Raw genomic sequence first — 144,179 nt, forward strand, 5'->3', positions numbered from 1 at the left:
AGCGGGCTTCAAAAGAAGCAGAGGATTCTGCCGTACAATGGTCAGCCCCCAGCTGCAAAGCAGGGCAGTGAAGGGCACAGCATGGAGATCTGGTGGAACTAAAAAAAAGTTACTATCCAAGAATGTTTCCAAATCTCTTAAAACTTGTATGAGGCAAATGTCTTTAGGGGAAGCCCAGTGCGTCCTGGCCAAGAACATGGATTTTGTGTCAGGAAGACTTTGACTGAGGTTCCAGCCTTGTCCGTCCTTTACTGCACAAGCGTAAGGACCATCTTCAAACTCTCAAAGCCTCAGAGAGAAAAATGGGGCTATTTATATCTATTTCTGGCCATTGCTTTGACAGTAAGCTAAAATAACATGGGCAGAGCACTTAGTAATGTGACCGGCTAGATAAATAATCCCTAAATGTGAATTTGAGATCCCTTCTCATCTGTTCCTTCTCTCCTTTCATTCATACGTGCCAAGTACTTACCCTATGATGCCTTGTGCTCTGTGCTGGGCACACGGTAAACACAACAGAGCTTCCATCCCACTGTGCTTGGAGTTCAGTGGAGTCTGAGGTAACGGTCCTCCATGTGCGATTTGGAATATCAAAACATAATCAGACTGTTTGAAGGAAATCGGTTCATGAAAGAATGCCCCTGGATATCACAGGTGACGTATCAGGTAGCAGCATTGTGTATGACATCTTCTGAAGAAATGACTGTCATGCTGAAGAAATCATCCACTCAATTCTTGAGCCATTGCTTGACCCATACCTTTGTTCCAGAAGGGGATCATTCAGTGATACCACAATTTCAACAAGGCTGGAGATGCAGAACACATAACTCTAAGCCTCAGACCCTTATATCTAAGAGTGAGTGAGTGGAGGACAGTATTTACCTCAGAGGGTTGTTGATGGTTAAATGGAAAAAAAGAAAAACAAAAACGAAAAAAAAACACAAACCCCTAAAAAACCGCATACAAAAACCACTTAGTATAGGGTCTAGCTCAAAGTAAGTCCTTAATGAAATCTAGCTAATTAAACGTATTTCTCTTCAGGTGCTAGAATCTTTATGACCTGATGCAGGCACTTCAGCTTGCCTTTGTTTTCCATGTTTGACACAGTAATAATTTTAGAATTTTCTTTTTTTAAAGATTTTACTTTTAAGTAATCTCTATAGCCAACATGAGTCTCGAACTCACAACCCCGAAATCAAGAATCACACACTCTTTTGACTGAGCCAGCCAGGCGGCCCAATGTAGTAATGATTTTCAATATTTATTGCATCTCAGTAAAGTTTTTATACTTAATGAGAGAGTATCTTAAATTTATCTAGAAAATGATTCAGCATAGATATAGAAATATATTTATACTTTCACTTTCATAATTCAGTTGCATCTCTTTAATGTATATAACTAATTAAGCAATAAAAAAAGTCATAGAAAGAACATGAATTGACTAACTGTATCATAGTATTCTGTTGTTGGCTTGCAAGTTTATTTCAGAGGTAATGTATACAGTTATTTTTAAATATCTGACACAACATTTGTGATTAGCTGCATATGAGATACTGAAAGTATATGCATGTATAAGGTTAGAAAATAATTTAAATAGTGGAAATTCTTCAAGTGTTTGAAAAATATTTTAAGTTAGTAAAAAAAAAATTCAACCTTTCAAAACAAATCTTTAGGGGCGCCTGGGTGGCTCAGCCTGTTAAGATGCTGCCTTAGGCTCAGGTTATGATCCTGATGTCCTGGGATCCAGCCAGAATTGGGCTCCCTGTTCAGTGGGGAGTCTGCCTCTCCGTCGCCCTGCTCTTCTACTCTTGCTTCCTCCCTCTCCCTCTCAAATAAATAAATAAAATCTTGAAGAAGAAAAAAAAAAAAACCCCACAAACCTTAAAGCCACCAAACTAAAACAAAATAAAACTGGAAAAAGGAGCAATCTACAAAAATAAAAATTTTCCCAGAAACTGTCACCTGTCTTGGTAACAGGTCTTGGGAAGCTGAAATGTTCTCTATCCTAGTTTCAGTGAAATGTTCCAGTTGCACAGGGGTTAGTTAGTTCCATTTTACGGGATGAATTAGACATCTTTGCAAAGCCTTTCCGGAGTTACTCTAATGAGAAAAGAGTCCTCCTGTTAAAAAACAAAGGACATAGATGAAGGCTTTTGAAAGTGCTGATTAAATAACAAAGTAACTTAAAATTTAAACAAAATGCTTATTAAGTGGAAACTGGCTAGCTTTCAAGGTACAAATTAAAGCCCTTATCAGGTATTTTCCCCTGATTTTAGGCACCCTGTCAATTGCAGACAAACTACTCAGACATTCTACCCAAGAGGGCTGCCCATGGGGCAGTTTACTTTTCCTTCTCGCACCTGTGTTTAATGAGTAGCAGTTTTGCAAGCTTGGCCATTTTCAAGGGAAGAAGATGGGAAGGATTTCTTGCCGAAAAAATACAATCAAGACAAGAAACAAAACTAATGCAATTTATCTCCATCCAGCCTTCCTATAGAAAGCCATGAGATAGAAAAAGACACTACCTGCTCTGAAGGCAGAAGTTCCAAAGGTCACTAGTCAATGGCCTCCCTTCTAACCAGACCCAAAGAGATTAAGAACAGGATAAAAGCTGGAGGTTTTCAGAAAAAAACAGGCTGCCTTCCTTTTAAGTAAACTTCGGGTCAAGGAGTTATTTCTTCTCAGGGGTAAGATTTTTTTTCCCCCCAATAGGCAAGGGTTTTGACTAGGAAGAATATTATCTGCAATGTGTGTGTTACTCGGAAAGGAAACTCATTTTCACTTGCAGAAAAATTGCCTTTTAAAATTTATTCCTTAAATTGTTTTAATTTCAATTCTCGTTAAATGACTAGGTCTGAGAAATTCTTTTTGTGCTTCACCGTAACCTTCCAACTAATGAAGTCGATTCAGTTCATATTTCCATAATTGCTCATAATCCTCACTAACCTCCTCTATTAACAAAATACCCAAATAACAACTCCACCCTCCCCCCAAAACACACAAATACCCGTGCGCCTTTGCACTACTGAAATTTTAAGTTCTTCTAAATTCTAGGGAAATACTATCACCATGGCATTTCCATGGAGAAACAAGACATAGTTCTAAGTGAGGATTTGTTCTGTCTGGAAACATACATGTCATCACACAAATACTGGGTTTCATAAGGAGTTTCAAGTGTAGAGGAAAGAATCCACTACTTATTAAAGGTAAACTTGCTCTTAAAAAAACTGAAGAAATGAAGTTGTTTTGTGTGTGCTGCAGCCTCTTGGAAGTGTGTCCTTGAAACAAAATCAGAAGAGGTACAAATAAAAAAGAATGAAGAAATGCTACTTTTTAATCAATTTTTTAAAACACAACTTTGTTGAGGTATAATTTACATACCATAAAATTTCACCCATTTGAAATGTACAACCCCACTACAAAGATTTTTAGTGACTTTACCAAGTTGTGCACTACCATCATAATCTAGTTTTAGAACGTTTATTTTCATCACTCCAGGAAGATTTCTTGTGCCCATTTACAGTTAATTCCTGGACCTACCTCGAGCCCCAGACACCTATGAATTTACTTTCTCTTTTGTCACACTTCCCTCTCCAAACCAAGAGGAGAAAAAGAAACTGACTCCAGGATATAATGCACAAGTAGAAGAACACTACTTACTAAAGAGCCCACCTGTCAAAATAGTCTCCAGCATTCTTAAGAAATGCAAGGGAGTCTTTTTTTTTTTTTTTAAGATTTTATTTATTTATTTTGACAGAGAGAGAAATCACAAGTAGGCAGAGAGGCAGGTAAAGCGGGCGGGGAGAAGCAGGCTCCCCATTGAGGAGAGAGCCTGATGCGGGGCTCGATCCCAGGACCCTGAGATCATGGCCTGAGCCAAAGGCAGAGACTTTAACCCACTAAGCCACCCAGGCACCCCAAGAAATGCAAGGGCATCTTGAACCTCAGGCATATCAGTTGAATTTGAACAGTCAGTGAGGTATTCAATATTTAGTTATCTCTCCAGTTAGAGATAATAGACTTACATAGTTACAAGGGATTTTGATAATGAAAGAATACCAAAGTAAGCCTTGTTACCTTAACTAAGGAAATGTCTCTGTCTGCAAAGTTTAAGAAATATAACAAAAAATTTCAAGGAAAAGGATAAACTTCCACACAGTCCTATAAAGCTCAGTCAAATGTTTTTATATTTTTGCTTATAATTTATAAGAGAAATGCTATTTCCTTAAATTATTTTTCAACAGGATTGAAATAGAAACGTTTCTTCTGAAATGTAAGGTGGTCCTTTTCCCTCCAAGCTTTCATATGTATATTATTCTAATGTATTTTGAGTACAGTAAATATATCAAACTATCATGCTTTTTGTTGACAAAATATTTTTCTAACCACTTATTTCCTTCCCCTAGAATATGTATTTTAAGAAGGCTTTAGCTTCAGGTTTATCTTGCTTACATCCTGATTTCCAGGTGTCCTTCCCTCTGGCTTCCCAGAAATTTACTAGGAATTTTACAAGGGGACCTTTTATATTTGAAAAAGAAAACTGCTTTGTCAAATGATGATGAGAAATTTTTTTTTAATTAAAAAAACAAAAACAAAAACAAAAAAAACCCTCCTACCCAGACAGGACTCTAAATTTGGGGAAATCCATGGCACACTCTCAACTTGAAATGTTGGTCACAAAGATTACTCATGAAGTTATTTTATACTATTTGTAAGAAACTTATATTTGCTGTGGGTTTTTTTTTTTAATCCGTGCATTGATAAAAACAAATGTTATTTTGTGTCTTTGATGTGTTGGGCATTTTGTAGACCACAGAATTCTTTACCCTGTGGAACTTTTGGAGAAAACAAGTACATGCAGAAATAAACATTTTGCCAGCAGCTTTCATAGGTTCTCAAAGGAAACAAGAGATCTGTACCACTAACATAACTGGAAGGCAGAGCTTTGAGTTGGGGTCTCGTGGGAGTCGCAGAAGAAAATTGTGGAGTCCTTGTCTTGAAGATCTTTTAAAGTGTGACTTGTGTTTGTCTGAAAACAGACTGATGTGATGAGCTGCTAAATGTTCTTAGTCTGCTCAGATTCCCTTTCAACCCCCTGCATTTAGAGAGAAAGAGGGAGAAACCTTAAATGGGAACTTTCCAGATTCTTGGAATATAAAACAATTGAAGTATTTAAAAAAAAAAAAAAAAAGAAAATTGGCAGCAGAGGCTGGGGGAAGGGCATTGTGATGAAACTGATGTCTACCAAATGAAAATGCCACATAAAAGCAAGGAAGGGACTATGGGAAGGAAGGCTGTAAATGGTCTTTTCTTAGCTTTTAGTGAGTCAACGAGATCTCTGCTTTGTGTGTCACGGGAATGGTGACCGTGGGCAACGACATGAAGACCTTTCTCTCTCAACGTCCGGCCCAACTTTCCAGGTTTCAGATCGTCCACGACTGGTTGCGCTTTGAGTGGCAACAGGCAGCCCATCCCGAGGACAGTCTCCCGCACGTTTTAAAAAGCAAACTGCTGCTTTGTCCTTCCAAAAAGAAAACCCGTTCTTTGAATTTCCCCCAGATCCTCCAAGCACCCCCGCAGAACTTAGTAGAAGCTCATTAAAGAGACTTAGTAGAAGCTCATGGGAAAAAAAAAAATCGCGTTCCTCCCTGTTCCCCAACTAACCCTTCCTCAGAGCCGGGGAGGTACAGTGTTCAGAAGGGGAGAGGTCTGGAACGGGAAGCTGCGAAGGCAAAGAAAGTGAGTCCCAAGTCAGTGCACATTAGACCAAAGAAAGGGAGCAGGAGCAGAGCCAGCCCCGCCCTGGGACTGCGAAGTCTACATTCCTACAGCTGGCTGCAAGGTGGTGGCTACTTTATGGTTTTTCCTCCCCCCCCCCCCCCAAAAACACCCCAGTGAGCAGACTTTTTTTTTTTTTCCCCCCAGAGGTGACGCAATTCCTCAACTGCCCTAGCCCCCAGTAAAAAAGGAAAGGAAAGGAAAACCGGGGGGGGGGGGTGTCTTGCGAACCCCTTCGCCTCGCACAACTCCAGCCCTTCCCTTTCCTCCCAGTCTACCCCTTTCCAGCCGCTTCCCATCCCTCCCCCTCAGCCTCAAGAAAGTTTGACGACCGCAAAGGAAACCGAAAAAAAGTTCTCCAGCCCCAATCCTGGCGGGCGATCAGCATCTCTTTTGTTCGCGGCGAACCCACAGTCCCCCTGACGTCACCCGGAGCCGGGGCCAATCCGCGCGCGGTCGGCGGCGGCGGCGGCGGCCCGAGCATGGGGGGAGCCGGGCCGTCCCTCCTCCGCGGCGCCCAGGGCCTCGCGGGGGACGGGAGGGGACCGTCCCATATAAACCCCGGCGCTCGGGGCTGTGCCGCCCGCGCCGGCTGCGCTCTGCAGGGGGACGAGAGGGAGCCCCAGGCGCGAGCGCGGGAGAGGGGACCGGCAGCCACAACTTCCCTCGTCCTCTTCTTCCCCTCTGTCCCTCCAGTCGTCCCCTTCCCCGTCTCCTGGCCCCCGCTTTCTCGGGGGCATCAACTCGCGTCTTCCCGCAGGTTGCAAAGGGAGCCAAACTTGGTGGCAACTTGCCTTCTGGTGAGGGTGTCTCTCCCCGCACCGTCTCAAGATGCTCAGGGGTCCGGGGCCCCGGCTGCTGCTGCTGGCCGTCCTGTGCCTGGGGACAGCGGTGCCCTCCACCGGAGCCTCGAAGAGCAGGAGGCAGGCTCAGCAAATCGTTCAGCCCCAGAGCTCCGCGGCTGTCAGCCAGAGCAAGCGTGAGTACTGACCGCGGGCTGAAACAGGCTGTCGCGAGGATGGGACCTGAGGCCAACCAAAGTTGGGCTGAAGTTCTGAGCGCGCGTGTGCGGCGTGTGTGCACGCCTTAATGAGAGCAACCGGCTCAGGACACAAAAGGCTCGTGGCTGGAGCAGGCTAGTTTCGAGAGCCTTAGAATAAACGCAGGCATTGGAGGACAGGGGTTTTGCGAGGTTCCGTAGCGCTCTTGTCAACTCCGCTTATTCAAGAAGTCCTCCTATGCATTCATCCAAGCTTACTTTAAAGAGGGACTTTCCATTTGGGATTAGTGCGGCTCTTAAGTCTCCGATTTTCTTTGTTACTAAATGATTGGCTTTTTTTTTTTTTTTTTTTAATGGGGATGGGAGGAGGGTGGTTCGATAGCTCTGTGACTCCTAGCTAACTTGAAGAGTTGTAATTGGTTCACAGGGCCTTGGGGCCCTTCAGGATACTACTCCAAGAACTGAGATCGGAATTCCTCTTCCAGTTTTGCAAAGACACACCCTCCCTTAGCCTTGGCTAAAGGAAACTGCTTAAAGTCCATTTTGATTTATTTCCTCCGCCCAAAGCATTGAAGGTCCTTGCATATTTTAAAAAGTAATCCAGGTATCTACTCTTGAAAATGTTTCTGTTCCTTTGATGTAGACCCTTGGCCAGATGAAAATGACATTGTAAATAACATTTATATAAGTTAAAAGAAAATAAAGGAATATCTAAATATCTATGTGTACAAATCATGGTTAACTCTTTAGATAGCTAATTTCTATATATTTTCGTGGAATACTGTTTTTAATTCTGATGTTCTTATGATTAAGTTATTTTTCTAGGTTTGTTGCTTAGTCTCATCGGTTTAGTTGTGCACGAAAATTCCATACTTTGGAAAAAGAAGATGCAGATGTAATTACTTTTTTCTTCAATCATTTATAGCTGGTTGTTACGACAATGGGAAACACTATCAGATAAACCAACAGTGGGAGCGGACCTACCTGGGAAATGCCTTGGTTTGTACCTGTTACGGAGGGAGCCGAGGCTTTAACTGCGAGAGCAAACCTGAACGTAAGTGGTGGGAGCCTGGCAGTTAGTATCTTTGAATATATGGAGAACTGGTGCCTGATAATTAAACTTAGCATTGGTTATAAATTTTCCCAATAGAATTATCTGTCGTTTCCTCTTTAAAAACTGTTAGTAAGTTCTTCTACTCGCCTTCCGCATGTTACTTCTACCTTTACAACAGAAGAACCAGTGTGTCCCAAAGTAGTTCCTAGTCTTCTTTCTGTTTTATTGTCCTAAAGCCATTGATGAGAAAAGGGGAAATTTTGTGTTCTCCCTCCAAAAAAATTGCTTATGAAATTTTAATTTATTAGAAAGGAATTTCAGATCTTAAACTGTAAGATTATGGGCCAGGAAAACTCTTTGGGCACTAAACTGTGAAGTGATTTGTCAGCTGCAAAGAAAACCACTAACCACTTACTTCAAAGTGCCGGTTCTTTTAGGACCATTGTTCTGTTTCTCTTGTAATTACAGCAACTCCTCGAGAGAAGCCCTGATGAGGCTAGAATGGAAATAGTAGCATTAAGAAATGACAGTACCTTGTGGACGGTGGGGCTCTTCAGATTGTTTGCTTTTCATGTGGACCCCGGTTTGACCATCTGTGTCAGAGATCAGAATCTGAAACCTTCCTTCACAGTCTAGCCAGTCCTAAAGTAGCACTTAATATGGCTTTTTTCCTAAGGTCCGGAGAATCCTTTACAATAGAAATTCACTTACCAAAAAAAGTGGAGAACTGATCAAAATTCAAAAGCTGAGCTTTGTTAAAGCCTGGGGTAGAATCCAGATCTCCCGTTTAAGTTTGTTACACACTTGGTCGTACCATGCTACCCAGAACGGAAGACTGTGAGTGTTTCTTTGGAAGGGATTAGTGGGATAGAAAAGCTTTTACATACTTGAGGCTCTCATGGACTTTCCTTGTCTCCTCAGCTGAAGAGACTTGCTTTGACAAGTACACGGGGAACACCTACCGAGTGGGGGACACTTACGAGCGACCGAAGGACTCCATGATCTGGGACTGTACCTGTATTGGAGCTGGGCGAGGGCGAATAAGCTGTACCATTGCAAGTAAGAAAGACATTCTGTGAGCTGATGCCAAGATAGCATATATGTGAATTTCGCCATCGCCTTTGCTGTCACTTTCTGTTATGCATGACTGGTTTACGCCCAGGGGACCAGTTGCTCTTCTGTGGTCACCCAGCTGGTCCCTGTGCTTCTGGAAGATGGTTCTGTGCATAGGGGGAAGCAGTCTGTGTGGAGTTAGGAGTACCAAGGGGATCTCTTGAGTTCCATTTCAGTAAGAAATGTTTCGAGGAGTTGTCCATTTTATACTACCTCGTTTTAGATGTAATATAAATTTATATTTATATTACATTATTTATAATCAAGCCAGACTGATTAAGTGATTATGTGCAGTGATTAGGAAGATGGTCTGGAAGAGTGAATTAGCCATTGCGTGGTCGGCTCTTGCTTGTGAGTGAGAGACCTGTTGCCATCTCATGGATATAGTCTGGTTTCTTTGAAACCTATAGTTTTTACCCAGGAAGCTAATCTCTCTGTCCTCAGGGGAAATATGGAATGATTAGCCTACTAGTGTTTCCAAGGACCTTTGGGCACTGTGCTGACTATCATCAATTCTAGTTTAGTCAAGGCAACTTTCCACGGTGAATCACTGGATTACCAATGGACTCTATGAACAAAGCATTTCGTTTGTTTAATCCACCCTTTAAGTGTAAGTTACTTGAAAGGCTTCTGTCCAAAAGAACAAAGCAGTCCCTTGTGAACAGACCCAATCAGCTTCTCCCATATTTAACATTAGGGTTTATTCAAGTGTGTTGGCAGTCGAAGAGTCCGTGGTCCATAGTGTTTATAGTCTCGTGGGCATTCAGCCTTTGGATGTGCCACTGTGTTAAACAGCTTAGAAGAGTACCCAGATCTCCTTACCTGAGAGGTAGACGTCTGTTTGATATCCACCAATATGACATTTTTAACCTCTGGTAAAATATGGGCTCTCCCACTCCAGAAGGCTGGAAAGCTATGCCCAATGTGAGGCGGTCCTTTCATTCAGTCAGGCTCAACCTGCTGTGACTGTGGAGAGGGGATGCCTTCCAGCCTTTCTTTTCTGCTGCTTTAGGACCCAATTTCCTGTGATCTCTCCGAGGAACCAGGATTTATGGCCTCTTGCTTTGCCATGCAGTTTTCTGTGTGATTTCCCATCGTGCTTAAACAAGACATTTAACTGAATGACCCAAAATGACCAGCCCTATTAACTTTTCCCCTGCCTCTGATGGGAAGGCTGTCCTCTGTGTGCTCACTTTGTCTAACCCAAGTACCTGCTTGGTACATGGGTGGAACATGAGACCTTTTCTTTTTGTTTTCTTTCCTTTTTTTTTTTTTTTTTAATATTCTCTGTCTCTGTTTCTAACATTTGCTTTTTGTCTTGAACAGACCGTTGCCATGAAGGGGGTCAGTCCTACAAGATCGGGGACACCTGGAGGAGACCACATGAGACTGGTGGTTACATGCTGGAGTGTGTGTGTCTTGGCAACGGGAAGGGAGAATGGACCTGCAAGCCTGTAGGTGTGTGTCTCTGAGAGATGAGTGAGACGTGGGGAAGCACAGTCACAGTGCTGGGTCAGCCCAAAGCCACGTGGCCACAAGATCTGGATTCCAATTCAAAAAAGAATGAAATGGAAATTTTCAAATACTGAAATAGTTTATAATCCTGAAGGATTAGGATTTTTCATAGTCCTGAAGTCCTGAAGGAATCAGATCAGAAAGTACTAAGCAGGGGTGCCTGGGTGGCTCAGTGGGTTGGGCCTCTGCCTTCGGCTCAGGTCATGGTCTCAGGGTCCTGGGATCGAGCCCCACATGGGGCTCTCTGCTCGTCAGGGAGCCTGCTTCCCCCCCGCCCCCCCCCGCCTGACTCTCTGCCTACTTGTGATCTCTCTCTCTCTCTCAAATAAATAAACAAAATCTTAAAAAAAAAAAAAAAAGAAAGTACTAAGCATTGATGAAAGTCTTAATTTTGTTTCAAAAGCACAAGATAGAATTGAAAGATTTAGGAAAAAGTCATTTCTTTTGTCTGATACCTGGTCTCAGATTTCCCCTTGGTCAAGATGTAAATTATTTGAAAGAAAAAACAATGACGCTTATAAAAAAAATACATATATATATATATATATATATATATATATATATATATTTATCTGAGAGAGAGAGAGTGTGAGAACTGGTGTTGGGAGGAAGGGCAGAGGGAGAGGCAGACTCCCCACTGAGCAGGAAGCCTGTTACAGGACTTGATCCCAGGACCCTGGGATCATGATCCAAGCTCAAGGCAGATGCTTAATCGACTGAGCCACCCAGGAGCCCACAATGGTGCTTTTGACATATTTCTTTCTTGGAACAATGCTGTGTGTTCTCTATCACGCCTTAGGGATTTTTTCTTCACAATGAAAATTTTTGAGCTGCTTTAACCTCAGTCTTCAGTTGGATTCTATAAATACAAATCTGAGTTTCTGTCTATAACTTTTACTGTGTTTACTTCTTGTTCGTGAATGCAAAGGCTTTTATTTTGCTTTATGTTGTAACTGTTTTTCCAGAAATCAAAATTTCAACAGCTTTCTTTTTTTTTTATGCATTTATAATTAAGATTAGAATTGGGCACAGTCTCCCACAGACGAACACATACACGCATCCTTTGCGCCCCAGTAATGGTGTGAACAGTGGTCCTAGCTGATGTACCCAGTCCATGTACTTACTAGGAGAACAGCAATGCTGCCTGCCAGCTTGGCTTGATCTTTCTTTCACTTTGGTTACTTACTGTGTGCTTAGTTACAGGGCGTGCCTTTCTTTTTGAACAGAGTACCACTTAAAAAAAAATGTGGCTCAATTTTTGCTTACATGATACACTTTAAATTACAAGGAAACTGCACAATTCAAAATAACTTTTTTTTTTTTTCCTGTTTTTCATCCAAATTTCCCTACAGCTGAGAAATGTTTTGATCACGCTGCTGGGACTTCCTACGTCGTTGGAGAGACCTGGGAAAAGCCATATCAAGGCTGGATGATGGTGGATTGTACTTGTCTGGGAGAAGGCAGTGGACGTATCACCTGTACTTCTAGAAGTATGTTTTAGCTCTTTATGCTCAAGATGAGGCCAGGTATTGTTTTCTGGATTCCTAGAGGGACTTATAATGTGGTGTCACTTGGCACACACCTGATACACCAGCAGGTTTTGGTAACACTTGGACGTCGAGAAAAATCCACAATCAATTTATTCTGCTTCTTCAAAGAAAAGACCTTTAATAGGGTCTTAGGCTATCAGCTGCTAAGAAAGAACCCAAATATTCATTCAAAGGCCAAATGTGCTGTAGACTTGAAGATTAGTTGCAAATGTTTGATCTAAAGTATCACTGAGCTCTTTTCCAAGTATTAAGAGCAAAGAAATGATTAAAATAATGTGCAAAGACCTCTTTGAGTATGTTGATACTATTGACATAGAATGGCGCAAAGCTCTGAAGTCTTAGGTCTCCTTCTGTGTTTGAAACTTAAATAAGGCATATTCGTCGACAAAATTGATAAAAATAAAAAGTACTTATAGGTTAAAATTATGTGCCTACCTGGGGTTAAAGACAGTGTCTCTTACCCAAAGCTTCAATATAGGCTTATTAGTGCCATAAAGAAGCTGGCTTCTGGTACCTCTTCTGTTCCTGCCAAGTTTGCCTCTAGGCCCATGTTGCTTTGGGGACCCAAGGCTCCATTTTTGAACTTTCAAACCAATAGCAACTATAGAATTTATTGAAGCAAAGCAGCCATTAACAATTGGTGTTATAAATAAATCCTAAATCAAATCTAAATACATTGAACCTATTTTCTTTATCGAGTTTAAAGTATTTAACCATCTTAAAAGGTTCATCATCCAAATTTGAGTTCTTTGCTAATAAAAAACTAAGTCTTTCACAGAAAGTGATAATAATTCTGACAGTCTTTCCCAGAAACTTGCTGGTTCATTAGATCTTTTGCATTTAAAATGATATTATGATCGTCAGACTTTCAAGACCTTGGTGGCAATGACTCAAACCCTCATCTATTATTCAAAGCTCTTCTAATAACAAGTTTGAGAAAAGTTCCTCAAAGCAAAGTCATTCATTCCATGAAATTTTGAGTAAGTCCCCACTGTGTACAAAACTGCATAGGACCACAAAACTGAACTGGACATTAGCCCAGCCTCCAAAGAGTACTTAGTAAGTTGGTCAGGGAGATGAGAAAGGCTTAGACATATTCATCTCCCACAAGGTCCAGTATTAAGGGCTTCAAGACGAATACTGAAAATGTGCTATGGGGGTTCAGTGAAGACCATCCTTCTAGTTGGGGATTTGGGGAAAAGCTGTAAGCAGCCATAATATCTTCATCCAGACCTCCCTTCTGGTGATAGATCAATGTGGGTGTGTATTTGTGTAGACTTACTTCAACCATCTAATTATTTTCTCTCATCCAGGGCAGTGACTTTCTGACTCCTACAAAAATCAGATCCTCCCTTCTCTCACTGTAGCATATGGGCAAAACTGGATTATGACTGAAACAATCTATTTGCCAGATAATTGAACACATAGACTGATGGCAGTTTAGTTTTTTCCATTCCACTGAGCAATTTAAAAAAAAAAAAACATTTTATTGGTGATTTTAAGTAGGTGTGTGTTGAGAAAGGAGAGAAGAGAACATTTTAGTCAAAGAAGTGGTAGTCTCCTGAATTTTCTTACAAAGCAAATGAAGAAAGAGATGCTGTTATCTTTTTATAGCTTCTTTAGGGAATTGGGGGAGACCTTTTGAAACCTAATTGCCTCTATTTTTTCTTAATTTCTAAGGACCCCTGTTGAAAGGACAGTCATATGCAGTAATTACCAGGAGGAAACGGGGAGAGCCTGGGAAGGAAAGAGAGGGAAAAATAGAAAGCCAAAGAATGAATTTGATCAAAGGACCAATGTGAAAACAATTTTTTTTTTAAATTAACAAATGAAAGATGACGAAAAAATATTTCGGCAAACAGAGAAGTAAAACAAGACTAAATCATACAAAATCACACATCTCCCTTTCTGCAGGAACAAATGGAATCCTGTGACACCAGGATTATGTATAAACATATCACCAAAATATAGCTCACCAAACTTTAAACCATGACCTTCTTTTGGGGTTGACCCTGGTGCCTCCCCTCCCCCCCTACCCCCGCCCCGCTTGACCTGACTTGCATATTTAAATGCTTCCTTTCTGAAACAGACCGATGCAATGATCAGGACACCAGGACATCCTACCGAATTGGAGATACTTGGAGCAAGAAGGATAATCGGGGGAACCTTCTCCAGTGCATCTGCACGGGCAACGGCCGAGGGGAGTGGAAGTGCGAACGCCACGCGTCTGTGCAGACGACATCCACTGGTGAGGCGCAGAGCTAGTGGGGCCGGAAACAGGAAGTCATTTCAAAATGTATTTCTGCGAATCCATCTTTCCTTTGACCTGCCATTTGAGGATGAGTTGCTGGGTTTCTGCTAATCATCTGAGTTCATTTACAGATGTTGGTTGTTAAGACTTTGTTTAGTATCAGTTTTTAAATTTAAATAAAAATTAGAAAAAACGTCCTGGGAAGGTGGAAGCAGTTTTAGCCCCAAGAGTGTAAACGGATCTTTAAGGAAATTCTAATATTATAAAACCTACACAATTTCTATGGAGATATATACTCACCATACACATTCCTATGCAGATGTATTTTTAATACCTAAAGGGGATTTTAATGGAAACGAAGGAGTTATGATGAATTACATGACTACATGATTCCTCTGCTAGGACAAGGGAAAGAAGTACATTTCTTCTTTTTCGAAATGGAATATATTTCCTTGTCCTGACATTCAGCTCTCTTTGCAGCGGAAACAATCCTTTATGTGTGGTTTCCATACTCCAGCAGACTTTGTTGCATTCCATAAAATAATGCACAATCATTTTCTTCATGTATTGGCATTCACAATTTGAGAAATTCAGAGGAGGCCTAGAGATGAGAATGAATGACACAATGTCTAAGCATTTAAAACAAAAAAAGAAGTTTTTATTACTTCTAGTGCAAGAATAAGATCTTTGCATTGTAGCTTGTTTTGTAAGAGTCTGAAGACAGAAATATGACACTCGAGGGTGTGTACTTGCTACCATTCCTAATATGTTCTCATCAGGTTTTCACTACATAATGCACTAGCATTGTTGCTTAGCCCTTTATCAGTCAGTCATTTAGCTAAAAATATTGATTATTTATTTAGATTTTTCTTCTTTTGATGAGTTTTCATCTTGTTCTGAGCACTTCCGAAGGTGAACAAGATTAGATTTGATAGTCTCTTTGAGTTATTTGATTATTATCAGTGAAATTACTGCCATCCAAAGAAAGAAACAAATACAAATATCAATCTCCTGAAATAGTTTAATAGGGTTGTTGGGGTTTGAAGGGGTAAAGATTCAATAAATGTTGTCTATTTCTATTAATATTATGAATAGTATACGGAAAAGTTTCTGTTATTCAAAAAGGTTGATAAACACTGGGATTAAAAAAAAATGGAACGTCCTCCTGTAGGATCTTTATATTGCCTTGCATTGTACCTCTTCAGTGGAGTATATTAATACAAATGCCATCTCCCCCATGGATGTGGCCTTGGGACCTGTCATCTGTGAAGTGTCTTTGGGTTCTCATGTTGAGCAACACTTAGGTAGATGGTGAATTCAATCTACCTATTATCCTGGTGTCAGTTCTGACTCTTCTTCTACAGGCCTGGCCTTTGGAAGAACAGATTTCCAAAAGCTTAAAGAAAAAAATCAACATATTCTGTTGTCTTACTCTGAAAGGAAAGCTATGTTAAAAGGATTGATTGGTTTTAGAAACACAACAAGCAAATTCCCAAATAATCTTGGGGAGAAACAAAATGTGGAAGGAGGGGCAACTTCTAGGGAATTCCGGGGTATTCTCTGATGAGCTCAGAGTTAAACAGATGACCATGGGTCTCATACAGAGTGGTAGGCACTTCTCAAAAACAATATTGGGAAGAGAAATGTTCAGTGATATTGAACTTATGGGAGCTGCTAAGAGAGCAAGGGTGAGGAGAAAGGAGAGGCATGAAGACAGCACAGGGTACATGAGAGAATGGGGAGATGAGGCATAGAGCAAAGAAGGAAGTGGAAGGAACTTAGTGGTGGAGGATTCTGAAGGAGAGGACCATGAGCTTCCTGGAGCGACTGAGGAATTGTTGAAAGCATCTGCTCTGTTGACTGACAGGATAATGTCTGGGATTTAGAAATGTAATCCCAGTAGCTCCAGATGAGCTGGACGATGGTGACCATTTGGTGGACTCCTACAGATTATTTCCTCGGCTGAGTGTAGAAGCTAATGCAGAAAGGGAGGGACATTTCTTTCCAGTTCCAGGTCAGTAACACCATGGATTTCAGAGTGATCTGTGTGGGACCCTGAGGATCCCAAGTCCAGAAGAGTTTATTTGTTTTCTCTTATCCAGGTTTGTAACTGCCTTTTCTCACGCTCCTAGGATCTGGCCCCTTCACAGATGTCCGAACGGCCATTTACCAGCCTCAGCCCCACCCCCAACCTGCTCCGTACGGCCACTGTGTCACAGACAGTGGTGTGGTTTACTCTGTGGGGATGCAGTGGCTGAAGACACAAGGAAATAAGCAAATGCTTTGCACTTGCCTGGGCAACGGAGTCAGCTGCCAAGAGACAGGTCTGCACTGACTTTTCAAACAATAGTACTGATAGCTTCTTATTACTTAATTTTTGAAAGGCAATACCTTCATCTACCAAAAAAGAAAGAAAGAGAGAAACAGTAAAACAAACCAGAAAAGCTTATAATCTTTCCACCCTGTGATAACAACCAGGGTTGGCATTTCATATATTTTCTTCTAATCTTTTTAATCTATGTAGTTTCTTTCCTGGAGTGGGAATTCGGCTGCTATGTATTATTTTTATTTGTCTAAAATGTTGTTGCAAGAGGGTTGCCTTCTGAATAGCAAATCAACCGTATTTTAAACTCTCAATCGCCAATTTCTGGAGCTTCGCAGTGTAAACTTCCCTCAACAACCTAATGCGTTTTCTCTGGGCTACAACGTGGTAGTAATGATAACAGGAACATTCGGGACACTTGACTTTTCCCTAGAAGAACCTCATGTGTTTATTAAGGCACCAACAGTGTTGTCTGTATCCCTCCAGTATACCTTAAGCAGCATTCTTAATGAACCTGTATTAACATACCTTTACAAATGGGGAAACTGAGGCATAACAGCAGAGGTGGCAACAAAGAACTCAGGCATCGCTCTAGGCGCAAAGGTCAGGGTTCCTGAGTAACACGTTTTGACTGACATTAACTAGGTGGTGATCTCTACTAGCAGCTTGAGGGCACAGGCTCCATCTCAATTAAGCTAGAAAGAAGCAGCTGCTGGTGGGACATAAATGCAGACTTATTTACCGAGAGCCTTTTGGTTATGCTTGTAGCCGTCACCCAGACTTATGGTGGCAATTCCAATGGGGAGCCATGTGTCCTACCGTTCACCTACAACGGCAGAACATTCTACTCCTGCACCACGGAAGGGCGACAGGACGGCCACCTGTGGTGCAGCACCACCTCCAATTACGAACAAGACCAGAAATACTCCTTCTGTACAGACCACACCGGTGAGTCTCCCCAGGGGGAAACAGAGCAGTGAGAAAAAGCCATTTCTCCTATTTCCATTGGCCAGGCTTCTAGCCGCTCATCTTGAGGCTGCCGAAGAAATAGTACTTTTGTTCTATCTGAACCCAAGAGACGTGAAGCTGACTTAGCCGCTGAAGACCCTTCCGGGTTCTCCAGTCCTCCTGGGAAATGACACCCAGGGGAAAGCCCTCCAGTTCAATTCTTTTTGACACAGTTGGGATTCTGATGTGATTAAAGATACGGTGTATTAAAATCCATAGGCGATCCCACAGGGCTCAAGAATACACAGGATGGATGCCTCAGAGCCTCTGCTGCTCTTCTGCTTAAAACTGTTTTATTCCCAGCAACCGTTTGATCTTTTCTCTTTGGGCTGGGAAAATGAGAGAGGAACTGGATTCAAGTCTATTTTGAAGGTAGAAGGAGGATATGCTAAGGCAGCCTGCAGCTCTGTGATCAGGCATTCTTGATTCGGGGGGTGGATTCCCTGTGAATTAGCTCCAGAACCCCGGCTTGCTCGGAGCCTCCTTGTCCTTGCACCCTGCTGTGCTTCGCTGTAATACTCGTCTTCCTATTTGTGTCCTCTTCCGGGCAGTTTTGGTTCAGACTCGAGGTGGGAACTCCAATGGTGCCTTGTGCCACTTCCCCTTCTTGTACAACAACCACAACTACACGGACTGTACTTCTGAGGGCAGGAGGGACAACATGAAGTGGTGTGGAACCACGCCCAACTACGACGCTGACCAGAAGTTTGGATTCTGCCCCATGGCTGGTAAGATGAAGCCCTGTAGGCACCCATTTATGTAGTAAGACAGAAGAATAGTGTCCAGTTTACTCCCAGTTCGCCCATTCAATCCTAATTTTCAGACAGCACAAAACTTCATGAGGTATACTTTCATATCTGTGTTAAGTGTATATATTATTACATAAATGGTATGTATATTATATATGTATAGTATATATAATATATATTATATGTAGTACATATTTAGTATATAATTATTTATGTAATTGTAAAATCCTTTTGATATAATTTAATAGCCAAAAACATATAAATACATTAAAAACACTTTTTAAGACATCTGGAAATGCACATTTTTCACAAGTTTGTCATTTGTAAGGAACACATAGCTGATTATCTTAACACATTTCATGTGTAACTGCTATAGTCACAGACCTACTATATTTACACCTAACTGTGGCTCAACTAGAATACATTCTCTCACTTATGAAATACCAAAATGGCCCAAACTCTATGTTTTCTGGCAAGTATGGGATCTTTTCTGGTTTCAGGAGGGATATAGTTGGTATGAATGGTGAAGGGGAAGTCAATACCAAAACCTTTTGTTTTCAAATCTCAAGAACCCCACAGGTTACATTTGATCTTCTATTTGTAGAACCCCACTTGCACTGTCATCAAGTGTCTGTATAAGGCAATGAAACCCAAGAACACTACTTATACTCACTTTTATTTCTTTCAACAAATAGATTATTGGATTAAGAAGAAAACCATGCTTTCACTTGCAATTCTCTACCAAAATACATAGTTTCCCTTTGGGATCAAATAAAGCAGAACTAGAAAAAGTTATGGGTCAGTAGTTAACATCGGTCTTCTAGAACAACGCAGACCTGTTGTGTGCACGTGTAGGTATTATCATGGTTTAACATGCCCCCACCTTTCCTGCAATTATTCCCCAAAACATACTTCATCTTTGGACTAGGTTTGCTTTCTTTAGGACTCAAAACTCTACACATACATGCCCACAGCGGCACTGAGACTTCCTTGAGGCACACCAGACTGCTTTCCAAGTGAGAGTTCTTAGGATAACCAAGCTAGACAGATAATAGTGTGTCTATTTTTAGACCTTGTGATCATTTCTCCATCCATTTCCACATAGCCCACGAGGAAATCTGCACAACCAATGAAGGGGTCATGTATCGCATTGGAGATCAGTGGGACAAACAGCACGATATGGGTCACATGATGAGGTGCACGTGCGTCGGGAATGGTCGTGGAGAATGGACTTGTGTTGCCTACTCCCAGCTCCGAGGTATGCTAGCTCATTGACGAGAACACTTGAGAGGACCAAGTTTGTAGGGGAAAACTTGTACTTTACCAAAAGTAGGAGAGGAAGTAGGCATTGCCATGCCATGAGTCTCCTGTGCACCGTGAGCTTCTCATGTCAGAAGCCAGTGGAGAAAAGCTGGCAAAGCAATTCTAAAATTCAGAAGCATTCCCAGGAGGTAAGTACTTACACTGAGCTGAGAAGATGACTCCAAAGGCTGGAACACAATCATCTGATCCTTTTAGCCTTTCGTTAGGCTATTGGAGTCACGTCTAGAAAAGATTGGATAATTTCTCTAAAGAAAAGAGACTTTGCTATTTTTTTTAAAAGATTTTATTTACTTATTTGAGAGAGAGAGAGAGAGAGTATGTGCACAAGTGGAGGGAGGGGCAGAAGTAGAGGAAGAAGATGCAGGTCTCGATCCCAGGACCCTGAGATCATGACTTGAGCTGAAGGCAGATGCTTAATGGACTGGGCCACCCAAGTGCCCTGATACTCTGCTGTTCTGACATCAGACCCTTGCAGGTCCAAACTGAAGGTGACAGAAACTTATTTCTTTTGCTCAGAGCATTTTTTTTTCCCCTTTGGATCCTAGTATATAATATAGGGATGATGATTTATTAAAGCCATTTTAGTACTTGTGTTTCTTTGATGTGAAAACTAAGATTTAGGTAGAACTCTGAGCTAATAAATAGTTCATGTAATTGGTATGTTGGCATTAGCCTGAACTTGTTCTCCTTTTGTGAGTAACACACTCCAGTAATAATAATTCCATATGAGGTTGCCGAACTGAAAGGAACCCTAGAAAGACATATAGACTAACTGTTCACTTACCAGATGAAGAAGCTGAGAGACCTCAAGGGGAAAGTAATTTTTTCAGGATCTCTCAGAGAGTTAGGAACAGAGTTGCCCTAATTTTCTTTTTACTTTCACAAACACCATAGATGTTATTCTGTTTCCCAAATCCAAGTATCTCCCCACCCCTGCCATTCCAAAGATCAGACCATCACACCATGTTGGGTGTTCCATAAGTACGTTTGATCTTCCTCCCGATTTCTCAGAGCAAGCAGAGATCTGATGGACATTATCAATGAAGCAAGAACTTCTCCAAAAGTGAAATATGCATTTGTTCAAAAATCGCCTTTCCACAGGAAGGCATTTTTACCACATTCTGTAGCTGTATGCACTTTGACCTCTGATACTTAAGTTTACGAGAAAGAGTTTATGAAAGAATTATTTTTTCCAAAAATTGTATTTCTGACTAAGCTTTAACAAAGTGTTCGTTCTATGCTAGTAGAATAGTAAGTTTAGTGGGAGGTGTTATAAATTAATGGAAACAACTGTATGCTTTGAATAGCATGGTATTTTGGGGGCACCTGGGTGGCTTAGTTGGTTAAGCATCCCGCTCTTAACTTGAACTCAGATCATGATCACAGGGTTGTAAATTTGAGCCCCGCGTCAGGCTCCACACTCAGCGTGGCGTCTGCTTGAGATTCTCTCTCTCTCCCTCTGCCCCTCCCCCAACCTGTGCATGTGCACGCGCACGCGCTCTCTCTCTCTCTAAAATAAATAAATAAATCTTTTTTTTAAAAAAGCATGATATTTTAAAATTTCATCATGAAACTTAAAAATTAACTCTTCACCTCCCCACTGTTTCCTAAACAGATCAGTGCATTGTTGACGACATCACTTACAACGTGAATGACACATTCCACAAACGTCATGAAGAAGGACACATGCTGAATTGTACCTGCTTTGGTCAGGGCCGGGGAAGATGGAAGTGTGATCCCGTTGGTAATTAGCCCTCATGTCTCTAGATGGTTTTGGATACTGGGACTAGTTAACAAGTTTCAGATAAGGAGAGCTAGTTCATGACTTCAGACTTTGATCAGTGGGTTGCTGAGAGCTTTGTAAAATCTTTTCTCTAAACATGACCCAGTATATCAACTTGATATTGGTAGTCATCTGTTGTTATGAGTCTAGTAACATGCAGGTTTATTTTAATGGAATAGAATCAGTTCTTTGGTTCTGGTTCATAAAGAGAATCCATGTTATGAAGGAGAACCTTCCTTTGCTGACTGTGCAGATTCTTGTGCCAGGAAATACCTCCTTCCAAAGACTGTATTTTTCTTGGCTGCCCTCTATAATAGATCTAAGCAAATAGCGAAGGTTGAGCCCTAACAGAGCTGTGGGCCAGCTTTAAGGTAACCCATTAATATTCCTTTACTAAGAGAGACCTGTTGCTCACTAAGAAAACAAACTAATCAGATGAGTTTGTTTGACCGGAGATTATCAAAGCTGAGACAGAGTCCTGAGAGGTCTTTTCAGAAACTGCTCAGCAAGTATTCATAGTGAAAATCTAGTTCATCCATTTACATGTAAAACTAAGCCCTCCAAAATTTAAAGAGGTATATAAAGTGATATTTTGTCCTTACTATTCAAATGGTAAGTCAGTTGCATTCATGTTGGCAAAATATATCTAAGTTAGTTTTCTCAAATTGGTATTCAGAATGTCAGGATATCCTGAAATCTAAATTACAAAATTTTTATTTAGAACTACTATCTTTTTAGAAGACCAAACATTTCTTCCAGTGGGTACTTATTTACTGCTAGCTATCCTGTAAGGTAAAAGACAGGAACAAAATATTTTGCAACCACATATATTTGTGAGGACACCTGTAAGTTCCCATTGAAACTAAGAATATATGCTCCCTTGCCCACTTGCTGGAGCACACTGAAATTCAATTTATAGCTCTCCATCTTCGATGACGCTTCTTTCACTTTGTATATATTTTAGACCAATGCCAGGATTCAGAAACCAGAACATTTTATCAAATTGGAGACTCGTGGGAGAAGTACGTGCATGGTGTCAGGTACCAGTGCTATTGCTATGGCCGTGGCATTGGGGAGTGGCATTGCCAGCCTTTGCAGACCTATCCAGGTAAGTAGCTCGATTCGTGCAAACTGACAGCTTCCAACTGAGTTGTAAAAACTGGGCAGGATCCTTGTTTTTAATACTCTGGTCCCTAAATCAGCCTCTCCTCTTTCCCCTCTTTTTCACTGATCACTATCTAACAATCAGATTTTTGACTCAAATGGTTTTCTTTCCTTCCTAGTCAAGTAAAAGATGTGCAAGCCTGGGAAAATATGCCTGTGTGTCAGTTTGTTTCTGAACACTCTAGAACATCCCATAAGTTTAAAACCTCCAGCTAATTGGATCTCCCGTTAGCATATGTAAATAAAAACCGTGCAGTGAGCTGCCCTGGGAGTGAAGTGTTGGGATTTTATGTAATGACTCTTGACGGAGAGGTTGGATACAGAGATGACATGGAATATAATGCAGGGTATTTGTGTTCACTCAGCATTTCAGCCAGGGCCTCTTTGTGTCAAAATTTTCATTTGTTTGATCAACTGGAGTCTAGAACAAAGTATTCTGGGTCAAGAGTTGAGTAATTCAGTCAATTTTCTGCCCACGCAGTTCAAATACTCCCAAATGGTTATTGCTGGTATTTTGCCTTTTTTTTTTTTTTTTAAGGTCATAGGACATAATGCCTAGCTATAGGTGTGATTAACTCATTTAGAAAAAAAACAGATTTATGGAGTGCCTGGGTGGCTCAGTGGGTTAAGCCTCTGCCTTCAGCTTGGGTCATAGTCTCAGGGACCTGGGATTGAGTTCCGAATCGGTCTCTCTGCTCGGAAGGGAGCTTGCTTCTGCCCCTCTCTTCTCTGCCTGCCTCTCTGCCTACTTGTGATCTCTCTGTCAAATAAAAAAATAAAATCTTAAAAAAAAAAAAAAGAAAACAGATTTTTTAAATTTAATAATAATTAATTAATAATAATTAGGAAGCTTTCATCTTTAGGTACCAGTTATTTGAGCAACGACCGAGGTGCAAAGCCTCCTAGAACTCTGTTGACTTTAGACTTGAAACATGGCCCACATTCAGAAACAAAAGCAGGTTTTCCGAGCATCAGAACCTGCCTCTGACAGAAATTAAGATTAAGTAATTTCAATCTCTTCATAGTGTAGTGAGAGATTCACTATCTTGAGAACCAGGTATGGAACAATTTGATCAAAGTTAGAGTTTGCCTAAGACATGGGTCCCAGCTGTACAGGTGCTGTGAAAGAGATCCATGTCAAGCTCCACTCGTCAGCTTCTCATCTGTAAAATGGGGAGGTTGAAGCTGATTGCCTTTAAAGGTCCTTCCAGCACTAACCACCTAACGGATCTCTGATCTTAAATACTAACCACCCAGATACACCCTTTCCACAGACTTGGAAGAAACTCGCCTCTCCCCAACTCCTCAGTCACTGTCAGAGCTGTCAAAGGTGACCTTTGTCTTAAGCCCACAGCATAAATGAACTTGGCTCTTAAATTGTATTTTATGGCAGATTTGGGTGTAGGAATCACTTAAAATAATTTTTTTATTTAATAATTTTTTAAAAATCTGGAGAAAAACCTTAAATTCATTGGTTTTCTTCTTTAATGAGGCAACTAAAGAATAGAAACATTTAAAGAAATGCTCTCTAGTTTCTCTGTTTCAGATTGTTATTGGTGTGGCGGTTTGTTGAAAATCGTCCTCAATGATTTAAGAGAGAAATTTTTTTTCTTACTTTAAAACTAGCCTCTTTCTCAAAGCCGCTCACTAGAAGCATTTTGGTGGACACGACAAGGGTAAAATCTAGATGGAAAGGAAGGAAGCCTTCTGCTTTGGAGTTTTACAGGTTGAGTTTGCTCCTACTTTTTAAAAAAGGGTCAGAGGAATGCCCAGTGAACACGGAGGAGGAGATTTAGAGAGGGGGTTGATGTTTGCCCTTGGTACGAGGTGGGGTGCTTATCTCCATGTCTGGTTTATTCAATGATTCATGCCTAGCACACGGGGCTTTCTGAGTGTGGGAAGAGTAAAGGAGCCACAGATGACCAGGAGACTGCCTCGGAGCCTTGCCCCATAGGCTCCGCCCAGGGAGGATTTGATGGAGTTGTTCAAAGGAACAGAAGATAAGAGGCATTTGGTTTGTCAATAAACAGCTAGGAAAAGCACATATCTCAGCAAATAAAAGAGAGAAAAAAGGACTGAGTCACAAACTCATAAATATTTAACTTCCCCAGGGTCATCGTTACTGGAAATGATTCCTTTCAGCCTTATTTTAAACCGATTTTAAAAGTATACACGTCGCGTCATATTTTTACTTAATGGTTTTCTGGTTAAGCCTGGTCAGACTGAGTAAGAAAGGAAGTCAAGTTTTTACAATGGTAATTGCTAGTATACACCACTAGGTTAATTTTAGTTTTATTGAATCTAACTGATGTAAATGATGTCGGAATTTTCAGACTTCCTGTCTTCAGATCATATGTAGATTAAGGTAGAGTGGTAATGAGAATTGAGTTGACCTTACAAATGATGGATAGAGTCTCTTTTCTTTCTGAACAAAAATAGACTAAATGCATGAACCCACACTGCTGTTCAGTGCAGCCCCCTTAAGGGTGGGCTGCGGTACAAGCGTGAATTTCAAAACAATTTCGAACCAGTGCTTGAAGTTTTAGAAAGAAAAGAAACTTCTGTAGTTTTGCTCCACCACGGAGGTAAAAACCATTGAGTCATGTTTTCCTTTCCCCCCCACTCCTCCTCACGGACCCAGGAACATGATCAGGGTTAAAGGTGAGCAGTAAAGGACATTCATACTGTCTTTTGGAAACTTAATAGACATTTTACCATCAAAACTTTTGGTTTTAATTAAAGGCTGGGTTTTTTTTGGAGCAGTTCCCAGCAAAATTGAAAAGAAGATACAGAGCTTTCCCATGTAGCCCCTGCCCTCACACATGCCCAGGCACCTGTTACAGACAGTCCCCTCTGGCGTGTGCATCGCTTACAGTGGAGAAATCTGCATCGACACGGTGTTCACCCAAAGTCTGTGGTTTAACTAAGGATCACTCTTGGTGTTGTACATGCTGTGGCATCATAAACTTCTTCCTCCCTTTAAATCGTGATTGCCAAACTAAATAAAAAACATATCAGGTGTCTCTTTACTTAAGGAAATTGTAGTAGGACTTTTTTAGAGAATCGATATTTAAACAACCTTAAGCCAATTATTGTAAAGAATTTAAGGACGTGATATTCCTGTATTTACTGATGTTCCCAGAAGTCACATCTCTGACATTTTACTTCATTATATGTCTTATTTATTTAAATTTATTAAATTAAATAAATTTAAGTACACTTGTATTTGCAAGGATCTTCATGAACAGAAGGGGTAATTTAAAAAGTGACGTGTAATTAACTTCTGCCAGTTGATGAAAACACACATCCCGCTATGTTCTGTGAAATATACCCTCCTTTAGAATGGAAAATTGAGAATCTTATGCATGAATTTTGGTATTTTACGTTTGGTATTTTGGTTTAGAAATATGCGCATTAAATGAAATTAAGACTCAGAGAATATTTGTTAGTCTTCCAACCACTTTGAATTATTCCCGGTGCAGAAGTGAGTATATTGTCCTAAAACTTTTGCATCTACACAGATATTCAAGCTTTGTACTTATTTTGCCTCAGAATATCTTGTCTGCAGAGAGGATTTAACAGCATAACAATTAAGTTCAAAGATGACTATTTTTTTTTTTCCTAAGAGCTTTCAGAAAAAAATCTGTTAACATATCGGTGAAATGCTTTATGAGATTTGCAAAGTGTTGCTTTCTTTTGATAGAGTAGCAGTTAGAAATTCTTGGAAAGGTTATGGCAAGGAACTTTATTTTTATATCTAATAAGTAGAACATTGATTGACATCATAAAAAAAGACCGTATTTAGGAAGAAGATGGTGTTCTATGCTGTAAGCTTAAATTCTCTAGCTATTTCATTATTATCCTAAATGGAGTCTACATTACTAAGAAATTAATTCTACTTCCTTTATATGTTTTGTTTGTTTTTTTTAAAAAGAAGAACCAAAATCAGACTTTAAATTTTGTTGGAAACAGTCATGTATATTGAGATGTAGAAATACTGAATTTAGTATATACTTCAAAATGCCATTTCAGTTGGTAACTGCCTTTGAAAAAAAGAAGTTTGATCTTTTAATAATTTGAGCACTCAGTGGTAGGATTTTAGAGTATACTTACTGAGTAAAACTAAAACTTAACCTTTCCCCCTAATAGGATGCTTCAGCTGATAAGAAATAAAACTGAGTCTTAGGGCATCTGTCTGGCTCAGTCAAAAGAGCGTGCAACTTCATCTGGGGGTAATGAGTTCGAGCCCCATATTGGGTATAGAGATTACTTTAATAAGACTTATTTAAAAAAAGAAAGGAAACTGAGTCTGTAATTTATTCATTAAGGATTCTATCCCATTTAGAAATATGTGTGTTTTACATCATGTCCCATGACCTTTGGAATGTTTCCTTCTTCGTGGGTAGATACGTTCTTGATGAAAGCCTTTACAAATGAGAATTCTCTTTAAAGCAGCTCAGTATGATAAATAGAGTTTGGGTTCTGTGTCGCTTTATTTGGGTTTGAGTAGTTTTGCAATTTTCTCAAAATTCTTTGAAAATGGAGAGGAAAGCCAACAGCGGCCTTTTTCAAATTGTATTTGTTATAAACAAGTTCTATTTGCATTTCTCATGTGATGGACTATGATCTATCGACTAAGAAAGGATTTTGTTGCATTGATTTCCAAGGTCAGGATGTAAAAAAGTAATCCCAGAATTGTTTTTTTCTTACTCACATTTATTGATAAGTAAAACCGTCTTTTAATGATGACCATCCATTTTGCACTAACTTTTAAGCTAAAGTAAGTGAATACCCAAGATCACCAAATCTCACATTTTCATTTTCAGGCACAACTGGTCCCGTCCAAGTAATCATCACCGAGACCCCCAGTCAACCCAATTCTCACCCTATCCAGTGGAATGCCCCAGAACCATCTCACATTTCCAAGTACATTCTCAGATGGAAGCCTGTGAGTATCCCACTCAGAAACTGTGCACACTGAGGCTACCGAAGTCAACACGTTCTAAACATTCTTTTTTCCAACTTGCGAGCCGACAGATCTGACTAACTATCCATGGCTTGACATAAAGATTTAGCTTTTTTGGTATTTAGAAGGATTTAGAAAGATTTGGTATTTAGAACGATCTTCTTAACAAGGACTTAGAAATGATAATGCCAGAAACGATTCTTCCCCAATATAGGAAGAGAATCCGAAGGTTTTGTATGTCTTGGAACTCTATCAGAGGAAAACAATGATTGGCATCATTTCCATGATTTGAAAAATCAGTATTTAGCTCTTTGGATTCATTTTCATAAGGGAGCACTTCTTAAAACATTACTTTTGATCCTCTGAAGTTATTTAGATAGAAGGGAAAAGAGGGTGCGAGGGAAGAATACATGAGGAATGACGGTTTAAAAAGTGAACTTTGTGATTTTCTAATAAGAACCATCTAGAAATTGAAGAAATCCTACAGAGGAAGGTATTGGTCTAGTAAGCTTTAGTTTTTCTTATCCTTCAGACCTGCCTGCTATACCTCCAAAATTCATGACTCGTAATTTGAGAAACACTATTTTAAACACAGAAGAAAAATCCCCACTTTTAGTCATAGCTATCAAATTCTAGCAATTAGAAACAAAATGGCGGGGGGGGGGTGCCTGGGTGGCTTAGTCGGTTGAGCGTCTGCCTTCAGCTGTGTCTGATTCCCAGGGTCTGTCAGTGCCCTAATCAGCAGGGAGTCTGCTTCTCCCTCTCCCCCGCCCCTCCCCCCTGCCACTTATTCTTTCTGTCTCTTTAAGTAAATAAACAAGCAAATAAATAAATAACAAAATGAAACCTTTGACTGCCCTGTGCAGTTGTATTTAAACTCTTGGAGAAAAAAATTCAAGCTGTAAAATCATTTTCTTTTTGTAGTATACTCTGTACTCTTATCCATGGTATATGAAGCAGCCATTTCCAGAACTTTGTAGTAGATTTTAGTCAGTGAGATCACTATATTTTCCCCTTAAAACCTTCTTGTCTCTCATCTTTTTGTTTCATCACCAATTTTATTTACTTTAAAGCTAACTCTGAGTTGTTACGGGAGATCTCTGTAATAAGGAACATTTACAGAGAGGTATAAAATATACTTTGAATTGGAAAATCTTCAAAGAAACTGCAGTGATGAATTTCTTTGAGATTTTTAACAATTAAGAATTTTCAGGGACGCCTGGGTGGCTCAGTTGGTTGGGCCCCTGCCTTCAGCTTGGGTCATGGTCCTGGGATCCTGGGATTGAGTCCCACATCGGGCTCCTTGCTCAGTGGGGAGCCTACTTCTCTCTCTGACTCTGCCTGCTTGTGCTCTCTCTCTCTCTCTCTGACAAATAAATAAAGTCTTAAAAAAAGAATTTTCAGGTTTTTCCTCAATGGATGTTAGCTGAGATTTTGTTTTTGAGTATTTTCTTCTGATAGCTAACTGTCTAGAAAAGTTCATATTGAACAAAAGATTTATCATTAAATCTGAGCTAATTGTCATGACTAATTGCAGGGTTTTTTTCAGGGTATTTGAGTTAAAATTTGAATTTAAAATATAGTAGGATCCATTCTGTTGATTTCAAAAATATAAACGGACACTTGAATATTTGAATTATTGAGGAAGTGGTTGATTGGATAATTTAAAGAAGTCACTGGGCATTAAAAATGTATTTTGACTTAGTTTAGAATATTTACACTTAAAAGGATCTCATCTTGTTTGAAGTAAGACTGTTTCTTTTCCACACATTTTATTGCAATGAGTTTTGTGATCCATGACATGTTAATGAAGTTGGACAGGATGTGAAAATGTAAACTGGAATCAAAGATTAAATAAACCGAAATCACATTCTTCTGCAGTCTTGCCCAAAGTTGGGAACTACTTCTGATGGGGTAATTCATATCCAAGAGTGAGTCATACAGCCAGACCAGTGGAACCTTATATGTGATGGTCCCAGGAACTGAGTCACAAAGAAGGATTATACTTTTTACTATTTCTGCAAGGCAAGAAATTTGTATCCTACTTAGTGAAAGAGAGAATATATGGCCTTTGCCACTTCAGAGAAGAATATAGCTCTGTTCATTGTAGAAATTAAAAAAAAAATGGGAGAGGCAAAACTTGGGTTCTTCGTCAGTCTGGCAAAAAGGAAGGTGCCCAGCACCTGTGACAGTGTGGCCTTGGGTATGTCACATAACACTGTTTCTTCGCCTGTAACATGAAGGCAACCATACCATTAACTTGGAGGGAAGAGAGATAGGAAGTTTAAATGAGCAAATGCAAGTAAAACAGCCCAGTTTGTGGCACATAGTGAGCTACCAGTACATATTAGCTATAATAATTATTATTATTAATATTAAACTCTGCTGTAGGTCCCTGTTCTGATTCCTGTTTTCCGTGATTTTTCCTCCACAATGGAGCTGCCGAGATGCCTCGTTCTTTGAAGACTAATCAATATCATCTCTGAATGTTCATCCTTGTGAATACTTATGTGACTTCTTTTAAATCTTTAGAAAAATTCTCCAGGCCGTTGGAGGGAAGCTACCATTCCTGGCCACTTGAATTCATACACCATCAAAGGCCTGACGCCAGGTGTGGTATATGAGGGACAGCTCATCAGTGTCCAGCACTATGGCCACCGAGAGGTGACACGCTTTGACTTCACCACCACCAGCACCAGCCCCCCTGTGACCAGTACGTATGCCACCCGTCCTCATGGCTGTGCCTGCGTTCCTCAGGAAGTGGTTCCCGTGTTCCTCAGGAAGCGGTTTGCTTCCCAAGTCCTATTCTTCCATAGATGGCACCAGCCTTTTCTTTTAATGGTGTTCTGTAGATGACAGTAGTAAATGCTCTCCACGGCTGAAGGTTTCCTCTCCCCTTTCTGTGACCCTCTAGGCAACACCGTGACAGGAGAGACAACACCCCTTTCTCCCGTTGTGGCCACGTCTGAATCTGTGACTGAAATCACAGCCAGCAGCTTTGTGGTCTCATGGGTCTCAGCTTCAGACACTGTGTCAGGATTCCGTGTGGAATACGAGCTGAGTGAGGAGGGAGATGAACCACAGTATCTCGGTAAGCTAAACGTGCCGTCGTGATGGCTTTGGAACCGGTTGACGGCTCGGACTGAACAAACTTCCGGTGCGAGGAAGGGACAGAGCTGGCATTTCTAGAACGAAGCCGGGATTTTCCTGAGCCATGCTCACATTTTCCTGGTTCCCCAATATGAGCAACATTACCCATTTGCTTGGGCACAGGTCTATACAACCGTAGTGTTTTCTTTTTAATAATTTTTTAAAAAATAGATTTTAGTTATTTATTTATGTGAGTGAGAGAGCAGGGAGAGGAGCAGAAGGAGAGGGACAAGCAGACTCCCTGCCGAGTGCAGAGCCCTACATGGGACTTGATCTCAAGACCCTGAGGTCATGACCTGAGCTGAAATCGCATCAGACGCTCAACCAGCTAAGCCCCCCAGGAGCTCCTAGGGTTTTCTTTAGGGAAGTGATTGCCAGTTTGAAGACCACAGCAGAAAATGTTAGCCTTCGGACGTGCACAGTATAAGAAAAGAACATAGCTCCTTCCCCGTTGTCCCCTGCCCATAACCATCACCCTGACTTTTAACTACAGAGAGCTATTTTTACAAATTAGGGGTGGATTATACAAATTACATCTCTTTAGAGGAAAAAAAAATTAGAAAAAATGGTGAACAAAAGAAAAGTTATCCCCTAATGCATTGATATTATTGATTCTCCATTAGAATACTTCCTTCCAGACTTGCCCCCTTCCCTCATGAATATGTAGTTTTAACAATATCCCTCTTCTAGGTTGTGGAGCGAGTTCAGGGATTGGTTTGCTCCGACTGGTAACCTTTCCTTTCTATTTTAAAGATCTTCCAAGCACAGCCACTTCTGTGAACATCCCTGACCTGCTTCCTGGCCGGAAATACATTGTCAATGTGTATCAGATATCTGAGGAAGGAGAGCAGAGCCTGATCCTATCTACTTCGCAGACTACAGGTGTGTGTGTCCTCTGTAAAGAGCTTTTTTTCTGCAGAACAGGCCTTGAGCAGTATTTCCTGACTGTTTTCATCATGTGATCCTTTTGTTTTCTGTTAGCTCCGGATGCACCTCCTGACCCCGCTGTGGACCGAGTTGATGACACCTCGATTGTTGTTCGCTGGAGCAGACCCCAGGCGCCTATCACAGGTGACGCTGGCCTCCCTCTTGGCTGCCATGTCAATCTTGACACCACAGGTGGTGAGGGAGCCAGTTCTGACCTGTGGACAGGGATACCACTTAAGTCTCCTACATAACTCTATGCTAGGGTAGAGGGGTGTGTGTGTGTGTGTGTGTAATAGTGATTCAGAATGTGGTTATTTTCAAGTCTTATAGCTCTGCTTCTTACAGATCATTTCCCGTCATGTCCATTTTATTGACCCTCTGCACACGTACACACATACACACAAAACCTTGAAAGCCAGCTCCCTGACTTACTAAACCAGGCATTTCTGAGGTCGAAAAGAGTTCATTTTTCTGAAAACCTCACTCTAGGACTTACTCTTAGAGAGGTAGCCCAGTTGCCGTCTTAGCTCATTAAGCTACTCCACTGCCTCTGAAGTTTTGGAAAGATGCAGACAGCGCTAGACCATCTGTGCTCAAGGTGGTTCGTTAATTGCTCTCATTGCCCAGAGCTCAAAGAGAAGAAGTCATTTTCACATGAATATTTTCACCTCATAGCATCTCTAATAGACATTTATTAAGGATCTCGGGTCTTCGAGGATGATATTTATTATTAACAAGGATTGCAAGACTGCGCTTATTTTATCTTTGTACCGAACAGTCCTGATAGGAAGTGGGAACATGTGAAGAGTCAGAAAGCATCTCTAGTTCTAGACTAATCAAGCAAGAGGCTAAGGGCTTTTCCGAGAAGAGAGATTTAGGACCCCTTAAACCTCTGTTTCATAAAACTGTGTGGCTGACTTTTCCCCCTTGAATCTGCAGGATATAGAATAGTGTACTCGCCTTCGGTGGAAGGCAGCAGCACGGAGCTCAACCTTCCTGAAACTGCCAACTCCGTCACCCTCAGTGACTTGCAACCTGGTGTCCAGTATAACATCACCATCTACGCGGTGGAAGAAAACCAAGAAAGTACTCCTGTCTTCATCCAACAGGAAACCACGGGTGTCCCGCGTTCAGGTACCTGAGAGCCCCCTCCTGTGCTAGCCTACCTTTCAGGACTTACCAAGACAAGACGCTTAACCTCCCTTTTGTTGGAGGAATAAAACCAGGCTCATTCCATTAGCCTGCTGGGGTGGACCAGAAGTGCGAGACCGAAGAATTAGTATTTCTCTGGGAGGGTTGTTTTATCTCTGTCAACAGTTCCTGTGTGCAAGTAATCTTGTAGAATAGCTTATCCCTCAGCTTAAGAAATTTGTCTGAAATGTCCATGCTATAAACTAATTTATCAAAGCTGGCTATTGGCTTTCCTGATTAAAAACGGACACATAAAACCTTCCTATTTTTCCCCAGAAACTTGAGTGTTCGTTCCTCTGTTACTTTAAAGTTTTATAAATTGGTTCAGTAAAATGCAAGCCATATTTTTTCTGTTGTCACAATTAGGGTATTTTTTTTTGTTTTGTTTTGTTTTGTTGTGTGTGTGTGTGTGTGTGTGTGTGTATTCTAAACTCCTTGACAAGACACTTAATACGTTGGAAACTCATCTGCTTACCTACACATTTTAGGTTAAATGAAATAAAAAGCTTCAGATGTCCTGTGTAAGCAGGATGACTGAACCATGGAAATATAAACAAAAACACATGTTCTCTGGTGAAGAGACAAAACTTAGCATTGCTTTGAAATGAGAGGCGCCACGAATTTCCTTACGTACATCCAGGAAGTTGGCTTAAAATAAATACACCTCAGCAGGAATTGTGAATGACCAGTTGTCTCTTGTCTGTTAGATAAAGTTCCCCCTCCTCGGGACCTGCAGTTTGTGGAAGTGACGGACGTGAAGATCACCATCATGTGGAGCCCCCCCGAGAGCGCGGTGACCGGCTACCGCGTGGACGTGATCCCCGTCAACCTGCCTGGGGAACACGGCCAGAGGCTGCCCATCAGCAGGAACGCCTTTGCGGAAGTCACCGGACTGTCCCCCGGGGTCACCTATCACTTCAAGGTCTTCGCTGTGAACCAGGGGAGGGAGAGCAAGCCTCTGACGGCGGAACAAACAACAAGTATGTCCTGCTTCCGACTCTCTCCACCCCAAATTCTCCACCCTGACTCCCAATCTGTGGTGAATGCGCGGCAAACTGTTAAGTCCTGGGGTCGGGATAGAGATAGGGAGATACCCGGTGGGTGAGGGGAATGCATCGTGGGCGTGAAGCACGTCGTTACTCTGAGACCAGCTCCACGGATGCTCAACAGTGACCCATTTCCCGAATACACCTACCCACGTGATGGCACCGAGAGAGGCAACTTAAGAGAACCTGATTTTCTTTGCTGACAGAGATGTGGATTGTAAATTTGAGGTTATTTTCTGTAACTAAAAATACCTAGATCAAAATGCAAATGTACGCTCTTAACCTTTTATAGAATTATTTATAAATAGTCATTGCTGAAACAGTTACTGCATATGAAGTCCCAGGGCCTCTGCTCGGTTCTTTACGAGCATGGTCCTTGTATTTAATACTCTCCTTGACCTAATGAAGAAGGTCTTCTCATCCGCATTGGGTTTGTGAAGAAATCGAAGCTGATAGAAAATTCTGCAGTCTGTAAAGTCCCAGAGCTAGGAAGCAATGGGGCCGGCCCACGTAGACTGCTGTCATTGTGACCCCATGTCCAGTTTTTTCACTTACTACACTGGACTACCTTGTAAGCATTTCCTTCATCTGGAAAGTGTTTTAATTCACTGCAGGGAAAGTTCTAGCTATCACACTGAAGAACACTCACGGTTTGTGTGATTCTTTCTGATAGTCTTATAGTGCGCACTCACCAGCATCCTGCTGTGATGCTGACGGATATGCTATAATTATTAGCTAACATGGATCATGCAAAAATTACTTTTATTTCTCTACCAAGGTCTATTCATTCAATACATGCACACAATATTCTTTCCGTCCCATGTAGAGTTTCATCTTGCCCTCGTATTTTTGGGCTTCTCTCTCATGTCTTAACCTGTTCGGTTCAGAGTGCATTGTGGCATTCACGAGAGGTTTATTTTTTTGGTTATTGTTTCTGTTTTGATGATGCTATCTCTACAATGTTAGTATAATTTCAGAGGCTGATGGGAAAGTAATGCTGGAAAATTGGACTTTCCTCAGGGTCAAAGTCAAGTGGAAAAAAAAAAAAGCAATTTCTCATGATTGAAACCATTTTGCAAAGTTCCATGTAGCCCTCCATCTCATACTGGCTCCACGTTTCCAAGGTTTTGAGTTTTACTGAGTTTCAGCTTTAAGGAAGGTTTAGAAAATTCAGTCAAGCTTTTGAGTTTCGGGATGATCATGACTGAGGGTCAAATATTTCTTGGTGTGTTTCATCTTTTTTTCTAGAATTGGATGCTCCCACTAACCTCCAGTTTACCAATGAAACGGACTCCACTGTCTTAGTGACCTGGACTCCTCCTCGGGCCCGGATAGCGGGGTACCGACTGACTGTGGGCCCGACCCGGGGAGGCCAGCCCAAGCAGTACAACGTGGGTCCCTCGGCCTCACAGTACCCATTGAGGAATCTGCAGCCCGCTTCTGAGTATACCGCATCCCTCGTCGCAGTCAAAGGCAACCAGCAGAGCCCTAAAGTCACCGGGGTCTTCACCACTCGTAAGCCAATGTTTGAATGTCTGGTCTTAGTGATGTCATAGGTTCTTATCTGAATTTACATCCTCCGTGCTTCATCCAATTTTTTAAAAAATTTAACTTAAAATACCTTAGTATGAGGTTTAAGTAAAAAGGAAGATTTAAAGCTGTGCTACTCAAAGTGTGGTCAGGGACCAGCCCCTTGATCCGTGGGTGGTTATTGGACACTGAGGAGCTTGTACCAGGATAGAAATCACGAAGCACCTGATTCGGTTCAGTTGATCATTTTCAGAAGCAAGATTTTCTTTCTTTCTTTTTTTTTTCCCAAAGATTTTATTTATTTATTTATTTGACAGAGATCACAAGTAGGCAGAGAGGCAGGCAGAGAGAGAGGAGGAAGCAGGCACCCTGCTAAGCAGAGAGCCTGATGCGGGGCTCGATCCCAGGACCCTGGGATCATGACCTGAGCTGAAGGCAAAGGCTTTAACCCCCTGAGCCACCCAGGCGCCCCCAGAAGCAAGATTTTCTTGGTGCAGATTAAATTACAAATGTGGCCAAACTTCTTATTTCCTCTGGGACCACTGTGAGTAACGCAGTCTAAAGGACCCAGTTATTTGAAAGTCGAATGTTGTATTGAAAGAATTTACAGCAAACACCAGTTGGGGGAGGAATCCAAACCAGCACGGATGTCTACAACCTCCCACTTTGGGTGTCCTATGATAGCAGTTAAGTGTAGAATGAAAACAGTTACCAACTGAATGGAAACCAACAGAGCAAGAAGCTAAGGAAGGGATTTCTTTATGAGACTGTAGCAGATTAAAGTATTTCTGCAGAAAAGAATACTTTTTTTTTTTTCTTTTCATCTTCCTTAAATGACTCTTGAAGTTTCCCAGAGGGAAGAAGACTGACAATTTTTGGTCACGTCTGTCCTTTTCTGCTCCACACTTTATGGAAAGTGACCTTAAATCTCCTACATATCTACATCACAATAAAGACATGTATAAAGAACTCATAAATTGAGTTCTATTAAAAAACATTCTGATTTACATTACAAAGAATTAGGAGACCCCCAATTTCTACCTGAGCTTCAGTTGTTATTTTTAACTCGACATTTTGAATTATAGAAGCACCTAACCCTTTTCAACATATACTACGACTGAACTAGTTTGCACTTTTCCAGAAGTGTTTAAAAATAAAGACGTTAAAGAAGCCTTCAAAAAGTGAATGTAGGTTTGGCGGTAAATAACTATGGAATTTACTTCCCAAAGAAAATTCTCCACAAACTTGTCCCAGTAAGAATTCATAACTTACCAAAAATGTACTTCTACTTAAATTGGGTGTAGGATTTTGGGCAAGTGAAGTCATTTTCTTAAGTGATTGCTAATTATGAGCAAGTAAGATCTGCCTTTCATTCATAAGTTAACCTCTTAATTTTGCTGTTTTATGTTATGTGTTACTAAGATACTCTAGAATCTATTAATATGAAATCAGGGTCAATGTATTTCTTGTAAATATCTATTTTTATAGATGCCTTTCATGAATTAGAATAGAGATTTCAGTAAATTAAGCATTTTACTGAGCACATCTAATTCCACAAATTATACTTTTTACTTTTTCACTCCTTAACATGAGACCTGTTTTATGTAGTTTCTTTTGTTGGGTAGCGTGCCCATAAAAGAAAAAACACTTTTAATGATACTAACAACAATTAAGTATCATTAAGTAAGTAGCAACAATTAAGTATAATGAGTCAATATAGACTATTCCAAGTACTTTTGCAGACTTTGATATATCGGCCACGTTCCATTGATGTATTACACAGTATATTTCTATAAAATACAATTCTATTTGAGTTAAAGTACTGATTTTCAAAACTGATTTTTACCAGATAAAGGCTAACATAGTGCCAGCACGCACCTTCAAAAACTGTTCACTGAATAGATGATTGAGGAAAGAATGAGAACGAAAACAGTTCAACCAAGCAAAGCTTCAATTTAAATAAACCTACTTAAGTAGGCAGTTCCACAACTTCATTTGAACTTAAAGTACTTTCAGAGGCTGTAAACATTAGTATGGCTTGTATATTTTTGCCATTGCTGTAAGTTTCTGTAGCTTTTTACCGTCTTACCAGGCTTAATTGTGGAAATAACTTTTCTGGATTTTATACTTGTGCTAAATTCTTAAAAGCAAATGTGGGGAAAAAAAACATGGGGGGGTGGAGTGGCAGGGGAGGGGGGGCTAGTTTGCTGTCTCTGGGGAAAATACAGCTTGCTTCTTTATAAATAGGGCAAATTTTATTTCTTTAACAGCCAGGCTCTTCTTCACCTGACAAGACCTGCCAGAACCCATAACTCATACTTACAGTCACATCCTTTGTTTGACACAGTTTGTGGCTTTGTGGTTTGGAGGTTTTCCTGTAATGGTCTTCCCAGGCAGAGAGCATCGTCTTAAACTTGGGAAGATGCTGGCTGGCTGGCTGAAGCAATAGAAAACACCCAGTCTTAAAGCCCAAGACAGTTGAAGAGAATGTAATTTGTGGAAAAGCTGTGGCTTTCACAGATGTTCTATGAGAGAAGCTCCTTGCTCTCGGAATTTTATTTATTTATTTATTTGTTTATTTATTTATTTTTGTGGCTATTAACAGGGTCCCATGGGGCAAGCCATGGCATGTTGGCAAAGTCAGCAGCCGCCAAGTGGTGTATGTTTTCAGAGACTCTGGGAAGGCATCATGGGTCACCCGTCCTGGTTCCCCCGAAGACACCATTGAAATAATAGCGTAGTTAGGAAATGGCTCACTAAACAGTAGAATATCAGGTCAGCCGTTAGAGGAGTCATTACAGAGTAGCCCACACACAGATTTTATTTTTTTTTTCCACATAGTATTTTGAAAGCAATTTTTTAAAAAGTCACACATTCAAGGCCAGCCTGGAAACAAGCGGGAGAATTGCCCTGGTGCCTGTATCCCCGCATGGTCGAAGGGAAAACATGGGACTGGATTTGAGGAGTGAGCGGGGTCTTAAGACTTTGAATCTCCATCGTGTACCTCCAGAGGATAACTGTCTCCCTGGCCATTCATAGTTTAGCATAAAAGCATTTAATAGGTGTTTGGTTTTTTTTTTTTTTTTTTTTTTTTTTTTTTTTTTCCCCAGTGGATGCAGAATTTGGTTGGGACATAAAAAGGAAGGAATTATGAAATCACCAAATACGTGACCTGGGCTGGCCACACACTCAAAACCCTTGAGTTTGATTCACCCTATTCAAATGTCTTGGCAATGCTTATTCCCTTTATTGCAAGATTTAGTTGTTCAGCTGATTATATTTTAGAGGTTCTAAATCTGTAATAAGATTTGTAGACTGTTGAAAATGTCTGTCTTAAGTGTGTGTACACATACTTTTTCTTCTTCTCTTTTTTTTTTTTAAGTAGTATTTTCACTGAGAGAAATAACAACAGTGAGGTCAGGACGCTAGGAGATGCCAAATTAACTTGTTCTAATTCCTAATTCTAGTGGCAGAGTACCAAAATTTTGTAATGTGATTATCCTAAATGAATAATCACTTATTTAAGGAATCTTTAGGATTTCTAAGTAAGCCCATAGAGGCAGATTTTGTTGAATTTTCATATGGTATTTCTCATTGCAACCAAAAGTAATTGACCATCATTTTGGAATAATTCAGCACAGAGCTATTTTCAGATCACATCTATGATTTAACAGTTGTTCTCTGACTAATGATCTAAAAAGCAGAATGATAATCAGTTTGTGGAGACCAGTTTTACATTTCAACTGGGATTTTATACGGACCATAGAGGGAAATTTATTATCATAAAACTCAAATCCTAAACTTGATAAAAAGACACAAATCAAAGAATCCGAGGTCTCAAAAGTGTCTTTTGAGGTCATTGAGGCCATTGTTACTGAAGTATGACTCATGGACTGGCAGCATGGGCATCACAGAAATGCAAAGTCCTAACCCCATGCTGGTCCCACAGAATCAGACCCTGCATTTTAGCCAGCTGTCAGATCATTTGTGTGGCACATGAAAGATAGGGAAGCACTGACCTACTCCAAATTCCCACCCAGTGAAGGCTATTACATGTAGGATCCACTAGCTGGGTAAACTGAGGTTCTCTTTAAAAATGCTCATTCTGTATGTTCTCTGCCATCGTCTATGACTCCAAGGTTTGAACATGTGCATTGGTTCTGTCTCACAGTGCAGCCTCTCAGCTCCATTCCACCTTACAACACGGAGGTCACTGAGACCACCATTGTGATCACATGGACACCTGCTCCAAGGATTGGTTTTAAGGTAAGTTGCGGGTGTTCCTAATCTCTTGATAGAGTCCCGAAGTGCTTGTTTCTGGATGTGATAGAAACAGGGTGTTTGGGAGTCAGGAGACCTGGGGTCTGTTAGCTGCCTTCATCTGTGTCTCTGTGACGCCCACTGTGGAGGTATAACATGACCATCCCCTTACTAAACTGATGGAAGGATGGACCGAGGCTGGGAAGTGCTTGGTAAAGGATAAAATATTCATCTAGAACTGTTGTGGTCTCATTTTCTCTTGTCCTTTCCCCCAGGGAATGGCATTTTAAAATACACAGGGAAATGCCTTTTGTTGTGCTGTTGTAAATGGGTGTCAACAAGTTCACGAAAACCAAGTTAGGGAGACCAGTTAGACTCAGAGTCACTTAAAAATCACATTTCCATCCAATCATTTTCATCTCAACTTGTTCAAAGCCCCTTGGGTGAATCTCTTAATAGAAGCTAAGATTAAGGTCTTCCCTGTAGATATCTGGATTCATGTTCTTTAAAGTAATGATATTAGGGAAGTGATGAATACAAATGAATATGTTTAAAGAATTCCTTTCCTTGGCATTTAGAGTGTGGGGAGAGAAATATTTACTATAATTGGAAATCAAGACTAAATCCCCATGATTGCTTATGTAAAAAAATACACCAAAGGTCACTTCTTTTTTGAAATACGCAAATGGCCATGTTGATGATTATGCTACTTAAATATAGAGAAGCCCTTTTTGAAGACTGCTGTTTTAAATTTCCCTTAATTCTGTCATTCTGACTTTCAGAAGCCTTATAACCTACAAAGGACATCTCTGGAGTTGAACACTATTTGATGAGATGATATTACCTAGGTTTTGAAACAAAATATTAAAAAATTGAAAATTATGGGCTCCTTCATTTTAATTCTTCTTTTGTAATATATTGTTCTGCAGTTTAAGCTATGAACATACTTCTTCAAAAGGAATGTTTCTGAAGTAGAAAATGTTAAAAGGGCTGCTACCTTTAAGATGAATGTTCATAACTCATTAAAGAGAGCACTGGAGGATTTCTTCCAGCAGCAAAGCAAGTAGAACTGAACTGCCACGTGGCCCCAAACCCCTGTGTACTTCTGGTTTATATCTGGAGATTATTGATCAAGCAAAACAGCACATAATGCCATTTTTCCAGAACCTTCCATGACAAGCCAATGTCATGCAGTTCTGGAAGACGCCTCTCCCACCTTAGCCCCCCAGCCCAAGGAACTTCCCACTGAAAGTGTCTAGTAGAGCAGGCCCCAACTCATCTCCCAATGAAGCACTATATGCAGTGTGCACAAGAGTTCCCATGATATACAGCATAACTGCAACCTCTCTGCAGTAATCCAGCTCTGCAAATACTTGACCTTCGTGTTTATTTTGCTTTCCTTCTTCTAGCTGGGTGTACGACCAAGCCAGGGAGGGGAAGCACCACGAGAAGTGACTTCAGAGTCAGGAAGTATCGTGGTGTCTGGCCTGACTCCCGGCGTGGAATATGTGTACACCATCTCCGTCTTGAGGGATGGAAAAGAGAGAGATGCTCCGATTGTAAAGAAAGTGGTGACACGTAAGAGGAGTTCTTTGCCTCTCTTAGTTTTTAAAACTGGTCCGATTCTTAAACATAGCTGCTATTAGTATAACTTTTTGCTTCTGATAATGGCACAAGGGGAAGCTCACATCCCTACTTACCTTATTAGCTATTGCTGGGTTTGGAGCAGCAAGGTCATCTCATGTCATATATTCTATGCTATCAGAACTGTTCTTTCCACGTCAATATGAACTGGCAGGACAGGAAGAATTTCAATAGTAATGCAAAATCATTAACCATAAAAAGAAATGTTCTCAGGGAATCACCGTCCACCCTTGTTTCGTAGTGTAACGTCTTTATTTTTACTGACTCTTGAAAAGAAGGAAGGGATGGGGAAGGGAGAAAGAGAAAGAAAGAGAGAGGCAGGGAAGGAGGGAGGAAAGAGAGAAAGAAAGAGAAAAAAGTACTTTCCACAGGTCATGTGCTTGGTGTTAGCTTTAACTTTTAATTTAAAAAACTTTTTCTGCATAGCATTGTCTCCACCCACGAACTTGCACCTGGAAGCAAACCCTGACACTGGAGTGCTTACCGTCTCCTGGGAGAGGAGCACCACTCCAGGTAAGCCTGGGATGTATCAGAGGGCAAACTGTTGGTCATCGCTCCCCTGTTCCAAGAGCTTCTTTAAACCGAGGATATTAATACCTGCCTCAAAGGGTCGTTGTGACATTGAATCACAGGGAGTCCTCAGTAAATGCTGAGTCTTCCTCCTTTCCCCTTTGCTGGTCCATCACTGGAGTCGGGTTTAAGGTGACCTGGATCACAGATGCTCTGTGCAGTAACTTCCTCCTTCCTGTTTTCTCTAGACATTACTGGTTATAGAATCACCACCACCCCTCTAAATGGCCAACAGGGCTACTCTCTGGAAGAAGTGGTCCACGCAGATCAGAGCTCTTGCACCTTCGAGAACCTGAGTCCCGGCCTGGAGTACAATGTCAGTGTTTACACTGTCAAAGATGACAAGGAAAGTGTCCCTATCTCTGATACCGTCATCCCAGGTAATGGAAGAATAAACTACTATCCTAAGAGTGGCCGTTTTGATTAGAGTAGGGCTTAAGATCTTAATCCCCAGGTGGTTGAGGGTGTCAAGTACATTTGGGATTTACTTCTGACCCCCCAACCACACTCTCCAAAACCGTGAGGTCAGAGCGACTATTTGGACAAGTGCTTGCTGTTTACACTGCTTTCCTGTCCGCTTCACCAGGATGCTGTTTGTGGCGATGGGGATGTAACTGAGTGCCCATGATGGCTTGAACTCTGTACTGTCCGCTCACGTGGAAATATTACTAAAATGATGTCATGTGTCTGTCCTCAGTACTGACAGGCTAAAAGTAATATGGTAAATGCATCCCATCGGCACATTTGTCCCTGATTTTACAGTCAATGTCAATTTTCAACATCTATAAAATCATACCTGTGTCCATACGTGAGCATGGACATAGCATTTGGCTAATACATTCAATTCTTCATCTTAAAGTTTCAAATCCTACCTTTATAAAATTGAAAAAAGAAATGAAATAAAGGCCACGCCTTTGGGTGTTCTTTCTTGGTGGACTGAACAACAACGTTGAAAAGACCTATCTGGGGATAGGTTTGTTCTTTGTCCAAAATTGGATTGTGACCCAATGAAAACATTGAACAGATTGTGTTCTCCTTTGCACTATTTGGGAGAATGCTTTTAGTAATGCTGATTAAATAACTTCGATTATGAGTTAAACAAAATATGGCAGTGGTCTTGGACTCCAGTATACCTGTCTTCCTCCTGAATGTTTCACACCATACATTCATAATGCGCCAGCATTATGGCCGTAATGTTATCTTGAGTTTTTCTACGGAAAAAGAAAGAAAAACTCGCTGACCGATTTTTTTTTTTTTAAAACCTCCTTCATGTAAGCTCTATTTTCCTACTAAAAAAGTTTTCATTTTTTTTTAAAGCATTGCTGATACTTACTACAGTTATTATGTCTAGATTCTAAGACTGGTTTTGACATCCTAAACGGCCCTGTAACTTATAAGAATCTGAGAGTTTCAAACTCTACTGTTTAGAGATCCTTTTCAAATGCAAGAAGATCCCTAAGAATATTGTAACCTGTTTTACTCTCCCAGGGAAGCAAACTATATTCACGGTGCTTAGAACGTCTTCAGAACATTGGGAAAAGATCGCATATTACCATCATTGCTTTAACATTCTGTCAAGTTTGCCACTAGTAACCTGATGTACACTGCTTTATTTTTTCCTCTTTTTGCCTCCATCTTCCTTTTGCCCCCCCTTTGCTTTGTAACTCAATAGAGGTGCCCCAACTCACTGACCTAAGCTTTGTTGACATAACCGATTCAAGCATCGGCCTGAGGTGGACCCCGCTAAACTCTTCCACCATTATTGGGTACCGCATCACAGTAGTTGCGGCAGGAGAAGGTATCCCTATTTTTGAAGATTTTGTGGACTCCTCAGTAGGATACTACACAGTTACAGGGCTGGAGCCGGGCATTGACTATGACATCAGCGTTATCACTCTCATTAATGGCGGAGAGAGTGCCCCTACTACACTGACACAGCAAACGGGTGAATTTTGAAAACTTCTGTGTTTGAGACATGGATGGTGTTGCATGCTGCCATCAGTCACTCTGGTTAAAGACGGATGTTTCACAGGGAAAGCCAGCAATTTGCCAGCCGTTAGGAGAGGGAGGGTGGGTTGGGGGTGGGTGAGGAATCGGACGTATAGGTTAAGCCGATGGGTCGAAGGCATATGCACGTGGTCTTAAATACACTTTCATTTAAACCACAAATGTGCATAAAGCTAGAGAGAGCTGATCTGTTCTATGCAAAATGGCAAAGGTTAAATGAATTTGCCCACCTGGAGTTGTTTTATTTTTTTAACGTATCTTGCATGAGTACCAAATTGTGTCATGAGCACCAGTTAATACTAAAGGTACTTCCAAAACGTACCAGGATGCCCTTCCTTCTACTCTTCGAGAAAGCCCACTGTGTTCCTTTTTTGTAGTTGACTAAAAACCCAGTCAAATGTAGGGTGAATTGGAAGAGGGGTGTTTTGACAGAGGAGAAAAAGAAACTTTGGAGCATGGTGGATTGCCTTGCCATGGTTAGGTTAAAAAAAAACAACAAAGCAAAAAAAAAAATAAACTCCTCTTTAACCAGTCTGGGGCTGAGCATGCAACATACAAAGGTTCTCTGCCCTGCATGGTAAGAAACATGCCGAGAACCAATTTGCATGAACCTCTTCACTTGTAGGTAGAGTTCACGGAGCGGGATTGTAGCAATGCCGGTAGCTGTAGTCACCTCGGGTCAGGGGAAACTTAGGACCCTCTTGTCTTTTTGTCTGTGTGCATGTGTTTCTTCAGAAAGCACCGCTGTGTTTCTCTCTGCTGTGTGGCAACTTAAGCCTCTTCAGCCTGGGATAAAATAACTGTCAGTGGTATTAATAATGTACTTCAAATCCACGTATTTGGAAGCAGATGCAAATTATTCTTGGATATGTACCGATGGCAGAAAGGTTAAAGGGGCCTAACAGTACTGTGTGTAGTGTTTTATTTTTAACAGTAGTTCACTGTGATTTAGATTAGATCATTTGCATGATGGTGACTCATTTCCTTTATGCATGAGTTATTGTTTTTTAGCTTCCCAGCTCTTTGGGTTAGCTTTCGTTTTCGAACTATCTTAACCTGGTCTTCCTCCTTCTTTGAAACCAGCTGTCCCTCCTCCCACTGACCTGCGATTCACCAACGTTGGTCCAGACACGATGCGTGTCACCTGGGCCCCACCTCCATCCATTGAATTGACCAACCTCTTGGTGCGCTACTCACCGGTGAAAAATGAGGAAGATGTTGCAGAGTTGTCGATCTCTCCTTCAGACAATGCAGTGGTCTTGACAAGTAAGCAGTCAACCATATCTGTTCCATAAATACTAAGCTAGAGCCCCAGGGAAGAGTTCCAAGTCCTCAGGTAGGAGTAACTAAGATGAAGACAGCTACAACAAGACTAGAAGCTGAACTCCACATCGGATATGCAGCTCTGTACATTTTGAAAACTGTCATGTTTATTGCCATTTTCATGTCTATATCTCTGAGATCTACAACTTTTTAAAGATCATAGGAGAAAAACACCAGCAGCGAAGTTTGAAGGCTTCAAACAAATTCTGCTTCCAGATGAACACATAAAAATAAACGAATGTCAGGAGAAACCGTATGACTAAATCTAAATGTTTGGAGAGGGAAATGATGAGGATTGAAAATAGTGTCACCATATCTGTTTTACTCTCATTTTTTAAAAAAGCATTGAGCAGGTCATCTCTGGCGTTTGAAAGCATAGAAACAGTGATTCAGGATAGATCAGGATGCTGTTTTGAAGAAAGAGCCAGAAGGGTAACTGGTACTTCAGGAAGAATCTATTGGCAGGATTTCTCTGAAGGCTGAGGGCCTGGAAAAACAGCAACCATTTACGAAAATTGTGTCTTTCTAGATATTACCTTTTTGAAATAAACATCATTGATTAAAGAAAATAGAAGGAGGCTGAGATGTGGTGCTGTGTTTCCTGTCAGTGTGCCTTCTCATCCTTCTCACTGGAGTAGTAGAATAAACGCAGGAGAACGGCATAGGTTTCCACACAAGGAAGGAAAGAGCTCACATGTAGTACAGTACCAAAGGATAGTCTGAAAACATCCTCCATATTGTGAACATGTTTTAGAGCAGGGAAGGCAGCTCAACATGACCACAGTCCTGCCTTCTCATTTCATGACTGAGAGTGAGAACACCCTTATATCTGTACATCAACAGGGCTCTTATTTGTCTTCTGGAGTACTCTGGGATCAGCAGTTACAGCATCGCTCAGTATGCAACCCCTGCTTCAGGACCAGGTCTGCCCCACAGACTGGTCACATGTTCATCATGTGTTCTCAGATCTTCTTCTAGATCTTTGCTCTAGATTGCAAGGTAGCCATCTCCCCCCAGAGAAACCATTATTATCCAGTTTTATAGACGAAACAACTGAGGTCTGTAGTGGTTAAATAAATTACCCCTGGGCAACGAGGAACAAGGAAAGGGGAGTCTGAGCATCTAAGCCTTGCAGGGGCCTCTACAGAAATGGTATGGGGGGAATGGGGTCTAATGAGGAAGAATCCAAAGATTGGAACCCTTACTCTGTACTTTTTCGGAGACCTCAAAATGAGAGAAGAGGATACTCAGGAAAGTGTATGTAATTTTGTTAAGTATTTTGTTCTTACTTTGTTATGGCAAAACCAATCAGTTTCCCCATGGGCTGTGACTCTTTTCCAGTAAAGATTAAATAAGACCACCCGTCTTGGCCTGGGTCAAACTGTTTACGATCTCAGGCAAGGATGTCAAAGAAGATAACTTCTCTGTGCCTCTGTTTTCTCATGTGTAAAATGGCGATAGTTTTAAACCAGAGTTTTGGAGGTGATGGATTCGTTCATTGTCATAAATGTGGTGATGATTTCACAAGTTCATACATAGTCCAAAACCTGTCTAAACTGTACATTTGAAATATTTGCAGTTTATTGGATGGCCACAAGCCTGCTTTAAATAGTAGCAAACTTCTTCCTAGGGTTGTTGGTGACAAGTCCATGACAAGCCACAGTGATTATTATCACATGCCCTCAACAGATGTACTACTGAGTGGCCGACAGAGAGAATGCTACATGGCAGCAACCATCTTATTGCAGATCAGGGTGAATCAGACTCGTAGAAGTGCATCTGAGGGCACAGCTTAGAGACATTGGAAGGCAAGGTGACCTTGCCTTAGCAACTCATTACAGCCTACCTGCAGGTAGTGACACTCACACGTCAGTATGAGTAGGTCAGGGGACTCAACTTTTGTGTATGTTATTTTATCCATTGAAATAGTCCTAAGGGTGCTTTGCTTTTTTCCTGCTTTTGAGCACAGTTTAAAAATAAGTCCTCCTTGCCTCTTCAGATCTCCTGCCTGGCACAGAATATTTGGTCAGTGTCTCCAGTGTATACGAACAGCACGAGAGCATACCCCTCAGAGGAAGGCAGAAAACAGGTGAGTCGTGTTGGCGGTATGCGGATCAAATAGCTTTGACTTACCAATTTTAAATAGCAGAATGGAATGCTGCTTCTAAAAACGCACCTCCATTTCTGGGGTGGTAGTGGGGCTTATAGCCTTGTCATTACTTCCTGATCACTGGTCTTAAAAATTAAATGACACTTCTGCAAGTATTACCCCGACTTTCAGTCACTAAGATTATACTCTTGGCTTCCAGAGAGGACTAAAATAGTCCAGAAACATTATTGTCTGTCCTTTTAAAAAATCGCCCAAGAATAATATCATCTCTGTTGTTCAGAGATGGTGACCATTCCCTCTCATTAGGCGGCTCTAAGGCTGATCCAATGCTGTCATTGTCATGGAAGTCTTTTCCTTCCTTTGCTAAGCCAACAAGTTTTTTTCTGCGTGGTGAAATAGCCATTTGCTATGTGAAGAAGTTTAATTGAATCCTGTAATATTACATTTTTTCTTTAACATGAGGGCTTCTATTAATTTTTCCCTTTTAAAACAGTGTGATGTGGTATACCCATTAATTTGTTTATTATAGTACCCTTGGTTCCAAAAAGGAATTGTGATATCTCAATTTATTAATACTAAAATAAAAATTTTGAACAGGCCCAGAGAGATTGATTTGAATTTGAGATATACTGTAAAATGTTTACTAATTTTTCTGCAGTACACTAAATTTTCAATTCATGAGGATTTACTTGCATGTAATCTGTCCAGGATGATGTCTTATTTTCATTTTTGAGAGTTTTATGTTTGGCATTATTACTACCCTGTTGACCTAACAATTTCCTCTTGAGTGCAGAAAGCTTCTTTACGAACCAAACACTTAACTTGAAAGTGGGCATATCTTGCCTTATTTCGAGAGACACACTTACAGGATAGAAACACAGAATACTTGAACACTGAAGCATTTGAAAAATAATTCCCAGATATCTTAAATACCTGTCTTCAAAAGCGAGGCAGAAACCTTTGGTAACAACACGTAAAAATAACTCAGATTACTTAGCAAAAGAAAAAAGAAAAAGCTTGAGTTGGCCATTTGGAACTGGGGAAGTTTATGATTTTGAAATTTATGTGTGGCTTAGAATCAGCACAGCATTTTGCTGTGCTGAGGAGAAAGGACAGAAACACTGGCTGTGGGTTACCTTCCCTACATTCTTCCTCACCTCCTAAACTGGTGATGTCTTTTTTTTTTTCCCCTGGGTGGGAACCACAGGTCTTGATTCCCCAACTGGCATTGACTTCTCTGATATCACTGCCAACTCTTTCACTGTCCATTGGATTGCCCCTCGAGCCACCATCACTGGCTACCGGATTCGCCATCACCCCGAGCACACTGGTGGAAGACCTCGGGAAGACCGAGTGCCCCCCTCTCGGAATTCCATCACCCTCACCAATCTCAGTCCGGGCACAGAGTATGTGGTCAGCATCGTTGCTCTGAATGGCAGAGAAGAAAGTCCTCCCTTGATTGGTCAACAGTCAACAGGTAACTTGTTTTTTGGTCTGCAAAGACACTCAGAGGACTTTCTGGGCAGGCGGGATCTTCTGGGAAGCGGCTTTGTGTTGTCTGAATCATCGTCTCTTAAAAAAGTGGATTGTGCTTATAAGGCATGGAGAGAGCAGTGAGAGAATATGTGGAGGAAATCTCCTCTTTAGACTCTATTGAAGATAACTTTATCGCAGAAAATTTCTCACTGGATTTATGTATTTTTACATTTCTAATACCTGAAATTTTATTCAAAATATTAAGAAATCCCTGTTTCAGAGTTCCTTTAAAAACAGAATTATCGGGCACCTGAGTGGTTCGGTCATTAAGCGTCTGCCTCCTTCGGCTCAGGTCATGATCCCAGGGTTCTGGGCTCGAGCCCCGAATCGGGCTCCCTGCTCAGCGGGAAGCCTACTTCTCCCTCTCCTGCTCCCCCTGTTTGTGTTCCCTCTCTCGATGTCTCTCTCTCTGTGTCAAATAAATAAATTAATTTAAAAAAAATAAAAATAAAAACAATTATTAAGTCAGACGGTGTTAGTATTTTTAGGAGCCATGCTGAGGTACTTAGGGGAGAAGTAGCATCATGATACCTGTACCTCTGGCTCAAAGGGTTTAACAAAAAGAGAAAGACACAGAAAGAGAGATAAACAACTGTGGCAATTGTTACTAATTAGCAAATGCCCAAGAGAAGGGAATGTAGGTGTTCATTAAATTATTTTTTGTGACTTCTCTCTTGTTTTAATATTTTTGAGTAGTTTCCATGCCTGGCGTGGAGCTCAGACTCATGACCCTGAGATCAAGACCTGAGCTGAGACTGAGTCAGACACTTAACTGACTGAGCCACCCCAGGCGCCACTGGTTTAGAATTTTTCAGAATAAAAAGTCGAAGGAAAAAAATTCTTCAATAAATTTTTAATAGTCATTTTATCGTAATCTGAATTGCCTCCTTAACCCCTTACCTTGAATTGTTTGCTATTTTTAATTCTGCTAATTTTGCATAATAACCTGCATTATTAAATGCAGGAATTATAATGGTAGTTATCTAAAAAAAAAAACCCAGCAGAATGAATCTGGGCGTCATTTGAAAGTTATAGATGTGGCAACTTTGCCTTGTTTTTCTAGTTTCTGATGTTCCAAGGGATCTGGAAGTCATTGCTGCAACCCCCACCAGTGTGTTGATCAGCTGGGAAGCTCCTGCTGTCACAGTGAGATATTACAGGATCACCTACGGAGAAACAGGTGCGTTAGTAAAATGCTCTTTCACTCCCATCGAGCCAGATTCTTTTGTGGGTAACCTCAAAACCCAAGGGCAGATGCATATTTAAAGAGACTTTGGCAAGTCCATTCAATGGAGCCTTGTCTCTTCCAAGAATATGTGGAAAAAAAAAAATATATGCTCTAATTGGTGGCAAAACCAAGATACAGAGTTGTTTGTATCCTACTAAAGGAGGAACAGGAGAGCTGAGGAAAAAAGAATTACAAATTCACAAATATATTATCATTGATGAAATAATAAGTGATTTGTATTTTTTTATTTTCCTATATTTTCAGAATTTTATTTAACGTGAATATATTACATTAATGTTTTGAAAAAGGAACCCAGTATACTCCATCCTGGGTTGAGGACTTACCTTCTTTCTCCTTCTAATGTTAATCTACAACTCAGTGACATTTGAATGCTGGAATGTTAAAATAGCATCAATTGCAATTTTCTCCCAATTTTTACACACTTACTATAGGTACCTTATAAGGTTCACTACCTGCATAAATAAATATGTTTCCATGTGGGCCCTACTAATAATTCTCTTTTAAAGGGAATAATCAAGGGTGTGACTAAATTTTTTCTCAGTATGTTAATGTCATTGCTAAGCAGTCCCCAACTATGTCTCAGCCCTTCACGCTCTGAACTAACCCCTTTTCACACAGGAGGAAATAGCCCTGTGCAGGAGTTCACTGTGCCTGGGAGCAAGTCCACAGCTACCATCAGTGGTCTTAAACCTGGAGCAGACTACACCATCACCGTGTATGCTGTCACTGGCCGTGGAGACAGTCCCGCAAGCAGCAAGCCGATTTCCATTGATTATCGAACAGGTACTGACTCCTCCTCTGGAGAGACAGAGTGATATTTACTCAGATAGGTTTGTGATGTTCTCCCATGGTATTTTCCTCATTGCAGAACTGCTTTTCTTTTTTCTTTCTTTTTTTTTTTAAATTTAATTTTATTTTTTTCAGCATTCCAAGATTCATTGTTTATGCACCACACCCAGTGCTCAAAGCAGTACATGCCCTCCTCCTACCTACCACCAGGCTCACCCAACCCCTCAACCCTCAGTTTGTTTCTCAGAGTCCACAGTCTCTCATGGTTTGTCTCCCCCTTCGATTTCCCCCAACTCACTTTTCCTCTCCATCTCCCAATGTCCTCTGTCTTATTCCTTATGCTCCACAAGTAAGTGAAACCATATGATAATTGACTTATTTCACTCAGCATAATCTCCTCCAGTCCAGTCCATGTTGATACAAAAGTTGGGTATTCATCCTTTCTGATGGAGACATAATACTCCATTGTATACATGGACCACATCTTCTTCAACCGTCTGTTGAAGGGCATCTTGGTTCTTTCCACAGTTTGGCAACTGTGGCCATTGCTGCTATGAACATTGGGGTACAGATGACCCTTCTTTTCACTACATCTGTATCTTTGGGGTAAATACCCAGTAGTACAATTGCAGGGTCATAGGGTAGCTCTATTTTTAATTTCTTAAGCAATCTGCACACTGGTTTCCACAGTGGCTGCACCAACTTGCTTTTCTTTTTTAACAAGATGAATCTAACAGAGCTTCGAGCCAGATATTCAAAGAAGCACCACAAAGGTTAGAGATTGTGGCTCTTTTGTTAATGGATATATTCCATAGGCCTACAGTAGAGACGGGCATAAATGGTGTTCAGTAAATATCTGTTAATGAATGAATGAATGAGCTGATAAAGTAAGAAGACAAACACCTACTTGGCATATAGTTTCTTTGTGTATGAGGCAGCCATCCTGAAAAAAGGTAACGGTATCTAGATGCAGGTCCCACCTCCCAAAGGCCATCTGCGTGTTTCTGCAAAAGGACTACCTGGGAGTCACTAATGGTAATAAGAGATCTTTCTGTGCCTACCAGGACTGGAATCAATCCTTGTCCATTCTTGTCCCCACTGACTGGGGCTTCACTAGTTTCTCCTTGTTTTTGTTTGTAGAAATTGACAAACCATCCCAGATGCAAGTGACTGATGTTCAGGACAACAGCATTAGTGTCAGGTGGCTGCCTTCAAGTTCCCCCGTTACTGGTTACAGAGTGACCACGACTCCCAAAAATGGCCCAGGACCATCAAAAACGAAAACCACAGGCCCAGGTGAGAATAACCAGCATCTCCCATTCATCAGGATAAACAGAAGAGGGCCCCACAATATGCTTTTTAAAATACATGGCAACCTAGGTCTGAGTAGCATACATTTTTATGTCATATGTAAACATTTCCCCATTTGTGAATTCAGGGCTTGAGATTGTTACAGACTTCCTCCACTGCAGAATTTTTTGGAGAAGTGCACTTCTCCTTTTACATGCAAAGTTCTGTTTGATGGTGTGGACATCTTGAATTATTAGATATCTCTTTGTGGTTTTATTTAGTCATGCACATAAAGTAGAGAGATGACCCAACTTTTTAAGATCCTTTTAGCTCTTGTTTTTGTTTTTATATAAAATCCTGGTAAAATTAGGATCCTAAGGGAATATCTTAAAAAACTAATTTTCTTGTTTTCCAAGAGTGGTATCCTTCATTGTTGGAGGCATCATATTAGAGTGTATCCTTTAGTTTGACCTTCCTCCTGTATGACAATTGGTATTAGCCATGAGTATATCTGTCCAAGAGGAATCATATCTGACTCATCCATGTTTTTGTGATAATTCTACAAATGAAAAATCCAGGCCACCAGGCTTTTATTCCTGAACGCAGATGGTCACATCCGTGGCCTTAACAGCGGATGACACAGGTGCTGCATTTACTTTTCCCTCCCTTTGCAGATCAAACAGAAATGACCATTGAAGGTTTGCAGCCCACAGTGGAGTATGTGGTTAGTGTCTATGCTCAGAATCAAGACGGAGAGAGTCCGCCTTTGGTTCAAACTGCAGTAACGAGTACGTAATCCATGCTTCTTCCCCATTTTCAAAGTCAGTTTTGTTCTTAGGCCTCTGAACGCCCTCCACGTGTCTTTTGCAAGTACACGTAGAGACAGCCCACTTGGTTAGTTTGTTACCTTGAGCTGAGTCCTTTACAGACATTTTTCCTTCTTGGTGCCAAGCAATGAACATCCAGGGAAAGAAGTTATGGAGCTCTCATAGTTGCTGTGCTTTGAATTTCGTTCGCTCAAATGGCCTCAGCAGAACCCTGTTTGCCTATAGCCAAATCTACAAAATATTTTGCCTGGACCTTCTTTTCTATGACTGGATGGTAAAGTTGATGGCAGTGGGCTTCATGAAGCTATTGTGTTTGGAGCATTTGGAAAACTGCCTGGAGCAGCATTTAATGTAAATAGTGGGGGTGGGGTAGAGAGAAGAGTTAAAGAAGGATTATAATCATCTGAATCTGACATTGAAAATCAACCTTACCACTTCCAAGGTATAGAAAATCCAGGTCTATGAGACTAACATCACACTGCAAAAACGAATCTTGGTGGAATACCGGAAAATTAATGGCAAAAAATCCTCACTGTGGGGCTATTTTGCAGGGTGCCTGTGTGTCTCACGCACACCTACGTCTTAATAAGTGATGTGACCTTAAATCTTTTTTAAACCGAAAGAAATGTAATCAAGTGTCAAGTAATTTCCCATTTGCTAGTGGGTTAATTGGAATTGAATCCATCAGAGAAAATGGTATCTGCAGAACTGCTTTGCACGTTATAAAAATGCTCATTTCACAACTTGCTTTTCACATAACCTCTTACCATTAATTTGCCTAACAGACATTGACCGCCCTAAAGGACTGGCATTCACTGATGTGGATGTCGATTCCATCAAAATTGCTTGGGAAAGCCCACAGGGGCAAGTTTCCAGGTACAGGGTGACCTACTCGAGCCCTGAGGATGGAATCCGTGAGCTCTTCCCCGCACCTGATGGTGAAGAGGACACTGCAGAGCTGCAAGGCCTCAGGCCGGGTTCTGAGTACACAGTCAGTGTGGTTGCCTTGCACGATGATATGGAGAGCCAGCCCCTGATTGGAACCCAGTCCACAGGTATACCGTCCACTGCAGCACGGGTGCTCGCGGGCGCCGCGGCTCCATGCCCCGCTGAGTGACTTAGACACTCTATCGGGCTCTGGAGTCCCTGTAAGGGGGTCAAACAAACCCAAACAAAACAGCCTCTCTATTAGGACAGACCTTCTTTAGAAGGGAATCGTCATAAACAGTAAAGTTTACGTGATATTCAGATACAGTTTAATAAAGGGACCTTTTAGAGTGGCTTGGCTTATAGATAAGGCCATAGAGTGAGACATCCTAAAATTGTGGATTATTCCTTAAACCCTGACTCCCTGTGGTTATGCTCACTGTGCATAAAGGAAAGAAGTTTGGCATCCTAGAACTTACTCTAAAAAAGGAATCCAAACTGGGCCATTTCCTAGCGGCACGATTCTGAGAACACTAGGTAAGACCTTCTTTCTCTGGGTGGAGTTGGTGTGCTGAGTGTGTGATTTGCTTAAAGGATTGAGAATCAGACACATAGGAGGCAGTTTAGGGCAAATGCTTTCTACAATACTTGATCTGCCCGTGCTTTGTTTCTGAAGCAGAGTGGAATGCTAAATTTGTGTCTTTGTGACAGCATATACCCTGGGGGTGGCTATCTGTATTATTGCTTTTCGCTTCTCTTTTCTGCTTCTGTTGTGAGCCAATTTTCTTCTTACGCTGCACCACAGAGAATACTTCAAATTTAGCAGCACTGTTTGCTGTGGGGTTCAAATAAACAGGATAAAAACATGCTTCTGTCTTTTGGGGGGTGGAATACCCCTGAAATGGTTTTCCACTCAAAGATCGCTTATCGAGGAAAACGGCTATTGCTCCTCTTTCCATACAAATGGAAAATCAATCCTAATGGTCAAGAAATTATTTTGACTTTGTTGTTGTTGTTTTTTTTATTTTTTAAGGGAAAGCAAAAAAACAAAACAAAACAAAAATGGCTTCTAAAACCCCAAGTGTCTCAGTCTTCTGGCATTTACCCAAGTGCCTCCAGTGATTCTGAGAATTGGTGGATATAAAACACATTTTTTCAGCAAACGTTTTCTTTATTTTGTATCCCTTCTTGTACTTTCTCATACTGAATCTTTGCCTGAAGGAACCCACCTAACCCAACCCAACCCAAGCACATCTGTTCTGCTTCTTGGAATCCACTGTACTGTCCTTCTTCCCCAGTTCCTATAAGATAACCTCTAACCAATGGCCATCCCGACAGCCATTCCTGCACCAGCTGACCTGAAGTTCACTCAGGTCACACCAACAAGCCTGACGGCCCAGTGGACGGCACCGAATGTTCAGCTCACAGGATATCGAGTGCGGGTGACCCCCAAGGAGAAGACTGGACCAATGAAGGAGATCAACCTTGCTCCTGACAGTTCATCTGTGGTTGTGTCAGGACTCATGGTGAGAAGTGCCCTTTTTCATTGGAAAAAAGTACAGTTGGCCCTTGAACAGCGTGGTTTTTTTGTTTGTTTGTTTGTTTGTTTTAAAGATTTTATCCATTTACCTGATAGAAATCACAAGTAGGCAGAGAAGTAGGCAGGGCTGGGGGGAGAAGTAGGCTCTCTGCTGAGCAGAGAACCCGATGTAGGACTCGATCCCAGGACCCTGAGATCATGACCTGAGCCAAAGGCAGAGGCTCTAACCCACTGAGCCACCCAGGTGCCCCTGAACAACGTGGTTTTGAACTGTGTGGGTTCATTTCTAGATGCTGATTTTTTTTTAATAGTACAGGACTATAAATGTATTTTCCCTTCTTTAGATTTTGTTAATAATGTTTTCCCTTCTCCAGCTTATTTTATTATAAGAATACATTATATAATAACAAATATACAAAGTATGTGGTAATCAGCAATTTATCAATAAGGCTTATGGTCAACAGAACAACTTTTACTAGTTAACTTTTGGGGGATTCAAAAGTTAGAAGCAGATTTTCAGCTGTGCAGGGGTTCGGGACTCCTAACCCTTGATTTGTTCAAGGATCAACTGTAGTTATCTCTTTCACAGTTTAAGGTGGTGGAGATAAAAAAATACCATAATAATCTAATTAGTGTTCTTTGCCTCTGTCGTCAAATAATTTTATTGTAATTTTGTGCCAGATAGAATTCTCTATATTGACCTAGCTCTTCCAGATGACTGTCTGGGATGGACTTGTATAAATAGTGTTGGCTTTTGCACAGCTCTTTATATATGCATTTTGTTTATTCTAGAAAGATTTTATGTGTGTATGTGGAGGAGGCAATTCATATGTCCATAGACTGAATCATAGCTTCTTTTTGATTATTCATTTTCTGAGCTCTGTTGCCTTGGCAAGGAATATTTTCCAGTTTGTACCCAACCTACCTGACCCTCCCTTTATTGAAACATTTTTAATCCTTTAGACACGCATATGGAAAATTAGCCAGGAATCTAGGAAATTGATGTACTACTTAACATAAGGCCAATTCCAAGAGAAATTACAGAGAGAGGGTTCAGAGATAGAACAGAGCATTCTCTCTGCTTCTCCATGATCAGACAAAGAAATACTTGGCACATGCCAAATCATGAAGGAGAAAAACAGGCTAAAACCCATTTTCCCCATTTTGGATCAATTCCGTGTAAGTATGTAAGTTATAGCTTACTTGGCGTTAAACGCTAAGCACATTTTTAAATTCATATAATTTACATGTGCTGTTGATCATCTGCAGTGTAGAAATGAAATTCATGTAGGAATTTATAGTGCTATGGGTTTTAGCTAGTGTATTTTTTTCTTTTATAACCATTGTGTCTTTCTAATGCTGTAGTGAAACATCTGTGCTTTAGAAGATCCCGTTGCTAAAGTTTACTGTGTCCTTCTTTGTAGGTGGCCACCAAATACGAAGTGAGCGTCTATGCCCTTAAGGACACTTTGACAAGCAGACCAGCTCAGGGAGTCGTCACTACTCTGGAGAGTGAGTAATCAAGCCTTTTAGTATCAACAAACGTTCTCCATAAGTGGTAAATGATTTTCTAGATCACCAAGTTTATCGAAGGATTCCCAGCTTGGAAAATGATTTGCTTGCCCATCTCTTGTTGACTTACTATTGTCACCTTTTATGACCCTCTGGAGAGTGGTATACTGGCACATAAATGGCGTCACTTCCATATGTTACCATGTTAGTGTCAGGAGCTAGGACTGACACCTAGGTTATCTACTACTTGCTCTACTTGGTGCAGTTTGGTCTCATGATGTTTGGGGAGGACACACAGGCTTCTGCTGTACCTTAACAGTAGAGTAAGTATTGAACAAAATTAGGCCCAGATTCCAGTTTGGTGCTATATCAATAATTTATGTATGCTCTTTCAGAAATCACAGGAAATATTTAAGTTTTCTCATCTACAAAATAGGGATGCCATTGCCTATGCTGAAAGGAAAAAAAAAGGAAGCCATATAAAAAAAGCCAGAGTACTAATAATACGTATATATATTACTGCCATATCATTGTAACTCCTCTACTACAGTTATTTTATGTTATAATAAATTAATAATTTTAATACTAATTGGGGTATTGGTAGATAGTCTAAGCCAGGCTTGGGAACCACCGGTAGTATCTAAAAAGGATTTTAGTTAACAGACAAAATTTTTAAAAAGGTATGTGAGCTGAGTCTTTTCATATTTTTTAATTACTGTCAACCTTTCTTTCTGGATGCCACAGGAGATAATCTGTACGTTATTAGTAATGTGCAGGAATGGATATTTTTGGTGTATAATAAAGACAGATTTTAAAACATCAAAATCTTCCCTAAATGAATCAGCCAGGCACTGATCTCTAGTTGTGATTTGTGCAGATGTCAGTCCTCCAAGAAGGGCCCGTGTGACAGATGCTACTGAGACCACCATCACCATTAGCTGGAGAACCAAGACGGAGACGATCACTGGCTTCCAAGTTGATGCCATCCCAGCAAATGGCCAGACTCCAGTTCAGAGAACCATCAGGCCAGACATCCGTAGCTACACCATCACAGGTCAGGGAACTCACCATACTGACCATGTTTGCTGATGGCTATTCCCAACATAAATTCCTTATCAGTTACTCTACCACTTATACTAATTGAATTTATTGCCAATATTTTACAATAATGCAGCTGTAATTTTTAAAAACCTACTTTCATACTATAATTAGAAATAGTTGTATTCTGTGAATGCCTGATTTTGTCTAATGTTTGCCAGAGAGATGGCATAAGTTCCATTTATTAAATTTAATCTTTTATCGATGTACCCTTCGTATCAAAAAAAAAATGTAACATAATGCTTAAAACCAAAAGAAACTGAATAGCGGCATACTGTTCTTAATGTTAACCTCAATGATAAAACATAATTAAATTTTAAAATAAAATAAAGATCCAAGTTGTAGTCAGAGAATATTCAATATCCAGCTCAATTTAGGTCTTTTTGAGATTTAAAATTCTTTTTTTTTTTCTTTTAAAGATTTTATTTACTATTTGGCAGACAGAGATCACAGGCAGGCGGAGAGGCAGGCAGAGAGAGAGGGGGAAGCAGACTCTGCTGAGCAGAGTGCCTGATGCGGGGCTTGATCCTAGGACCCTGAGATTATGACCTGAGCCGTAGGCAGAGACTAAACCACTTAGCCACCCAGGCACCCCAAGATTTAAAATTCTGATTCCAGTTACAGTGACTGATGATAATAAAAGGAAAACACTCAGTAGGTGCTTGCCCCTCATTCTCCAAGATGGCTACCTCTTTTTTTTTTATGATTGATTTATTTATTTTAGAGCGAAAGGGAGAGGGAGCAGGGGGAGGGGCAGAAGAAGAGAGAGAGAATCCCAAGCAGACTCCATGCTGAGCTCAGAGCTCGGGGCTCCATCTCACAACCCTGTGAGATCATGACCTGAGCCAAAAGCAAGAGTCAGATGCTCAATGACTTCTTTTTTTCTCTTCTTCTACATTTAACATAGCATTTTTTTAATTTTAAAATTTACTCTAGCCAGTATCTTTGTATGCATCAGTGATTTCCTTTTGAGATAATGTTTCTCATTAACAGTTAACACCCATGCCAGGCTCTAATTTATTGCTCAAATGTGGACCACTTCTGTGGTCTGTATATGTATGGGATGAGAAAGGAACCACGAATTAAAAGATGAGTTTAAAAATTTTTCCTAGTAAATGAAAATCAGATAAAAAGCATTTCTTCACAAATCATAGGTTTACAACCCGGCACTGACTACAAGATCTACTTGTACACCCTGAATGACAATGCCCGGAGCTCCCCCGTGGTCATCGATGCCTCCACTGGTAACTACTTTTTTATTGAAGAAATGCCACTGACTTATATGTGATGGGTTGTGCGAACTTGAGAAACAAATAGGCTGGCAGTGAATCGTTTTTACAGTTATTAGAACTCTCAGAATCTCTCAGGTTCTGTTTCTCAGGGTGGGAAAAGAGTGTGGGAATAATTTCCCTGCTTATTCACTTTCTTAGAGACTTAATCTTGTTTTCTTTTAGCCATCGACGCGCCATCCAATCTGCGCTTCCTGGCCACAACACCCAACTCCTTGCTGGTATCTTGGCAGCCGCCCCGCGCCAAGATTACTGGTTATATCATCAAGTATGAGAAGCCTGGGTCCCCTCCCAGAGAAGTGGTCCCTCGTCCCCGCCCTGGTGTCACAGAGGCTACTATCACCGGTATTGCTGCTTTGCTGTCGCCATTTTCCATGGGACTCCCTAGGACACACAAAGTGCTTATTAGCAGATTCCAGCTGTGTCTTTGATGCTGTATCATGAGAACAAGAGGCCCCATTTCTAATAACTTCAAAAAGCATCTTCTGTTGAGGAGTCGCAGAGCTCAGTATATCTCAAAAGACAGGAATTCATGAAAACACAGTAAATTTAATAGTGTCATAATGGCGTAACTAGAATCTTTTTATTGGCTGTGTGTTTGCTAGATACTTGGAAGTCCTGTCCTAGAAGAAGACATTTTTTCAAAACAAACTAGCTAATTGTGGTCCCGTCCTCTCTAAAGATCTGATATCATATGGGCCTTGCCAGAGAACGACCTGCCACTGCTCTCATTACCCAGGTTCACAGAATGGGTCTTGAGGCCAAGTGATTCCCAACCACTCATACTGGAGAGCATGCCTGAAATATGAAAGAAGGATTGTCCATTTCATTGGGAAAGATTATAAGCCTTTGGTATTATTTTTGTCCAGGAGATTAAATTTTTAGATTCTGTACAGGATATCATCTAGACTTGAAAAATCCTAGAGAACACAGAGATACCAGAGAGAGATTCTGCTTATTTAGAAAATTTGGAGACAGAAAAATAGAATCACTCATGGAAGGAGTTGAATTAGATAATTCCTACAGGGACCACACAAAGATTGGCCACTTTCTCCTACAGAGTACTTACCTATAGTCTAACTTTTCACTGATCCTGCCACTGAGGACCATCTGGTTATTAGGCCCTAAGTAGATTCATGTAATCTGCAATGATCTCTCCCAAATGGATATCCCACTGGTGGTATACGATGCTGATAGATTTTCTTGAATTCAAAAGGACAAATAAGACCACACGTTAAAAGAAAACCCACAAAATGTTAGACTAAAAGTACTTTTCTCAAGTGCCAGACTTGGTAGAGAAGTTACTAATTTACCATGTGACCATCATATGTGGACTATGTGGGTTTTGTGGAAGAAAAGTGAAGTAGATTTTACCTTTCAGGAGGCCAAAAAGGCCAGCTAGAGAAAGGATGCTTGCTTCTCAGTAGCATCTCCTGGTAAGATCAACTCCCATTTGATCTTGAGCCCACAGACGTAACATGATGTCTGTCCTTCCATCAGGTCTGGAACCGGGCACCGAGTACACCATCCAAGTCATTGCCCTCAAGAACAACCAGAAGAGTGAGCCTCTGATTGGAAGGAAAAAGACAGGTAAAGGGCACCTTCTGGGTACTAGGAAGATAATCGAAACAAAACTAACTAGAAATGATTAATTTTGCAGTGAAAAGGTTCTCCAGGTTTTGATTCCTCTCTCATGGAAATTTTTCTTAACAGCTTAGCATATATACGTTGTGCTCTTGAATAGCCTAAATAATGTAACGTAGTCGGCCGAGTTCCGTTTTATTTTTTTCTTAGCCAATCAGTGTAAAGACTTTTATTCACCTTTAAAAAATTTAAGCCAAATATTAAAATGTAGAAACCAGGTAGCTGTCATTACTATTCTTCTATACCTTGTGTTGAAGTTATTGTTAAAAAAAAAGGGGGGGGATTAATCCTTCCCATTATCTTTATTTATTATTTGGTTTCTGAAACTCGAACTAAAGAATCTTATTGTTTTCAACCGATTTCAGTTTAATTTGAAGAAAATTCTATATTTATACTAATAGAAGAAGTTTAGAAACAAACATGGATGTATTTTTACCTATTCTTACTGTTTGAATTCATGAAAAACTGGAATTCTCATACTTCAGATGCTGAAATAATTAATCTGGATTCTAGTCCTTGTAACATGAGTCTCAAATGAAGAAAAGAAGAAAAGAGTCTGCACATTTCAGTTCCATTAAGCTTAAGTTGAGCAGAAGTAGCTTCTATGGGGCTTAGTGGTTCAAAGCTTTTTGTGTATGATAAATTCATACTAACGCTTTTTTCGTTCTAAACTATAAAGAAACCTTTGAGAAAAATCTTAAAGATTTCTTTTTTGGAAAAAAAATGTCTTGTGATCTAAGAACTGCTAATGTTCTAGGGGCTTTGATCAGATTGATAAACAGTCATTGTTGCCTGAATTGGTAATGACTACTGCTGCTACTTTTGGGAGCTTAACACGCTTTGCTTTTTTGGCTCTAACCTCTCTTGGCTAGATGAGCTTCCCCAACTGGTAACCCTTCCACACCCAAATCTTCATGGACCAGAGATCTTGGATGTTCCCTCCACAGTTCAAAAGACCCCTTTCATCACCAATCCTGGGTATGACACTGGAAACGGTATTCAGCTTCCTGGCACTTCTGGTCAGCAGCCCAGTGTCGGGCAACAAATGATCTTTGAGGAGCATGGTTTTAGGCGCACCACACCGCCCACAACGGCCACCCCTGTAAGGCATAGGCCAAGACCATATCCGCCGAATGTAAATGAGGAGATCCAAGTTGGTCACGTCCCCAGGGGAGACGTTGACCATCACCTCTACCCTCACGTTATGGGACTCAATCCAAATGCCTCTACAGGACAAGAAGCTCTCTCTCAGACAACCATCTCTTGGACCCCATTCCAAGAAAGCTCTGAGTATATCATTTCATGTCATCCGGTTGGCACTGATGAAGAACCTTTACAGGTAATTGATTTTTCTCTTTACTTCTGGGTGGCCTAGAAATGAGTAAGCTAGGTAACGGAAGTGACCAGAGCTCTAATATAAATATTCTAGAGTCTCTTAAAAAGGTCGTACACGTAAACCCCGTTTTTGTTTTTTTTTTTTAAATCTCAATATGGCTGTACTTTGGGGGCATACCAAAGAGTAGCATCAGGTTTTGTTTAGTAGAGAGAATAAAATCATTTCTATTAGCCGCACATATTTGAGGCTCCTTAGTAATATGGACAAAGAAATGATCTTAAAAAAGAGAGAGATTCTGCCTGAACTTGCATTTGTTCAGGAAGGTTCTGGATGCCGTCCTTGGGGCTCCTGGCTGGTTCAGTTGGAAGGGCATGTGACTCTTGATCTCACGGTTGTGAGTTAGAGCTTCACATTGGTTATAGAGGTTGCTTAAAAATAAAATCTTTAAAAATAAAGAAATGAAATGTCATCCTATAGTTTGTCCTTGAAGAATCCCATTATCTACAATATGTCTGAGGAAAAGGAACTTACATGAAACTGTGCCCACATCAGCTGTTATAAGTGACTGACTCTTTAAAACCTTTATTCTTTAATTTGTTTTGCTGATACCAATTTTTAGGGGGTTCTTATTTTTAGAAAGCATCAGAATTTAAAAAAACAAAACAAAAAAAACCTGACTACACCGTGAAAGATTTATGAGCTTAGAAACATGAGTTTGGGGATTTGCCCAAAGGCTTTAAGGACCCCATGTTGGGGTCACAGGGCACCTTGCCGAGGATGAGGATATCTGCCACGTAGCACAGTGTCCGCAATTTATGTGAAAGGGGCTTGGCTCAGGGATCCCAGTGGGCTTGCACAGACCTGCAACCATAGCGGGATGGAGGGACTGTCTGTTGAATTACTGAGGGCTCCTGATAACTATGGAACACACAGATCTGGGGCAGGAAAATTGGGCAGACTGAAAAGATGGCCCCTCCCCCTGAGTTCTGTGTCTGTCCACAGCTTGTTTGGGATCGTTCCACCCTCAATCTTCGTCTCCCTTTGCTTTATTTACATAGTGCAGGTTGTTGGTAAGACAATAGGGAAAGTCACATCAATTTCCCCCATAACGCTTTCTCCCTCACTTTGGATGTGCCAATGACTGCAGTTCCGAGTTCCTGGAACCTCCGCTAGTGCCACCCTGACAGGCCTCACCAGAGGGGCCACGTACAACATCATAGTGGAGGCCCTGAAAGACCAGAAGAGGCACAAGGTTCGGGAGGAGGTTGTTACCGTGGGCAGCTCTGGTATGTGAAAGCCTGGGTCCTCAGGTGCAGGCTCCCCTCTGGACTAACCCCAAAGACACCTTTTCTCTCGACTGTTCCTTTGTTGCTGTTGTCTTTTAACTTCGGGAAGTGATGGCATGAAGTCAAGGAGCAACTTTAAATTCAGTTATTTTTCCCTCATAGTACCCTAGTTCCTGTGTAAAGTAGTCTCAGTGATACGAAAATTGACCCGGAAGGGACCCGAAGCATGATTTAGTCCCACATTCTGACTCTCTGCTAGCGAGCGTCTGAGTTCACCCAGGGCACAGGTCCCCCAATCTCTTTTCCCAGACCCCGCACTCACCACGTTGCTGTCCTCTTGATTGATCCTTTAAGTACCAAAAAGGATTACCTTTAAAGGAAATTCCCTATCTGCGGACAGGAGCGACTGCTGGTTTTCGTTCCTGATGCAGAATGCAGCCAACATCGCCCATTTCCGCTCAAAGAGCTACCTTCTTCCAATGTTATTTCAATTTCTTTTTCTAATTATACAACCCCAAGGCCAAAAGAGCAGTGAAAGTGTCACTGACTCCTCTTTGCAGCACCTGCAAAGTCCTTTGAAAGCAGTCGTGAATCGCCTGGCTTTTCAGCCTGCATCAGTTGAAGATTCACCAAGGACCACGAGAGACCGGGAATCATCAAAACCACAAATCTCCAGTCTTCCCAATGGAGGGTTCTCTATCCCACAGCAGCAGGGAGTGCTAAATTCTGTCTGTCGAGTGACCGGCTTTATGCCTAGGGCCACTTACTGAACATAGGGTCGCAGATGACCGTGCTATTTTACACGTATACCTGCCTGTGAATTTAAGCAGTTGCTTATTTGATGCGGGGATTGTTTTGTGCTTGTTGTGTTAGGTTTCCATGGTAATGCATGCCTTCTGCCTTGCGTGGTTTTACTAGTAGAAGGCCACGTGAAAGAAATTTTCAAAGCACAAAAGTCTTTGTGCTTTTCCACATCATTTTTTTTTTTAATTCCATCTCCATAACTTAAATCAGGTGGAATTTTAACTGGTGGGTATTTGGGGAGGGTTACTGAAACCCCTAGTAACACTACAGGTTCCTTTCACTTCGTTTCCAACCCCATATCCCCTGCAGCAATATTCTGCATTCCAGCCCCGTTCTCTGGGCTTTCAGACATGTCAGACTTATTTGTTTCTCCCAAACTCTATTTTCTTCCAGGGTGATGCCTTTTAAACGATTACACACTTCAAATATCTATTGTTTTGAGCCTTTGATTTTTGCACTGTAAAAAGAAATATACATGGTGGGATTCAAAGTCACAGAAATTAGTTTATATAATTTTTAGAGACTCATTGGAAGGATGCTTTGCACAGATTGCTTTAAGCTTTCTCAAAACGTAAAGATCCAGTGTATTAGGCAACACGAAGAGACTCCATTATTCTTAAGTCATTCGTATCCCTTGCTTTCTCTTATTTGAAACTGTTGATTTTATTGGTAAAGTAAAGCTGTCCTACTGCTGTCATACTAATGTACAGAATCTAGCTCTAATGCAAAAAATGCAATAATAAAAGTGAATGTTGCATTACAATGGTATATAAAAATGGCTAAGTCTCTTGCATTAAAAGCAAAGGATGCTCTCTAATAATTATTCTTTACTTGGTGGGCACTTTCTAAGTGCCGGCAATGGACCAGTGCTTTGAATTCATAATATCTATGTAATCTTTACAAGATCCTGAACAGGTACATACATATTATATTATATTATATTATATTATATTATATATTATATTACAAATGAGGGAATTAAGGCACAGAGATAGAAAATAACTAGGTTAAGATCACTCAGATATTGATAGAGAGACATTCCAGCTTTTGCATCCCACTCAAGTTCTTAACTAGCCTAAAGTGCCTCAAGATATGTTCCATATGCTGCAGACTAGTTTTGCCAGAAATTATGATTTTTTTTTTTTTAGTACTAATGGCAAAAATGGAAGAGGGGCTCCTTTTCAGGTGCTTGTGGCAAATGTGCCCTGGCAACATCTAAGAGCAACATCTAACATCAGAGCAACTGATGCTTTGGTAAAACAGATGAATGGTTCTTCATGCTGCTGGGATTTCTGTTTTAGACTAGACTCATTGTAACAATAATTCAGTTTTCTTCGTATGGTTCCAAATCACCACTAAGCTGTCTTTTTTTTTTTTTCCTCCTTTTCTTTGTGTAGTTGACCAAGGCCTAAACCAACCTACAGATGACTCATGCTTCGACCCCTACACGGTTTCCCACTATGCGGTTGGAGAGGAGTGGGAGCGGTTGTCTGAGTCCGGCTTTAAGCTCTCGTGCCAGTGCTTAGGTTTTGGCAGTGGTCATTTCAGATGTGACTCATCTAGTGAGTAGCTTGCTTTGTCCATCTCCTCTGGTTCCATGCATTCGCACAATGTGCCAAGGAAGCATGTTTGGCAGACACAGGCTCTTCCAAACATGAAGCAAATGAGGGGAGACTGCTTGACTCAAAGTAACATTTTGCATCATAAAGAATGATGGGAAATTTTACTTGTTGAATATTTGCTTCATTTCAAGGGTTCTGTGTCAATAGAACTAGTAATTAAAAATACATTTGTGATGGTAATGATTTTTTAACATTTCTGTCAAGATAATAAAGTCAAATTCTCTGGAGCCCAGTTTAATGAAGAGTAAGTATCAGAAACACAAAGGAATCCCCAGTCACTTTTAATCTTTAATGTTGAGTGAGCTCAGAGGTGAACATTTGTACTCACACTCTCCTTCAACACAAACCAGTCATGCACATAACTTAATATATCCACAATGTCCTATCGCATGCACACATGCACACATCAGGTAGCTTGAATCTTGCCAAGTAATGTAGAGAGTACCAATAATCATCTACAGATGATTAAGAATCAACTTCAGTGGAAAAATATTTGATTTTCAAACTATAAAAAGATTTTAACATTTTTAATGATATTTTCAATTTAAAATGATCCTAGATCGATAACTTATTATGCTTTGATATTTAACAATAGAATTTGTAAAACTTTCATTTATGCTTTGTTCTTAGGGGATGTGATTATTACTGACAATTGGTCTACTTTTATAGGTGTTACCCATTTTGGCTTATGATCAAGCCTCCTACAGATATATCTTGACATTATATTTGGGGAAATCCAACATAACAGATTTTTTAAAGACTTTCACACTAAAGTATGAAATGGTTTAATTCAGACTAAAATATGGACACAACTCCTTTTTTTCAACGCAGACTACTGTACTTGACCATCTGAAAATGGAAAGATGGAACAGATGTGTCCTATGACATTTAGGAGTTGGAAGTTTTAACACTTGGCATCACTTAGGTAGTTTTTCATTTCTGAAACTGATCTATTTTAAGTTTGCATATTTATTACCGAGGTAAGTACTTAGGCACGATTTGTGGGAACAGAGGTATAAGGTGATTTATGTGATTCTTTGGCTCAACTGACATTTTCTTTGCTTAAATGTCATAATTGTCAAATAATGTTTAAAGTTGAAGAATGGAAAAAAAAAAAGTTTAAGGAATAGCTGCCCTGTTACACAAACTTCTGAAGTGTGTTTTCAGTAAAAACCTCGGAGATTAAAAAGTCACCTTTTATGGATAGCAGTTAAAGATATAGAACTGTGACTTTTAGATATTTCTCAGAATCGGTCTTTTCTGTTGGGATAATAACCAGTGATTTATCATTTTGTTGGTTTGTGGTTTGTTTTGATACACAAATCTATTCTTTCACTCTTTCCATTTACAAGAAACAGGTTAGGGCATGTAGAGGCCAACTGAGGTTTGTTTTTCGGTTAATAGAACTACTTTGTATCCAAGTTCTCTGTAAATCCGAAAAGTGACCTTTCATCTATGATCCATTCCCAAAAGACTATTTAAATCCTACTTTGGTTTTCGATAATATTAAGCCTTAACAGAATGCACATGAAGGTCCCCGACTATTCTTGTGACGTGGTTATGGTGGGATAACTTGCATCTTAAAATATCCTAGGAAATGTTAAATGATAAAGATAATATTTTAAAATCCAACCCAAACGTGGTCTGTCATGGAGATCATGATCCTCAACTTTTCTTGCCACTCCTTCCAGGTAGCCAGCCCTTAAAATCTCATGGCCGTGTCCCAGAGCACCGTCTTGTGAGTCAGAACACACTGATAACTCTTGGCCTCCGGTTTTCTCTACCCCACAGAATGGTGCCATGATAATGGTGTGAACTACAAGATTGGAGAGAAGTGGGATCGTCAGGGGGAAAATGGCCAGATGATGAGCTGCACATGTCTTGGAAATGGAAAAGGAGAATTCAAGTGTGATCCTCGTACGTCCATTGCCACAGATCATTTTTAGTGCCTTATTAAGCACTCCTGCTTTTATTACTGAGCTGTAACTCTCATTCACAGAGACGATCGGAGACTTTAGGTCTCCTTGAGGAGTGAACAGTGGGTTTGTTCATCTTTTGATTTGGGAAAGTGGAGACAGGCTTCCAAAATGAGCCATGATTTAACGTTATTACAGGACACGTTAGCACTTTTCCGACCTGAGTATTTTGACCATAATCTGCAGTGAAATATTGCCAGAAAGCTTTATGGGTCTTTAGATCCAACTTTTAAAATATGATCCTTTCCCAGTTTATCAGATTTAGTTTTTGGACGTGCTGCCCTAAGATCCATACAGCAGTACTTCTATTACCAATGGTTCCCATAAACCTGTGGGATTTTGGCTGTGAGGATGCACATTTTGGAGAGAATCAGAACGTACCCTGTATAGAAAGGTGAAGTCTATATTGTTCTCAGTCTTCCATGAGCTTCTGACTTGTGTCTCCACGTAGATGAGGCCACGTGTTATGACGATGGGAAGACATACCATGTGGGAGAACAGTGGCAGAAGGAATATCTTGGTGCCATTTGCTCCTGCACCTGCTTCGGAGGCCAGCGGGTAAGGCCAGCCTCCCTGTAATTGAGATAAGATGAAGGGGAGACCCCTACCCTGGTGATTGAGAAGTCAGCTTCTTGTGTGTGTGCTGTACACAAAGTGTGGTAATACTCCTTATGAAAGTTGAAATACCTCATTTCCTGTGGTCACAGAGCTGCCAGCAAGAGGCTACCCTACACCCCTTCTCAGTTCTCCCCTTCCATGGCAGCCTCAGCCACTCTCACACCTATTATTCTCAGGCTGTTGCTACTCTTCAGCAACTAAAGGGTTACATGTTGAGTAGCATTAGGCCTTGAGATGCACAGTGATGGATAGGTGCTCACATGGCATTGTTAAGATCCAAGAAAGGGTCTAGAAAATACCCTCTCTCAATCCAATAATAGATTCCTGATACAGATCTAGCACTGGGCTTAAGGAATATGGGACAAACAGAGGGAATGAGAAGCGGTTCTGGCTGTTAAGGATATATTTGGCGATATTAAGTTGGCACACATTGAAAGTCAAGCTAATTAAGTGAGTTTCTTAGTGGGTTTGACAAATAGTTCCCAGGTAGGCTGGAATCCGCAAGAAAGTTTCCATGGAAAAGAGAAACATACCCTGGCTGGGGGTTCAGATGTTTGAAATAGATTGAGGGAAGAGATGGAAGCAGAGAGAGCAGAGTAAGCGTATCACCCAGGATGGGAAACAGCTGGCCTATGTGGGTTCCAGTGAGCCAACCCTCTGCCTGGTGTCTTGTAACAAATCAGATGAGAAGAAGTGGGGGCCATTTACGGAAGGGCCTGGAAGTCCGTTATTTAAGTCAGAAGTTCTCAACGATTTCTAATCTGTGCCCCCCTTCACTATAATAAAAAATGCTGTGCTTTCCTCTAATGTTATTTGAAATTTCAAAATAAGATGACTCATGCAACTCAAGAGCAACAGAACATAACATTCCTTCATTTTTAATGAAAACATACCCTCCCCAACAGCCCTTCACATTCTGATACATGAGGACCACGCTCCCCACCCCAGGGGAAGATGCACTGGCCAATGCCTTTTGCACTGGCCAATTGTAGGTACCCAAGAAGAAAGAACATGATGGAAGGTGGTTTTTAGGAAAATTAGTCCTGCAGCAGGGAAGCGTCTTCAGGGGTCCGGCTCTGCCCCCACCTGAGGACCTGGAGCAGCCCATGGAAACTACCCTGATCTCTTCCATGCCTAGTGGTTAGGTGGGGAGGGAGAGGATTCCCATTCTCACAGAGAGAAGCTATGGAGGCGCTCTCTCTGTCTCTCATTAACACTTGTAAAGACTATGATGGTGGAACATTTCTGGTAAGTGGTTGGTATAGAAATGTGTGATGGAAAGTGAATTTGTGGAATGTGGTCTCACTTCAGCATCTTCTCAGTGTTTATGCACATGAGACTTTTCATTTGTGACACCTATTCTGTTCTAAAGAAAGTGCTAAATGAAACACTTAAGACAGCAGTGGAAACTGTGACATTTTTATGTGAAAGCAAGATTCAGTAACTCTGTAAGTATTTACCTGTATTGTATAAGGTGTTCTGGGGAATACTCTTTTAAATGGAGAAATATGTCTGGAATATTTAAGTGACAGTATAAAAAAGAAAGTGATTATATTATTTTAGGTTCTTCTGGGTATAAGAGGAAAGCTCAACTCAGGTTGATTAAGGCAAAACAAAACAAAACAAAACAAACAAACAAAAAAAACAAAAAACACCTCACATAACTGAAGAGTCCAGGGTCACATAACAGAAGAATCAGGGCTGCTCCAACAGTGGCATTCTAAGTCTCTCACTCTCTTATATGCTTTGTTATTGTGTATTGGCTTTGTTTTCCAGAAGCTTCTGCTGATAGTGAGAAAAATGACTTCTGTCCACTCTATGTTTAACCTCTATAGGCTTAGGAGCAACCATGAAGGAGAACATGGTTCCTCACATTTCCAGCAAAAATCTCAGGAAGAAGTCTTAGTGGCCCAGCTCAGTCCCTTTTCTGTCTCTTATCCCAAGTCTGGCCAGATGAAAGGCTACAACATTCACTGGCCATGGCCATGTGGGTAGGAAGGGATAGCCTTCCTACCCACATTAGGAGGAACGTGGCCAGGCGTCATTCAGCAGGTGACAGTCCCAAATCCACCAGCACTTCACTAGGTTCCTCTCCCTCTTGCTTAAAGCAGGGCAGTCTTTGGAGCTGGGTTTCCTATAAAACGAGGGTATTTGTCCCTGTGATCTCAGCTCCCTTGTAGAAAGCTCTAGGATTCTGGGAAAACTTCTCTGTGTCTTCTGGTACAGAAAGCATACTTCAGAAGTTGGGACTGGAAGGAGCCTTAGCAGATGTGTGGGGTTTGAATGGGAACAGAAAGGAGGATGTTTCAGGAAAAGCATAAATAGACAGGGGTGATCAGAAGGTATGAGTAATAAACCAAAGTGTATTCTGTAAGTTATAAATGCATAAAATCATCAGAGCTTCCTTCATGATTAACTGCTCATATGTTGCCAATGGGTAAGACCTGAAATTCTTTAACGCAAGCACTAATGGTGATGCTCTCAGGTGATTGTAAACCCCATTTGACTTTATGCCTGTGTCCTCTCAGGGCTGGCGCTGTGACAACTGCCGCAGACCAGGGGCTGAACCCGGTCCCGAAGGCTCCACCAGCCACTACAACCAGTACTCGCAAAGATACCATCAGAGAACTAACACTGTACGTGCACCTGTACCTTGAGTTTTTGTCCCCCAAATGCCATTAGATACCTAGTAGGGATACCTGTAGGCACCTTTCTTCTGAATGAACCAAATGTTCTTTATTGTTAAAAAATCTTTTAAATGCCTTGAGCAGAAGACTATACCCTGGAGCATAATTTAGGTTCAAATTTATCAAAACTTTTGGTTATCTATTGCCCAGTACATTGCTAAGTTCTTGAAGCTGGAAATACTGTCCTGTCTGTAAGGGCTTGTCATAAAAGGTCTCTCCGCTTTTGTTCCATACACGTCACAGGATTTTTTGGTAAATTTTTCTTCTATTTTAATAGAATGCTGCCTTTTTCTTTTCTTTTTTTTTTTTTTTCTGTTTTCACAGAATGTCAACTGCCCGATTGAGTGCTTCATGCCTTTAGACGTACAGGCTGACAGAGACGATTCCCGAGAGTAATATTCTCCACCCAGAGGAACGAGCATGGATCTCTGTCAAGGTCCATCCAAACCGGAGTGATGTTAGCGGACCCCCATCTTAGAGTGTTTCTTTCTTAAGCCCTTTGCTCTGGAGTAACTTCTCCAGCTTCAGCTCAACTCACAGCTTCTCCAAGCATCACCCTGGGAGTGCTTTGAGACTTTTCTCATAAATGGGGGCAGTATATTGCCTGTTATGCTCTGAAGTATTCAGTACCGCTCAGTATTTTAAATGAAATGATTCTCACTTGTGATTTGGTTTGGGATCTCTAGGGAAGCACAGACACCAACCAGCGTAAAAATGCGTTGAAATGATATCCTCAGAATTTTAAGTAGGAAAGCTACCCAAACACTTCTGCTTCCACTTAACTGGCCTGCAATATTGTACGAACGGCATGTCCTTGTTACTGTGGTATTTAAAATATCCACAGTATCCACCTTTTCCAAATGAGTCTAGTAATATCTTTCTCTTATCTGTTATTTATCAATTTTTCCCTGTATTTTTATACGGAAAAAATTGTATTGAAGACATTTAGTATGCAGTTGATAAGAGGAATTTGGTATAATTATGGTTGGTGATTATTTTTTATACTGTATGTGCCAAAGCTTTACTACTGTGGAAAGACAACCGTTTAATAAAAGATTTACATTCCACCACTTGAAGGTCATGGCTTCTTTCTTGCATAAAGAAATTTGGGGGAGAAGAAGAATCCCCATGAATGTTCCTTTTCAATTCAGCAAACACTTGAAAACCTATGATGTGTATAGCTCTCTCCTTGGAGATTTAAGTACAAAATTTTCCCCAGTCTGTCACTACAAAAACAGATTCATTCTTGGTATTTCATCTCTTCAGTAATGAAGCTAGTTTCATATTTCTGCTTTCTCAGATTTTAGTGGACTGAAATATTTGTTGAACTCGCTAGCCAGCTCTTCAAAAGTGGGATTGAAAGGGACTTCTGTTGTTCTTTTTCCAAACATCATTCCTCCTTCCTTCTTCCCTTCAGTGAATAAACACCTATTCAAACAGCTTAACTTTGGAGGAAGGAAAAAAGATGGCAGAGATGTTAAAACTACTTGAATAGCACATCCTAAAAGAGCCTTGTCTTAGGGAAAAGGTGTGCTACAAAGAACCCGAACCCCACTCGTCTTGATAACCTGCCACTGACAATTTCAGGGTGTCCCAGCAGAACAGAGTTTGCAAAACTCCTCTACAAAGGACATCTCCTTTTCAATTTGACTTTGGGGAAACAACAAACTCTGAGATTAAATCTGGCATCTAGGATAGTAAATAATGGCACTGGGAATAGTTGATTTTTAATTAGTAAAAAATTAATAATTCATAATATACAATACTTTCAGACATTGTTGTATAATGGAAGAAAATATTTCAGTAAATACCTGTCAGTGAATATTTGGACTAACTATAGAAAGAGGTTTCCTCAGGATTCATTTGTTTAAAAAAAAAAAGAAATTTTACATTTGAATTATTTACAGTTTACAAAATGCCCTGACATTTAGTATGTCATTGGGAGATTTTGCAGTCTAATTTGATAAAGAATGCAGCTCAGATTAGTTTTCCTTAGCAAGACACAGACCCAAACCCCAGATTTCTACTTAATGTTCCCAATCATTCAGCTTTATTAGGCTAGTAATGACCAAGACAGCCGCAGCTCATATATGTTTAAAAAACAAAAAGATAAATCACAGAAGAAACTCATCATGCTGATGTGACTATCTCACATGTGTCATCGCTGATCACTGAAGAGACAATGTGATTCAATATAAACCTACACACTGGGGTACCTGGGTGGCTCAGTGGGTTAAGCCTCTGCCTTCGGCTTAGGTCATGATCTCAGGATCCTGAGATCGAGTCCCACTTTGGGCTCTCTGCTCAGCGGGGAGCCTGCTTCCCCCCCCCCTCTCTCCCTGCTGCTCTGCCTACTTCTGATCTCTTTCTGTCAAATAAATAAGATCTTTAAAAAACAACAACAAAAAAAACCCCTACCCACTGCGGTGCAGTGGGGACCACTGAAGATGTGGGCCTGAGAGAAGGCAGGCTGGCCCCTCGTCTCCATATGTGAAGAAGAGGCCCAGGTAACATGTGGGTGAAAGTCTACACATCAGCTCCATCTTTCTTAAAAGTCTTTGTATTATAAAACATAAGGAAAGAACAGCTATCAGCTGAGAATGTGCTTCAAGTCACTTGCCTATCTACAAACCTGAAACTCTCTTCCCAAATGTGAGCTTAAGTAAATCCACTTGGACTGTATTAATTAAATGAAGAGCAAGCCTTTCTGACAATTTATAAATGAAATGTAAAAGACACAGGCTCCACATTTTAGATTTTAAAATATCATTTTTTCCAAAATATCTTCTAGATTCTCAAAGCAGTTTATTTATTTATTTATTTATTTAATTTATTTTTTTGATGCAATCACAGGAGGGTTTATTTGACAAGCTTAAGCTTGGGCCCAAGTATACCCAACACAGCAGAGTAGGAACTTGGACCCCGAGGTGACATGCTTAAGCTTGGGCCCAAGTATACTTGATGCAGTGGAGTAGGGACTCGGACCCCGAGCTTAACTAAGGCAGGGGTATTTATGGGTTCCTGTTAATAAAGCAGGGTGGGGGTCTCTGGAACCAAAGCAGGGTGGGGCTTCCTATAAAGTAGGGTGGGGCTTCCTGGAACTAAAGCAAAGTAGGGGAAAGTTCAGCCCTTGGGCACAGGGGTCTGAGATGGCTGTACTTAAGCTAAGGCTAAACCTGAGGTGGGATGGCCTTGATTTTTCTTGGCCTCCACATTTCCCCCTCTCAGAGAAACCTAAGGAAGAACCCAATCATGGGTCCAGGCTGGTCTCAGCAGCCAGGTCCAGTGGTTGGTATTGCTGAGTACCACGAGCTGAACTGCACTGACTCTGTCTTTGACAAAAGCAAGCAACATTAGTGGGGTAAGTGAGAACGGCACAGTCTTAGCTTTAGGGGATTGTCCTTGTCCGGCTGACTTTTCCATTCTGGGATGAAGTCCTTGAGAACAGCGTGTGGATCAGCTGGCTGGACGTGAGTGTAGTGGACCCAGGGAGTAATCTCATCGACTTTGAGAGCAGTGGGAGTAGTCAGGATCATGATGTAAGGTCTCTTCCAGCATGGTTGAGGTGTCTGGTGTTGAGTCTCCGTCTCAGTGTGGGCAGTTAGGATTTCTGCGTGGGCTAGACAGACTGTAATGCCTGCAGTGACTGGTAAGGCTGCTGGGAACTCTGTAAGCAGGATATCTGGCCAACAGTTCCAAAGGCTTTATGGCTCCAGGTTTTATAAAGTCAACCTTAGTTCCTTTAAGTCGTCTGGTCGTATCTGAGTCTTTTTTCAAATATGACATTCCAGTCAAAGCCTTGGTAAAATAAACAGTTTCCAATGGTGTCCTGAGACCCGGGTGGGAAGATCCGGAGTGGTGGGGTGTTAGGTCCAGGGGGCGCTCTTCTTGTTTCCCAACAGTGGAGAACAGAACAAAGTGCCGCCAGGACGCAGAGAAAGGGTTCCCAGTTCCAGGGCTCATCAGCTCCAAGAGAGGAGCAGACGCCATGTTTTCCTGCCAGCAAGGGGGAGCTCAAAGCAGTTTATTAATCGTACAAATTAAACTTTCAATAGTGAACCAGTAACTACATTTAAATAATAACGAATTAAACAAATTTAAATGGCCTTTCATGTTTTGGCATCAAAATGCAAGAGTGATAAAACTTTCTTTTTTCTATTTCTCAGTAAAATCATCCAAACCCTAACCCCAGAGGTTTTCTAAAGTACTTTATAGTTTTTACTCATTCATGATACTTCTTCCCCTGAAAATTTTGCAATAGTCCAGATTGAAAAGGCGTAATTAAAAGACCAATCTCGATTCAGGCAAGAAATGGCCAATTCAAGAAAAAATCAGGTAAAACTAATAAATATATCAGATTTTGAAAAGAAAAATTGCAGATTTGAAGCTTTACTTTGCCTTGCTGAATTTGATTTGTAACAAAATTTATTGTGTATTTATATTGTTTTCAGCTCTAATGACCTAAGTGAGTGATGCAAATTGGTGTGTATAATAATATCACTGTAATTCTGTGAGGCATACTTTCTCTAAGGCGGTGAATAAAGAAATGATCAGGTAGAAATTATAAGTATAGGAAATGACTTTTCTATTTAATTATATTTCCATTGAAAATTCTATTCCATTTCTAGTTGCATGAAACTCATTAAAGTGATTAAGAAACATCCCATCAGCACATTTAAATGCTGAAATTGCTTCCTATTCAGTAAATTCCCATTACTGTGGTAGGGAAAGTGGCAGGCTACAATTAAAAAATCCCATTTTCAGGAGATACATTTCAACCCTTAAAAAAAGGCGGGGGGGAAGGCCACTCTTGGGTCCTCTCATGTTGGGAACATTTAAAGATAACCATAAAGGCTGATAAAGCAGAAGCAGCCCAAAGTTGACCATGCACTGCCCTGGGTTTTTCAGAATTTCTTTCTAAAGAGTATATGGTGCTCATATTTGAAATGAGAGTTATTGTCATTGCCACATTGTCTCGCTCTGTATCTTCATTAAAATAGAAGAGTAATTTGAATTGCAAACAAAAATCTATATAAATTACAACGGAAGGAAAGAAAATGCTGCAATAAAAGAGCAGAGAAATGGTGCTTCAGCTGAAAGCCAAAAACGGAAATTCCTTTTTTAACATTCCTCAGTAGAGTCAGGTATGAGATATTAAAGCATGTTTTACATTTCCTTGAATTCCTTTTTACTTACTCTTTAGAGACATGTGGGTTTCAACAATCTTAGCAGCCAAATTTCTCCTAAAATAGCTCTGGTGTGGAGCCCCCGAGACTCACAATTTGCACTGCTTGGAGGCTGTGGGAGGCAGTTGGCGTGGGTGATCCCTGGCATCCTGGGCTCACTGGGATTCACGCTGGAATCCTGCGTCCTGCATGTTGCCCATCAGAGTAAGCTCCTCTCACGTAAAATACAGCGAAGGCCAAGGATTCTCCCTTGACCTTCTCTTTTCTCTCTTTGCATTACGGTACTTTGGAAATAGCCATTTTCTTCCAGAAGGAAACATGGCCTCTGCCAGCAAACCACTGGACAGGACTTTACAATGAAATCTACTGATCTGTATAATTCAGCATTAGTTGTAAGATGCTGAGCCAAGCGCTGAAAGCTGTATTTGACTCAAAAACATGCCATTTTGGTGGAGAAATTGAAACCCTCATACATGGAAAAGTAAAATGGTCCAGCTGCTATGGAAAAGTTTGGTGGTTCTCCAAAAAGTTAATCCCGGAATTACCACAGGACCCAGCAATTCCACTCCTAGGTATATACCCTGGAGAACTGAAAACATATGTTCACATAGAAAGTTGTACACAGGGGCACCTGGGTGGCTCAGTGGGTTAAGGCCCTGCCTTTGGTTTGGGTCATGGTCTCAGGGTCCTGGGATTGAGCCCCACGTCGGGCTCTCTGCTTGGTGGGGAGCCTGCCTCCCCGTCTCTCTCTGCCTGCTGCTGCCTACTTGTGATCTCTGTCAAATAAATAAAATAAAATCTTAAAAAAAAACAAAAAACAAAAAACAAAACCTTGTACAAACACGTTCATTACACCATTATCCATAATAGCTAAAAGGTGGAAACGACCCAAATGTTCATTAACTGATGACTAGGTAAATAAAATGTGATCTAGCCATACAATAGAATACTATTTGTTAAAAGGAAATGAAGTTCTGAAACACGCTACAACATGAACCTTGAAAACACTATGTTAAGTGAAAGCAGTCAGGCACAAAAGGCCACATATCATACGAATCCATTTATATGAAGTGTCCAGAATAGGCAAATCAATAAAGAAAGTACATTAGTGGTTCCTAGGGGCGGGGGAAAGGATAGGGAATGAGTGCTACTGGGGATGGGCTCTGTTTTGGATTGAGGAAAATGTTCCAGAATTAGACAGTGGTGATGATGATATAAATTTGTGAATATACAGCACTTAAAATCACTGACCTGTACACTTGGAAATTGTTAAAATGGTCAATTTTATGTTACGTGAATCTTATTTCAATAAAAAAGAAGAAAATGTTGCTTTACTTACAGAAAGACTCTGTAATATCCTTTGGTTTAATGGTAAGAAGTGAGGTGTGGGGAAACAGAGTAGATGAAAGGTTGAAAGGACTCAGAAATCTTTTGGCTACTTATTCAGAAACTGAAAAAGATCTTCCATAAATATACACTATTTTTAAAGCAATTTCCATGCATTAATATCATCCCCCAATACCTTCCATGCTTCCATATAACAAGGCATTATGAATAATAACTAGCATTTTTTAAAAAAAGGTATATTTTTTATTTGAAAGAGAGCACAAGCAGAACGGGCAGGGAGAGGGAGAGAGTATCTCAAGCGGACTCTTGGCAGAACATGAAGCCTGACATGGGGCTCGATCTCACAACCTTAAGATCGCGACCTGAGCCAAAACCAAGACTCAGATGCCTCCCCTGACTACGTCAGCCAGGTGACCCTAGCATTTTTTACAAATGGTATTTCTTGGGTCCTGGATGGTGCTGTAAGTGTTCTTACACACTCTGTCTCCTCTACTCTTCAAAACCACTGTACAGTGGCTGCGGTCACCTTCAGCTTACAAACAGAAAGTGAGGGGCAGGCCGTGAGCAGCCTAACATCACATAGCTCCTAAGTAGTAGAGTTGGGACTCAAACCTGACAAACTAGTTTCATGTGGTTTTAACCAAAAGTGTTTTTAACTGAGAGCTACTCGACCTCTCCAGGAGCAAATCCATCCCTATGTTATAGGTGAGGAAACAAACTGCAAGAGGCCCAACAACATGCCCCAAATGACCCCACTGGTGCCAGGCAAAACAAGTCAGTGGTGACCACACGAGGCACAAGGTAGTGTTCTGGAGGGAGAAATGGGAAAATAATCCAGAAGAGGCATCTCAGTGGGTATGGGAGCTGCTGGCAAAATTATTAGCTGCTGGCTAGTGGCAACATAGGTGTTTGTTTACAAATTATTCTTTTTTTTAAAATAATTTTTAAATTTTTAATTTAGTTGACAGAGAGAGATCACAAGTAGGCAGAGAGGCAGCAGAGAGAGAGAGAGGAGAAAGCAGGCTCACTGCTGAGCAGAGAGCCTGATGCCAGACTCGATCCCTGAGATCATGACCTGAGCTGAAGGCAGAGGCTTAACCCAGAGCGACCCAGGCACCCTACAAATTATTCTTTAAACTGTAGGTGTTTTATGCACTTTCCACAGGCATAATTATAATTTTTTAAAAGTTGTATATTTATTTGACAGACAGAGATCACAAGTAGGCAGAGAGGCAGGCAGAGAGAGAGGAGGAAGCAGGCTCCCCGCTGAGCAGAGAGCCTGATGCGGGGCTTGATCCCGGGACCCTGGGATCATGACCTGAGCAGAAGGCAGAGGCTTTAACCCACTGAGCCACCCAGGTGCTCCTATAACTTATTTTTAAAAAATGAATTTGTGCCTAGCAGACCACAGTGCATATAGTTTCTACCTGAGGAGAGAGAAACTCAGGAGAAATGGCAAGAGGTGTGTGAAGTAAAGGTTAACAGAAACCTTGGAAAACTTGTCTTAAAAAACAACTAAACATGAGAGAAAATGTCTCTCTCTAACCTAGAACTGAAATTATAGGAGTATATACTGTATATACTGACATTATAGGAGTTTGGGGGTAGGAATGGGGAAACGTTCATTAAGCAGGCGGAAGTTCTTATTATGGGAAGAAATATAGCTATCAATTTAAAGCAACAAAAGGAATCAAAAGTGGTTCAAACTTTATAGGATGGTAGAAACAGAGTCCAAATACATCAACAACTGAATGAATGTAAATGAGCTGAATGCAAAGGTAAAGGTTGGCAAATTGCATTAAAAACAAAAACAGATTCCAGATATATCTACACCTAAAGCATAAGAGCACCAAAGAATGAAGAGGTATTAGACATATATAAACCAAAAAAGAGCTGGTCTAGCTCTGTTCATATTCAATAAAACAACATATTTTAATTATTTTATCTAAGACGAAAAGTGTTAGTAGGATTGGAGTACATAAAATCACTACGAAAAATAGTAACTTAATGCATGCAAGCACTTTTTTAGCTTCAAATATACATGAAGCACATTTATAAATCTGCAGGGAGAAACTGGTAAACTCATCTTCACAGAGGGAGGTTTCAATCCATCTTTCTCTACTGTTGATAGATCAAACTTATAAAAAAATCCCTAAACTACAACTATCAGTTTGAAAGAAATAAAGGAACAGAGGCACAAATGAAATAAAATGACATTACAGGAATCCAGTTAACAAAATTCAGAACACTGGAAACTCTATGGAACCTAAAACCTGGTATTTTTAATAACTTCCTGCAAAAAAATAAAAAAAGAGCAAACAGTCAACTGACTTCAGATGCACCAATCAAGTGCAATCAATGCGTGTCTTAGGCTTGGATCTTTTTTTTTTTTAATTTTATTTAATTTGACAGAGAGAGACAGTGAGAGAGGAACACAAACAGGGGGAGTGAGCGAGGGAAAAGTCGGCTTCCCGTCGACTGGGGAACCAGATGCGGGGCTTAATCCCAGGACTCCGGGGTCATGACTGGGGCCAAAGGCAGACACTTAACTGACTGAGCCACCCAGGTGCCCCTCAGGCTTGGATATTTTTACCAACAAACTCAGGTGGAAAAAAAAAAGTTAATGTGTAAGATCTGGACAGGGACTGGGTATTTGATATTCTGTTATGCCTTTCAGTGTGCTACTTAAAGTATGGTTATATATTTTAAATAAACTTTTTATTTTCTACTACTTGGATTTACAGAAAAAATTAAGTTGGTATCAAGTTGCCATATGCCCTACACTTAGTTTCTCCTTTTATCATTTGTTACAATTAATGAATCAATTATCGATCCATAACTGAAGTGCATACTTCACTGGGACTTTTTAACCTGGCATCCTTTTTCTGTTCAAATGGTCTATGCTGGAGACATTATATTTGGTCGACTTATCTCCTTGGTCTCTCTAGACTGAGGTTCTCAGACTTCCCTCGTTTTTCAGGATCTTGACAATTCTCAGTACGGTCCTTCAACTGGGAGTTGCCTGATGCTTCTCCTAGGACTACACTGGGGTTGTGGAGTTTTGGAAAGAAGACCAAACAGGTAAAATGCCACTCCCACTTGGAGGTACATACGATCACCGTGACATGCTTGTTTAACCCTCAGCACCTGGCGGAGGTGCTGCAGTCAGGTCTCTCCACTGTAGTTACTCCTTTATCCCCCTTTCCATGCCACACATCTTGGAAAGAATTCACTAGGCACGGCCCACACTTAAGGGGTGGGGAGTTATGCTCATCTTCTTGGAAGTGGATTATCTATATAAATTACTTAAAATTCTGCAGATTTATTCTCCATTTATTTATTCAATCATTCATTAGATCAGCCATGAACTCAGATATTTCACAGGTTGGGTTATAATCCAATACTACATTACTTCGCTGCTCAAATGATTCTAGCTTTGGCTATTGAGAATCCTTTGAGTTGGCTCCTGTATCCTTTGACATACTACTATGATCATGTGTTTGTTTTTACAGTATGTCCTGACTTTCTGGCACTGTAAGGTGCTCCAGGCATCTCATCTTGTATTATTTTCTGCCCTAGTCCTCGAGTCAGCTATTCCTCCAAGGAGTGCTGGAATCCGTCTACTGGAGTGGCATCAGAAACCAGCAACTTGCATTAGGTATGCTCATTGCTACTGGGGCATCGTTATTTCTTGCCTCTCACAGGAATAGGCATGATTATGTATTTTAAAGAGTATATATACTATTTTAAAAATTTCTTTGAGTCACTTTAACTGAAATATTTACAGAGGAAATACCTATGTCATGCTTCACAATAATCAGTGTTGTGGAATGGTAAGTGGGGAAACGGTAGATGAAACTAGTGATCATGAGTTGTACCTGGATGACAGGTACAGTTTTAACTAATTTGTGTCCATCCCAAAACTTCCATTAAAAAAAGATCCTTTAAAAATTCAGAAAAATACTACTATGTGTCAACAATCTTGAAAACAGACAAAATGGTGAAATTCCTAGGAGAAAAAATATATATACTTTGCTAGAATTGACTAAGGAAAAAAAAAAAGAAATGAAAACAGTGACTAGAAATTTTCCTATGATATTCATATGTGTTCCTGATTCTTTTAAGGACAGAGTAGAGTGTACTGGACTAACCCTCCTACAGATAGTTATGAACATGGAACAAAAATGTTACAAAATCTATTTGAAACCACCGGAGAGGAACCAAAAGGTGGTGGAAACCAGACAGAATCAACCTTCAAAGGGAAAGGAGATATGTCAAATTAATCTCATTAAACTATGGATTCAATACAATTTCAATCAACATCCCAACAAATATTTTTATAGAAATAGACTATATTTAGTTTCAAAGTTTATATGGAAATGCCAAAGCCCCAGAATAGCCAAAATAAGTTTTAAAAAAAGGACAAAGATGAAGGCTTCCCATTATCTGGTTTCAAAATTTACCACAAAGCTACAATTTTCAGGACAGTGTGGTATTGGTGTTAGGACAAACGTAACTATGGAACAGAAAAGAGTCCAGAAACAGACCCATGGCAAATAATGGTTAACTGAGGTTAAATAATGGTTAACTGGCAATCCCAATAGTTTTTTCAAATGATGCTGAAACACCTGGATAAATGTTTGGAAAGAAAGTGAAACTCGACCTATACATCACACTAAAATTCAAATATCTCAAAACTGTGCTTAGAAAGGAGACAACCAAGCTTTTTAGAACTCTGACTAAAAGAAAAGCTGCATGAGCAGAATCCCCTATGAGAAAACCAGTGAGACTGTAGGATGCTTATGCTGTCTAACTCCAGGGTCTGCTCAGTTTCTCTGGCTTACTTGATGATTTTAAGATGTTTCACACAGGCAATGTTTTGGAATGAGCTGAGCTCCAGGAGGCAGGGATGTTCCTGTATTTCTTACACACAAATATTTATGGGTAATATTTGTCATGCTAGAGAAAGCCTGTAACTTTAAGAAGTTAAATACAACCAAAAGCTATGGATCCAAGACGACTAAGTCTTAATGTTTTATTTTTAAAAAAAGATATTGTCAAAATGTTACATGTGATTTTTCACCTACACATAAGCAAACCATAAAATACGGGGCAACGAAATCAGTGATGAAAGAGCCGAAGATTCGTATGAGCAAGGATTATTCCCAATTCATCGCAAGCCTCAATCACAACTTTGTCAGCAGCAGAACCAGAAGGAGCAGCAATGTAGGCCACACCGCTCTGAGGGAAGAAGAGACATTGACTTTCAAAACACAATTTTAGGTTAAGACATGCAAAAATCAAAATCCCCCTCTAGAAAGCATAAGCTAATAATGATTCACAATGCAGACTGATTCACCCAGTCAAAACAGGAAAATGACAGCATGTGGGTTATTCATACATCAAATAGAAGAGTAAAATAATTAAATATTATTGATATATCACAATGCCATAATTGGACATAGAATTCACAGTACTTAAACAGAAGCAGGATTTCTGGAATAGTTTTTGTTTTTTTTTTTTAAATGATTTTATTTATTTGTCGGGTTGGGGGGAGAACATACAAGTAGGGAAGAGGGGCAGAGGGAGAGGAAGGAAACACCCCCCGCCCCCTCACGATGAGGATCCCTGGGATCATGACCTGAGCCAAAGGCAGAAGCTTAACTAACTGAGCCACCCAGGCACCCCTGAAATAGTTTTTACATAATAACCAATTCTATGCAAATACACATCAATTCCATACTTACCCTTTTAGCTCTGTCTACATTATCCCTGAAAGGAAAGAAGGCATCAGAGCTGAGAGAAACTTCACTAAGTTTGTCAACCCATTCCTTCTTCTCTGCTTCAGTTAATAATTCAGGCACTTCTTCAAACAATGCCTTCCACTTTATCAAATCCTCATCCTAAGAGTAGAGGGCGGAGACAGGAAAGAAAGATTTTGGATGAGATCTTTAGTATTTTCTGATGCAAATCAGAATGCCAGAAAGCACTTGGGCATTTCTCCCAGGATTTAATTACAACAGCTCATTACAGTTTACATGTCTAGAATCTTTTTTTTTTTAAGAATTTTTTTTTATGCTTTTAGCATTTCATTAAGTAATTCTAAATGTACCAAATAAAAACTATACTATTTACTTCATAAATCAGTTTAAATATATTTTGCTTTTTAATCTCTGCCTAAGTAAGATATACTACTTTATATCTCCGTGTCAAAGCAAGCAAGCAGATGATGATGGATGTTGCAGAACTGCATTTACACAGTCTCAAGTCTACAGTAGGCCTAAAAGAATCAAGGTATGATTCATGGTATTCGTATTTTAAAAAAGATGCTTCTATCCTGGATGACTTTTTGGCTTAAACAGTGTACTTTTAACTCTTGTTCACAGAACGTAATTTTTAAACAGGGAAATACAAATATTAGAGTAAAAAAAGAAAGGCTTACATGTTGAATACTTTATGGTTATAAGGCACACTCTTCAATGACACTTACTATGTCATGGATTCCTGTCCCTGAATTTGTAGACAAGGTAGTGTGGTCAACTCATCCTCTAAGAAGACCATCGAGAGTCTGATTACCAGACTTCTTTCTTTTGTCTTCCATATAGGATTAAGCAAAAATGGGGCTAAATTCTGTATTTTTGACAGGCTACTTGACATTGTAATTTTATTATTCTCATATGCCTTCTTTAAAACTGAAGACATTAAACAACACATAATGTAACAAAAATAGAGTTGTTAAAGGCACTGGTAGACAATGTGGGGGGAGAAGACCCCGATTATGTGCCATCAGATTAATTTGTATTTCGTGTTGAATACACACCTATCATATAGCAAGCATCATGCTTGGCAATGTAACAGAAACCTCAGGGTAGGTGACAAAACAGTCCCTGCCATCAAAAGCTTATAAAATCAGTACGAACATATAAAACTAAAGTACAAACATATAAAACTAAACCAATGATTATAATTTAAGACAGGGAAGGTCTATGGTGTCAGAAAGGGATGAAGAACTGTGAACGATGTCAAAGGCAAGACAATGAAGAATTGTTGAGAAGTTTAGAATTAAAATTTTAGACAATGTAAAATTCAAGAAGAATAGCATTTTTCTCTCAGTAGTGATGAAGGTGTCTGTTACAGAAAGAGGTGAGCGTACCAGTATATTCTACCCACAAACCCAATAACAAGACTTTTACCTCGCCAATGGTTCCAGTAACATACTGATCAATGGCATTGGAGATTTCTGCTCTCTTCACTCCAGTTTTAAACTTCACTGAAAGGACTTGTGGATGATGTCTAAGCCACCAATAATTTGCTTTATCCCCTGCAAGGCGTGTGCAGTGTATTCGAGACTGCTGTCCTGCTCCAATGCCGATAACCTGAAGAACATGAACATTAAGATGACTATCTCTTCCAACAACATATTTTTCTTAATAGATCTTTTGTGCAAATTCTCTAAAATCTATCAATTTAGTGGAAAATTATCAGTCCAAAATACAAGTAATTTTTAAGGCATTAAAAGGTAAGGGAGCAAGTTTATAACTACTATTTACACATTTTACCTGTTCAGTGACATTTGAAGTATGGTTACTAATACTATGGAAGTTTCTAGAACTCTTGGACATCAGCAGTGAAGCACAATTTTACCAGAACTTCTTAGAACCTGAGTCAAAGGAGGCCAGTAGCCACAATCTCCCAAGTTTTCATTATTAGAGACAAGCAATCTTTTTACAATTGACAATCAACTAAAATTCTGAATTTTAAGTCTTCCAAATCACATGCTAATTAATATCCACACTTTCCCTCCCCTACTTATGGGTCAAATAATTTAACAAATGCTAAGAGAAGAGCTCAAGACACAGTGAAAAGGGGTCCCAATGCTGCTAAGTTATGGCAAAACCAGAACCAGATTAGTCCAGAGTTAGGAGAGGCCCCAATGATGAGCTAGGTCGGTCCTGCATTCTATGGCTCAGTGCACCAGGAAAACAAGTTCAATATCTTGCTTAATTAACGTCAAGTAATCAATATCTTGATTGTGGTTGTGGTCACGTAACTAGGTAATTGGGGAAAACTGTTCAAAACTCGACACTTAAAAAGTTAATTTTATTGTACATAAATTATGTCTCAGTAAACTGGATTTTCAAAGATCACATTAACTTGCAGTCTACAGATTCTTGGTAAAGTAACCTTAGAAATACATGTGAAAATACCCAACAAGCTGCAAAAACTTGGAATAATGGGTGGCAGTACCATTCATTAGTCTCTCTTCACTGGAAATACCACACCAATTATGAGGAGGGGAGCAAATGAACTAGTTTTAGAGCAGCTATTACAGTCCTACGAATCCAAATGTGTCAACTCAGTCTGAGCAAGAAGCAATACGACCAATTTTAACACATCGTTCCAAAGACAGTCTGTGATCACCACTAGCTTTAACAAACAGTTCTCTATGTTACTGAGTAAATACTGACAAACCCTGAAGAGAAAGACAGGACAGATTTTCCTTTCCAAGCAGTCTAGAACTTGAGGGATGGGTATCATTTTGTAAAACAGTCTGCCCCAAGTGGGTCTGAGAGCTTGCTTACCTGACCATTCTTGGCATAGCACACGGAGTTAGACTGCGTGTACTTCACAGCAATGGTGGCTACAATGAGGTCTCTGAGCGCAGACTCTGGCAACTGAAAAAACACAGGATAGTCAATTGCATCAGACTTTTGTAATTCCCTTTAACTTGAAGCATCTTACATGTTATTTATTTTAACAGACCTGAAATGTAGTATCTCTCGAAGGACATAATGAAATGAACTGTTCATAGGAAACTCTACTGTGTTTTACTAAAAAAACAAAATCAACATTCAACATACTTACGGAACTCAGCAGTGCCTAATGCACCACAGACTCAGATTAAAGTCATTTGCAGCGACTCAGGCTTAAGCCTGTTTAAACATCACACTAGTAAAATACCATAACCACCCAAACTGACAAAAAATACTTTCTCAGCCAAAGAACCAAGAAACCTATATGGAAAAATGATAAAAACTTATGTTCAGAAAAAACACCGAGAATAATTTTCACAGACATTACAAACAACTGTGATGCCCGTACAGAGCCAAGGCTGTTCAGGGAAAAAAAAAAAAAGGATCATTTTCTGCTTTGTCCAGAAATTCTAAGTAGAAACTGTTCAAAAATACTTGTGAACTACCCCAGTCCAAACAGAATAAAACAATTATTAAAGCCAAAAATATCACTATGTTTAATAAAAAGAACAATTCTAAACTGAAAAGAATGATGATCTATATAGCTATGCTGAGTGCACAAAGACTGTAAGTAGCAGCTAACTGATCAATTAGCTAAGTGAAAACCTAAAATCAGACTTCATCAAAATTAAAACTTCTGTTCTGCAAAAGCCCTATTAATAGGAGGATAAAAGGACAAGCTATAGACTGGGAGGAAGTATTTGCTAACCACATATCCAAAAAAGAACTAGTACCTAAAATACGTAAAGACCTCTTAAAACTCAGTGACAAAAGCAATCTAATGAGAAAGTAGGCAAAACACACAAAGAGATGTATCAGCAAAAAGGATATGCAGATGGCAAATAAATAAGAAACAACATCATTAGCCATTAGAAAATGCTAACGAAAATCATGAGATACTGCCATATACCTAACTAAAGTGACAACAGTAAAAGTGAGTTAAGGATGCACAGATCTGGATCACTCATATGTTGCTGTTCCAAAATGTAAAATGGCACAGGCTCTCTAGAAAACAATTTGGCAGTTTAAAAAACTAAATATGCAACTATGATACTATCCTGCAGCCACATTACACTCCTGGGCCTTTATAACAGAGAAATGAAAACTTATGTTCACATAAAAACCCACTCATGAAATGTTACACTGAATGAAAATTATAAAAGGGGGAACAGATAAGATGTTACTCAAGGTTGAGGGGTGGAAGGAGGAAGGAAATGAGTATGATTTTAAGAGGGCAACCTGAGGGTCCCTCTTGGCCATGGAAATGTTCTTTCTGTGCCTTGACTGTATCAGTATCATTATCATGGCTGTGATACTGTAAGATATTACCACCAGGGGAAACGGGGCAAAAGATACATGGGAATTCTTAACAGTGCACGTGAACCTGCAATTTTCTTTTTAATCTTAAAATTAAAACCTCAATTAAAAAACACTGTTAGGGGGCGCCTGGGTGGCTCAGTGAGTTAAGCCTCTGCCTTCAGCTCAGGTCATGATCTCAGGGTCCTGGGATCGAGCCCCACATCGGACTCTGCTCAGCAGGGAGCCTGCTTCCCTCTCTCTCTCTCTGTCTGCCTCTCTGCCTACTTTACTTGTGATCTCTGTCTGTCAAATAAATAAAAAATCTTTTAAAAAACAAACAAAAAACCCCCACAATGTTAGAATTTAAGAATTTGTCATTCTTAGATAGTATTAATGTAGTATATCCTTTCTTAACTGTTATCTGCTGTTTGAGACACCAACTATATATTTTAATCTTTTAGTTCTAAGAAAGATTAACTACATAAACCAGCTTTCCTACAGGTCTGCCTTGAAATGCAACTCCGGTATTCTGAGTTAGGATCAAGGAATATAAGCCATTTCAAGAGGGGGGATGGGGCCGGAGTTAGAGTGAGGGACACAAACAGTTAAAACAAAGCTTTATTTAAGAAAAACGGAAGAGGTAATAACTCAGTCACATGTTCATTAATGCTTACTACACATAATTCTGCTTCTCCCACTGTTCTAAGACCTAAAAAGATTTTGAGGCTGACGTGTTAACAAAACACTGCTTTAAAAGAAGAGAGGACTATAAATAAAGATAAAACCATCACTCTTATGCTTGAGCTTCCAAATTTCTAATTAAAAATACATATGAAACAAGTAGAGAAGAATTTAGATAAAAGATGAATTAAAGCCATATCTCACTCCTTGTAAAAAAAAAAAAAAAATCCAAGTTAGCACAGCCAGGGGTATAAACCCTATCAAATATTGCTAAATTATTAATCAGTCCAATACCTATAAACCTAAAAGGAAAACTTACAAAAGTAAAAGCCTCAATAGTTAGGCAGAGCTGCCAACATAGGCACCATGTAATCTAGGTCAATACTGTTTCAGTATTTTATTTTTTTTAAAGATTTTATTTATTTATTTAACATAGAGAGACCGCAAGAGAGGGAACACAAGCAGGGGGAGTGAGAGAGGGAGAAGAGGGCATCCCGCCAAACTGGGAGCCCGATGTGGGGCTTGATCCCAGGACCCTGAGATCGTGAGCTGAGCTGAAGGCAGACACTTAATGACTGAGCCACCCAGGTGCTCCCTGTTTCAGTATTTTAAAAGATACACTAACCAGCCAGATTAATAAAGTGTTAAAAAAGGGGGGGGCACATATTACTGTAAGCTGCTCATATACAGTAAGTAATATTGGTACAAAACACTGCTTCCAACTGGAAATCCCCGTTTACTTTACAGCCTTGACCATAGGAGGAGATGGCAATGAACTTACAGGTATTTATTTCTACACATGATGCTTACACCATGTTCCTTTACTTCAGGGCACCATTAATTTTCAAAAATAAAAGTGAAAAAATGTCTATTAAATCAACAAAGATCACGTCTTCATCACTATACACTTATTAACAGACTGAACTACCCAATAAAGGTTTTAAAGCTTATTTTCAGCAATTCTACTTAAAGATGATGAGAATGAAGTCACGCCTGGGACTCAGACCTGGAACAACTGCACCTCTTCGTTTTCTTTTTCTGTTATGAGGAATGACTTATTAACAGACTAAACCTTTTCTAGGAACAAACAAGAAAGCTCAACACTGAGGCAGTAAAATATCAACTACTGAGAGGCAAAGATCCCAGAGATAAGCAAGAAGAAATGAGTGTGACCATCTCTGCTTTTCACCTCAGGGCACTGTTCAAGCTGCAAGGCCATAAGCTAAACGGTGAAGGAAATGAGCAGCACTCCTGCCGGTGTTACAGCACTAAGTGGCAAAAATGGAGTTCAGAGAACACCAAGGAAAAGTGACACTAGCAGACACTGGTGCTTTCAGCAGAACAGGGGTGAACCCTAAAAGGACCAGTCCTCACAAAGACTTAAGCCCAAATTCAAATCAGCTTAACTCCTACCAGGATAAAGATGATTTGACTTCCACCTCCTCTGCCTACCAAAAGTGGAAGTCAGTTCTGGAGTGAAAAAAAAGACTCCATCCAAACACTCAGAATACCTCTGCAGTTTTTTCACATTCAATGCCCAGCATCCAACTAAAAATACCAGACGTACTAGCAGACAAAGCCACAAAACAATGCAGCTACACATCTTAAGCGTGGGGTGTGTGTGAGAGGGGTGGGGGGGTGGCGAGGGGGGAGAGGGGGGTGTGAGGGGTGGGGGTGAGGGGAGAAGAGCCAATGTTAAACTGCAAAAAAATCCTTCAAAACTGAAGATCCACAAACAAAACAAAACAAAACAAAACAAAAACTGAAGGTCCAATTAAGAGATTTCAGAGAAGAAATACTAGCTTATCCATTTTCATATTATATAACCTTGGACAAATTTCTTAGCCATAATTTATATCACAATTTTGTGATCTTTACGAGAGAGATGATAGTAGTCACCCACCGCCAGTCCCCACGTAAGAGTGCTATGCATAGTAAATGATAGAATACACATATGTATGTGGAAAAAAAAAAAATCACACTATCATCCTAGGAGTATGTCCTTCCTAAAAGACGACAACAGTCTAAAAGCAAAAACTTGACCACATGAAAACAAGGACCATGGTACTGAAAATGGAAACAAAATATCTATCAGAGTATATGTATACATGGCTTGCCATGTGGCCTTTCTATTTGTAGGGATGTCTAGGTGGCACAATCAGTTAAGTGTCTGCCTTGGGGCTCAGGTCATGATCCCCGGTTTCTGGGATCAAGTCCTGCGTCAGGATCCTTGCTCAGTGGGGAGCCTGCTTCTCTCTGCCTCTACCTGCCACTCTGCCTGCTTGTGCTCTCTCTCTCTCTGATAAATAAATAAATAAAATCTTAAAAAAAAAAAAGAAATATATTTGTAGCTTAGTGCATTGAAAAAATTCAAGTCACTGAACAGAATTATGAGAAATATGATCTCACTTAGGCATAACTGAAGATAAATACCTCTAAGTACATACAAATGCACAGAAGCTCCTAATATGGTCATTTATTCTTTTTTTTTAAGCTCTTAAACTTATTTGATAACTCAAAGATGAGCCAGACATTTGCAGATCAACCAGTTTTAAATATGGGTCTTAATAAATGCAGAAGCTTATAAATATTAAAAACAGACTTACTGAATTACTAGCATTCAGTTCAGACAACTTTTTTTTTTTTGAAGATTTTATTTTTTTGTCAGAGAGAGAGAGGAGAGCAGCAGGCAGAGGGAGAAGCAGACTCCCCCTGAGTAAGGAGCCCAATGGGGGACTGGATCCCAGAACCCTGGATCGTGACCTGAGCCAAAGGCAGATGTTTAACCGACTGGGCGACCCAGGAATCCCCAGTTCAGATGTTTTTTTCAACTTACATCTTTATTCTTGGTCACCACGTTGCTAAATAATGACCTGTCGATGACACCATTATTTCTCTTCTGACTTAAACGAAGACCAAAGAGAGTTCGAACTTCGTTTTCATCTGGATTGTAGGACTGATCCATCTAAAATAAAAATTTAGAGTCAAAACCAACGTATCTACAACTTTCAACGTTTTTCACTTAATTTATGTACAAAAAAATCATCATAGCAAGGTTATATGCATTTTTTTCTAACTTAAGCCTGTGTAAGATCACTTCAGTAAAGGTACAATAGAATGGTCAGGTACTAGTATTTTGTTCTAAAAAATTTTAGAGGTTTACAACCCTGTGGTGTTTTCTAACAACAAACATATTAAAACAATGATTCCAGTGACAGCATTTCTGGTTATACCAACTGAAAGCACTGTCTGTATCTTCCTTTTGGAAGATCAGCGGATAAAAACAAATTTGCCAAAAAAACCAAACAAAAAAACAGGCAGTAGCATAAAAAATAAATTCTAATTTTCCCTTCTTTCTAATAATTATAAAATACAGAGTAAACACCTGAATTAAATAGTTAAAAGGGGGAAAGCAACATTTGGAGTCAAGGTCTTTGTTATTTGAAAGGGATTATATGTTGCTGTTGTTTTTTAAGTAATCGCCACCCAAAGGTAGAATTCACAATCCTGAGATTAAGAGACACCTGTTCTACTAACTGAGCCAGCCAGGCATCCCAGGAATATATGTCATTTGTTGCTATCTTCCTCTCACAAATTTTGAACTGAAAAGGTATCAAGACATGAGAATAATCTACATAAGACCACTCTCTCCCTAGATATTTTTCTAAACTTCACAGTATCTCTTAAAAAGGATCTTTGACTTAGAAAGCACTGATATCCGTAACTTATAAGCAAGCCCTCATACTTAATTCATCCTAATTTGTACTTTCTTGAATTCCAAAATGTTCCCTTTTCTTCCGTATTATCAAATTTCTAAAACTGGGATGTGCTCTCCTTATTAACTGATGTCAAAAGAAACTTAGAGCCAGAGAGAGGAATAAAGCTATTTCACAGCTAAAATTATATGTCCATGTGCATTTGGCTAAACTCTCAAATAATATACTGGGGAACGCCCAGTGTAGTCTTTTGACATCTTCAAATGTAATGCTATCAGGTGCTGAAGAGGTTACGATGAGTTCAAAGTTTGGAAAACAATCTTCATGATGACATATGTAAGTATTAAATAGAGCTGTAAGTACTTATACCCTTAAAAAAGACCACTGGATTAAGAAACTGAAGAATACAGCCTCTGCTGACTGAAGGGCTGAACTTGAATGAAGGGCCTTAACAGAAAAGTATGTATACTTAATGTAGTATTTTTCTTCTCTCCTGAAAAGCTGACACTGAATTTGTAGTGGATCATACAACTAATGGTATCTTACAATGAAGGCTATATACTTAGAACTTCCATTATATGGAGTTATGATTCCACAAATCTTTTGACATGAGCACTTTCTGTAAAACAGCGTTATGAATTTTTATTTTAATTCAAATAACTCTGCTTTATCCATTTATAATCTTAGACAATGGGCTAGTTTCCCTAATAGGAAAGAGCTGGTCAAAATCAGTGAGGAAGGGCGCCTGGGTGGCTCAGTGGGTTAGGCCGCTGCCTTTGGCTCAGGTCATGATCTCAGGTTCCTGGGATCGAGTCCCGCATCGGGCTCTCTGCTCAGCGGGGCGCCTGCTTCCCTCTCTCTCTCTCTCTCTCTGCTTGCCTCTCCGTCTGCTTGTGATCTCTGTGTGTCAAATAAATAAATAAAAGCTTTAAAAAAAAAATCAGTGAGGAAAAATCTCAACAATTAATCAGAAAAACAGGCAAAGAATATGGTCAGATACTTCATAAAAAGGAATTAAAAATACTCTTAAATATGAAAAGATGTTCACCCCACACATAATGGGAAATTAAGCTGCAATAAGATGTCATTTTATCTATCTATTGTTAAGATGAAAAAGTTAAAGGACACAATGATGGTAAAGTTATTAGGAAATCAGCATCCTTAACATTCCCATTAAGACGTAAAATTTGTTGGAACGCCCTCAAAGAGAACAGGACCTATCAAAACTACCAATAACCACTGATTGCGACCCAGTTCTAATTCACTACACGGCGTGTGCAGTAGCTTAAGACTGGTGACTGCCTACACAAGCTACACAGACATGGGGCAAACTTCCAAGATGGTGAAACTATATGCATTTGTATTAGTGGGAAAAAAACAACAGAAAAGGAAAAAGAAATACAAATACTTGCTGTAAAGTATCAAATATTTCAGGAAGGATGAGTAAGAAATTAAAAATATTAATTACTTTTAAAGACATAACAGTAGCAGAAGGGAAGGATGGGGAAACTTTTCATCTAATAACATTAATACCTTTTGAACAGGAAACCATGTATAGGTATTAACTATTTTCTTAAAAATTTAAAATTTGAAACCAAGAGTAAGGATAGCTCTCCTCACCTACAACCTAAAAATTAACAGCAAGGAGAAAGAAAACTGTAGGACTTAGAATTAAAGAAACCACAGTAAAAAAGGATAAATTAAAAGGTTGTCATCATAAAAGAAAGGTTAAAAATGGGGAAAAAGCAACACAAAACAGAAGAGCAAATTACTGTTTTAAACATGAATTAAACTAACCTGAAGAACACAGTAGTTTCCATTTTTTTTTTTAGAAAGTATTTTCAAAGCTTCATCTTCATATCCTGGGGCAACAATACCATCAGATACCTATAAATATATTCAACATTAATTTCTACTTTCAAAAATTAGGGAACACTTCTTAACCAATCTAAGCACGATTGTCTGTCTTAATGCAGCAGTATTTTCCCGTTTCTACATCCAACAGATATGTTAAAACCTACACTCAGAAAAGATAAGTCTATGTTAGAATACAGCTTTGTACAGTTAACCTTATCTCATTTGCTATCCTTTCATGGTTTCTGGTTGTTTCAGTTTTAACTAAGAATACATAAACAATTCACTCTAATACATGTACCTTAGGAAGAAAAATGATTTCTCACTATTCTGTTCATGGAGTAGTGTTTTGCACCAGAAAAAGCATGTTCTAGTAGTCCCCACTCTGCCAGTACCAGGCAAAATGACCTTAGGCAAAGCTAGGTCCACAAGAGCAAGACATGGGGATCAGATTACATCTCCGTTAATAACCTTAGGCAAGGCAAGTACCTCAGGAGCAAGTCAAAGGGATCAGATTTAACATCTCTGAAAGATAGACAAGTCATAGTTCATACTACAAAGCCTTGTGCTACATCATAAAACGCAGCAGGTCAGCTTCACTGTGGGTGGAGATGGTAGAGGTCATGGGAAGAATCTCTAAAGCAACTAAATTATCAAGGCCTTGTAGCCTTCAGTTCTACCTATTTGTGTTCCCTCCAAACTAATCCAAGCTACCTTCTTTTGTCTTTCTGCCTCCTCGCCCCAAAATCCCACCCTTCGGGAATGCTTGTTTGGTGTTCAACTGATGGGGTTAGTTTTTCAGAGTAGTTTATTATCTTCCCCTACACAACTCTTCTATAACAGACCTACAAAGGTTTACGGTAAGGTTCATTTTTACATATCGAAGACAGCATCTTAGAATAGTAATTTTGAAATTATTTAGAAATAAATAATTTAGAAATAATAATTTTGGCATTAAGATAATGACTACCAGAAAATTAAAAAAACCCTAAATATATAAATTAAAACATAATCGCAAAATATCCATTTGAAACATTCACTAACCCTCAGAATTAAAAAACAGTCAAGGATTCATGTTCTACATAAATTATAAATATGTTAAACAATAAATTTAATTTATAAATGGTATAAATAAATATTGTAAGTTATGCTTTCAGTGAATGTATACTAGGAATAAACAGAGCTTTACTCAGTTATGGATGGATCAATACTCGGCAATGTCCACTAACCTCTCTGGAGATAATTTTGGCAGCAGGAACATCACAAACATCAGATAATGCAACAAAGTCACCAAACGAAGACATCCTATCAGCCCCTGTAAATAAAAATCAAAATGAGGTACGTGTTACAAATATCTCTGCACAGAAAAAGAAGTTTAAAAAAACCCCAATGTGATCATATAAAATCCATTTCTCTAAACAGAACTTTACTGTATTATGTAAGATCTAAACAACAGATTAGTAAGTCATTTAACTGAAATAATCACAACAAAGTATTCTTTAATTTTACCCTCTAGGCAAACTTCTGGAAGAGCCTGATAGCAACTGTATTTTAAGTTTTGTGGGCACCTGGTCTGTTATACCTACTCAGCTCTGCAGTTGTAGAAATCAGCCACAGCAACAAAGGGACACGGCCCTATTCCAATCAAACTGTATTTACAAAAACAGGTGGCAGGCTGGATTTATTTAGCACATTTCTTTATTTAGTGCCATAGTATGCTAACCCCTACTGTGGAAGGTCAATGGTGCTATCAAGTTTCTTGATGATCTTCTGAAAATGTTACAATAATATTCACAGGTTATTAACCTCATGAATTAGATATTCCTGACATATATAAAATATAACTCTAACCATATTCACTGTAGTTAAAAATAAGCACATAGGGGCACCTAGGTGGCTCAGGGGGTTCAGGTCATGGTCTTAGGGTCCTGGGATCGAGCCCTGCATTGGGGCTCTCTGCTCAGCGGGGAGCCTGCTTCCCCCACCCACCTGCCTCTCTGCCTACTTGTAATCTGTCTAATAAGTAAAATCTTAAAAAAAAACCAAACACATGATTTTAGTCATATACTAAACAATACAAATGCATTCAATAACCTAATGTGAAATCAGATGCACCAAATTCTAATTGTGTTTCCATTTATTACATGAAAATATGAACATACACTTTTATAAACAAATTTATTCCAAAGCACTCATATGGTCATTTCCTAAGTATTAACAAAAAACAAATCAAAAATAATCTGAAATCTGAAACAAAGGATATACTACTTTATTCTACTTAGGATAAAATACTCTTTTTTCTCTTTTAAGAACAAACAAGAACCCTATTACTCTTCTGACCTCTTGCTCTTGCATATGCAGTTGATATGGGTGTAAGGGTTTTATACAGATCATAGACCATGCAGACTTTGGCCTCGTCTTCACTGAGTGGAATTCCAACAGCAGCACCTGGTATAGAAAACCATAAAATAAACCTCCAAGTCTCAAGTTACTACTTATCCTCTCCTAAATCAAGACAACACTTTTCTTAACATCTAGTCTATGCAGCATAATTTCTTGTGCCTGTGCCAAATTAAGCAAACATTTGGCCAGATAATTAAACATCAAAAATAACAGTTTCAGGGGAGGGGAGAATCTTTTCTCTCTGGCTTCCAGAAACAACTACTGTCTGAGTCTGCCAGCACCATGCATATATACAAAGCTAGTTTACTTCACTAAGGACTCTCTCTCTACCTTGCTTGATATCACATACCATTTATTTCTTCCCTGTTTACATCAATTTAATATCAAATAAACATCAAAGAACTATGTAACAGAGTTGACTTAGACACAGAAGCAAAACGTATCTCATACAATGGCTATAAGAAGTTACAGATAAGGCATCACAACAACATCCTTATGTCTACTCAGTTCCATTTTCAACCATGTGGAAAAATATTTAGTCATACTGAATTAAGCCATTTTACTTTATTTTTTATACATTTCCACTGCAAAAAAGTGATTTCCTGATCCTATCTCATGGTAATATTATACAGTTACATATATGTAAGTAACACGTTACTATCAGATTTGATATTACTACATTAAAACTGTCCACAAAAGTGGTTTGAGACTTTAGAGAATGTCTATATTCACATTAGAACATGTCAATTCTTTCTAAAATCAAAAAGAAGGCATTTTAAACAGATCCAGAGCATTCCAGAGAGTAGTGCTTTACCTGCTGGGCTGACATGTTTGAAAGAGGCAGCAGCTGGAATGCCTAAAGCTTCTTTGAGTTCCTTCACCAGCTGCCAGGCATTCAAAGCATCACACAAGTTTATAAATCCAGGGGCTCCATTTAGAACTACATATAGAAACATTATATAACACATCATCAAGAAGGATCAACACAATCAGATATATGTACATTTCTGAAAAAAACATGCCAAGGTAGCACAAGTATCTTTTCAGAAAAGTGTAATTAAGAGACAAATACATGTACACAAACATAAATAACTCGATGAAAAAAAGAATAAAACATTAGAGCCTAAGCCTACCTTACCAAAAAAGAAAAAAAAAAAAATACACACACACACTCTCTCTCTCTCTCTCTCTCTCTCTCTCACACACACACACACACACACACACACGCTACTGGAGAAACCAACTCCAGACAATCTAGAAATAAACCAATAGAGAACTCAGGAATGGGAGAAAGAATGACGAGACCAGTGATCATCAGGGATCCACTTCACTACAGAACTAAGATAACACAATCGTGGCAATTACAGACAATACAAAATCTAAGTTATAAACCTTGTAAATATAAGGATATTATTACAAACTAATGCAAGAGCTGTGGGTAGAAGAAAGTAAGGGGAAAAATGAGTCGGATTTTTCCTCCTTTATACCAGACTCAGTAGGCTCTGCCTAAAGTTGAAATGCACTTAGAAAGATCACAACCTCCAACTTTCTCATTGCCTATTTTCTTAACAATGGCAGGATTTTTTTAGGAGCTATTATCTCTTGTGAATAAATTATAAACTCCACACATACAAAAAAATGGGCCCATTAATTAAAAACAAATTTATAACTGCATTTCCTTTGTGTTATCTTGGATAGTGCATACTTTTTTTTTTAAGATTTTTTTTTTTTTTTAAATTTATTTGAGAGAGAGGCAGTGAGAGAGAGCATGAGCGAGAAGAAGGTCAGAGGGAGAAGCAGACTCCCCGTGGAGCTGGGAGCCCGATGCGGGACTCGATCCCAGGACTCCGGGATCATGACCTGAGCCGAAAGCAGTCGTCCAACCAACTGAGCCACCCAGGCGTCCCGGATAGTGCATACTTTTAAAAATAAACTTCGACAAACACTTACTGAGTGCCTACCACAAAGTTGGGCACTGTTTTAGGTACTGGAGATATTACCAACAAATAAACTAGCCCCTCCCACACAGAGCTTACAGGAGAGACATAGAAGAAACAAAATCGGCAATTAATAATAAACAATAAGAAAATATTAAGTACTTACATAAAAGAGTTAAAAACATACCCACAGAAAAACTTGTACTTGAATGTTTATAGCAGCTTTATTCATAACTGTCAAAAACTGTATTTCTATTTCTGATGTCTTTCAAGAAATGAATGGATAAGGGCGCCTGGGTGGCTCGTGGGTTAAAGCCTCTGCTTTCGGCTCAGGTCATGATCTCAGGGTCCTGGGATCGAGCCCTGCCATCGGGCTCTGTGCTCAGCAGGGAGCCTGCTCCCCCAACCCCCCACCTGCCTCTCTGCTACTTGTGATCTGTCTGTCAAATAAATAAATTTAAAGAAAAAGAAAAAAAGAAGTGAATGGATAAACTAACTAGGATATATCCATGTACAACGGAATATTATTAAACAGGAAAAAGAAAAGAGCTTTCAAGCCACCAAAACAATGGAGGAACCTTAAACGCATATTGCTAAATGAAACAAGCTACTGTGAAAAGGCTAAATGATTCCAACCTTAGGACACTATGAAAACAGTAAAAATATAAGTGGCTGCAGTTGTCAAGGAGGCAGAATACAGGGAATTTTTAGGGAGTGAAGCTATTCTGCACGATACCATCAAGGTAGATACAAGACATTACGAATGTCAAACCCCAAAGAATATACAACACAAAGAGTGAGCCTTAATGTAAACAACAGACTTTAGTTAATAATGAATCACTACTGGTTCATCCATTTTAATAAATGTACCATATTAATGCAAGATATTAAAAGGGGAAACTGGGGGGCACCTGGGTGGCTCAGTGGGTTAAAGCCTCTGCCTTTGGCTTGGCTCATGGTCTCAGGATCCTGGGATCGAGCCCCGCATCGGGCTCTCTGCTCAGCAGGGAGCCTGCTTCCCCCCCCCCTCCTCTCTCTCTGCCTACTTGGGATCTCTGTCGAACAAAATCTTAAAAAAAAAGGGGGGGGTACTGGGGAGAGGAGATCCAGAGGGAGGGAATGTCTGGGAACTCTGTACTTTGTGAGATATTTTTCTGTAAATCTAAAACTAATTTATAAAGTCTATTATAAAAAACAAGGGGATGCCTGGATGGTTAAGCGTCCAACTCTTTTTAAAAATTTTTTACTTATATTCAACTTAATTAACATACACTATATTATTATTTTATATACAAATAGTATATTAACATGTACTATATTAGTTTCAGAGATAGAATTTAGTGACTCATCCGCCACATAGAATACTCAGTACTCATTACTTCAAGTGCTCCCCTTAAGGCTCATCACCCAGTTACCCCATTCCCCTACCCACCTCCCTTCCAGCAATCCTCAGTTTCCTATATTTAAGAGTCTTTTATGGTTTGCCTCTGTTTTTGTCTTATTTTATTTTTCCTTCTCTTCCCTTATGTTCATCTGTTTTGTTTCTTAAATTCCATGAGTAAAACATATGGTATCTGTCTTTCTTGGACTTATTTCATTTAGCATAATACCCTCTAGTTCCAACCATGTCATTGTAAATGGCCAAGAGTTTGTTCTTTTTTATGGCTGAGTAATATTCCACTGGATATATATATACCTAACTCATGATTCCAGCTCAGATCATGATCTCAGGGTCATGGGATTGAGCCCTGCGTTGGGCTCTGCATTCAGTGGGGAGTCTGCTTCTTTCTCTCTCTCTGCCCCTCTCCCCAGCTTGTGCAGGGAGTCTTTATAAGTAAGTCTTACAAAGTAAGTCTTAAAAAAAGACGTGAAGGTCAGTCTTAAAAAAAATAGAAGTACCTAAAAAAACAGTTCCTTTGACCAACATCAATGAAAGAGCTTTGAAAATGAAAAACATGGGATATTAAAGTACATGGAAGTATTTCTTGCCTCAGAATTTAAATGGGAAACAGTATAAGCAGGAAATAACAGCAGATAAAATAGCAGAACTTCCTGTTTTAAGAAATTCTAAAAGTAAAAATTCATGCAAAATGTCTGACTACTCCTTCAATAAATACTTAGGGAACATGCCAAGCAATATTCTAAGTACTGAGAATGCAGCAATGAACAAACAAGAAGCAATGAACAAAGACTGACAAGGCTTCTGCTCTCAGGGAAAGATAATCAAATGGGAGAGGACTAAAACATAAATAAATGCAGCAAAAGAGTGTTGTGATAAAAGTGTGATGGGCAGCTACTTCAGTCTAGGTGATCACAGAAAGCTTCTCCTGGGAGGTGACTTAAAGCTGAGATCTGAATGACAAGCGAGTGAGACCTTGAAAACCACAGCAAAGGCCACAGACACTGGGCCTGCTGACCAAAAGGAAAACAGGCCCTGGAGTGCAGCAGATAGGGGACGGTTATCAAGGAAGAAGAAGAGTCAGATAACAGTGTCTGTAGGGCATGAAGAGGCATCTAAGTGGGAGGAAAAGCCAAAGAATGGTCTCCTGGCGTACCATCATCTGATTTACATGTTTATGATTCCTCTGCTGTGAATAGAAAAGACAGTAAAGCAGAGAGCAGTTAGACTACTATAGTCTGGGAGACGTTGGGGGTCACTGTGTGGACTTCCACAGTGTTAGAAAAGATTCAAAATGTATCTGAAATAGAGAAATAATAGAAGTTGATCCAATGAATGAGAAGGGGAAGGAGTATTTCAGATTCTCCTCAAATCTCTGACATTGCTCCCTGCTTCTCCTCTCCCTCAGTTGCTAACGAGGAGGAAAGAGACAGGAATACCTACATTTTCCCACCACCAAATGTACCAACCAGTGTGCTCTGTTTTTGCCTTCACAGTACATGAAGAAGCTGTCCCTGCTGTCACCCAAGGCCAGCCCTTCTACCACTGCTTGGGCCTTCAAGGCCTTCGCACCCACAACTCTCTCCCTGCCCTGTGCACCCATTCCCCCCCTCCAAGAGTAAAAAAGAACAAAAAAGTGAAAATTCTCTTAATTCTATAGACCCATGGAAGTCCTAATTAACTTTCCTGTTCAAAGAATTACCTTTATTTTTGTTATTTCCTAACCTCACTTTCCTTAATTTGGCCCACTTCAGTGGGGCTTCCAGGTCCATCATTCCAAGGTAATCGTTCTTGCAATTTTTCCCAGATTAAACAGTCACTTTTCTGTTCTCAGTAGCATTCCAAACCAGTTGAAACCCTGCAGGTTTTCTGGCCTTGTTTTCCTCTGCTGGTTCCTCTACTGCTTAACCTCCGTCTGTGAAATCTACCCTTCCTGCTCTACATCTCTAAAATCATCCGAATGCCAAAGACATTCCAAACTCTATCTCCACCCTGACCTCTCTCCAGAACCCCTAATTATCTCAACAGTTTTCACTCACAAGTCTACCTGGCACCTCATACTGCAGATGGCTAAAAAGGCATTATGTAATTTATCTTCTCAATGTGAAACACATCAGATACAATAAAGAGAAAGAAACACATACCCCCCGCCCCCGACATAGCAAACAATGCCACATAACACACAGCCTTTACCTGTGATGGGAAGCTTGGGCTTCAGCGTGTATAACTGGGCAGGAGTTTGATGAGGGTTCATTCCATACCTCAAAGGCATCTGAGATATTCCTTTACTATACTGTCTCCTGAAGTAATCTGAAATTGCTTCATCATATTGTGCCGTATGAGTGAAGGCCTACAAAAAGTGTAAGTTTTGTGGAACACCAGCAGCACTTACCAAAGTGGGAACGAGAGGGTTTTAGGTAGCACATAACAAACTACAGTCCTTGCCCACACATGACTGTGCAGGAAAGACACTCAATAACACTAAAAACACAATGAATCATTCTCTCCGAGACTCTTCCAATCTTTTTCTCCAAGGCTCTTTTAATCTTTTTGATGTTACCTCTGTACTACCTGGGTCTCTTCATTTATAGGAAAAGGACAGCAGCTCCACGGAGACCTACTGAAAACTGAATACCATTTGGTTTGGCACACACTGCACTGGATAAAAGTGCATCCCTACCTTCAAGGCTAACTGACGTCTGGTCTCCAAGGAGGTGTCTTTGCTGTTGGAGCTCTGCATCTCTGTGGACACAGCTGCATAGTCCTCGGGTTCACATACTACTGTCACCCGAGCATGGTTTTTGGCTGCTGCTCTCAGTAGGGTTACTCCGCCTTGTGAGAACAAAAGACAATTTGTATTTCCATATGAGCTTAAACTCCTTCAAATAAAGTCAATGTAAACATACTTCTAATTTTTGACTCAAAAATGTAGAAAACATACCCCAGATGAATCTCTACACAAAGAAATGGCTTAGAAAATATAGACGAATTACAATTACCCCAGAACACAATCTGGGAGCAGTAATGATTTCCTGCTCCCTCAATGTTCTGATTCTTGGTGAACATCAAAACAAAATCTATTTTAAAAATATAAATAGTGTTTGGGGTGTGTGGGTGGTTCAGTTCGTGAATCTCAGGGTTGTGAGATCAAGCCCCATGTCAGGCTCTAGGCTCGGGGTAGGGTCTGCTTGTCCCTCTCCCCATGCTCCTCCCTGCTGCTTGCGCACGCGCTCTCTCTCTCTCTCAAATACATAAAATCTTTAATAAAAAATGTAAATATTCGAAAAATAAATAAATTAAGTAAAATGTAAGTAATCCTCCCATATCAGTCTTCAAATATGGTTTTGCTGACTTACCAATATCAATCTGCTCAACAGCCTGTTCAACAGTTACATCTGGAGAAGCCACTGTCTTCACAAAGGGATAGAGATTGCAGACGACAACTCTAAACCAAAAAGGAATTCAGCTGTTGTTAGAAATGCAAACTTTATGGGGTTTACATATAAGTTAGTCATTAGCTTTAACGTGATGGAAGAGTCTAAAGATCTAAAATATAAACTATAATCCTAGCATTTTAGAATTCTAAAAAATATACTGAAATGTCAGGAGCTCCCACTGTTGCATAACATAGTTAATAAAAGTAGCTTTGGTCAACAAGTTCTCTCAAAACATTACTTCCTCCAAATCATACTGCAACGTTACTGCCTGGGTAAACTTAGCTACCCATTATATAATTCAGCCATCAAAAAACCGTATTTAAAAATTTTAAAAGAAGTGCAAAATACAAGGCTACAGATAACAACCTCATTTTAGAATATAATCACTTTTATCTACATTCAATTTTGGATTCTATTTCTGATGGGTCATGTACAATGATGAAAAATGACAGACCATTCTAAGGGTGAAATATTTGTTTCTTTGCTTGTTTTGTCTTCAGAGAGATCATACACAATGATGTTAACAGGACGTCCAAAAGAATAATTTAAAATACAGAACTAATATAAAATTAACAATTAGTAGAGTTCCATGCTTAGGCCTGCAAGGTGAGGAGCTCTGTGGGCAAGTTCACTCCCAGGGAAATAAGCACAACTAGTAAAAACTAATTAAAACAAAACAAAATAAAAAAACAGAAGAGGAACACTTGTAATGTCTACAACCCTGATACCAAAACCAGACAAAATGTTGCAATAAAAATATAAACCAGTATCTTATGAATACTGACACAAAAATCCTCAACGAAATACTAGCAAACTGAAACCAACAAAATATAAAAAGGCGCACACACTACAGCCAAATATGGTTTACCCAAGGAATGTAGACTTAGCTTAGCATCTAAAAACCAATTAATGTAAGAGCCCATTTCAATAAAACAAAGAAAACCACGTGAGCACCTCAACAGATGCACAAAAAGCACCCACTCATGATAAAAAGACTCAAAAAATTAATAGAAGAGAACTTGCTCAACATAATAAAAGGTATTTAAGAAAAACCCCCAAACCTACAGCTAACATTCTATTTAAAGGTGAAAGACTGAATGCTTTCCCCTAAGCTCAGGAGCAAGACAAGGATGTCTACCCTTACCACTGTACTGGAGGTTCTAGCAGGTCAATTAACAAAGCAAATTAAATAAAAAGCATCAAGATTGGAAAGGAAAAAATAAAGCTATCTCTATTAGCCCGTGGCATGATCTTGTATACAGAAAAATCCCAAGGGATTTAACAAAAAAAAAAAAAACGATTAGCACTGAGTTTAGCCAAGGTTACGGAACATATGATTAAGTGAATTTATGTACATTAGCAACAAATAATCCAAAGAGAAATTAAGAAAACAATTTTACTAACAGTAGCATCAAAAACCACAAAAGAAAGTTTAAGAATTTAACAAAAGCATACGACTTGTATGCTAAAAAGTAGAAAACATTATTGAAAGAAATTAAAGAAATCTAAGCAGATGGAAAGGCATCCCTGTTTACGACCAGAAGACTTAATATTAGGACAGCAACCTCCTCTGAAATTGATACACAGATTGAACACAATCTCTAGGAAACTCTTATTTGACAGAGATCACAAGTAGGCAGAGAGGCAGGAAGGGGGGGAGGGGGAAGCAGGCTCCCTGCTGAACAGAGAGCCCGATGTGGGGCTCAATCCCAGGACCCTGAGACCATGACCTGAGCCAAAAGCTGTTTTTTTGCAGAAGTGGGCAACCTGATCCTAAAATTCACACTGAAATGCAAAGGACCCTGAATACCCAAAACAATCTCGAAAAAGAAGTTGGAGGACTCACACTTCTCAATTTCAGTATCTGCCACAAAGATACAACGATATGGCGCCAGCATGACAGATACAGTTCAACTGTGCCAAGACCATTCAATGGGGGAAAGAAGTTTTTCAACAAATGATGCTGGGGCAAATGGACCATCACATTCAGAAGAATGAAGATGGACCCCTAACTTATATATAAAAAGTAACTTTAAAAAATCAGGGGCGTCTGGGTGGCTCAGTGGGTTAAGCCTCTGCCTTCAGCTCAGGTCATGATCTCAGGGTCCTGGGATCAAGCCCTGCATCTGATTCTCTATTCAGTGGGGAGCCTGCTCTACCCCCCACTCTCTGCCTGCCTTTCTGCCTACTTGTGATATCTCTCTCTGTCAAATAAATAAAAATAAAATCTTAAAAAAAAAAAAAAGGAAAGTAAAAAAATAAAGAAAAAATCAAAGACCTAAAAACATAAAAACTACAACTAAAAAACTCTTACATCTTCACTATCCTGGATTATGTCATTGCTTCTTAGATACACCAAAAACATAGGCAACAAAAGAAAAATAGATAAAATGGACACTGCCAAAATTTAAAGGTTTTATGATGGTCAAAGGGCACCATAAACAAAGATAAGCCATAGAATGGGAAAAAATAAACCCTTACAGTTCAATAATAAAATGAGAAATAATAAAAAAATGGGCAAAGGATTAAAATGCACATTTCTCAACAGGTACAAAAATGGCCAATGAACAATGACAAAACGCTGAGTCACTAGGAAAGCCGGTAATAACCACAACGACGTGCCAGCCATCATGAGTAAAAGATGTTGGTGGGGATGCGGAAAAACTTCCTATACTACTGCAGGCAATGTAAAATGATGCAGCACACTGGAAAATAATCTGGCAGCTGCTGGAAAGTTTAAACATACTTATCAGATGACCAGGGAATTCCACTCCTAGGTATATAACCAAGAAGAATGAAAATATATGTCTGCACAAAAACTTGTTACATGAATGATCATGGTTGCATTGTTTCTAATAACCAAAATGTGGAAACAATGCAAATGCCCATTAGCTGATGAACTGATAAATAAAATGGGGTATATCCATACAATGGGTTTGCAGTAATAATAATAATAAAAAAGTGCTGAAACATATTAGAACATGGATGAACCTTGAAAACAAGTGAAGGAGTCAGTCACAAAGGACCACACATTATATGATTCCATTGGTATGAAATGCTGTGTATAGATAAATCCAAAGACAGAAAAGACTATGGTTGCACAAGGTTGGGAGGTTTTAGGGGAAATGAAGAATGAATGCTAATGCATATGGGAGAGGAGGTGATGAATATGTTCTAATATTAACTCTGGTGATGGCTGCACAATTCTAAATATACTAATACTACTGAATTATAGATTTTAATTTGGGAAATTGTATGTGTTGTATCAATGAAGTTATATACACACTAAAAAGAAATAGTGTGTATTTTTATGCAAATAACTACACTGTTAATATTTACCAACATTTATGTCATAGCTTCCTTAAAAAAAGGTTCTTTTCTGGGGCACCTGGGTGGCTCAGTGGGTTAAGCCTCTGCCTTTGGCTCAGGTCATGATCTCAGGGTCCTGGGATTGAGCCCTGCGTCGGGCTCTCTGCTCAGCAGGGAACCTGCTTCCTCCTCTCTCTCTGCCTGCCTCTCTGCCTACTTGTGATCTCTGCCAAATAAATAAAATCTTTGAAAAAAATTCTTTTTTTTAGTTTAATTATGAATTTTACTAATATAAAATTGACAAAATTAAAAATGCTTATGTATGTACAGGGCGCCTGGGTGGCTCAGTGGGTTAAGCCTCTGCCTTCGGCTCAGGTCATGATCTCAGGGTCCTGGGATCAAGCCCCACATCAGGCTCCCTGCTCAGTGGGTATCCTGCTTCCCCTTCTCTCTCTGCCTGCTGCTCTGCCTACTTGTGATCTCTCTTCCTCTGTCAAATAAACAAAAAAATCTTAAAAAAAAAAAATGCTTACGTATGTACAATGTCATACAGACAGTATTCAATAAATGTTTATAGTGAGTGAATAGGAAACTAAACCTAACGTTAATCTTGGTCTTAAAAGGGAGGGCACCAGGTTTAGCATACTTATTGTCTGATCCTTAACGTATTAAAATTTTAACTTCCAATTTTTACCTTATAAGACTGAAATCAAGTCTGGCCATGTCAGCATTATCTTCTGGGATATTACGAGCCAAGATTCCTAATTTAACAAAGTTAAAGTATTAGGTTCAAAAAACACATCAGAATAAGATACTTCTTTCCAACACGGTCCCACCAATCAAGTTAAAGCCTCTAATACTGCCTAATCAAGAAGACTAAAAAATAGAGAGTTAAAATTTTACAGTATGTTTAAAAGCTCTTGTATCAGTTCTTTATTACTCCCCCCCCCCTTTTTTTTAAAGATTTTTTATTTTCAAGTAATCTCTATACCCTACGTGGGGCTTGAACTCACAGCCCCAAGATCAAGAGCCATATACTCCAATGAGTCAGCCAGGTGCTCCCCCTTACTCACCTTTTTTTAAGCAACAAAATGAGAAAGAATTTTCACTTAACTGTTACCAGTTCCATGCATCTATGCATTCTCATAAGTATAAGTAAATGGCTTATCTGATGATCCTCCTCAGCGTAATAGCCTTTTATTCTGCCAAATTTTACTTTAACTGGTAAATTAGCAATATACCTGTTTTTCACCATTTTTGGCTGATGTATAATTTGTTCTCCCAGATGAGCACTATGAAAAAGAATTCTTTTAAAGTCTGTTACAAGGGGACCTGGGTAACTCAGTCGGTTGAACGTTTGACTTGTGATTTCAGCTCAGGTCATGATTTCAGGGCCCTGGAACTGAGCCCCTTGTTTGGCTCATGCTCTTTGGGCAGTTTGCTTGGGATTCTCTCCCTCCTTCTGCCCCTCTCCCCACACAAGCACACATGTGCATGCTCTCTCTAAAATAGATAAATCTTAAAGAAGTCAGTTACACTGTAATACTTTACTCTAAGTTTGCACTGTAATAAAAGTCTTTTCACACATGCAACTGAAATATTTTCACTAACTCCAGCAGAAAATATGACTCTAAATTAGTTATCAGGTCAGGACTAATAAAGAGGCGAGGAAAACAATGTGATTCCTTCACATAATAAGGCAAACTAGATTTTAAACAGGTTCTAATGAATTATGAACTTTAGCAGCAAATGTGATGAAACCAATATAGACTCTCAGATAGTTTTCTGAGCTTATGACCTGCCTTTTTCCTCATTTATTCTACAAAGTGATCAACCAAAATATTCCTGAAGACCACTGATTGTTTGAAATTGAAAAGTACCAAACACTTACCAGCATGGACTGCAGGATGCAATGTTTTCACACGCCCCCCTAACATTTCAGGAAATCCTGTCAGCTCAGAGACATCTCTGAAAATAGATGAACAGAATATTGCTGTTTCTGCTGAATTGTCATTATACACAGTTCTCAAGCAAATCTTCTAACATTATATCTACTGTCCTCATTTGGGAGAATTTTCCAGAGCCTGAATCTTCAGAGCTCAGAAACTGAATCAGATGCCATACATTCAGTTGAGAAGTAATTTATAGTAATATATACAATAACCACTAAAAACATCTTTGCTTCAGAAGCAGACTAAAGTAAAAACAAGCATTTATCTTCACGATTAAACAAATGTAAAGATGGCAAATCAAATGAATGGGGAAGTAAAAGACTGTGTTTTAGTAAGGTGGTGTTAGTACTAAAATACTGGTTTAGCGCATATAAAAATAAATTCCTAATGAATCAAAGGTTTGAGCATTTAAAAAAAAAAATCACAGAACTACCAAAATTCAATACATGAGAAATGTGCTCAAAGCATTAAACAAAATATTAGTAGATCTATGTAAAATGTTAAGTTTTACACAGAAAAAAAATTAAGCAGGAAAAAATAATTGCGAAATATGACAAAGGGTCAAACGCAAGGCAATACTTAAATATCGATTCAGATCACCACTGGCACGAATTCCCATGCGCCCAGGTGATTTACAAGCAAATTTTAATGACATGAAAAAATGCCAACAATGTTAGGTGAACAAAATCAAGAAGCAAAATTATCTTCTGTATAAGCTAAAAAATAAATGTATGTTTATAAGCAATTGGAAGAAAGCACATCAACATGTTCAACAAAATTATAAGCTATTTATTAGCTTCTTTACAATTTTCTACAATTTTCACAATTTCTACAACCAACATACATGGCCTTTGTAGTAAAAAAAAAAACCAAAACAAAACAAAAAACAAAACCAACAAATATTTTAAAGCAGCAAATTCCAATAGGGTATAGAATTTCCTGGGTAGAGTCTCCTATTAAGACCCATTGGCAGATGACTATATCTGACCAAGGGCTCATATATTTCCAACAAACTGAAAAACTGGTGACAGCCTGGTGTCCAATTAAAAATTCCCTTTCCCGGCATTCACGAAATAAACTCCAGTTCCTCCAAGAGAAGGTAATTGCTAAATCAAAGAAGGGAGATGTACTCTTAGAATGAAAAACCAGGTGGGGTAATTAAAAAGCTTGCTGCATCTTTAGATTTCAGAATCTGCATGCAACAGGTACAGTCTTCAGATAATTCTGTGTGCTCACTGCTGTATAGTCACCAACTAAAATCTCATCAGTTTACCTCACACCTCCAGGTTAACTTCCTAGGATAGAATCTGGCTCTAAATTTTATTAGCTGTGTTAGCTGTATGAACTTGGCCAAGTTATCTAACTTTTTTGTGCCTCAGTTTCCTTGTTTATAAAGGGAGATAGTACTACCTACACCAAAAAGTTGTTGTAAGGATTACATGAGTGCGTGTGTGTGTGTGTGTGAACAGTTTTATACTTTAACAGGAGAGAAGTACATTTACATTCCCAATTTTTAAGAAATACATAGCTACAATGGGTAAGCAAGGGGTCAGCAGAGGTACAGATCAAACAAGACTCAACAGTTTATAAATTTTTAAACTGAGGAATGGATATGCAACAGGAAGGCTCAATGTATTATTCTACATTTTATTATATCCATAATATTTCCATAATACAGTTTAGTGGAGGAAAAAAGGCTACAGAAGGAGTTTGCTTAAACTGAAAGATCCAACTACAATAGCATCCAACATGCTCTAGTCTAGATTTTCGATTCTCACTCTGCTGCTCTTCAGAAAAGACTGACCTGTCTCTCAGGATTTGAGAACATCAAAAAGATGATGCAAGAAGACTTTGGAAAATATAAAGCCTTTATTTAGTAAGTAAAGTAAGGCATTCTTGCCATTTCAACATGTCAAATTTAGGAAAGCTGTGTACTGCCCACAGAAGGCAAAATGATACGATTAAAAAATATGACCCAGAGGGCAAGCAGCAAAATTTTTCAGTGGCAGCAAAAACAGATCTTTCATTTCTTTGCTGAAATATATTTCAGGAGTGGGTGTGTCCACTGAAGTGTCACTGCCATTCATTAGAGCTGTCCTATAGCCTTTTTCATTTTCTTCCCCTCAGTAGTGACTCCCTCTCCAACCAGAACGCCAGCTCTCTGAGGTCAGGAATGGCAGCCTGACTTACCTTTTGCTCATTCCTTCTTCCCATCACTTACCCAGGTAAGGGACAGCTTGTGGGTAAGGGAACAAATGACAGACTTGTGCCTTTAAATAATTTACAGGGATAGTAAGGGAACACAGGGAGACTTGAATCCTAACGCTGTCAACAGCTTCACTCGAGCCAGTCAAAAGAGAGCATGTGACTCATGTAACTTGAGTTTTTCTTTAATCACAAATGGCCCTCCTAAATTAATGTGCCACAGTGGCTGAGAAATGGGGAGTCCTGGGGTTCCAACCCTGAACTTAAGTCCTCACTGAACTCTGTAAACTTGAGCACAAGTTACTACACCTCTCTGAGCCTTACCTTCCTCCTCTGTAACGGGGTTAAGTGGTGCTGGAAGGGGGAAATGACGTCTTTTACTCACTGTGCCCGGGGTGCATGACTTTCCGGTGGACTGCATCACACTGCGCTCCGACTGCCCTGAGCTTAAGAACTCCGCTGTGCCTTACCTGACTGCCAGACCTGCATCCCTGAGAGCTTTTGCAGTCCCTCCAGAGGCGATCAGATTCAAACCAACTGAAGTTAGGTTTCTGGCAAATTCCACAAGGCCCGTTTTGTCAGAGACACTAAATAAGGCTGAAACAAGATATTTTTCCTCATCACTCGCAGTACATGACATTAAGACCTACAAGGCCTTGGGTGGTGGGGGCGGCTGGGAGACTAACAGTCGCGAATCTCGAGGCCATGAAGGCGACCCACAGTGGCCAGACCCAGCTTGGGAACTCCCCCCGGGTCAGACACCCGCAAGCCGCGCAAAAGCCAACGGGCCGCGGGACTCACACTCACAGCTGCACCGCTCGGCGCCGCCATTGCGTACTCGGTACGCCGGGGGGCAGGGGCGCCGCGAGCGGGGCTCCGGGAGGGCGCGCGGGGGAGGCTCACCGAGCTGGCTGGGTGCCATGGCTGCGGGCGGCGGGGTCTGGGCCAGGCGGGGGCGGCAGCGGTAACACCACGTGCGGAGGGGCGCCGAGCGGGTAAGACGCGCGCTCGCGTGGGCAGGCAGCGGGAAGAGGCGGGCGGTCACCTGACCTGCCACGTGACCCGGCCGCCCCGGAGCCCCGCCCTGTTCTATCTTGGGCGTGGAACTTGAGCCTCGGGGTTGAAGGGAAGGCGGGAGGGAGGTTGCCGCTGGCTTTCTTAGGCCGGAACCTGAAGGGAGCTCCACCCCAGGCTCCTATTCTGACCGTGACTTGTCTCTTCTCGCGGAGTTGAGGCGGCTGCGGGACCTCGGGGGCAAATTTCTGCTCCCCAGGGCGGGCCTGTCCCCCGAAGCTGGAATGCAGCTAAGAAGTGTCAAAACACTAGTGCAGAAAACAAGAGCAACACCAGAAATAATTCCTACAGCGAGAAGGAAGAAAGCATCTTGGCAATCATCCACTCCCATTTTAACACACTAAAAAATAAGCCCACAGCTCACGTAATAGAGTAAAAACAAAGTGAAATTGATATTCGTCTAAGTTTTTGATTCCACGTTATGGAATAGACCGAAATCTGCTTAAAGATGGTGTCTTGGATCAGTAAATAGTATTTGACTGAAGCCTGGGTGAAAGGAAAAATAATGGTTCAAGGGGGAGGAGGGAACACCTTTCTAAGTTCATTAAAAATAGGAAAAGGAAAACTGCACACTTGTTTCTTAAAAAAAAAAAAAAGACACTTTGCCACAAAATAAATACATATTGCTGTTTACGGAGATTTTTTAAAACGTTCCTTAATAGAATTCTATTACAAAATAGTACTTTTATTCTTAGTCTGGGGCTCGCAGCTGCAGAAAGGAGTCTGTTTTCTTATTACCTGTATGTTACTTATGTGTGTTTTTCTTGTTACCCTCTGTAATTCTTCCAGTCTCTTAACTTCCCCAAATGAATACTTACTGGCTAGAATCAAGAGCTCTGTTTTATAACTTCTGAATTTGTGAACTTCTTGCTCTGAATATTTCTCATTTCTAAAAGAAAAGTTATCAGTGTCTTTAGTTTGTGTTTGCCAACTTTGAATTTCCCTGCCCAGTCACCATTAGGTTTTTATAGAAAGTAGAAAGCAGAGAAAAGAAGCTGAGAAAAGTGATAAGAGGAAAATAAATAGTATTTAGGCATTGGATACTTTTCCTGCATGAGAATTTCAAATATTTAATTTAATGAATATTTATTGAGACCTTTCTGCCTAAATGGCAGAAATACAGTGTCAGAAAGAAATAGATGAATATTACCTATTCACTGTCCTTAAGGGGCTCACGATGGAATGAAAGTATAAAGACATAGGTACAATGAGAAAATATCAACATAAAGAAAAAAATGGGATTAAATCTATTTTTTTAAAATACTTTTTATTTATTTGGCAGAGAGAGAGAGAGAGCATGCAGGTAGGCAGAGAGGCAGGCAGAGGGACAGGGGGAGGCAGATTCCCTGCTGAGCAGAGAACCCGATGTGGGGCTGGATCCCAGGATCCCGAGACCCACTAAGCCACCCAGGCACCCCTAGAATTAAACCAATTTTTGCAGGGTCTTTCGGAACGCTGTCATATATACTAGGAAAGAGTGAACTGTGGGTTCCGGACCAAGACACAACTTTTTCATGTAAAGATGTTCACTGAAATGAATTCATGTAAAGATGTTTACTGAAATGAATTCTGACAAATCCCTCCATAGTTTTAAAGTTCAGACCTGATAATTACCTTGTTAATGGCAAGATGAGGAAATGAACTTTGTGATCCTGGCCACATCATTCTAACTTTAGGGACTGTAGTTGCCTTGTCTGTAATATGGACATAATGTTTGTTCTGCAGGCTTCTTCAGATTGTAAGAAGTAAATTAATCTATTGAAAGTATAAACTGTGAAGTGACTGGTAAGAGTAATAAAGAACTTGTAATCTCCTTCATGGTTCATTCCCCTGATGTAGTTGAATAAATATTTCTCTCTCTGGGCCTCAGAGTACATCCTCCTTAAAAATGCTGGTCATAAGCAAGCTAGTATATGAGAAATGGAAGAAGCTCCCACAAAGACATGAATTTATCCCTCAAAGGGTTATCACTAGCATTATGGTTTCAGATAGAAAAGAACATGCATGCACTATAGCGATTACATTTTCATTTCTTCACTTCTTACTTCACATCCCTCCCAAAAGAAAGTTGAAGATCCAGAGATCATCTTTTTATACAGTAGTTCCCACCTTATTTGTGGTTTCGCTTTCCGCAGTTTCAGTTATCCTTGATCCACTGCTGTAGGGAAGCCGATGATCCTCCTCATGACGAATCAGCGGAAGGTCAACAGTAGCCTAACTCTACATCAGGATTGCTACATCTTCGTCCTCATGTTGTCCCAAGGCGTTTTATCATCTCGCATCATCACAAGGGTGAGTATGGTAAGACACTTTGAAAAAACTAGATTTATATAACTATTATTACTGTACAATTGTTCTATTTTATTATTAGTTATTGTTGCTAATCTCTGACTGTGACTAATTTATAAATGTAACGTTATCATTCTTATATAGAGGAAAAAATGTATTATATACAGGGTTCAGTAAGTACTATTTGTGGTTTGAGGTATCCACTGGAGGTCTTGGAACATTTTCTCTGCGGATAAGAGGGGACTACTGTATCTAAACATTTAACATATTTATAAGTGATTTCAGTTCCTCAACTGTGCTATAATCTGTTTGGCCTATATGTTATTTGTTCCATGTGTAAACTTATCCCTTTCTCCAATCCATCTCCTTACTAAATCTGGGATTTCCTACCAACTTCTAAGAATTAGTAAAACTGCTCCTTTTTGGGCTAACTTATTTCTAGGGTTTATCTACTCACGTGGGTGTGGTTTGCCATCTGAAATGATTCCCAGGAGTTTGGATAATAGGATTAAGTGTTGTCTACCAACACCCTCTCTATCTAAAGGTTAGAGTATATTATGGCATATTAAGAAATTTGAACATTTTCCTTGAAGGGAATGGAGCTTTTTGGAATTGTAAATTTGGGAATGATAGAAAAAATGAATTGAATATCTGGAAGCAGGGAAACCAATTAGGAAGGTTTTGCATTAACCAACTCCTAACCAAAGATTTGAAAGCGTGGAAAAGGAGAGATTTGTGTGAGACAAAATCAGGTAAAACCAGCATCCTGGAGATCAATTGCATAGAGGAAATAAGAAATGGAAAGAAATAAGGGAAACTGCATTGTTTCTAGCTTGGTCATTTGAGTAGCCTGTGAAGCAAATAATTAACATTAAAAAATGAGAGAAAGGGCACCTGGGTGGCTCAGTGGGTTAAAGCCGCTGCCTTCGGCTCAGGTCATGACTCCCAGGATTCTGGGATTGAGCCCCATATCGGGCTCTTTGCTGGGCAGGGAGCCTGCTTCCTTCTGTCTCTCTGCCTACTTGTGATCTTGGTCTGTCAAATAAATAAAATCTTAAAAAAAAAATGAGAGAAAACGTTTTAGGCATGTGTCTATTTTTATTTGAAGTCAGTGTGAGAGTTTGGGTAGATAAATTTGAGTTTCTGAATGTTGAGTTTGAAATATAAACAATGATTGACATCAAAATGAAAATATACAGAAAGTTTTTGGAAAAACAAAGCAGGAATAGAGGTGAGGCTAAAGATAAATCTGGAAGGTTAATGACACTGAGGTAGTAGTTTAAGCCTGAAAGAAGACAATCTTTCTTAATTAGGCCCAGCAGATAGACTAAGTCAGAAGGCCAAAAAAAGGAAATTTGCTCAAGCATTTAATGTACTAGGAGTATATGTGGATTTTAACTGCTTAGCCTTCATGTAATTAATACAGTAACTGATAGTGTAATAAAAAATTGCTATTATGGCAAATGTTCATCTGATGAATATTTACCAAGGATGCTATTCACTTACTCATAGATTCACTCAAAAAATGTTGACTGAGGCCTTAGTATGCACAGGCTAGAGGGCAATGAGATTGCAAAGGTAAGCCAAACAGACCAAGGAAAAAAATCCCTGCCCTCATGGAGTTTAGGTTCTCAGAGGAGAAGACAGTCATTAACAAAACAGATACATAAAATTTGTAGTGTCCTATATACAAAGATATGTCACGGAAAAAAAGCAGAATGAGAAGAGCATTTTGGACTAAGTCTTAAGTGAGAAGTAGATCTAGATGTCATGAAAGCCAAGGACGGAGAGTCAAAAAAAGCTGTCAGCTATTTTAAATATTATCAGAAGGCAATAAGAAGACCAAAAGGTGATCATTCTGATTAGCAGTGTTGTCATTGTCAAGGTTAATGGTGATGTTGGCAATACCAGCTTCAGTAGAGTGGTGGTAGCAGAAGCCAGGGTGAAGGAAGATTGCCAGGCAATGCTGAAACCAATTTATGGTGATGATGAATTTATGGAGACTTGAAGTCTATGATTTTCCTCCAGCAGCTTGATAGGTAGTCTTCATGCAGACACGAAGAAGGTAGGTTGGTCAGTTCAACCAGGATTGGGGTTTTGCCGGGAGGGTAAAAAAAGAACAAGAGTCAAGGGACTTTGGTATTTTGGCAAATGTGATTTACTTGATAGGCTGTGAAATCTGAGCTGGGGTGGCGGGAGAGAAGTAGACTAGAGGAAGGCTTTAGTAGGTCAAATGTGCAGATAAGAATAGTTTTTAGTTATGGCAAGTTGGAAGGACAGAAGGAAGCACTGTTTTAGAGAATGGGTTTTTAAGGGTGGAGCAGTTTGGGTGGTGGACCATATTCATGTGGTCATGTGAGTGGGAAGTTAAGGTAGAGTGTAGAGAGAAGCTAATTTGAGTGCCCAGGACTTTGCCAGTTTATGTCTCTTGTTCTTTGGTACTTGTAAATAGCACCAACTCCTACCTTCAAAAGTATCTTGATTTGGAAAATAAATTTTATGGTCCAAATGGAATTTTTATCATTTTGATATTAATTGAATAAAATATAACTCCGCATAGAGTATCAGTTTTAGGGATGCCTGGGTGGTACAGTCCATTAAGCGTCCATCTCTGTTTTAGCTCAGGTCATGAGATCTAGCCCTGAAACGGGCTTTGAGGGGAGTTTGAGACTCTCTCCCCCTCTCCCTCAGCCTCTCCCCACCATGCTCGCACTCATGGTCTTGCGCTCACTCGCTCTCAAAATAAGTCTTAGAAAATACCAGTTTTAAATATGAATTTATTAAAGGCAACTATAATGGGTCATACTCACACATTCCTGTTACATTTAACATTTTCAGGTATCTTTTTCATTTTGGCAATAACTTTAGCTCCCCTGGGTATTTAAGGTACTTGAAATTAAACCCAAATTATCACAGTTTTGCAGTTCTGATAGTAGGAATTAATTTAGACTAGAGTCATCAGTGGATGCTAAAACTGAAAATGGGGTCCAGCTACTGTGCAGACAATGAACATTCTGGGCAAAGATTTACCAAAAAAGGCCTTTAGCTTTGGTTTCTAATCTGAAGTTCCTTTTCCAGTCATCTACCAGTTAGACCAGTCCCCAGCTGGGATTGGGGCTCTTCCTTGTCAGTGCCCCTATCCTATTCTTCCTAGACATAACTGCCTGGATTTTCAGATATTTGCTAATAATCTTGGTCTTTCTGGCCAGCCCTGTCCAACTGTTGAATTCCTCTGCCACTTACATTAGATCATTTGTGTCCCTGTTTGTCAGAACTAGGGCTGGAGATTTCTACTTAGCCCCAGACGCTTTCATATTTCACCCTTGACGAAATAACCACATCAGTATTTTGTAGTTTTTAGAGCTTTCTCAGCAACTGGACCTCTGCTATCCTGCTTCAAATGATAAAATGTCATAATAAATTAATCCTAAGATACAAAAAGATAGCTCTTCCCTACTAAAGCCTTTCTTTATCACTGTGTCCCCAGATCAGTGATCCTTTCCCTTCCTTTAATCCCAGAGTTTACCTTAATGATAACATCTTTACATTGTATTGCATTCATCTTTATAAAGCTGTCTATCTCATTGTATTTTATAGGCAGGGACTATGATTTATTTTTCTGTGGTTACCTGAATGCCTAATATAATAACTAGTAGATAACAGGCATTAACTGTAGAGGCTTAAAGGATCTGGCTCTGCTGCTCTCTACTGTTAGTCTTTCTCAACTCAAATTCATAAACACCGTCCTTACTTACAGAGATTTTGGTACCAGGCTCACAGTCTTTTCTTCTACCTCAACCTCTATGATTATTTTGGTTATATCTCTGTACCCATCAATGACCCATTCAATATTGTGGTCTTTCAGTTCCTCAACTCCACGTGTAAAAAAAAAAAGTTTTCAAAAACTTTAAATTGATACCACTCTGTGGCAGATTTCTTTAGAATTGCCCTTGAGAAACTCCTACGAATATAACTATTATTCCAATGTGAACTTTACTTAATAATGAATAATGACATTATATTTAGATGGATCAAAATTTATTATCCAAAGTCAAACCTGAAAATCTCTGCCTTTTGAGTTATTTTTTTATCCCATATACATTTAACATTATTACTAATACATTTGAATTTATGTCTACAGCTTTACTGTTTTCTAGTCTTGTGTCTCTTTTTGTTTTGTTCTAATTTTTAAAAATTTTTTTAGAAAATTAAAATTTAAATTCAGTTAACATATAATGTATTATAAATTCCAGAGGTAGAGTTCAGTGATTTCTCAATCTTATGTAATATCTAGTGCTCATTACATCACATACCCTCCTTAATGTCCATCACCCAGTTACCCCAACCCCTTACCCCACCTCCCTCCAGCAACCCTCAGCTTGTTTCCTATGATTAAGAGTCTCTTATGGTTTGTCTCCCTCTCTGATTACAACCTGTTTTCCTTTTCTCTTCTCTTTCCCTATGCCCCTCTTTGTTTCTTAAATTCTACATATGAGTAAAATCTTATGATAATTGTCTTTCTCTGATTGACTTATTTTGCTTAGCATAATACCCTCTAGTTCCATTCACATTTTTGCAAATGGCAAGATTTTTTTGATGACTGAGTAGTATTCTATTGTGTGTGTGTGTGTGTGTGTGTGTGTGTGTGTGTGTGTGGTGTGTATCTCACATCATCCATTCATCTGTCAATGGACATCTGGGCTCTTTCCATAGTTTGGCTATTGTGGACATTGCTGCTATAAACACTGGGGGGCAGGTGACCCTTCGGATCACTGTATTTGTATCTTTGGGGTAAATCCCTAGTAGTGCAATTGCTTGGTCATAGGGTAACCTTATTTTCAACTTTTTTTTGATGTTCAATTAGCCAAATTATACTACATCATTAGTTTTTGATGTAATGTTTAATGATTCATTTGTTGCGTATAACAGCCAGTGCTCTATTTTCAACTTTTTGAGGAACCCCCATACTGTTTTCTAGAGTGGCTGCACCGGCTTGCATTCCCACTAACAGTGTAAGAGGGCTTCTCTTTCTCCGCATCTTTGCCAATAATTGTTGTTTCCTGATTTCTTAATTTTAGCCATTCTGACTGGTGTGAGGTGGTATCTCCTTGTGGTTTTCCCCTGATGCTGAGTGATATTCAACATTTTTTTCATGTGTCTGTTGGGCATCTGTATGTCTTTGGAAAAATGTCTGTTCATGTGTCTTCCACCTATTTCTTGACTAGATATTTTGTTATTTGGGTATTGATTTTGATAAGTTCTTTATAAGTTTTGGATACTAGCCCTTTATCTGCTAAGACATTTGCAAATATCTTCTCCCATTCCGTTGGTTTTCTTTTGGTTTTGTGGACTGTTCCTTTGCTGTGCAGACGCTTCTTACTGTGACGAAGTCCCAATAGTTCATTTTTGTCTTTGTTTCCCTTGCCTTTGGAGACGTATCTAGCAAGAAGTTGCTGCAGACAAGGTCACAGAGGTTGCTGCCTGTGTTCTCTTCTTGAATTCTGATGGATTCCTAGCTCACATTTAGGTCTTTCATCCATTTTGAGTTTATTTTTTGTATATTCTGTGTATGGTAAAGAAAATGGTCCAGTTTCATTCTTCTGCATCTGATTGTCCAGTTTTCCCAACACCATCTGTTGAAGAGCCTATCTTTTTTTCCATTGCATATTCTTTCCTGCTTTGTCGAAGATTAGTTGAGCATAAAGTTGAGGGTCCATTTCTGGATCCTCTGTTCTGTTCCATTGATCTGTGTGTCTGTTTTTGTGCCCGTACCATACTGTCTTGCTGATTACAGCTTTGTAATAGAGCTTGAAGTCCAGAATTGTGATGCCAACAATTAAGATGCTGGTTTTCTTTTCAATATTCCTCTGGCTATTTGGGATCTTTTCTGGTTCCATACAAATTTTAGGATTATTTACTCCAGCTCTGTGAAAACAGTTGATGGTATTTTGATAGGGATTGTATTGAATGTATAGATTACTCTAGGTAGCACAGATATTTTAACAATATTTATTCTTCCAGTCCATGAGCATGGAATGTTTTTCCATTTCTTTGTGTCTTCCTCAATTTCTTTCATGAGTTCTATAGTTTTCTGAGTACTGATCCTTTGCCTTTTTGATTAAGTTTATTCCTAGGTATCTTACGGTTTTCGGTGTAATTGTAAATGGGATCAACGCCTTAATTTCTCTTTCTTCTGTCTCACTGTTAGTGTATAGGAATGCACCTGATTTCTGTGCATTGATTTTATATCCTTCTACTTTGGTGAATTCCTCTACGAGTTCTAGCAATTTTGGAGTGGAGTCTTTTAGGTTTTCGACAGAGTTGATGTCATCTGCAAAGAGTGAGAGTTCGACTTTTTCTTTGCCAATTCTTTTTTTTTCCTTTTTTTTAAAAAAGATTTTATTTATTTATTTGACAGAGAGAGAGATCACAAGTAGGCAGAGAGGCAGGCAGAGAGAGAGAAAGGGAAGAGGCTCCCTGCTGAGCAGACAGCCCGATGCGATGCGGGGGCTTGATCCTGGACCCTGGGACCATAACCTGAGCCGAAGGCAGAGGCTTTAACCCACTGAACCACCCAGGTGCCCCTTCTTTGCCAATTCTAATGCCTTTTATTTCTTTCTGTTGTCTGATTGCTGAGGCTAGGACTTCTAGTACTATGCTAAATAACAGTGGTGGTATCTTGTGAACTTGCTGAATTCTTGTATCAGTCCTAGCGATTTTTTATGGAATATTTTGGGTTTTCTATATAGAGTATCAAATTTGACGCCCCCCCCCCCGACTGGTTTGGATGCCTTTTTTTTTTTTTTTAATAATCTTTATTTTATTTATTTATTTTTTAAAGATTTTGTTTATTTATTTGACAGAGAGAGACCCCAGGAGAGAGGGAACACAAGCAGGGGGAGTGGGAGAGGGAGAAGCAGGCTTTCTGCTGAGCAGAGAGCCTTATGCAGGGCTCCATCCCAGGACCCCAGGATCATTACCTGAGCCAAAGGCAGTTGCTTAATGACTGAGCTACCCAGGTGCCCCATGATGCCTTTTATTTTTTGTTGTTGTTGTGTGATTGCTGAGGCTAGGACTTCCAGTACTATGTTAAACAGTGGTGATAGTGGACATCCCTGCCCTCTTCCTGACCTTAGGGGAGAAGCTCTCAGTTTTGCCCCATTGAGAATGATATTCGCTGTGGGCTTTTCATATGTGCTTTTATGATATTGAGGTATGTTCCCTCTATCCCTGCACTATGAAGAGTATTAATCAAGAAAGGATGCTGTACTTTGTCAAATACTTTTTCTGCATTTATTGAGAGGATCATATGGTTCTTGTCCTTTCTTTTATTTATGTAGTGTATCACACTGATTGATTTAGGGATGTTCAACTACCCTTGCAGCCCAGGAATAAATCCCACTGGGTCATGATCAATAATCCTTTTAATGTACTATTGGATCCAATTGACCAATATCTTGGTTGTTTTGTTCTTTTTTAAATGTCTTCTGGATTGAGTAATTTCTAATGTACATTTTAATTCCTTTATTGATTTTTAACTATATTTTTGAGTTATTTTTCTTAGTAGTTGCTCTAAGAATTGCAATACATATCTTAATTTATCAGAATATATTTGAGATTTATACTAAGTTAATTTCAGTGAGATACAGAAAAATTGCTTCACTGTAGTTCGATTCTGTGTTACAAATCCAACAGTACAGTGTTACAATGATTATTTTACACAATCATATGTCTTTTGAAAAAATTAAGAAAAAATGTATTTATCAAGTTTTTATGTTAACATTCTTAACCAGTTCCCATACTCTTCATGTCTTCTTGTGGATTTGAGTCAGTTCTGACTATTACTGAATTCCCTTCTACATGATGAATCATTTTCTTTTGCTGCTTTCAAAATTTTCACTTTGTTTTGGATTTTAACATTTTGATTGCAATATGCTTTGTTGTGGATGTCTTTGATTTTATCCTACCTAGAGTTTGTTGAACTTCTTAGATTTATAAATTAATGTTTTTTAAATCAAATTTGGGAAGTTTCCAAACATCATTTCTTCAAATATTTCTGTCTTCCTTTCTCTTTCTTCTCCTTCTAGTAGTCCCATTATGTTTATGTCGGTGTACTTACTGGTATCACATATTTTTCTGAGACTCTTCATTTTTCTTCATTCTCTTCTCTTCCTATTCTTGAAATTGTTTAATCTGTCTGAATCTATCTTCAAGTTCACACAGTCTTTCTCTGTCAGGTCAAATCTACTCTCGAGTCCCTTTAGTGAATATTTTATTTCCATTATTACATTTTTCCAATTCTAAAGTTTCATTTGATTCTTTTTTTATAATCTATATCTTTTATTGATATTCTTAATGAATTGTTGTCACTGTACTTTCCTTTAATTCTTTAAATATGATTTCCTTTAGTTCTTTGAACATATTTATTATAAGTACTTTAAAATTTTGTCCACTAAATTCAAAACTTGAGCTTCCTTAAAGGCAATTTTTATTGCCTTTTTTTTTTTAAATAAGTAAAACACTTGAGAGTGAACATCACTGTTACTTAATAATTACAGTCAGACAGAATGCGTGAAATTTTATGGTTCTGGTAAAATGGATGTATGGTTATACTTAACAGAATGTAATGTAACACCTTAAAAACTTAACATATTGAGATTCATTCCATGTTTCTTTCTGAATTTCTATATCCAGAAATGATACGTTTCTGAGACACATAAATTCTTTGTTCAGAAAGGAATACATATGTTTAGGAACTTGACTTGATAATAAGGACCTTGCTGTTTTCTGTTGGAGAAAAACTTAAAAGCCCCGTTAGGAAGTTTGTTTAAAGACAGTGTGTGGTAGACACTTAATTACCTATGTAAAATGTTATTCCCCCACCTTACTTATTGCTGGCAGATCTCCAATTGTATTCCAATTTATCCCTTTCAGAGGACCAAAAATACTTACAAAAGAAGTTGTTTGTTGTAGTCTTATTTCCCTTGGCAGTGATAGGTATATGAGTGCACACATGACCAGTTTTTCCGGTAATGAGACATAGTGGAAGATCTGTTGTAGGGCCTTTGGAAAAATCTTCTTATCTCTTAAAAAGGAAGGCCTTTTCTGTTGGATATGATCCTTAGAACTGTGGCAACCATCTTTTAACTATCTCTTCTAACTACAAGATTTACTTTGAGGCTAAAGAAAAATGAGAAGACTCTGTGTTTTTGATACCATTATCAAAAGCCTCTGGATTGATGAAGCCTCTGGATTAGCCAAATCTTGAGCAACCCCACTTTCAGATTGTTGGTATTTGAGTAACTAATTTCTTTTTGTTGTTGTTTAAGCCAGTTGCTTTTGTCTTCTACACAAGTAGCTTAAAAATCCTAAAAATTAAAAAAGAAATTGTTTCAGAAAAAGACACACAAGGGATAGGACTCATCCCCACTTAACAGAATGTATTGTTGACTATTTAACTGTGCTATCCTGTGCTGTCCAATACGGTAGCCACTAGTCACATGTGACTGTTAAGCACTTGAAATGTGCCCAGTCTATACTGAGAGCTCAGTAAGTATAAAATAAATATAATGTTTTTAAAGACTGAGGAAAAAATGATAAAAATATATTATTTTTAATAACTTAATTGATTACATGTTGAATGACTATGTTTATGATATACTGGGTTAAATATTGTCTTAAAATATACTTTTTTCTTTTTACTGTTTTTAAAATGACTGCTAAGAAATTAAAGATATGTAGTTCCCACTATATTTTTACTGGACAGCACTAATCTAGGCAGAATCCAAGAATTGTCATATCATTTGCCAATTGAGATAAGGCACAGAATTCCCTGAAATGCTTTATATTTGACACTTTACAACACTATTTATATAGTAAGATACAAATATAAGTTGCAGATTTAGAAAGTACCTAAAATGAGGAAAGCGGTCCATTAGGTTTTACCTGAATTCTTAAGAGTTCCAGACACTCTGGATTTATGTACATTCTGGATTTGGGTACCAGATCCTACAGAAGTATTTTTTGTATCTTCCTCCTTTCTCTGAGATACTAAATAATATGCAGGGACAAATAAATGCATATTGTACTATTTTAGTTCTTTAGATCAGAAATGTAAGTTCTTCTAACCCTAAAACCCTGGATTTTGGGTTCTGTCATAGGGTATGTTTCTATCAACAGGAAAAGCTAATTTATTTTTTTATTGTTTTTAAAGATTTTATTCATTTATTTGACACACAGAGATCACAAGTAGGCAGAGATGCAGGCAGAGAGAGAGGAGGAAGCAAGCTCCCCGCTGAGCAGAGAGCCGGATGCGGGGCTAGATCCCAGGATCCTGGGATCATGACCTGAGCCAAAGGCAGAGGCTTTAACCCACTGAGCCACTCAGGCGCCCCAGGAAAAGCTAACTTAAAAAAATCATTAAAAACGAAATAGAACACAGCCTGATATAGACTCTCCTTATGTTCCTATATAAGACTCCGAGGAAGTGGGTGAACCTTGCCCTTTCCCTCATGCTGAAAAGTAATCACCCTGTAAAAGTTTTGTTTTATTTCAGGGATGCTTGCCAATACGTCAGTTTTTAAATTTAGAAATAAAATAGTTGAATACATACATAGATTTTAAAGTGTACATTTTGGCTGAACACATAGGAAAGTAAATTTCTGTATTTTAAGCGTTTTTGTAACTCTTGTTTGCATTGATTTGTAAAGGAAATAGTCTGGTTTTATATTAATTATATTATATTATTTATATTAATTTTATATCTTCTTTCCGCAAAATACGTTATACTCATTTCTAGCAGTATATGTGTCATGTCACATATTACAAAATATGTGTCATTATAAATATATACTAATAATTTTATATTACTATGCTGCATACTTCTCTATACTTCACATAGATCAATTCATTTAATCAGCTGTATTTTCTCAGAATTTATTCATAAAAAATCTTTACTATTACATCATATTTTTAGCACTTAAAACTAATATCCTTAGTGTTTGAAGAGAAAAGGACAGTTTGCAAGGTTAAAGTAAAATCTTCAATCTAACACCTGGAAAGTTCCATATAAAAATCAATAGCAAATGAAAAATATTTTGGATCACTAGAAATAATAAGAGCGTAATAAGATACTTGGATGCTTTTCTTGCAGAAAAAAAAAAACAAAAAACAAAGAAAAAATGTAACCTTCAAGAGTAGAAAAAAGACTTCCTATGTGCAATTACAGACAAGTATAGTTATCATCTGTCATATGTCTCCTTGCCCCATAAAGAATCTAGTTTAGGATTAAGATTAAATATCAAACCCAAGAACGCATGCAGCATCAATTTATCGTTGAACCTGGATGTCGAGGGAACTTCGAGGAGAAGTATTGTTTCAGAAAAGCATCAGTATAATTGATTACTACTTAATCTGGTCATTAAATGCAAAGGGATGATTTTTACATCTTAGTGTTGCAAAACCCAAATGTAATGTGTTTGGGCTTTTTGATACCAAGTTTTCAATAAGCATTTAAGAATGTGTCTCCTTTATTTGTTTTTTGAGAGAGTAGTGATTCAACAAGCGTGTAATAGCAGCAGAGTACAGGGCAATGACTAGTTCCTTTAAATAACATAATAAAGAATATACATGATTTTTGCTCTTAGGAAAATCTTTCAACTTGTTCAGGTTAAGAGTGAAAGGAAGCTAGAAAAGTTATATTTAAATGAAATTATTAGTTTTAGTTTTTAAGGATAATGTGAACTAGAAAGGGGCCACACCACATAAATGTGTAATCACTAAAAATTCATGCTTGCTAAGGTGTTAAGGGCAAGGAGATTGGAATGGATAGAAGGAGGCCATTTAGGTCATTTAAGCTTAAGGAGGGCAGGCAAAAGGGAATGTTCAAGAAAGTTCGGTCCCAGAAGAATACATAAACCATTTCCTGCTTAGATTATTCTCTACATATTCATGCAATGAGTTCATGCAGTTCTACAGACAGTTTTCCGCATATCAAAGAAAAGCATTTCCTCAAAGAATAATGAAAGCAAAGATGATTTACTTCTAGACCAGAGTCCCCAGGAGAACATACCACCACTAGGGAGCAGCAGAGGGTTGTTCCCTGGGTCAGCAGCAGCTCAGAATCTCTGTCAAAGATGGCCAACTACATTTGCATAATGCTTTTAAGCCAATGAAGTGTTCTTATCACTCATTTCCATTATAACACAATCTAGGATATCCTATTCTTACCCATTTTTCAGATGCAGAAAAGAAGGGCACAGTAGAAGCTCAAGGTCACAGTGTAGTAAAGTTGGAACTACCTTTCCCACTCCAAGGTCTGTGCTGGTGCCAAAGGGGAATCGTGAGCATGTGTTAAAAGACATCCTCCTGGGAACATAAATTTCAGCCTAGAAAGGGGCAACCAGTGAATGTTTCAATTCTAAGGTACCCGTTCGGTTTTATATCAGGTTTTTTATTGCTAGGCAGGAAGAGAATATAACACTCCACAGTAATTTTAAGTTGCATTTTAATTTCAGAAGATTAAAATATAAAAGAAAGTATGTTGTAGACTTAAGAAATAGTATATGTAAATAACTCAAGTTTATATATGTCTTTGTATTCATTTGTGTGTGTGTGTGTGTCTGTGTGTACGTGTTGATAACCTTTTAAAGAAAGTGATAGTGGAACTATACTCTTTCATTCTTGGGCTTGTCTTCTATCTAATTCTCCCTCTTTCTGTTTCATACTGAAGTGTGTTTATTTTGTATATCACCTTAGGGCCAGTTCTCACTTGAAATTTCAATGTGATGTTTACCAATGATTCCTGATTTACTAATAAAGTTAGGGAAGGATCCTAAGGTACGCTTCCCTTCTCAAAAATCATTTATTCCTTTAAAATAGCAATGTTCAATTTGAGGTCAGGTAATCGTGGTGGTTGGTGGCAAAATAGAAGATATTTTGCTGGAGGTGGACTTTGCAGCACTGTTCAATTACACTATGGGGTGGATACGTTCTTCATCCTTATTTTGTATCCTTATGAAAGACCACCTCTTTTTTGCTTTACTTGTATGTCCATCTGCAGTGATGACCAGACGCTGTTTGGCACACAGGAAATATGATTGCTCTGACACGCAGGGTTTTTAAAGGACTGAGAAACTACGGGCTAAGGAATTGAAGGAATTAGATCATTTGAAAGATTTATATATTCAATAAACATTACCTGCTGTGTGTCTTATACTAGGTTGGCACTGGGAACATTAAGATTAAGAAATAATTTTCAAGCAAAAGAAAGAAAAACCAACAAAATTCTCAATGTTAATGAGATCTTGGTAAGATGAAGACAGTGCCAGTGTTAAATGCAAAGTGGGTGATGGTAGCTCAGTAGAAGATCCTTTCTCCTAGCTTTCTTAAGTAAGGGAATAATAATGAAATGCTATTTAACAAATACTGATTTTCAGTGCCTTTCTTCATTCTCCCCAAGGATGTCTTCCATAGTCTTTACATCTTAGTCAGTGGCATCTATATCCAACCACTTGCTTAGGTCAAACATTTTGAAGTCACCCTGAGTTTCTTTCTTACTCTCCTACCCCACAGCCAATCTTTCAATAAATCCCATCAATTACATATTGAAAATGTGTACAGAATCTGACCAGTCTCTACTACCACCAAGTAATTGTCGTCTCCCTCCTAGATTATTGCAACCATCTTCTAAGTGTTTTTCTCATTTCTACCCCCTGCAGTCATTCTCAACAGAGTAGCCAGACAGAGAAATTCTTTTAAAAGCATATACAATCCTGCATTGCCTGGGTGGCTCATTTGGTTAAGCGGCTGATTCTTGATTTCAGCTCAGGTCATGATCTCAGGGTCCTGGGATCAAGTTCTGCATCAGCTCTGTGCTCAGCGGGGAGTCTGCTTAAGGATTCTCTCTGCCCCTCCCCACTCATGTGTGCTCTCCCTCTCTCAAATAAATAAAAATAAGTAAATCTTTAAAAAAAAAAAGTATATATAATCCCAATTTAACTTGGCTCTAACTGCCAGTGGCTTCCCTTCTCACTCCAAGTAAAAGGCAAAGCACTTATAATGACGCCCAGACACTGGGCATCTGGTCCCTTACTTCCCTCTCATCCTACACCAGTCTTGTTCCATTGCAACCCCAGTGGAGTCTCTGCTGCTTCTTCAACTCTCCGGACATAAGTCCACCTTCAGGGGTCATCCTCTCACCAGCTTCACATCTCTTTTCATTGTCCGCTTTCCAGAGAAGCTGTCCCTGACTACACTTTCCATTCATTCTAAGAGAGAGAGCACGAGAGCAGGCTGGCGGGCTCTTACTCTGTGTTACGTAATTCTCTAGAACCTTGGGATACCAGAGTGAATTAAATGGATGAAAACTGTTGCCTCCTAGAGTAAGGGGAGGCAGCTGATAAGCAATGCACATAATAAAGACAAAAATTGAACCCTGAGTCTTACTGAAAAAAAGCAGAACACGTGATAGAAGATCAAAGCGATAAAACTGCAATGACCAGGGCAGGTTTCACGAAGAGGAAAGACTAGAGGGAGAAGAAAGAGAGCTACCCAGATGTTTGCGAATCCCCTTCACATCCTCCTATGCTTTCTCTCCATTTCTGCACAATTTTCTCTATATAGAGCCTTATCACCATGTCATATACTGTAAATTTCATATATAAATGAGAAGATGATTTTATTAACTTCTTTATGTTGCATAATGAAATAATAAAAATAGCGTCTGAGATACCCCTGGAAGGAGCCCTTCTCATTTGAATGCATGTAAAATTTTGCCTGAAAAAAAATGTGATCTCTTTAGCACAGAATAGCCTTGCAAAAACTAAGTACCAAACAAATATTTAGGGAACCTGCTGTTTTTGATATGAAATGCTGTTGGACTTTGCATAGGAAATCAACCAGTAAAAAATATCTGATAAAGGGGTGCCTGGGTGGCTCAGTGGGTTAAAGCCTCTGCCTTCAGCTCAGGTCATGATCTCAGGGTCCTGGGATCGAGCCCCACGTTGGGCTCTCTGCTCAGCAGGGAGCCTGCTTCCCTCTCTCTCTCTCTGCCTGCCTTTCTCCCTACTTGTGATCTCTCTCTCTCTCTGTCAAATAAATAAAAAATCTTTGAAAAAAAAAATCTGATATGTGGTAAGAATATGTCATGATATTCAGTAAAGGATTCCCTCTCTTCCTCTTTGTTTTTGACATATGGAACAGAAAAACAAAATTCTTCCTTTTGTAAGGAGACCAGCAAAGACTGAGTCTTTAGATACTGAGAAGGAGTACATTTTCTTTTCTTTTCTTAATTAATTAATTATTTTTAAAGATTTTATTTATTTATCTGACAGCCAGAGATCACAAGTAGGCAGAGAGGCAGGCGGAAGCAGGCTCCCCACCAAGCAGAGAGCCCGATGCGGGGCTGGATCCCAGGACCCTGAGATCAGGGACCCCAGCGGAAGGCAGAGGCTTAACCCGCCGAGCCACCCAGGCGCCCCAGGAGTACATTTTCTTAAAGCCACCAAAAGCCTGTGGCAAAGGAAGAAGAGCTGCAGGGGGTTTTAACACTCTTAGAACTGGTTTGATGACAGAAACCACAATCCCTGGATAAACCAGGTAAGTCAGAGGGAGTTAAATAGAAGCCAAGGGTAGGTCAGCAGGAGATGGAGCTCCAATTTGTAATGATGATTAGAGCAAAATCAATTTCTCAATCTAAGAGAAACCCTAGCTATTAATATTGGTGAATGGATTATTAAAACTAAAGCATTCTGTGAAATTTTATGGTCAACGTTCTTATTTTTCCTTAGTTAAGGAGAAAAAAAAGTCATTGGCCATAGCTCCAGGTTTGACAGGTTTCTGTAGTCTGCACAGTGTAATAAAGAATGCTATCAACCTGTGAAATTTGGGTACAGTTGAGGTTATTTTGGGGTTGATGGATTTGTGCTGCTTCATCCACATTCTTACTTAATGTTAGATTCCCTCTTGTGATTAATGATACAGCGTGAGTTTGTGAGACTAGCTTGATTGGGGATCAAGTCTGAGCCCTTGGCCTCTTTAGCAAAGTAACTAACAAGCTGAGCTAATTGGTCACACACCATCGTAACTTACAAAATGATTATTTATGGAATGCCAAAGATAAAGTCTAAAGTATATTTGTGGCAAGCACAGCATTTTGGTTTATTTATAGAATTTTAAAAATAAGGGGATTAATAAACAGAGTAGTGCATCATATTTGCAAGCATGAGGTTTACAATACTGAACAGTTTCCTAAAGGAACATTTTGGAATTCTTTTGACAATAATCCCCTTTTCTAATAAACCTAAAACTATCATGCTCCATCTGAAAATTATTGTCGTCTATGTGTTCCCACCAGCCAAAATCAATTTTGAAGCTTTATTTACTATAGTCAAATATAAAATATCATATTGTTTGCTTTTACAAACTATAAATGTACTTCCTGAAATGACCAATATGTTCTTTTTTTCTTTTCCCCCTTCTGTCCATTCTGGCTCTAAACAACCAGGCTCAAAATTGAAAATATATATATATATATATATATATATATATATATATATATATATTTTTTTTTTTTTTTTTTAAGGTTTTATTTATTTATTTGACACAGAGAGAGAGACCATAAACAGAGGGAGAGGCAGGAAAGGGAGAGGGAGCCCAGTGCAGGGCTCCATCCCACGACCCAGGGATCATGACCTGAACTGAAGGCAGAGGCTTAACCAACTGAGCTGCCCAGGCACCCCTTTTTTTTTTTTTTAATAAGTGAAGGAGGGCAGAGAGAGAGAGAGAGAGAGAGGATCCCAAGCAGGCTTCATGCCCAGCATGGAATATAACGTGCGGCCCTATCCCATGACCCTGAGATCATGACCTGAGCCAAAATCAAGAGTCGGAGGCCCAACTGACTGAGCCACCCAGGCACCACCCCCCAAATATTTGTCTTTTGATAGGATATGCTACAAATGTATGCAGGTGTTATTGTAATTTCAAAATACAAATGTAATTTATATACAAGTAGATAGCACAGATCAAACTGTTATTTAATGAGTTGGTTAACAAAACCAGTGCGAACAAGAATATGAGACTGTTAGATATAAGTAAAAAATATAAATAAAAGGAGTCCTGAATTTCAGTTGCTAAATTACATACAGATCTAGTTAATGTTCTACATGACAGTAAACCATAACTTTCACGGTTAGCTTCTCTTTAGGACAGGCATGATTTGCAATTGATCAGTTTCTACAAGTTAAACACCTAACTTCACAGACGTCAGACCCTAATGAGTAATGAACAGTAAATAAATCAAAGAAAGTTACATTCTCCGGTTAGATGGCCCTTACGTGGTCTTATTTATGTGATATTAAAAGATAACAGCATGTGGTGCCTGGGTGGCTCAGTCAGTTAAGTGGCTGCCTTTGGCTCAGGTCAGGATTCCAGGGTCCTGGGATCGAGCCCCATGTCAGGCTCCTTGCTCAGTGAGGAGCCAGCTCCTCCCTCTACCCCTGCCTGCTGCTCTGCTTTCTTGTACTCACTCTCTCACTTACTCTCTGTCAAATAAATAAATAAATCTTAATTTGTAAATAAATGAAATAAATAAAATCTTAAAAAAGATAACAGCATCATATTTTCTGCAAATTTCTGGCAACTTTTCTTAATACAAGTCATAAAATATGAACATACAATACAAGAGTAATGAAAGAGTGGTGGGATTTTGTGGAAGAGCTTTGCAGTGACCGTGTAATATTACACCCTCACTTTCTCTATTCATGGATTTCCCAAGATTGATTTTTAAGGAAATTTTGTTTATCTTACATCAGCTCCTGAATAGTCCGCTAGACTGTTGCCTTTCTTGGCTTTCTGGTCTTTCCCATCTCATGCTGTTCAACTTTGGGACTGATCACTACTCTTTTTTGATGCTAACAATGCTTACATTTTCTGGAAAATAGGCCTCCCTTGATTAGGATGCAGAGGGATAGATGAACAACTGGCTACACTTGCCTTTATCACTTAATCCCTTACCTCACTCACTAGGCTGTACAGATACATCTGACTCACTGTGTTGGGAATAAAGAGAATTATGACTCAGAGAAAAACTTTAAACCGTATGCTACATGTTTTATTTATTCTCATTGCCCAAGGGAAAAGCTTCCAGAGGCTAGAACCTTTGTGGAGTATTTCCTTTGTGGACACAACACAGGTTCCTTCTGTGATCTCCTGCCCTCTATGCCCCATTTTTCAGCAATTGCTTTCTTATTCATATCTATGCAGTACGAACCTCTAGTCCCCTTTTGGGAAACCCACTTCTCTGTTTGCAAGGATGTGTGTCTGATCCTCCTCTACCATGTAATCTCGAGGATAATAATTCAGGGCATGACATTTCTGAATATCTGAGTTATTCAAGCTAGAATATCATCCCTGGGGGCTTCACCATGCTAGGTGAAGGTGGGTGCTAGATTTAAGTCAAACCTCTTTCTCCATTCTCTCTTTTCCATTCCTCCTCCAGTGTTAAATAGATGTATATTCTTTCAGTGAAAGTCTCCAGTTACCAAGTTTAATACACACATAGACACACTTATTTCCCAGGGATAAAGGTACTTCTCAGAGAGGAAGAGAAACTTTTTTTTTTTTTTGAAGAGAAACTTTTACCTAAGTGTAACAATTTGCCAGAGTCACTGCTCTTGTATTTATAACACTTTATTTATGTTTATTATCCTGAGGTACCCATCAATGACATTTCCTCAAAACTGCCGTTTTTAAAGTACTCTAGAACTATTTGCCTTTGTTCTATAACTTTTAATACAGAAGGAACTGCATAAACTTTGAAATGACTGCATTTCTGAAAGCAGAATGGAGCATCTCCATTTCACTTTTTTAAAGCAGAAAAGCCATAAGAGGATTTCTTTTCCTCTTGCCCAAGTATCATTTTCTCTCTTCTGGGGAATCAGCAGGGAAGTTCTTTCAGTTAAACTTACTCTGTTTGGCAAGAATATGACAGAAAGTTCTTAAGCATTTTTTATGGGCTGAATTAGGTCTTCTCAAAATATAGGTTGAGGTCCTAACCCCCAGTACCTGTGAATGTGACTATATGTTGAAGTAGGGTCTTTGCAGATGTAATCAAGTTAAGATAAGGTCAGACTGCATTGAGGGGCCTGAATCCAGTATGAATAGTGCCCTTATAATAGATGAGAAGAAGGAAGGATCTTCTCCTGGAGGCTTTGGAAGGATAAGGGCTTGCTGACACCTTGATTTTGGACTTCTAGCCTCTGGAACTATGGAGGAATCAATTTCTATTGTTTTATACCTCTCAATTTGTGGAACTTTGTTATCGCAGACCTAGCAAACTAACAGTGCAGGCATCATCATCACCACAGATAACTGTTAATGACATCTACTTTGTGGCGTTCACTGTGTCATTTGCTTGACTGATTTATATGCTGGCTGGCAGTGCAGATTCTTGGTTCAGAGTTCCTGAGTTCAGATTCTGGCTCACACTAGGTATATGACATAGGGTAAGTTACATATCTGTTACCAATTCTCTTATTTCTTCCCATCATTATAATGAAGGATAGATACTAATATCCCCGTTTCTATGATTTCTAAGGCATAGAGAATTTTACCTATAAATTTGACCATAAACTCATGGAAATGCAGTCAGTAAGTAGAACTGTTGGATGTATTTTAAATATGCTTTTTAACTTTTTATTTTGAAATAATTTCAAATTCATAGAAAAATTTTAAGAATAACACAAAGAACTCTCACATACTTTGGCGTAGACCACCCCCCATTGTTAACTTTTTTTTTACACATTTTTCTCGTCACTGGGTTTCTCTTTTTTATAAAATGTATATAATTTATACATTATATATATATATAAAGACGGAGAAACCCAGTGATGAGAAAATGTGTAAAAAATATATATATATATAAATAAGTTATATATTTTGTTTTTTTCCTGAGCCACCTGAGAATTTCAGACATATACTCTCTTCTCCCTTAATATTTAAGTATGTGGTTCCTAAATACAAGAATTCTCTCCCATCTAATGGAAGTTCAACCATGAAAATAAAGAAATTAAGGTTGATACCTAGCATGTTGTATATTTTTTAAGTGAAATTTTTATCAAAGAATAGCCTACATACAAAAAAGTACAGAAATCAAAGATACACAGCTTAATGAATTTCTGCCAAGTGATCATGCCAAAGTAACCACCAGGAGGATCAGGAAATGGATCATTATCAGCCCCCAAAATCTTCCCACCCAGTCCCTTTCCAGTCACTTCTTCCTTGTCTATCTCCTCCTCCCCAAAGATAACCATATCTTGGCTTCTATCAACATAGATTAGTTATGACTGGTTTTGAACTTTTTGTAAACAGAATTACACAACTGCATTCTTTTTCCTTTCCTTTCCTCCCTCCCTCCCTTTCCTTCCTTCGTTTCTTTTTTCTTGCCTTAGACTAGCTTGTTGCACTCGATATGTGAGGTTCATTCTTATTGCTGAGTATGTCTGTAATTTGTTTTTTATTGCTATGTAGTGTGTCATTGCATTAATACATCTCAGTTTCTCCATTCTACTGCTATGGGACATGTGGAGTATTCCCAGTGTTTGACTATAAACATTTTTGTACATGTTGTTTGGTGCCCAGATGTGTACATTTCTGTTGGGTTTATTAATAGGAGCGCAATGGTTGGATAAGTTTAGTTTTAGTACATACTGTACTGCCAAATAGTTGACCAAAGAGATTGTACACTTGCACACTTGGTATTATCATTCTTTTTAATTCTAGTCCTTGTTGTGGGTGTATAGTTGTATCTTGTTGTGGTTTTAATTCGAATTGCCCTGATGACTAATGAGGTTGAGTATTTTTTTCAAATACTTAGAGAAAACTTGAATATCCTACCTACCTGACCTCAAAGTTAATTTTTTTTTTTAGTTGTTATTCTATATTCCTTTTACACATCATGAAGGAAAGTTTTACTTGGCTAATGTGAGTTAAACAAGTTCTCTAATAATAGTAATGCTGTAAGAACACCAACTTCAGTTGTGCTATCTATATATCATTGCATACATACCAAAGTACTTCAAAACTTACTGCCTTAAAACGATAATAAACATTTATTATATCACAAATTTCCTGTAGGTCAAAAATGTGGGGGTACCCACACGAGGTTAGTTAAGTGATTCTGGCTCAGGGTCTCAGGGATTACAGGGTTACAGTCAAGATGTCAGCTAGAACATCTCAACAGGGGCTGGAGGCCTTGCTTCACAGTGGCTCCCTCATAAGGCCGGTGAGTTGATGTTGGCTAGCGGCCGGAGGCCTTAACTCCTCACAGCCCGGCCTTCTTCATAGGGCTGCTTAAGTGTCCTCAAACCATGGTGGTTGGCTTCCACCAGAGTGGTCCAGGAGAGAGCAAGGTGGAAGCTACAATGTATTTGATGACCTGGCCTCTGAAATCACACTCAGTCATTTTTCCAAGGTACTCTGCTAGCTTCACAGGTGAACCATATTCAGTGTGACTATACAAGGGCCATCCTAGAGGTTGGCTGCCACAGTTGTTCTGTAAACTCAGTTGCCCAAGTTTTGCGGGGGTTTTTTTTGGTTTGTTTTCATTTTTTTTTAATGTAGATTAAAAAAATTACCTGCTTAATACATGAATATTCATATGACAAATGCAATAAATTGACTTTTAGGGTAACTAACTTTTTAAGAGTATTTAAGTAATTTTTAATTGTATTTCAGATTCATGAGAGTAAATGAGTTTGGATTTTTTTTTTAAGATTTTTAAAATTATTTATTTATTTGACAGAGATCACAAGTAGGCAGAGAGCCAGGCTGAGAGAGAGGGGGAAGCAGGTGAGCCCGATGTGGAGCCCGATGCGGAGCTGGATTCCAGGGCCCCGAGACCATGACCCGAGCTGAAGGTAGAGGCTTAACCCACTGAGCCACCCAGGTGCCCCTGGATTTTTTTTTTTTTTTATTAACATATAATGTCTTATTTGTTTCAGGGGTATGAGTTTGGATATTTTTAAGTTCCTTTTACTACTCTTTTCCTTTTTCTTATATTTGATGAGTTATGGATAAACAGATTTTGTGTGTATGAAAGTATTTTTCAGTGAAGTCAGCATCTGTACAGAAGATCAGCAATTAGCAGCTACTTCTCTAGGTTAGCTGTGGAATAAGAAATGAACTAAAGGAAAGAAGAGAATGTTTAGACAGATGGGAAGCCTGGGCAGGTCAGAGTTACTGCATATTAAAGGTTTTATTTCTTCTAAGATATGTACAGAGTATTATATGTCTCCTACCTGTCTATCATCTGTCATTTCTTTCTTCTTTTTTTTTTTTTAAGATTTTACTTTTTTACTTGACAGAGAGCGAGTACACAAGTAGGCAGAGTGGGAGGGAGAGGGAGAAGCAGGCTCCCCACTGAACAGGGAGCCCAGTGTGAGGCTGGATCCCAGAGCCCTAGGATCATGCATGATCTGAGCCAGAGGTAGATGCTTAACGAACTGAGCCACCCAGGCACCTGTATCGTCTGCTTCTTTTACTGAGTGGGCCAGTCATCTTTCTGTTTTTAACACTCTGAGAAATGAATGAAAAATTCCAAGGAGAGTAGGCATTCTCAAAATGTTTTTGTTCCTGCAACATTTAAATCCATTAGCTTTTCTATGTTGTCTTGCTGATTTGCTTCACGTGAGTAATCTAACATATTAAGACAAAGTCTAGTCTCTGTTCAACAATCTCTTGGTTGTACTCAAAGCTGAAAAGTTCTTTTTTAAAATATACTCTCCCATTCTATTTCTAATCTTCTTGGCATATGTCTAAATTAAACAAAAAACTAGACCAAAGCTGTCTGACCTAAGATGTTTATCATAGCATCAAAATAATTAACATTTAATGAGAAAAGGCAGACACTGTGCTTAGCTCTTTTATATGCATCATCTTATTTACTGTCGCAACCCTGTAAAGTAGCTGGTATTATTTTCCTAATTTTTGTAGATGAGAAAATCAGTTCAGAGAGATTAAGAACTTGATTAAGGTCGCATAGCTAATAAGTGGCAGAGCCAGCCAGGAACTGAACCAAGTCATTGATTCTGAAAACATCTTCTTAACCTCTTTAAAGAGTTAAGTGTTCAGCAGTAGGAGGAGGCTCATGTGCCTTATAACTGCAATACAATATTATACAGTCACTAGAAGTTATGTACTCAAATAGTAATTACTGGGTTTGAAAATATTTAGAATTTAATAGTAAATGAATAAGATACAACTGATGATATGATATTCACATTATAATCTCAGCAATGTAGAAAACTAAATATGTATGAATATCTATAGGAAAAAGAAAAGAGAAGTAGTACATACAAGCGTTAATAATGTTTATCTCTAAATGTGATAAGACTACAGATGATTTTTGTTTTCTTATTATGCATTTCTATAATGAACATGTATTACTCTTATAATCAGGATAAAGGTAATAAAATTTTTTAGTACTTATTATGTGAGAAAAGAAATATAAAGACTTGGTTTCTATGATTAAAGGAATAAGTCTATTTAATAGCTGCTGTATCGGTTAAAAGGTGCAAGCCATTCAGTTAGATCTGTTTCTGATGTGTGGGGCTATCAGATGTTCAGACACAATGTAATATTCTCCTGCTTGCTGTATTCTCTTTTTCTTTCTGCCTTATGTTGGAGATAAAGCAGAAAGTATGTGTTTCTCATTGGGAAGTTGGCATTTGAATGAGACTGCTGCTTTTCTCAGCTTAAAGAAGATAAAAGGAGTTATCAAGTAATGTTTTCTTTCACCTAACGATGTTGGTCCCACTCCAACAATTGGAATTGATTGAACTCCAGTGCTTGCAAATTTAAAAGCCTAACACAGGGATCTGCACACTCTGAATTTTACAAATCAATGGATAAACTCAAAAACCCATTACAGAGCACCTTAATGTTTATCTCTTTGGTAAGATAAACATTTGTAAACAGAGCATTTTTAGCTGTGGGCATCAGTAATAACCCTACGAGATCTGTATTGGATATTAAAAATTTGCATAGAACTATAAAGCTAGGACAAACCCAAAGAAGAAAATTGCTTTTTTAAAAATCAAGTCTTCTGATCCATATTTTCAATTAAATTGTGTTTCATTCATCTAGACTAGAGTCATTTCTCTTGACTTTCCATAACATTTTTATTATTGTCTCTGTAATGTAGCTTCACATGAAACAAATGTGCTATTGGTATTTGATTCAGAGTGTTGCTTCATGGAAGCCTAGAAAGTATTGAACCAGGCAAAAGAAATGATATTAAGTAGACTTATATTTGATGAGCATAATGATTGCTAATTAGTTTTCCATTTAATTTTCATGTTGTCAGATCTAAACTTTGACATTAAATTTGGACTTCAGTGCTTTACTCACTGAGATTACCCAAACTGGAGGAGAAGTTTAAAAAGACCCTATCTAGGGGCGCCTGGGTGGCTCAGTGGGTTAAGCCTCTGCCTTTGGCTCAGGTCATGATCTCAGGGTCCTGGGATGGAGCCCCGCCTCAGGCTCTGTGCTCAGCGGGGAGCCTGCTTCCTCCTCTCTCTCTGCCTGCCTCTCTGCCTACTTGTGATCTCTGTCTGTCAAATAAATAAATAAAATCTTAAAAAAAAAAATAAAAAGACCGTATCTATATGGAATCAGTACTTTTGCACATAAAGATGTTATTAGATTTCAGGCAATAGACTTAAGAGCCTTAACATCTAGATCAGTGTTTCACACATTGTCTTTGAGGATGGACAGGTTCCCTCCTCCCATTTTGTCACAGACCAAGACTTTGATAAAATACAGTAAAATCAGAGTACTCGATTAGTGGACACATGAAAATAAAGACATACAAAACAGAAACACACATCTTTTTATCATTAGTTTCAACAGATAATAGATTATTGTCAAATGTTTCTAGAAGTTTAAAATCTTTACTCTTATTTTTTGTGCTTATCTTACCATGAAGCAACAACAAACAGTTCCTGGACCTTCAGCAGTGTATAGACCACACTTCAGTGCTGCAGTGGGTTCCTCTGCCCATCTCCAGGCTCCATGTTGTTGTTTGGTTTAGGCTGGAAATCCGATCGTGGCTTCAGATCAGGGACTTCATGAGTCCAGAGAATCTGAGGAGGCAGACTTTGTCATCCTCATTTCTCCTACCTCCCCTTGAGAAGGTCTGCAGACCATACTTACACCTGTATGGCACCAAAATCTATCACTTGCAGGGTCCTGATGTTATCCCTGTATTTATAAACCCTGAGGCATGTGTTCCCAAGGTTCACCTGGCTGTGGTTTCATTAGGTTTCAAATTGAGGTTTGCCTGCATTCAGAGACCAAGCTCTTTTCACTAATCTAGCCTTTCCATCTAAAATAAAATGTTACACTATGGTAGGTTTGGTACTGGGCACTTTTGAATTTCTGTAAGGACAATTCTAGAAGTCCAGTGCACGGTCCACGTTGCCATAGATCATTAACATGGTTAAAGTCCCGGTGCCACGTTGATCCTCTACCTTTACTTGGCTACTAACTGTCTGCTTGGTATGCGTAGCACTCTGAGTAACTTTATAGCCACTCAGTGTATTTCAATTAGGAGTTATTTTCCCCCACATGTACTCCATTTATTTCTAACTAGGAACTAACTCTCAAATTAACTGCAGTATGTTCATTTACCTCTGAAAATGAAATGCATGAGTTGTTGAATGTCAAGTTCTGCCTCATGAGAAGGAAATTCTAGAGTGAATTCTCATTCAACTTGGGTAAGATAAGGTTATTTGCCCCCTTTTTTGTTGGTGGTAAAAGATGATGATTGTGGTCTAATGCTGTTTACCTATTACATTGATATTCACCATCATTATCTGTCTATCATGTATTTTAAAGACAGATTGTTTTTTAAAAAATTTTTTTCAAGTTTTATTTATCCAGGTAATCTCTACACACAAAGTGGGGCTTGAACTCATAACCTGGAGATCAAGAGTTGCATGCTCTTCAGACTGAGCCATCCAGGCACCCCAAGACAGATTGGTTTTAAAGGAAATCAATTTAGGATGGACAGAACTTGCTTTAGGAGGTAACTTAAATATAAACAAGGATTAAAAAAAAATAGCTCAAAATATTCAAATATTCAGAGATATAGTTTAGATGCCTCAGAAATATGTATTTGGGGACCCACATTGTTGGGTCCATGTCTTAAGATGGTTGTTGCATACAGGGTATCTTCATTTTGCCTTAATCTTTACTTTTCCTCCCCATTCCACTCCAAACTGTTTTGAGAGCGTATGTTGGTCATTTCTGAGTTGATGTTTGGCCAGGATTCAGTCAAGAGCACCAGATTCAAGATAGCCACTTGTGCACAGCTACTACTCCTGGATTTGCCATGGGAAATACATGCACTGAGGATGAGGCCAGGCCCAAGTATACTGTTTATTAATCTGTGGGCTTAGTGTGTGGAATTCCTAGACCTGACAGATTGTGCTGGGCTTACATAGGGCTGAAACCATTAACTCTGTGTCTTTTGTCAAAGACCTAACTGAAAGGAATTCCTCCAGGTCCTCTTATTCTAGTGGCAAAACAAAAACAAAAACAAACAAAACCCACAAAAAATACAAAATAAAAAAGACATAGGGTGATTTTCTCTCCCAAAGACCTAGAATGAAGTGGTCTAATGCTCTACCCCAGGTCAAGCCTTCATTTTGCAAGATAGGAAGTGTGGTTTGGGTGGGTGGTGGGAGGAGGCAGTAGGAAGGAGTTAATTGATCAATGGAAATCAGAGCCTGGTCTCTTGATAGAGCTGCCTTGGTGGGGAAGTCATCTTAATGAGACAAGTCAGAAAGGACAGAACCTCTAAGAAACCAAACCCAGCTGGAGAACATTGACAGAGAAGTGGAAGGTTTTATGCCACCCTTACTGTAGTAACAACAGTGAAAGTTCTGCCCTCTGCCCCAACACCAGGGCCCAGCAAAAGTCCTCAGAAATTAACATTGCTTCTCCTTAAGGGTAGAGGGCAGGGAGGAATGCAACCTTGATCCTGACCCGTAGAAGCCAACCATGTTGTCCAACAGATGGTGAATGCTGTGGTCATGATTTACCTCCCCAGGCATGTCTGAAGTCTGCCAGCTTTATCAATGGAGAGATGAACCAGAAGCTAATGCCTCTTCCCTACAGGTCTTCCACATTGTCTGTGCTGCCTCATTCCTCCCACATTCTACTTAAATCAAGGGAGGCACAAGACCCTGCTGCTTTGCATTGTGATGAGCTGTATCTGATCACGGCCTCTGAACGCTCTGGGATGCTATGCGGCAGAGCAGCCACAAGCATGAATCAGTTAAGCGGCTGTTAGGTTCAGCCTCTCAGGCCATGGCGTAGTCAAGCTTCACGCTGACTTTGTTATATATGAAATCCCCAAAGAGAATAATACCTTATCTAAACTCTCATTATATTTTATAGTAGAATGAATATGGATCGATAATAAATTTTGCTCTAATCTAAAATTAGTTTCAGAAGAATTTCACCCTTTTCCTCTTTCTCTATCAAGAAATCAAATTATAACCATAAAAATAAAAGCTTTTCTACTTAAGAACTCTGTGAAGAGAACAATAGTTCGCTTTTTAATATTAAAATGTTAGTTTATATTTTAAAATAAGCTTGGGTGATTTATATAATGTAGAATTAAATTTGCTTTTCGGAACATGAGCTTACTTTTTGGATGTTTTTGAACACTAACCTTTTTTACATAAAAACTGTAGGGGAGGGAAACTTCTCTTCTTCCCGTTTAGGTTCTTTGGCTGTCCTAATAGATTGACATTGACAAGTTAACAGGAGGAAGATAATTTAATTTTGTTTGTATGGGAGCTCATAGGAATATGAAATTCAAAAGAGTGACCAAAGCAGGCAGCTTTTATATCTTTTAAATAAATAAACAATTATTTGTGAATTATTTTGACAAAAGGGCTTGAGCAAATTCATAAGCAGTTATCAAGGTTTGTTTATAAAGCTTTCTTGGCCCTGAATTCCGTATCTGTGGCAATAAGTTTGCCTTCTACCTACCAAGTGCGGGGCGGATACTCTTCACAGAGAAATTTATTTCCTGCTTTCAGAGGGACAGAAGACAGAGTTTCTTGGACGAGCTGTTTCTTAAGTGATTTTAATTCACAATAATCAGTATGTTAAAGTTGCATATTTTGGAGTGGCCTACCCTGAACCCCATCAGCATGAAATTAGCTCATATATTATTTAAACATAATAATTATATATTTTTTAAAATGTAACTTTTTAAAATTGGGAAATCCATCAAATATATGGACAAGAATGGGAAACAAAGTTATGGAAATTCATTGTTTATATATCTACTACTAAGCTTTAGTAAAATAGTATTATACCCTTTATAGCTGAATAGTTTCTGAAGAAATGGTATACTGCAGATGTAACTGTGGCCATTTTTAATTTTCCCCATCCCATTACCCTCCCTCGCTCTGAGCGATAACCACTATTATTAAATCAGTGTGTGTCATTCGCATGGTTTGTGTATTTTTACTCTGTATACATAGAAACTATACAGTTTCATTTTGCATACTGTCATAGGGTACATATTTTTCTCCAACTTGATTTCCAAATTCAACATTTCAGAGAATTTTTGACCAGGGGAACCTGGGACATGTACACAGCTAGATAAACCCCAAGTCTTTGAATTGGTGCTACCTGAACTCTTGAAAGTACAGGTGCATGCATAATTTTCTGAGAAGTAAGTCCATAGCTTTCTCAAATTCTCAACTTTATCTTTGACCTCAGAAGTCACCTTTCTTCAGAATTTTGAGATTCCATTAATGTACAGAGCTTTTTTTCTAATCATGATGTAGAATTCATTTTCTTCATTTTTTCTGTATGTTTTTCTATTCTGGGTGAAGCATTTTTTTTTTTTTTTTTTTTTAAGATGATTCTGAGGCACCTGGGTGGCTCAGTTGGTTTAGAGGCCAACTGTTGGTTGTGGCTCAGGTCACCATCTCAGGATCCTTGCATCCACCTGCATGGGGCTAAGTGCAAGGAGTCAACTTGAGGATTCTCTCTCTCCCTCTCTTTCTGCCCCTCCCCCTGCTTGGGTACACGTGCATTCTCTCTCTCTCAAATAAATAAATAAATCTTAACGAAATAAAGATTATTCCATGGATGGACTTCTTTTCTTTTCTTTTCTTTTCTTTTCTTTTCTTTTCTTTTCTTTTCTTTTCTTTTCTTTTCTCCTTTCTCTTCTCTTCTCTTCTCTTCTCTTCTCTTCTCTTCTCTTCTTTTCTTTTCTTTTCTTTTCTTTTCTTTTCTTTTTCTTTTCTTTTCTTCTCTTTTTCTCTTTTCTTTTTTCTTTTTTCTTTTCTTTCTTCTTTTGGGAGGTAAGTGGCCCCCAGTTATGTAGGCTGGGAAGGACTTAGTAAAACCTGCAGGTGCCACTCTGACCGCTAGAGGGCACTAGCACAATTAAAAAGGGAGAAGGCGTCTCTCGGAGTACAGAAATAAAAATGCCAGAGGAGTCCCTTGCAAGATCTTCGCATATTTATTTATCTCCGTTTACAGATCCCTACATCGAGCTTCTAATATGTTCTTAAACTTTCATGTTCAAGCTATTTTAATGTTATCAGTCTCATAAAACAAATTTAAAGCAGGCCTGAAGGAGAGACCTTAAATTAATGGGGAACTTTACAGCTTGATTCTGGCTAATTAGTGATTGCTAAATTTCTAAGATACCAATTACTGGTCAATTAATTGATATCTTTATCGATAAAAATTAAATAACATAACTTACGAGTTTATGTAGCAAAAGCAGCCTCCTCAGTGAAGACTTTCCTAAAAACGCTTTGTCATTTGGGCGTCCCTTGTTACACACCCAGGCTTTGGGATCACTCCATATCTTCTGTTGCCAGTCAAGAAGGTGGCTGTAGGCATTTTGCACCCCAGGCCCTGCTCTGCGACCCCGGC

General features: G+C 39.4%; 2 protein-coding genes across 13 annotated transcripts; one reads left to right on the plus strand and one right to left on the minus strand.

The window, feature by feature from the left end:
- Positions 1 to 6,354: 6,354 nt before the first annotated feature.
- Positions 6,355 to 72,435, plus strand: FN1 (fibronectin 1). 12 transcript variants are annotated; one of them, XM_032859851.1, is made up of 46 exons: positions 6,355 to 6,757; positions 7,704 to 7,832; positions 8,754 to 8,891; positions 10,272 to 10,403; positions 11,813 to 11,950; positions 14,100 to 14,258; positions 16,394 to 16,585; positions 17,353 to 17,532; positions 18,144 to 18,320; positions 19,447 to 19,599; positions 21,280 to 21,408; positions 22,412 to 22,555; positions 27,438 to 27,559; positions 30,110 to 30,290; positions 30,492 to 30,668; positions 31,481 to 31,609; positions 31,709 to 31,798; positions 32,594 to 32,788; positions 33,553 to 33,825; positions 35,140 to 35,406; positions 39,593 to 39,687; positions 41,091 to 41,259; positions 41,752 to 41,838; positions 42,084 to 42,275; positions 43,568 to 43,840; positions 44,986 to 45,168; positions 47,225 to 47,314; positions 48,543 to 48,812; positions 49,935 to 50,051; positions 50,739 to 50,903; positions 52,050 to 52,205; positions 52,874 to 52,987; positions 53,812 to 54,081; positions 55,292 to 55,479; positions 56,918 to 57,005; positions 57,883 to 58,059; positions 59,258 to 59,347; positions 59,558 to 59,737; positions 60,893 to 60,982; positions 61,984 to 62,375; positions 63,520 to 63,658; positions 65,860 to 66,024; positions 67,876 to 68,001; positions 68,512 to 68,618; positions 71,207 to 71,314; positions 71,690 to 72,435. In XM_032859851.1, the coding sequence occupies exons 1-46, from the start codon at positions 6,610 to 6,612 to the stop codon at positions 71,759 to 71,761; spliced, it is 7,356 nt and encodes a 2,451-aa protein (XP_032715742.1). In that variant the 5' UTR covers positions 6,355 to 6,609; the 3' UTR covers positions 71,762 to 72,435. The 12 variants fall into 12 exon arrangements, with proteins under 12 accessions (XP_032715742.1, XP_032715741.1, XP_032715747.1 ...); XM_032859850.1 differs by having other exon boundaries at positions 6,356 to 6,757; positions 61,909 to 62,375; XM_032859856.1 differs by having other exon boundaries at positions 6,356 to 6,757; positions 62,269 to 62,375.
- A 10,507-nt stretch (positions 72,436 to 82,942) lies between these two features.
- On the minus strand, positions 82,943 to 111,832 carry ATIC (5-aminoimidazole-4-carboxamide ribonucleotide formyltransferase/IMP cyclohydrolase). Its single transcript, XM_032859863.1, has 16 exons — positions 111,747 to 111,832; positions 111,314 to 111,440; positions 108,578 to 108,654; positions 107,381 to 107,447; positions 103,297 to 103,385; positions 102,621 to 102,772; positions 102,134 to 102,290; positions 97,419 to 97,544; positions 96,542 to 96,649; positions 95,431 to 95,516; positions 94,145 to 94,234; positions 91,468 to 91,596; positions 86,481 to 86,573; positions 85,092 to 85,274; positions 83,646 to 83,801; positions 82,943 to 83,139 (listed from the first exon to the last, which is right to left on the minus strand). The coding sequence occupies exons 1-16, from the start codon at positions 111,763 to 111,765 to the stop codon at positions 83,020 to 83,022; spliced, it is 1,779 nt and encodes a 592-aa protein (XP_032715754.1). The 5' UTR covers positions 111,766 to 111,832; the 3' UTR covers positions 82,943 to 83,019.
- Positions 111,833 to 144,179: the final 32,347 nt, after the last annotated feature.

Source organism: Lontra canadensis, unplaced genomic scaffold (genome assembly GCF_010015895.1).
Source record: "Lontra canadensis isolate GAN:19392208 unplaced genomic scaffold, GSC_riverotter_1.0 scaffold18, whole genome shotgun sequence".
Taxonomy (NCBI): Eukaryota; Metazoa; Chordata; class Mammalia; order Carnivora; family Mustelidae; genus Lontra; species Lontra canadensis.

Coding starts and splice junctions, on each gene's coding strand:
- FN1 (XM_032859850.1), top strand. CDS start 6,610: ATGCTCAGGGGTCCGGGGCCCCGGCTGCTGCTGCTGGCCGTCCTGTGC. Junction 7,833..8,753: donor CTGCGAGAGCAAACCTGAAC/GTAAGTGGTGGG, acceptor TTGTCTCCTCAG/CTGAAGAGACTTGCTTTGAC. Junction 55,480..56,917: donor TGGTTGTGTCAGGACTCATG/GTGAGAAGTGCC, acceptor CCTTCTTTGTAG/GTGGCCACCAAATACGAAGT.
- ATIC (XM_032859863.1), bottom strand. Junction 107,448..108,577: donor GCATCCTGCAGTCCATGCTG/GTAAGTGTTTGG, acceptor TTGTTAAATTAG/GAATCTTGGCTCGTAATATC. Junction 94,235..95,430: donor CCAAAATTATCTCCAGAGAG/GTTAGTGGACAT, acceptor ATATATTTATAG/GTATCTGATGGTATTGTTGC.